We start from the raw sequence: 144,179 nt of genomic DNA, 5'->3' as shown, positions 1-144,179 counted from the left end.
TGCTCGCTGATGGGCTTTGGATTAACGGACCCGTACTGGGCTTCCGAGCTTCTGCTTTTACCGGAAGACGATATTTGGGGGGCGCCTGACGGAGACCTCTTCGGCTCAGTTTTGGATACTACGGACAATTCCATCATCATTCAGGACTGCATGTGGAGCGGCTTCTCGGCACGCGAGAAATTGGAGCGGGTGGTGAATGAGAAACTCGGGAAAGCCGTCTCTGCTTCTACCGGTACTGAAGCCGGTAAAGACACGACAGTCAAGCCCCCGGAAATGAGCCACTCTATACCGGAGTGTGTGGACCCTACCGTAGTTTTTCCTTATCCAGTCAACAAAAGAAACGGGAGCAGCAGCAGCCAAAGTGTGACACAGCAGAGGAGCCAACCACTGCCTCCAGTCATTGCAGAGGAGACTCCAAGCGACTCTGGTAAGTGTCTCCTTACATGCAGTTAATGTAAAGATAGTAGTGTTGAGTGTTCGCACTAAACTCTATATGAAAAAACGTTATTAATAATTATGAGCAGCAGCAGCAAAGTATGATGGTGGTGATGCTGCTGCGCTGCTAAAAAGTTTGGCAGTCTGGCCTCGTTTGTAAGTAGTTATTGAGTTAATTGTTGAAGATCATATGACAGACCCTGAATCGGATTAGTGTGTGACATTCCAGAGTGTCTTTCACACACAAGCGCGCGCGCACACACACACACTCAGTGGTAGTAGTAGTAGTAGTGGGCGGTGATGAGGAGTTTATGTAATAGGCTACTCGATCTGCATACCCAGTAGATGGCGGTAATATTTGATGTTGTCCGTGATGTCGAGCCATTTGGCTGATTAGCTCTTGGTTAAAGATTTAATGCAGAGAATAGCGTCACTGAGCCATATTAAATAGGAAAACATGCCCTTGTCTGCCATCCATTAATCCATGGGAATTTATTAGGTCATTGGATTTGGTTTCTTATGACATGCAAAATTGTTTTGAAACATAAACGTTATTTTAATAAGTATTATTTTATATTTAATTATGTATTTATGTTTCAGATTGAGAGCTCTTAATGGTATAAAACCACATGCTCAGATGTTTGGGGTGTGTGAGTGAGGGCAGATTTCATAAAAGCCAAGCCCCTAAATTCAGTGCCCCCCAATAAGTCGCTTCCCTTCTAAATGAGGACTTGTTTCAAATGCAAATCCCAAACGACAATCACACGTGGGTGAGAGAATAAGAGCTGGCACTGGGCACCAGCATGTTATAAAGGAGGCATGCGAGTGCATCTACGAGAAAGACAAACCCCCCTTCCTACCCATTGGGCTAAGCTTGGCAGGGCAGAGAATCTTCCAGGGAGGTGCAGTGAATGATAATCACCAGAAAAAAAAGACGAGGAAGGAAAAAAAGAGATGATGGGTCATTTCTCTTTACAGGGTGACGGCTTTGAACAAGCTGAGCCTTTCCTCCAGCTGTCTGCTTGGCTCTTCTCCAGGGCAGCGGCTTAAGACACCATCAGATCAGTGTTACTCGGCAAAGCCCGCGAATAATTGGACCACACGATTACTATGCTAGTTTTTCCCGCCTGTGCTGTTATCCCTTTTCGCGGCAAAGCAGTGGAAAAGGGGAACGCACTGACTGTCTGTGTTCTGTTGGAGACTAAATTGCCTGGTTTGGTCTCTCCTTAACGCTGGCAGACGGTTTCCTGTAGGGAGTTTTTGAAGTGAGAGGCTGTGGGCTCCAATAAATGCCAAACAGTCTTCATGTGTGGCTTAGCTGATAATCACGTCCATTATCTCATAAACATAGCTCTCGGGCGTCACACTGAGGACATTTTGCCATCTAAGCTTACAGTAACTTGAAATGTGTCACCAAAAGGCACCAAGCGAAATGTCTAACATGACAGCAAAACAGCTTTTTGTAAGAAAATATGACATGACGAAATTCCCATATACTTGCAAACCCCCTAATTAGACGCCGTAAATAGAGGGTGTGTGTTAAAGTACAAAGTCAAATCAAAGGTGGTCCAGTCTGGGAAGAAACCAGCTCCTCTGTGTTTGACAGAGCGTGTTCAGATGATTGCATTGAGCAATTGTCTCATCTGCCCACACAAAGACATTAACTTGTGCACACACCCAGAGAAAACACAGGCATGTTTCCGTTAAGAGCGCTTGTTCATACCTGTGTACCTCCAGCGGAATGGTTGCACAACAAACCTGCTAACCTAAATCTCCTTCTCTTCCTCTAGATGATGATGAAGACGACGACGATGATGATGAAGATGATGAAGAGGATGAAGAGGATGAAGAAGAGGAGGAGATCGACGTCGTCACGGTAGAGAAAAGGCGTTCCATCACCAGCAAGGTGAATGGCACTGGCCTGTCTGCCGTCTCAAACTCTCAGGCGTCCACAGGAGGGCGGTTGGGCTCAGGGGTGAGCAAAGCTCCACAGGAGCTCATTCTGAAGAGGACAGCGACAGCCTCTATCCACCAGCAACAGCATAACTACGCAGCCCCATCCCCTTACTCCGACCAGCAAGACGTACCTAGCGCTCCCCCGAGCAAGAAACTCAGAACCGACAACAGCACTACTCTAACTCTACGCACTGGCAAGAACCAGAACTATTCCCCGAACTCCCCTACTAACAGTGTACCAGGACAGCGGATGAGGAAGAGCGATTCCAGCAGCCCGCGATGTTCCGACTCGGAGGACAGCGAACGGCGGCGCAACCATAACATCTTGGAGCGCCAGCGGCGCAACGACCTGCGCTCTAGCTTCCTCACTCTGCGCGACCATGTGCCTGAGCTGGCACGCAACGACAAGGCGGCGAAGGTGGTCATCCTGAAGAAGGCCACCGAGTACGTCAGTTCCCTTGAGGCTCAGGAGCTCCGACTCCAGCAGGAGAAAGACAGATTGCAGGGCCGACGACAACAGCTCCTCCGCAGGCTCGAGCAGGCCAGGACTCGCTAACCCTAAACGCTCATTGGCTGAATGCCTTACGGCTAATGGTCGGCGTCAAATGATGAACGACAAAGCACTAAGGCTTACAGCCCAAAATGAATTCTAGGGACACTCACTGCTGACACTTTTTTGCACATTTTTTGACGTCAAGAATGTTTCAGGTTTACTTTGTCACCCCAATCACAACGATGAGGGAAGGTGCTTACCGGTAAACCCAACTTCCCCTTAATGTAAAAGACCCTTATGAACACAGTTTTCAATACCCGATTGGGTCGATGAACTTTGCGTTCACGCTCTTCCTGCAAAATGGACACCAAGCAAATGACACGAGACACTTCGAATGGCTATAATCTCTCACACCTCACTGGTGCTAGATCTCATGGATGTACCTCTGCGCACCTTGATGTCAGACACTTTTGTAAATAGATTAGATTTTAAAAGAACATACACTCAGTCTGCCTTGTTTTTGTATACGATTATTGTCTTTTGGTTTTTTTTATAAAGATGTCAAAAGCTGCCAAAAACTAGACTGGAAGTTTATATACCTTTAACAAGTACTGTAAGACCTCAATTTTGGAGGATTTTTGTAATATAAGGACACATTGTTTTGTTTTTGGATTCTTTTGTCTTATAATCTCTTTGTTATGACACGCTTTACTAATTCCTACATTTATGCTTTAGTGTGCTTCTGATACATACTAAATTTGATACTTATATTTTCGTATGAAAATGAGTTCTGAGTAGATATCACTTTATCCTGTTTTTATCCTTTTTTCTACCTTAATTTCTTTTGTACAGAAAATTCTTTCTATCTCCATTTATAAGGCTTCTATACTTTACTGTCTTTCTCTTTCTTTGTTTATATATTTGTAAGTATTGGGTTCATAGAACTGGGTCATTGGAAAAAAAGTGTTTTTTCTCCTTTTCTATAATGTACATTGAGTGCTGCGACTCACGGCACTTTGAAATACCTCATTTTGAAAAATAAATAGACATTTTGAAAACAAAAGAGCTTGTTGTCAAAGGATGGTGGTGTTTGAGTCCTGTCAAGTATTGAGAAACTATACGCTGAACTGAATTTCAGACATGCTTGAAGCCCCTCTGTGGGCGGCAACATCCATATTTCAAACAGCCCTGAAAAAACTTGCTAAGTTATGACTTTCAGGGGGATTATGATTTTGAAAGCAAAAACCCACAGTTAAATCATATTGTCAAATAAAAATACCCATGTCACTCATTTGAAGCATAAACAAGGAGCTTTCCAAGTGTGGTTTTTCTATAGGATCACGTTTTGTGTGTGTGTGTGTGTGTGTGTGTGTGTGGGTGTGTGTGGGTGTGTGTGTGTTTTCTATTCCAGTGGGGACTTCAACCTGAATGCACAAAGACTCATGGGGACTTGTGTCACCGTGGGGACCTAAATTGAGGTCCCCATGAGGAAACATGCGTATAAATCATACAGAATAAGTTTTTTTGAAAATGTAAAAATGCAGAAAGTTTTCTGTGATGGGTAGGGTTGGTGTAAGGGGAATATACAGTTTGTACAGTATAAAAACCATTACATCTATGGAGAGTCCCCACAGTAAACCAGAAGTGTGGACTGGTAGGGCCTACTGTAAACTTAAATGGACTAAATTTGAATCAAATCTATATACTATATTTTATTTTCCATACAAACCTCGTATTTTCTGCATGTTTTGGGGCCTTTTCCCCTCTTTTCTATTCAACATTTCCTGTTTTTCATTCGTCAAGCCTTTCTCCCTCCATCTGCCTCGCTATGAAGAGAGATCTGGTTGACCAAGCCCTCTCTCACAAAGGAGAACGAGTATCTCCCTCGTAATTCTCTCTCTCGGCAGGGCACATCCACATGCACTTTCAGACACTCATACACAAAAACAAACGCTGGCGCACACACTCTCGACGCGAGTGGATAAGAAAGCGTGCGCTGCGCACACTCAGACTGGCCCCCCTAGCTTCTTACCTCATTGTTCTGCACGTTACCATGGAAACTGGAGCAGCTGCAGCGTGGCAGACTTGAAGTGCGAGTGTGTTTTATTCTATTTGTGCATGTGTGTACGTGCGAAGGGTATGTTGGGGCGTCTTTTGTGAGGAGGGCATCGTGACCTGTGCGTCTAATGTCCTGCTGGACTGAGAAACTGGTTCGTGTTTACTAACTTCAGTCACATGGCCTGGAAGCTGACAAAGCCCCGCCCACCAATGTGTCACAATTAACGTTTTTCTCTGGTCCAGCTTAAACTGATATAATTATAATTCTGCCCTGCAGTACATGCTACAGGAGAAAGAAGGTTTTGCAGGATACACAGAGAATAAGAGACTATCGATTATAAACTGGACCGTCTAGACGGTTTGGTTACATAACAGTCTGTGCTGTATGTGCGTGTCTGCGATGTTTGGTCCCCAGGATGAGGTAACCATGGGACCCCACTGTGCCATCTGGCCCATGGCTTATCCTGCCTGGTTATGGAAAAAAACAAAAACAAAGCCTTGAGCTAAGACAATAACACACCACCATGTGTAAACTGATAGTCTTGGTCACTGTACAAAACACTGGTTGTATCTTATTTTGATTTTCAAAACTGAGATTTTGCACAGATATAGGGTAAATCTGGGTAAAAATCATTTGGATTTTTTATTTTTTTTTATATTAGATATGCAGCTAAAATTTATAGGAATAGTTCACCCAAAAATGAAATTTCAAAAAGTCAATGGTGCCCCAAATATTGGTTACAGACCGAATTCTTTTGTGTTCAGCAGAACAAAGAAATACAGGTTTGGAACAAACTGAGGGTGAGTAAATGATGACAGAATTTTAATTATCTGGTGATCTATCCCTTTAACTCATGACATAATAAAAAAAAATTCTACACACAATAATAAATATTTTTAAAAATTCAATATCTCCACTACATATAAATAATTAAAAACTATGTAACTAACTTAATCTGATTGAAATAAAATAAAAAAGACATTTGTTTACATTACATTCAGTACATTTTGAGATAAATAAATAGTATATACATTTGATTTAAATAAATTATTAAAATAATAAATTCTAATCTAAAATAAACTGATTTATACATTAAAAACAAGTGATTAAAGTAAAAAATGTATACATTTAATACATAAATTGATTAAAATCAATAAGCAAAATTTAAAATTTAAATAAATAATACATCTAACAGTAAAGTACTGTGGCATTTTAAAAAAATGAATACTTTCCAAATAATATTTTACACATATTTATAATATGAAGTTTGAAGTAGTCTTTTTATATACAAAACATATACGGTAGCTGCCTTTAACATTTTAGGATGGGGGTCGCATGAGGATATTTGTGGGTCCGTGGCATCTAAAAGTTTGAAAACCACTGCACAACACAATAAAAAAGAAAATAAAGAAATGTTGAATGCTTAATTGAAAACATACCAATATTCATCATTTATGTCACGTGTATGTTCTTTTTTTTTTCTTCCTCAAACATGAGTTATTTCTCTCTGATTGATATGTACTGGCCTAAGACACCATGTTGAACTATAATAAACTTGGAGACGACGGCTCCATATTATATGACTGTATGATTGTTTATGGTATGGTTAAATATGTGTGCTGAAGTTGAATCAGTCTAGGAAGGGGTTATGAAGTTCAGTCAGCGGAAATCTGTTCAAAGCACCATCAAAACCCATCGACCATAAAATGCTCATAAATTCGGAAAATGAAAATACAATAAAACACCTTAAATATAATTGATAAACATAACATTAAAGTGCTCTAATGTGTAAATACATCTGACATTTCGTATATTAATGTTTATGATTTGACTTTTTCCTTCCCTTTCAAGACAGAATGTCAGATACCAGACACAAAAGCTGTTTTGGTTCACAGTTTATTTGTATTTTCTCAGCACAACATTAGACAGCATTGCATCACACTCTTGTGTCTGTATATTCATTTAATGTGCTTTCTCGCTTCTTTTTTCCTGCAGATCAAAATCTGGATACCTTACTATATCTTCCATAATTTGCCAAATAAATACCAAATAAAAAAAATATAACAAAATGTCAAAAGCTGAATTTTCAGCAGCCATTACTCCAGTATTTTGTCACATGATCCATAAGAAATTATTCTAATATGCTCAATAAATAAGAAACATTTTTTTTATTATTGTCGCCGTTAAAAACGATTACGCTCATGCAATTATTTTTTGAGGATACTATGATAAAACATTTTTTTTCCGAATTCTTTGATAAATAGAAAGTTCAAATGAACAGCATTTACTTGAAATATATATTTTTTGTAACAATGTAAAAGTCTTTAATTTAATCCGTGTTGAATTAAAGTAGGCCTATTCATTTCTATAAAAAAATATACCCACACCATACATACACACATACACACACTTAACTTGAGGATAAATAGATCCTCTGGTAGAATATTGTCCTCTGGAATGTTCACACGGCAGCTGCATTCGACAGAATAACTGTGCCGTGGCATATTTCAGTGTTAGCCTGTCAATCATCTATATGTGTGGGGACCAGCGCTTGTTGTGGAGTAACAGGATGGACAGCATATGGAAAACTGGAGACTAAAGACAGGGTTTAAAAAAAAGCCAAAGGCACAACAACATGCTCTGATTCTTATCAACCAGCACCGTCAGAAATGTTATAATCCTTATAACATGCAGAGTTGCCACCCAAACAAAAGGATGCCTGCTTTAAAAATGCCCCTCACTGGATGGGCACTGTCTCCAGGGGGGCAAGAGGAGAGGGAGGGGGTGCCATCTGTTCTGGGTCAGGTGCAGAATGTGGTAATATGTGTAGTGTTGTAGTGAGAGAGAAAGAAGATTCATGTGTGATCAAACTTTACCAGTGAGCAATTACCATACAGATGGCAGTGCCCTGTACCTTTCCTCACTCTCTCTTCCCTTTTCACTCCCTCAGAAAATCATCCATTACGTTTTCTTTTTTAACAAATTTTCATTTTAACCTCCAGCACGTGTGCAAACACAGCCTTTCATCCATGACACAATGAGTCTGACCTTAGCATCACACCACAAACCCACAGGAACACACATATACACACAAAAACACACACACATGTCTGGTTAACTATCTTTGTGAATCTCCATAGACTGCATATTCTGTATACTTACACTAACCCTACCCCTAATCCCAGCCATCACAGAAAAAAATACTTATTTTTACATTTTCAAAAAAAAGAAAGAAATCTGTATGATTTATAAGCTTGTTTACTCATGGGGATCTCAATATAGGTCCCCGCGGTTACACAAGTCCCCATGAGTCAGTGTGTATTAAGGTTAAAGTCCCCACTGCGATAGAAAACCATGAATACATACACACACACACACACACATAAATAGAAGCAGCACACCCTCCAAATGCTGTTGATTTCAACTAATGTTTTATTCTGTTCCTGTCAGAGCTGCACCATGATGATTATTAGTGTTGATTACTTTGCGATTTAGTGCTCAGTTATTACCAATTATAACTGGTGCTCAATTATTAATAATGGTTCTAATAATTATCAATGTTAATTGCTTAATATATTTGTGGAAACTGTGATGGATTATATGATGATTAGAAAGTTCTAAAGAAAGGCATTTATAATAGAAATATTTTGTAAAATTACAAATGTATTTATTGTCACTTTTGATTAAATGTGTCCTTTCTGAATAAAAGTATTAATATCTTTCTATATTTCTTTTTTTCTCTTTTCTTTTTAAATCTTACTTATCCCTAATTTGAACCATAAATTAAAATCTGATTAAAATATTAATCATCAAAAACTGTTTTCAACTTTGATAATAAAATAAATGAGCACCTTGAGCACCAAATCAGCCCATTATGATTTTCAAATGATCATGTGACACTGAAGACTGAAGTAATGTAATGATGTAATTGATGCTGAAATGTAATTGATTCAGTAATGATGCTGAAAATTCAGCTTTGCCATCACAGGAATAAATTGCTTTTAAAAAGATATTAAAACAGGAAACAATAATTTTAAATTGTAATGATATTTCACAATATTACTGCTTTTATTGTATTTTTCATCAGATTCATCAGCAGAAGAGACTTTTTTCAAAAACATTAAAAGAATCTTAATTATTCCAAACTTTATTGTATATTATGTAATCGCTGTAGCCATAATGGCAATTATTATTCCATTAATTGTGCAGCCGCAGTATATTAAGTGTTGATATTGATCATCTTGTTTTCGTAACATTAACAAGACTAATTTAGCAGTTCTGTTGAAATGATGACCTCATTACACCATCTAAACTGTGATCATGTCCAGTACTGGTTGGTCCATAATATGTACTCCAGATGTTGCCAGGGGATTTTAGGGTCATAACTCAAACTACCCTGTAAAAAAAACTCTTACCTTTTGCCCTGAGAGTAATGAGCGCTACACTATATGTGTGTACTTTGTGTGTCAAAACCATCATTCTTACACAAAAGTTTGTGTACAAATGTGCTTGGTCTGATTTGTTATTTTTTTGTCACTGTATAAACTAAACTTACCATTTCTGAGAACATTACGGCAAATTACACATAGCCGGGTCCTATAGCTTAAATAAACCACCAGGACAAATGAGTTAATTCAGCAGCACATGCTAAATGAGACAGATTATGAGCCACAAAATGAAAGATACCATTTCTAAAGATTTTTTTTTTTACATAAAAACCCCATTTTGAAGCAAACATCTTTACATTTTAAAAAAGGGAGCAGAAGACTCCTGAGAGGTCTGACCTTTCAGAACTAAAGATGAAATGCCCATTTCATGCTAATTAAAGTCCCATCTACTAGGTGTGATCTCTGTGACCTAACAGAATAGCACCTTTAACCTAGTGTGAGACACACTTATGAACACTCTGAAGCGGGATGATATAGCGGACTAGAGATGGCACAGGCCTTTCAGCATTACACAAGCCTGAAGAGAAGGGCAGAGGTTAGGAAAGCAAGCGTAACAATTCAGGGCTGGTAGGGGGCGGCGCTATTGTTCAAATGTCCTGATCTCTCCGGCTCTGACAGTTATCTGTCTGTTTGATCACAGAGAAGAAGTTGGAGCTTCTCAGACAAATGTAGGACAGCCCTCAAAGGAAATCAGCATAATGAACCTCAGTGAGGCGACTGAGTGCCATTAGTTTAGTGTGTGTGTGTGTGTGTGTGTGTGTGTGTGTGTGTGTGTGTGTGTGTGTGTGTGTGTGTGTGTGTGTGTGTGTGTGTGTGTGTGCGTGTGCGTGTGCGTGTGTGTGTGTGTGTTGTGGAACACACTAACACACTCAAGGGCAGTGATTTAGTGCTTCATAAGTTTCTTCACTCTATTGATTAGTACCGGTACATTGTAGTTGTAAACAGATTTTCTGAAAACCTTCCTTTTTGGCAATTGTTTTGTAGTCGATCAATTATTCAGTAGATTTTATTTATGTGTAGGGTCCCAGAGACCCCAGTGCTATAACATACAATATAATTACCAATAATTTTCCCTTTAAATTATTTTAACATGAACTAATGAAAACCCAGCGGACCGAATAAATAATAAAAAATAATATATATTTAATCAATTAATACAAAACATACATTATACAAATCAAATAAATAAATTAAATAAGAAAATGAATTGTATTTATTTAAGTTTTGACATTATAATTGAGAACATTTGAAACAGGGTTCTGGTGTTGTTTTCGGGGTTTTTTTTAGGTAGGGTTCTGGGGCCAAACACATCACAGAGGTTAATTTTTGAAATGTGAAATAATATGTTGCCTATTTTGCCTTTGCATGTAAAAGTAAACACAAAGTAATGCATAAATAAATAAGCGGATCATATACAGACCAGCAAATTGATGATTCAACTGCATCCAGTTCCATATGTGAAAACAACTATTTCTTCTGGGGTTGAGAGGAGAATATAGGCCATTACCAGCCTGTCAGTCCTTCTGATGGATCACAGCACAATCTAATCACAGACGCCTGGTACCCTCACCGCACACATGACACGAACACATTCGCCCAATTAAGAGAACCTCAAACAAATCCAGATTAGTTCAAGTGCCTTATTTTAAGGGATCTGTTTCTCTTCCTGACCCCGTTCACACAGCATCAAAGACGAATTATATTATTTTACGGTGGACTCCAGGCTAGGTTGGTAATCATTCATTTGAGACAGAAGTCCAGGCCGAGGAGGGCAATATAAGACCCAGCTGATAACATATACTAATTCAACTAATTAACCTTTCTTTCCTCATGATTTTTGTTAAATCAGATTAATGAATTAGCATACTTAATTTGAAGTGCACATCCCATTTTCCCAGCTTAACAGCTGTTGAATGTTAAAACAGCATTGTTGAACATTTAAATCAGCAGTCATAATCAAATCGCAGCGACCTTTTTGGATTCCATTTGCATATTTCCCAGCAGTCAGCAACTCCTCTTATATGACGCTCAAGGTTAATTGTGTTGGAATCGCAGTCATGCAAATAATTACTCTGAATTCATGCAGAATGAAGACATTCAGTCAGTGCTGCTTGGTTGCTTTGAGTGAGATTCGGAATGTGTACTTGAGTGAAATGAGCCATATCTCAAATCTATGTAGCTGCTGATATAATTATAATAGATGATGAATGATTCTTACTTTTGTAAGTCATTCTGGGGGGAAATCATATGCTTAATGCCTTAATTATTCTTTCTTTTTTCTTAACATGAATGTTACGATCAAATATTCACATATCATGTATTTATTCTCCTTTTATCTCCCTTCCCCCAAATGAGAGTTGATTAGGTGTTAAACAGCACATTCACAGCTAATTGCAAAACCTGTAATTGTAGGCTTGTGAGGTTGTAAGGTAACACATGGTGCCATTAAAACTGTTGAGTGTGCACGTGGATGAGCACTCTGAAAGGCAGAAGGCAAAAATGTCATTTCATTGAAACGTGTTTTTTGCCCATGTTAAAACTAATTTAGACTGGGGTATTGCTAACTGGAACTAAACATTATTGAAAATCACTTTCTGTAATTGAAAATAAAGCTAAAATAAAGTAGATGAAAAGTGTAAACTTGAAAAACTTATACAAAAATTTGAAGTTATAAAATTATAAACTTATAAAAAAACTTATACAAAAATTTGAAGTTATAAAATTATAAAAGTTTAAGTTGACATACTGGAATTACCTTGAACTGTAATTAAAGATAAATAATAAATAATTGAAAAACAGAAACTATTAAAAATGACTAAATCACATGACAAAACTTCTAAAACTTAAACAAAATTTCCAATGAAACCTGAAACTATAAAAATAAAATGTAACTCAAAATATCAATAAATACTATAATAGCATATGAATTATACTACAACACTAGTCTGGATCGGTGGTAGTTAATTATTATTGTAAGCAGTGCATGAGAGTGAATGAGCAGCAAAAGAATGCCATATACTCTTCCATTTGCCAAAGGTCAAAAATAGCACAAAAAAGGACAGTATGTGAGCACTTTAAAATGTTAAAAGGAAAAGTGATATAAAGTCATGGGACAGTGTTACGTCCCCAGAGCTCTGGGTACGTATTATAGTGATTATTTTCTGGCATTGCTTGTGGTTTGTGTGTTTGTATTTCTTCTAACAGGTAAGATGGCTTCTGTAACAGTTCCGGCAGCTGATTGGTGGTTCAACGGCTGATTGGATCTTGGAACTCCTCCCGCTCGTCAGTGGCTGTAGCTGGCTGGGCTCTTTAAAAAGCCTAGTTTGAATCAGTTCACTCTCTGCTCTGTTCTCTGCTGTTGGTGTGGTTGGTATCCCTCTGTGGGTATTTTTTTAGTGACTTTTTTTAGATAACTTTATTGTTCTCTATTGAGAGTATGGTTTGGAACGTTTGACCATGTTTTATTCTGATTTTCTAGGTAGTAAATCTAGCTTTGTGTTCCACTTTTGGAACTTGTAAACAGCAGGACTGAGCATTTGATGTTTGTATAGTATTATTGTTTGTTAATTTATTTTTCTTTATTGTTTATAGGGAGTTGGGGGAGTAGATTTAGAGCTACCCTGGGGTATACATCACCCGTAGGCATACTTCTCTGTCTAGAAACACCAGCTAGACCTGGGCGGACCATCTGTAAGTTTGGTTAGGGCGCCTTGACCGTGTGCCAGATAGGGGATGTGTATAATTAGAATAGGTTAGCGGTGGGGTATCTTTTGTTTATTTCTTTTCTTTTCTTTAGTCCGTCCAGATCTCCCCTTCCTCCCTGAAAAATTGTTTATCATTCACATCATTACCGTGGCAAAAATAAAAGTTTAGTTTGTACGGTATTTGGAAATTGTGTCCTTTTCTCGCATCGCGACTCCATACCTCCTTTACTGGCATTTGTGGGCCCGAGCGGTGGTTTATCAAGTTCCCCTCCCTTTTGGGGGCTGGAACGTAACAGACAGCTTAAATTTTGTGTTTGTGCGTGCGTGTGTGTGTGTGTCTGGGTATGTTTATGCATAAACCCAAGTAATAAACAAAACAATCTAACAATTTGGATCATAAATTCAAACTTTTACAGTAAGAAGAGGAAAGAAGTATAGGCCTAATTAACAGAACTGGTAACACTTACATGTTCTGTTAAACTAAAAAGAGAAAAGATTGATAAGAAACCAGTTACAATTTGAATGTTAAAATGCATAGACATTTTAAGAAAGAAATCATTTACGAGTTGAGAGTGTGTTAACAGTCTGTGTATATGGTGGAGCTCCAGAAAACCAGTAATGAGGTGGCTTTTACAGTCACAGATATGAAAAACAAAAAGGCGGGAATTAAGAACCCTAAACTCTAACACAAAGAACCATTTTAGCATAAAACGGTTCTTCCGGACGATATGGTTCTAAATAGAACGTGTAAAGAACCTTTAAAAAAAAAATTTTTTTGTAGACAAGCTACTTAAACTCTGCATTCATCTATATTTTACAGGAGAAAAAGAAATGTTTGTAAACAATGACACCTACTCCCTCCTCAAAATCTACATTACTCATTGCAGAAGAATATTATCCTTCAAGTAATTTTGGCCTCTTTTCCTGACCTCAACATGCAATGATTAATAAAGCACATCCTCAAAGTTTACTTCCAGCAACATACAGTTTGTTGGGACATTAAAATAAAGAAGTATTTTTGAAAGCAACAGTGTGTAGACAGTTTGCGCTGTGTTTTTTACTGTTTTGTATTTAATCAACATTAAGTAAAATACTGACAGTAATCTACGTAGTAATGAAATCAGAGACTCTCCCCTTGATGTGAGATCACAAGTGGTCACAGAAAATACATTTGAGACTCATTTCACTTCCAGGTCTAAATGGTGATCTGTCTGGGCTGACCAATTACTGTATGTTTGGATCACCTGAGATGGATCTTAAAACCAAGTGTAAACAGGGCCATATTTTATACGTATGTGCCATTAAGGTTAATAACGATACAATCGGGTATTTAGACTGAAATCGATGAGTTGCTGAATAAAGCACATTTTAAATTGGCTACAACTGCACTAGGCCCAAGTTCATGCAAGAAGACTTCAGAGCAGATGTCACTGAACTTACAAGGACTTCAGAGCAGGTGAAAGCAAAAAGAAATCCAATCCCCTTTAAAAACACCTTTACGAAAACTCCCCTCAGAAACGGGACACCTCACCTCAAGTCTGTCATATCGAAAGTCCAACACTCTCACTGACTCACCATTTAAAACTTAAAACATCAAAGTCCCTCCTTAACAATGAGGCACAACAGCTTACCCTTCAAAAGAACAGCAGAAAGTTTTTTTTTCTTGCCTTCGTCCCAAACAATGGCTTGTAAACGACAAAAGGGAAGGAAAAATAAAGGAAGGTTATGAGGAGATTCGCCCTTCACCTGCTGGGAGTAATACAATCACTTAACGACCACGACAGGCATTATAGGCCACGCTTTGGAGAAAGAAGACCACATGCTTTATGTCCGACAAAGACCTTAGATCCCGTCTAGAGTTGCACGTTCTTAAATGTACTTCCCCCCACTCCACACATCAGTAATAAGTGCCCTCAGTGCTTTCAAAAGACAACAACGGCAAGCATTGCTGTTATAACACACTTAAAGGGACAGTTCAAACTAAAATTAATTATCACTCATTACTAGTCATCATTTCCTCATCTTTGAGTTGTTCCAAACCTCAGACTTTCTTTAGTCTATGGAAAACAAATACGTGAATATCCTGGTCACTCTTTTCACTATAAGTGTATGTCAAGATCCAAAATGACTAAAAGAGCATGATGGTTAGTTCACATGACTCAAGCATTATATTGCAAATCTTCTAAAGCCATTACATGAAAACTGGAAAAATCTTATCTTGCCACATTCACAAGAGTGAAGTGATTCAAACATTCATGAATTAATAATTATTTTGATTCTGATCATTTCAGAGAATCATTTGAACCAGTTCACATAACTTGTTTAAATGATTCATTCACAAATTGGTTCCGATTTCTAGTTTGTCAAAAAAAGACTACTGTAGGGCTTCAGATAACTTGTAGCGCAAAAGTTGCATGGACCACTTTATGATACTTTATAGTGGTTTTGTGCTTTTTGAATCATGAAAGCTTCATTCATTCATTACAATTGCACCAAAAAAAAAACAAGTACATTATTCAATTTTTTCTTTTTTTTCAAATTACTTTTGTGCTGCACTGATAAAAAAAAGTTTGGAATGACATGAGCATAAGAAATTTTTTATTTCTGGATTAACTATTCCTTTATATAAAATCTGAGAGAATGACAACAAAGGTTTTAATGGAAGATAGAGTGTGAGGAGAGAAAATTGTCGAGTGGAGATAAAAGAAAGGGAAGGAAAGGGTCAGTGTCAGTGTTAGGTGTGCTTTACATTATCAAAGGCTCAGCTCATTTAACAAAAGTATGTGACACCAATAAATAAAAAGCATGCTCATGCACACACATAAATTGTGCAAACAACTCACTTTAATTCTATATTTGGCCTCTTGATTTAAAGGCACAATAGAGAGATTAAAGGGAATTATGATGGGAAAATGTTGCAAACTTGATCTGCCAAGGTGCAATGTGTTGTGTCTTTTAACCACTTCAAGCCCAAGTTTTTCTGCAACACTTGCAGCACAAAATGAACCTTGAATTGTTTCCAGGTTTCTCAAACATGAACTTCGAATACCATCGTAACACAGGTTGTCCCACCCCAAACTCTAGCCATTGCGGGTGAGCTAATTTTGCTATGTCAGTCCACTTTCAGTTACGTACTTGTCTCTACATTAAAGTCATGTAACTGAAATAGCAACAGATATTTTCATATACACCCGGGTGAAACAGATTATCGAAAAGCAAAAAATGTGGTCAGCCTATGTTCAACAGTTGAGTGATGGAGGCAGATGTGAATGTGAGCTTCGTTACAGTACTTTTTTCAAATATCTTTATCAGATTATTTTTATTTTGGTTAACTTTTACTTTACTACATTCCAAAGCATAATACCATATTTGTTATACTCCACTAGCCTACATTTCATAAAAACATGTTTAACGTTTCTTGTTATTTTTAATTACAGAAATCCTTACCTGCTCCAAGACGCGATAGTGGTGTCTGATTCATGCATGACCTGATTTTTTTCTGTTAAATCATTTTGCAAATTGCACTCGACGATTCATTAGTGAAATGGACTGATACGATTACTTCTGGTTTCGAGACAACTCACTGATTCAAATGATGATCCAGTAAGAGTCTTCAGTTAATAATTCACTGAATCTGACTCAAAATGAGTCAAGAACAGAGGTCCTCGCAACACAAGTGCACACGCGACTGATGCCACAAAAAGTAAGTTACTAAAGCAGAATTTTAGAACTTATTATTGTAAATGAAAATCATATTATGGTCATGACTGTCAGTTGTTTGTGAACTAAATCTGCTGTAAAAGGGCAAGCTGTTTAAGCCCATTGTATGAAATGCTTGAATGTGGACATGTACATTTTTGTATTATTGTCTAAACAGGGAAGGTTTTATGAACCTTGCCTACATTCAAGTGTTGATAAAAAGAATGCACGAAGCTAGAATAAAAGGCTCCATTCTTTCTTTTGATATATTGTGTGTTCAGATATTCATACAACAAAATATTCTAGGGGCCATGAACATTTTGTGAAAATTATAAAAAATTCTGGCTGTGGATAGCAACTTAAAAAACACATTGTAGCCTCACTGGTGGGGAAATAGTGTGAATAAAAGCAAGATTTAAAAAATTGATAAAATCGTTTTGACAACTAAAAGAAATATTCACAATAATGATAATACAGCCACTAAACTTCTTACATCCAATCATGTGATCTGAAATTTGATCTGGTGACTGTGGAGGCCATTTGAGTATAGTAAACTCATTGTAAGGTTCAAGAAACCAGTTTGAAATGATTTAAGCTTTGTGACATTGTGAGAGACCGTGTGCGTCTGCGGCTGGTTATGGATTGCTCGTCAACTGAGTCTTCCTCTGTCAGAAGGAATAGGCAAATCCAATGGTGCAGTTTGATTATTTATTGAGAAGGAGTCAGGTACATGAAGGTGATGATGGTTCACAGGTATTAATATGACAAAATAGGTGTGTTTGTGAGGGTGTGTGTATATGGGTGTGGTTATATCTTAAGGACGCACACAGCACTCATACACACAAGATTAGCGCAGGATTAACAAAGGATGGCAATTCTCTGCATCGTGAATACTGCTCTCATGGCACTGGACTACACCAACAGCGAAAGCGCCCAGCACAGCCACGAGCGGTCGGAACTACAAAACGAACACATGCATTATGGGTAACGTAGTCTATGTCAGGGAACGGACTTTTAACAGCCGCCCCTGTATTTGCCTAGCAAATACATTCATTCAAAAGTCAACTAGTTTGAATAAGTGCCGCTTGAATCCTCTGGCATTTCCGGGAGTTCCACCAGTTTGGTTACTGGGCGAATGTAGATACTGTCTTTAACCTTCACCTCCGCAGCTCGAACGACACCATCTGTCCCTGGGAAAACCTTAGTGATGGTCCCAACAAGCCAAAGTCCTCTGGGAAGGTTGGAGTCAACGATCATCACAATTTGTCCCACAGTAGCATTATCAGTGGATTTCCTCCATTTATGTCTCAACTGAAGCCCTGGGAGGTAGTTCTGGACAAAGCGTTTCCAGAAATGATCACTGATCACCTGACTGTGTTTCCATCTTCTGTTGGAAAGGGCATCATGAGGGCCGTATACTGCCTGTGGTAATGCAGCGTCGCTCCGCCCCATTAGCAGCAGGTTTGGCGTGATGGGGTCCGGGTCAGCCACATAAGAGGAAGCATATCCGAGTGGTTTAGAATTAAGGAGTCCTTCAACTTCTATGAGAGCTGTTAGGAGCACTTCCTCTGCCACAACTTGGTCTTTCAGGACGCCTTGCAGGGCTGACTTAACAGATCGGATCTCCCTCTCCCAGGCTCCCCCGAAATGAGGAGAGTATGGTGGGTTGAAGTGGAAGTTGATAGTCTGGTTAGCCAGTTGCTGCTGCAACTCTGGTGCCATGTTCTCAAAGGCGTTCTGTAGTTCTTTATGTCCGCCCCTGAAATTGGTGCCCCGGTCGGACCACAGCTCGTACGGCTTCCCCCGGCGTGCAATAAACCTGCATAATGACATTAAGAAAGAGTCAGTATCAAGGCTAGGGATGAGATCTAAGTGAACGCATCTAGTAGTGAGGCATTTGTAGATGATTCCCCAGCGTTTCTCTCTCCTACGCCCAATCTTAATCAGGTATGGTCCGAAACAGTCTACGCCTGTAGACCAGAAGGGCGGTTTGTAGAGTCTCAACCGAGATAAGGGAAGGTCAGCCATCTTTGGTGTGGAGGGTGATGCGCGCCATCTCCTGCATTCCACACACCGGTACTGATGTTTCTTAATGGCCTGGCGACCTCTGAGGATCCAGTAGATGCGGCGTAACTCCACATAGAGTCTCTCTGCACCGGGGTGAAACAGCTGAGCATCATAGTGCTTTATGATGAGCTGAGTCAGAGGGTGATCAGGTGATAACACAACTGGGTGGATGCTGTCAGGATCTACATCTGTAGCTTGACGCTGGCGGCCTCCCACTCTTACTAGTCCACTGAGGCTGTCATACTCAGGGGAAAGGGCGCTGAGACGGCTGCTCGAGCGAACAGGGTTACCTGCTTGTAAGGCTTGGACCTCCTCTGGGAAGCTATCCTTCTGCGCAGATTGAAGCAGCTGGGTCTCTGCCTCCAGGCGCTCACTTGCAGTGTAGGGGGTGGTAGCCGCCCCTTGCAGGGATTGGTGAGTGGCCAGAATCAAATTATCTAAAGATGTGTACTGTGCTGGATCTGGCATACTTGGTAATACATTTGTAAGGCCACAGAAGACAGTCTTTCTGAGTTCTTCACTGCCACATTCTAGGAACTCTGTTGGGGACTTCGGCCAGGTGTCAGGAGTCTGTGTGAGAAAGTGTGGGCCCTGTGACCATCGGCTGGAGACTGTGAGCTCTGACAGTGGTTTCCCTCTTGTGATGTCATCGGCTGGATTATCATCAGAGTTCACATACCCCCACTGTTCCGGAGAGGTAAGCTCCTGTATCTCACAGATCCGAGTCCCCACAAAAACTTTGTACCTGCAGGAACTGGACTGGATCCACTGAAGCACTGTCGTGGAATCCGTCCACAGGTAGACTGAGTGAAGGGGTAGTGATAGCTCAGTTTGGAGTACCTTGGCCAGTTGAGCTCCAGTGAGCGCAGCACACAGCTCCAGTCGGGGTATCGACACCTGCTTGCGGGGCGCTACTCTGGAGCGTGCCATGATGAAGGAGGCGGAGAGGTGAGCCTGTTGCTCTATGACTCTGAGATAGGCAACAGCTCCATACGCCTTCTCTGAGGCGTCACAGAAGATGTGAGCCTCATATGTCGCACTGTTGCAGTTGTGAGGAGGAGCGTAACATCGGGGGATGGTGATATACTGGAGATAAGACAATTCCTTTTCCCATTCCAGCCAGGACTGAAGCAGGTTTCCTTCTATGGGCTCATCCCATCCTCTCTCTGTGCTCCACAGGGCCTGCACAATGAGCTTTGCTCTTGTAGTGTAGGGGCAGATATAACCCAATGGGTCATACTGACTGGCCAGTACTTTGTAAACATTGCGCAGTGTCACAGTTGTGTAGGAGACAGGACGGTGCTTGTATCCCAGGACGTCAGTAGTGCAGTGCCAGCTGAGACCCAGTGTTGACTCCTGAGGATCAAGACTTTTAAGGTTTAGCCACAGTTCACAACTATCTGACCTGGCCGTACCTGGCAGATGAGCGACCACCTCAGGGATGTTGCTAGCCCACTGGCGTATCTCAAATCCACCTTGGATAAGCAGCTCTCTCATTCTGTCAATGAGCAACTTGGCCGCTTGTGGGTCAAAAAGGGACTGCAGGCAGTTATCCACGTAGAAAGCTGTGTGGACAGAGTCGTGGACGTCTTTATAGGTGTCTCTGTGCCCCCTTACGTGGCTCTGAAGGGCAAAGGTAGCACAGCAGGGGCTACACGTTGTCCCAAAGGGCAGGACTCTCCACTCATATACATCTGGGGGCCTCTCTGTTTCACAGTCTCTCCATAAGAACCGCAGCAGGGGGCAGTCCTCAGGAAGCAGGCGGATCTGGTGAAACATGGCTTTTATGTCTCCGCTCACTGCTACAGGATACTGGCGGAAACGCAGGAGTACACCCAGCAATGTAGGCCCCATGGGAGGTCCCGGCAGGAGGTAGTGGTTGAGAACGGTCCCCTGGAACTCAAAGGAGCAGTTAAAGACCACCCGAGCTTTGTTGTTATGATGTACAATGTGGTGTGGTACATACCAAGATTCAGCAGAGCTATGAATCTCTTCAGGAGTCAGCTTAACAACATAACCAGACTCTATCAACCTCTTGATCTCTTGGTTATATGTGAGTGCCAGGTCAGGATTCCTTGCTAGCTTACGCTCAGTGGACCTCAGAAGGCCTTTAACTACTTCAGAGGAGACATGCATCTGTGGGAAGTCCTTCTTCCTGAGCAGGGGGGTGGCATATCGCTCTACACCATCCACAGGTACTCTGATGGTCTTTGCCTCTAACATGGCTATGGCCTCTCTGTCCTCTTTTGAGCGTGTGACCTCCTTCCCAGGTCTATGAAGGGGAGCGTCTAGTTGCCACAGGCGCTGTACATCCTGTTGAAGGGCAATGGCAGGAGAAAGGCATGATATGTTCAGGCAGTGCGCCTCCCCTTGCTGTGTAGGCATACTGCAGCTCGGACCCTGGATGGCCCACCCGAGCTTGGTACAGACGGCAACAGGTCCTTGGGCTGAACCTCGCAGGATGGAACGGACAGGAGTTATGAGGTGGGCATTGTCAGAGCCGATTAACACAAGTGGCTGTATCTGATTGAATCCTTCAAGGTGCACTCGTTGTAGGTGATGATACTTCTCCTTTAAGAGCTCCACTGGGCATGACTGTTCAGCTAGGCTAAGCTGTTGGGCGGTGAAGGCGCGCGTGATCTTGTAACGTCTTTCCGGCTTGGCCTTTGGGGACACATGGAAGGAGACATAGCCTCCTTTAATATGGATCACATCTTGACGAATAGTACGCAGAGACAGAGTTTCATCTTCCTGGATTAAGCCTAACGACTTGACAGCAGCAGGGAGTATAATGGTTTTCTCTGAGCCATCATCAAGAAGAGCATATGTGTCCAGGGATTTCCTTTGATGGTGTAACTGGATAGGCACAACCTTAAGCATTACACGGCCAGAGTGACTGATAGGAGCCAAAAACACTCGGCTCGTGCTCACTGTTAGGATATTCGGGTCCCTCCTCTTCGCTTCAGACAAGTCATGAAGCACTAATAAGTGCTGTTCTCCACAGGTGCTACACATCTTCTTAAGAGTGCACTGCTCAGGGGTATGTTTACGGCCACAGCGCCAACATTTGGATTTTTCCTTTATCCAAAAAGCTACAGCTTTGAGGTCTAGCTTCTTAAAATCTACACAGCCACTGAGGTAGTGCTCTGTCCCTTCACAGTATGGGCAGTATGGCTTAAACTGCTTCTTCTTAGAGGAGGGATAAGGATTAGTAATGTGTGCCTTAGTGTCTATCTTTGGCTGTGTTTGAGCGGGATCTGATCCATAATATATGGATGTAGACTTACTCTGTGCCCTGGACCCTGCAAAGGCTCTGGGGTTGCCCCTCTCTGGGCGTGGTCTGTCTGAGGGCTGTGGCTGAATGGCTTGCCGTGATAACTGTAGAACTTGGGACTTGCGCTCGAGCCACCCGGAGAAGTCGTACATATTGTAGGTGCGACTGCTGCCAGTGCATATGATGCCACGTGTGATGCAGTACTCGATGAAACTGTCTCTGTAGCTAGACGGCAGCTTAGTGAGTAACCTATCTACATGTGAACCACACTGGAGCTCACTGGCTGCTACATCGTCCATAGTACTGAGGAGTCCCACTAGGCTGGACACTGCCAGGGAGAAATCTTCAAAGGATTGAGGTTCACCTGCCTTAATAGGAGAGCAGTTAAGTATAGCACTCAGTTCACTCTGGACTAATTGCCTGGGTTGCCCATATCTCTGCTCTAAAGCTTTCATTGCACTAGTGTAGGGAGTGCGGTCGTGAATATAGCGTCTGGCCACTTGTAACGCACATGGATGCTCTAACTGATCTATCAGAATATGATATTTATACTCCTCTGTGAGATGAGCATGTGGCCCAAGTAGGCTGTCCAGTCCTTTCTTCAGTAACACAAAGTCACTATCTCTGCCTGATTTGAATGTCGTCAGTCTAGGCTTCGGGATGCCATATGAAGATGCTAAGAGCATCTCCATCAGGTTTGGCTGGGTGACTTCAGCTGCATGAGGTACTGCGTCTTGAGCAGTAAATGCAGCAGGCAGTGAAGGGTAGGCAGAGACTGATGGATAGGCAGCAGAGTAGTAGCTGGCAGAATCAGGAGGTGGAGCTGCATAAAGCTGGCTATAAGTCTGCGGCGCTGATATCCCCGGTGGTGGCTGATACAGTGACGCTGAGACTGCAGGGAAGTCGTGGGATTGTGCAGAGAGTACCTGGGTGGAGCTGCCTGGAAGCTGCGAGTGTTGGTACCTCTGACTGTATAAGGGCTCAGCCTGATGTGGTTCAAGCCTCCTAAACTGTACTGATTGGGCTACTTGATTGACAGGTTGTAGAGCAGGCTGAATCACATGACTCATTCTAGGGGGCGGAGCAAGTAGCGGTGCCGGCTGAATACCTGGATGGGCCACAGGGATTCTCAGCTGGGGAGCAGGTTGTGGTGCGGGCCAACGTGTAGACTGACCTGCGGGCTGAAATGCAGTATTCACCCTGGGCTGCAGTCCAGGCGGTGTCACTGTCGGTTGCTGAAGCACAGGTTGAGGTACTAGCACTGCGCCTGGTTGCTGTGCAGGTTGAACTACAGGATTCGGTGACAGCGGCACTGGCTGAATATTTGAAATAGGTTGAATAATAGGGCTTAAAGGTAGTGGAGCTGAGTTTGGTGCTGAATGAAGAATGGGGTTTGAATTTTGCAGTGGTGAAGATGCAATATGTTCTACTGGCCTTAACAGGTTTAAAGGCGTTCTAATGTCCTGTCTCACTGCTGGTGCCAGTACGTGTGGCTGATCAGTGGTATGGATGCTGCTCGTGTCCACACTACTATGCTGTGGTGTCTGGAGTAGCGCAGGAAGCGAAGCGGCTCTATCTTGCTGTTGAGCATCACTCTGAGTTGGTAGAGGACTGCATGACACGCATGATCGCTCCAGTTGTTCCACACGCTTTGTTAATGCACCACTGGTCTCCTTCATAGTGATTTGCATCTCATTCATCGTTTTCAGTACGCTGCCCCAAGCTGCCTCCATTCTTTTCCATTTTTTCATCTCCTTCTTCTTCTCCTTATCAGATTCCTCTGAACTGCTGCTGCTTGAAGACTCTGTCTCCTCTGGATCAGGTAGGTTGTGCTCATACCCCGCCAGATGTCCCGGAAGCTTTCTGCTCCTTCTTGGACGGGAACTATGTGGTGGACTCTTCTCCTGAGGAACTTCATCTTGTGGAGTTGCCATCTTGTTGACTCGGCCAATAAACATCTGGCTCGAAGGACCACTTGTGAGAGACCGTGTGCGTCTGCGGCTGGTTATGGATTGCTCGTCAACTGAGTCTTCCTCTGTCAGAAGGAATAGGCAAATCCAATGGTGCAGTTTGATTATTTATTGAGAAGGAGTCAGGTACATGAAGGTGATGATGGTTCACAGGTATTAATATGACAAAATAGGTGTGTTTGTGAGGGTGTGTGTATATGGGTGTGGTTATATCTTAAGGACGCACACAGCACTCATACACACAAGATTAGCGCAGGATTAACAAAGGATGGCAATTCTCTGCATCGTGAATACTGCTCTCATGGCACTGGACTACACCAACAGCGAAAGCGCCCAGCACAGCCACGAGCGGTCGGAACTACAAAACGAACACATGCATTATGGGTAACGTAGTCTATGTCAGGGAACGGACTTTTAACAGACATGGTGTGTTATGCTGCTGGAAGATCAGAAGATGGGTACACTGTGGTCATAAATGGATGGACATGGTCAGCAACAATACTCATGTAGCGTTTAAACAATCCTCAGTTGGTAATAAGGGGCCCAAAGTGTGCCAAGAAAATATCCCCCATTACACCACCACCAGCCTGAACCGTTAATAAAAGGCAGGCTGGATCCCTGCTCCATTAACGGCAAATTTTTACCCTACCATCTGAATGTCGCAGCAGAAATCGAGACGCATCAGATCAGGCAAATTTTTTCAATCTTCTGTTGTCTAATATAGGTAAACCAGTGAGAATTAAAGCCTCAGTTTCCTGGTCTGACAGGACTGGCACCGGTGTGTTCTTCTGCTGTTGTAGCCCATCTTCAAGGTTATACGTGTTGTGCGCTCAGAGATGCTCTTCTATATAACACAGTTGTAATGAGTGGCTATTTGAGTTAATGTTGCCTTTCTATCAGCTCGAACCAGTCTGGCCATTCTCCTCTGACCTACTGCATCAACACGGCATTTCTACCCACAGAATTTCACTGGATATTTTCTCTTTTTCGGATCATACTCTGTTTTTCGGACCATACTCTGTTGTGCGTGAAAAAACAAGAAGATAAGCAGTTTCTGAAATACTCAGGCCAGCCCGTCTGGCACCAAAAACCATACCACATTCAAAGTCACTTAAATCACCTTTCTTCCCCATTATGATGCTCAGTTTGAATTTCAGCAGATTGTCTTGACTATGTCTAAATGCATTGAGCTGCTGCCATGTGATTGGCTGTTTACATATTTGCATTAAAGGAGAACTCCGGGCAATTTTTAAGTTAATCTTGATCGTTATACCTTTGTGAGTACTGCTATAGAAAAAAAAACGAACCTGATTGGTGATTGCAACACGGAGCTGTTCCCGCAAATGCCCAGAGCCTCCTTTATTGAGCAGTTGAACAGGTGTACCTAATAAAGAGGGGTGATGTGTGTCTGTGTGTGTGTGTGTGTGTGTGTGTGTGTGTGTGTGTGTGTGTGTGTGTGTGTGTGTGTGCGTGCGTGTGTGTGTGTGTGTGTTACTCCTCGTTGCTACTCTACCCCAAATTTCTGATATGTCATCTACCTTAATCTCTGACCCATGCTTGAGGGAAAGGATACTAGAAAAGGCAGTATCCTCAAAACTGTGTTCCTTTCTTGAAAGAAATGGTATCTGCGAGGATTTCCAGTCAGGATATAGGCCGCACCATAGCACTGAGACAGCTCTCATTAGAGTCACAAATGATTTGCTCTTATCATCCGATCGTGGTTGTATCTCTCTATTAGTGTTACTTGATCTTAGTTCTGCATTTGACACCATTGACCACAACATTCTCTTTAATAGACTAGAAAACTATGTTGGCATTAGTGGAATTGCATTAGCATGGTTTAAATCATATTTATCTGACCGCTATCAGTTTGTAGAAGTAAGTGAAGAGATGTCTTATCGATCACAAGTTCAGTATGGCGTACCACAAGGCTCAGTACTAGGACTGCTGCTGTTCACTCTGTACATGCTACCTTTCGGAGATATCATTAGGAAACATGGAATTAGCTTTCACTGTTATGCTGATGATACTCAGCTCTATATTTCTTCCAAACCTAACGAAACTCACCAATTCACAAAATTATTGGAATGCATAGTTAATATCAAAAATTGGATGACTAGTAATTTTCTACTACTAAATTCTGAAAAAACAGAGATTCTAATTATTGGACAAAAAAGTTCCACACGTAATAACCTAGAATACTGTCTAACACTTGATGGCTGCTCTGTTAAGTCTTCGTCGTCAGTTAGGAACCTGGGTGTGCTCTTTGATACCAATCTTTCATTTGAAAGTCACGTGTCTAGTATCTGTAAAACTGCATTTTTCCATCTTAAAAATATATCTAAATTACGTCATATGCTCTTATTGACAAATGCGGAAAAACTAGTTCATGCGTTCATTACATCAAGGCTAGGCTTATTGTAATGTTCTACTGGGTGGTTGCCCTGCACGCTTGATAAACAAACTACAGCTAGTTCAAAACGCAGCCGCTAGAGTTCTTACCGGAACCAGGAAGTACGACCATATTAGCCCGGTTCTGTCAACACTGCATTGGCTCCCTATTAAACATCGTATAAATTTTTAAATATTGCTGATTACTTACAAAGCACTAAATGGTTTAGCTCCCCAGTACTTGAGCGAGCTCTTAACGCATTATAGTCCTTCACGTCTATTGCGATCTCAAAGTTCTGGCCAGTTGATAATACCTAGAATATCTAAATCGACTGCTGGCGGTAGATCCTTTTCCTATTTAGCACCAAAACTTTGGAACAATCTTCCTAACATTGTCCGGGAAGTAGACACAGTCTGTCAGTTCAAAGCTAGACTAAAAACACATCTCTTTGACCTAGCATTCACATAACACTCTATAGACTTCTATAATTCAATATTAGGCTGCTTAGATTAGGTCAGCCGGAACTGGAAACACTTCCCTTAAATCCTGATGTACTCGTTACATCATAAGAAGAATGGCATCTACGCTAATTTTAGTGTCTTTGTTTATCCCGAGGTTTTCCCGCAGCCTGCCGGATCCAGGCCGTTTCCAGATCTGACGAAGGACTTTCGCCTGGACCTTATGACAATGCAGTGCTGAAGTGCCAACTAGCCTCTCCCTATGGAGGATCCCTATACCACTCTACAGATAAAGCGTTGTGGAATTTTTCGGTTCGCGTCCCTACCCAAAGTGATAAGATAAAATAAAATTCTGCATCAAAATTTATAGACAAGTAGTTTGTTTAGGCATGGTTTGTAATGAATTACAAACCTGCGCACATATATTCAAACGCACATTACTATAGAATGAATTCTTAATGCGCATGTGAACGCCATCAGCGTCTATCACAGGTTCACGTTTAAAATCTGTTTAGAGAGAACGGTGTCGTCTTAGCGGCCCCTAATTTAATAACAAATTATCATTTAGACGGAAGTGAATCAATCAAAACTAACTTTAGCTGGAAAAAACATTTTTCAAGAACCACTATAAAACCAAACCAATCTCTGTTACCTTAAATTATATGTTTATCTCTGTAAAGCTGCTTTGAAACAATCTACATTGTTAAAAGCGCTATATAAATGAGGATGACTTGACTTGAGGGGAAAATTACCTTTAGCCATGGCTAACACAAGCCAGCGTACCGCCGGCCCTGAGAGGAGCCCCCAGCAGCCTAGCGTGGTGGAATAGCAGCATTAACTCTACTCTTTGTCTGCAGAAAAGCTCCATTGTGAGAGCCCCCTATGAGCATGCTGACTAAGGCTACAGAATGAGTCCTCTTCTAAGCCTGACCAGGGGGGCAGGAGAGGGACGGGGGTCCAGCTTAACTCTCCACGCCCCCTTCCCCTCCCTCCTGGAGAGTTCTAGGAATTTCCTGATTCAATATAACTTTCTAAATACCTCCTCTTCATCTCTCCCTCCCTCTATATGTCCAATCCTCTCATTCATGCAGTCACTCATTCATCCACCTTTCCATTCACTCATTCATACACACGCCCTATGGATTTTTTTTTGTAATGTTGGTACAATGACATATAAGAGCAAACATGGAAAAGAAAACGAGTAATCGTTTAAAGTCTGGTGCAGAACGTGTGAAGTTCACTTTTAAATTGAAATGCCATGTGGCGTAAGCAGAAAGTAATCACACATTTCCTAGATTAGAGGTGAATGTGAATCTAAATCACTATTTCCAATACATTTTTTAATATACTTATCATGGTCAAAAGCAAATATTACAAACATGATAAATTATAAATTAATAATTAATATAATAAAAGTATAAATAATTTTTTTGTGGAGTCTAAGCACATAACATTTTATCCCTGGCTCATGGCATGGTGATATACGTATACCATGAGGTACAATGAACATGCAAAGAATATGTAATTTTCCTATATTTTATTCCTCTAGGTTTTTTTTACCTTCATTATGATTTTTGATAAACAAAAATAATTTTAATTAATAAATTAAAAAAATGACCATTGAGGAGGTGCATTCGATTGTTACTGTATTTGAATGTATTTTTAGTAGGACAAAAAAAAATTGTAGGACCTTACCTATATGAGTCTGTATGGGAGTATACTATGCATATTTTTGTGTTGATCAGAAAGCAACATCTGCTCACATTATTCAAGAGTGAACTGAGGAGTGTTTCTGTTGGTCTATTGAGGCGTTCAATAGCCATAGGTACTCTTTGATGCCAAAGATTGTCTCTATAAAAACAAAGATATTCATTTGCCTAACGTGCATTTAATTGGCCTAAGTTACTGTTCAACTTCTTCCCAAAATGCCCTGCTAATTCATCTCAATCACACGACAGTCACAGGTCACATAGTGCTTATTGTAGGCCGCTCACTTTAGCAACGACTCGGCTACATTTGCATCCGAACTCAAAGGGCCAGCAGTTCAATCCCATAATAGTCAAAGAAATGAGAGATACAATGTAGCCAAAACGGCTGTTGTGTAAATCTAAATCACCCCTTCACTCTCTTTGTCTCTTTGATAAGAGTATGGAGATTAATTCATCCTCTTATGGTGGTCAGTTTCTTTAAATAACAAAATTAAACAGTGCATTCGCAGAGACATCAGATGCATGTCTTGAATCCAAATGTACATGCATGTTGTTCCTCTCTTTGCCGTGGATAAAAGCCACTGCTAAATGAATAAATGTAAATGTGCACGCGGCCTTTTATTTGGAAACCCATTCAAAGGGTTCTCGCGCTGGAGCTTTGGATACATGATTCAGTTTGGTTTAACTCTAATTACATGCCTCTGAAAGGCCATCTTCTCTGATCTTGAATACCACCGTGAACTGAATCTCTCCAAAAGACCCAACCGAAACACTTTTCAGCAAATGCTTCAATTTCACAGCCTTATTGTTCGAGTCGTAGCACATTTGTGAAAACATTAAGGCTGTCTAAAGGGAAAAATGATTTGTGGCTCATGATTAAAACCAGTTGAGATCAATGACATGGTTTATTACGTTGATCTGTAGCAGCACCTCTGAACGGCTTGAATGTGGATCATACACAGTAACTAATCCCAGACTCACTCACAGTCATCGCGGTTCACACAGAGTCGAGCCATAAAACCACACTTCCGCTCACTAACCCTGAATCACTCCCTCACTTTGTTGACACGTACCTGTTGATGACCGTGCGATGCGGTTCAGGCACAAAAAGCTGGAAAAGAGCCTATGAAACAAGAATTGGATGAAGCTTGAGTCTATAACTTGAGATTTACTGAGACAAAGTGCTCTTGTTTAAATCAGCGGCTTTTTTGAAACGGTTGCGGCCGGGGCGCAGCGGCAGAATTGGAGGCATGTGTTGGTGCAGCGACGGGGCGGGTTTATGGTCTCTGCTAGTGTTTGATGTGCTATAATGAGGAAGTGAGTGACTTCCTGTGGTTAACGGGAGCGAGGGAGATGGATGACGGGGGAGGCCGTAAATGAAAAGCAGCAGTAGCGCAGTTAACAGAGGCCGGGGTGTGCGGGTTAAACGTTTTTCAAATGTTTTAACTGCGTTCTCTTGGACACGACGGGGGGCGAGGATATGTCAGGGTCAAGAGGTGACAGGCGAGATGTGTGCAGTCCTACATGTCATTATTTCCTGGAAGATAGGGTGCACTTGGTTTAATTATGTGAGCCCAGATCCAGATGGATCTGGTTGGAAACTTTTGGAGTCCATTTAACTTTTACTGTCATCGTAAGCTTTATGTTGAGTTCACGGTCTTCTGCTCTTTTCAGGGAGATGTCAAAGACGGCGACTTTCACACATAAGATATAAAGTTTGAGCTTATAACTTAAGTTTAAGTTCAAAGACAGAAATGAAGATTAAATGTACATAAATGGTCCTAACTGATCAAGTACTCACTAACTTCCTGCCCCAGACATTTAAAAAAAAACCCGAAAGTCTCTCTGTACATTTCATTGGTTGTCGTCAAGACAACCACATCACCCTGTTTCTTTCCAGAACACCATTTGCTATTGTATATGTCATTTCACCTTTGACCTCTGTGGTGGGAGCTGTGACCTTTCAACAGGCCCACACAGAATCCACATCCACACAACTCCTGAAGAATTTTACAGATCTTTTCCCAAAATCATAGCAGAATATACTACAAAAATCCTATCTGGGCCTGTCCTTCATCAACTCAAGAAGAATGATTTCTCTGAGCACTTTAACTGAGTATCATTGCACATTTTCTCAAGAGATCTCTTTTCCGATTCATAAGCTCTCATTTCAGTTCACTTGCAATTTGATTTCATTCAGATTAATTTGGGTGCATTTCAGTTACAATGTCCAATTAGATCAAATTCAAAAAGGAATTTAAAGAGGGATTCATCAAACTGATTCAAACACTAACTCCTGAAGTCCTTTTGAATCATTCATTAAAAGGGCTGACCCAAAATAGTAATTTGTTCATGAATCAGAATACACTGGTTGTGTTGTATTGTATGTTTTTGATTCACTAAAAAAACCTGGTTCAAAAGAGTCAGTTGTTTGTGAATCAGACTACACAGGTTACGACTCAATGGCTTGCTGTAGGGCTATAGATTCAGCAGTGGCTGCAAAAAAACAATATTAAGAATAAAGATCATTTAAATGAAGATTGTAATTACTCAGAAAGCTTATTTTTACCCAGATTTGAAATAACCAAAATCACAATTTCTTATCTAAGGAAATTAGAGTTAGTGGAAATCTGCAATCACGTTGAACACTTGCTTATTCTCATTACTTATCAAGCCACACCATGAGATAACCTCATTCATACTCTTCAATCAGTACCATTGTCCTCACTGGGTTTTACCTTCTACAACAGTGAAGTGAAGTGGAATGCAGCAGTGAGATGTCATAAATCTCTTCAGGATGATAACAATGTGTTTTAAGAGTCATAAAGTGGCCTTAAGTATCTCCAGCACCCCTGAGGATTATCCTGTAAGCATCAGATCCCGTGAGGCCCGACTCATTCATATGCAATGAGCGAAGACCCCTTACTGAACACACACACACACTGCTGAAGGGCCCAGCAAGAGGCTATGAACCCTTGAGCATTCTTGGGCTGGTCAACCGTGCAGCCAGCCAATCAATCAACCAATTACTAATCAATCAATAAATTACATATGTGTTTTTATGCAGTGTGTCGAGGAAATAGCCATGAATTAAACGTGTCATGGTGCTAGTGGGACATGATGCGATAAATAGTGACAAATGCACACGCACACTATGACAGAGAGCTGTTGGAACTAACGGGAAAGAGAAAGTGCTATTTACACTGAGCACAAAAGTAAGATTAACTCTTGCCATAGATTTACTCTTTGCTTATGTTTGTGTGCACTCTCTTTGTTTACACATTGATTTGATTAGTGACCCTACACATTCAACACAACTTATCCCTCCTCTGGGATTTCTGCATACTCAGAGTCAGTAATGATGTCATTGGAATGTGCAGAGCATTGACTAAACATTACGAAATAACAGCAGATAACATTCTTCAAAAGCCATCATATCATCCAACATGGGAATTGGCTGGGAATAATGTAGAAGCCAAAAGACTGTTTTGCTTTGAGTAAGAGAGGGCCGTATCTTGTTATGCTTGCCACTGATTCAGCTGACGCTGAAATTCCAGACACCCTCCCGCTGGGTCACAGAACTTAGGTTTTCCATGCTTTAATACCACACACTTGGAAACGTTGATATTTACAGAGATTTATAGAGATTCCGTATGGAAGAAGAGCAAAATACAGTATGATAATCAGTGTTAAAGCTACTCTTTAACTGTAGTTCACCAACTTTAACCTACTAATTTTAAGTAGTTAAAGTCCCCCTTTGGTAAAAGTCCCCCTTTCTCCTAGCAGTGAACCAAAGACAGTCTCAAAAACGCGGCTTGAAATCGCAGGTGTTTCTGACATCAAAAACTACTTTGTAACCAATCACGTAAACATGTGATCGTCAAGAGTGGATCTCTGAGCTGGTGTGAGTGAGTGGAGGCGGGGTTAATTTGCCTATTCATAGAACTGCGCTTCTGTCAGGACCACTATCGTCAAATATGATTGACAATAAGCATACCATTTGGATTGGCGGTATGGTTCTGTTCTGGGCAAGCACTCCTTGTGCATCCATGCAGCCTAGCTTAGATAAGAGCAGGAAGAGCAGCAATAACACCCCATTAGGGTAAACAGAACAGAACCAACATGAATGTATTGCAGATATCATTACTTTAAAATTTTAATGTACAGCATAATTCGAGAATTTAGTCTGATTCAAAGGGGAATCAGAATGCCAAATCATGACTGGACGAGAGGAGGAGCTGGGGTAGGAGGAGGGTAATTAGCTCTTGAGAAACGCGATAGCTGTTGATAATACAATTGTGGATAAAATTATTGACTAAAGGGGGACTTTTAATAACAATCAAACAAACCTTTTTTTGTTAGCTACACTACAAACTTAGCAAAAATAATTTAAAATGTAATATTTTCAAATGTAAATATACAAATTTGATGCTTTATTTTCATAAATTTCTAGTTTCAGTTAAGTCAAGTAAATAGATAGATAGCCTAAATAAATGATAAAGAATTAAGCAATGGATAAAATATAACAAGAAAAAAATCAAAAGACAGATACAAAATTAGGGGTTTTGAATGAATGTCATATCTAAGGTAAATTTACACTAAATACAACAACAACAACAAAATAAACGATAATTTAACCATAAGTTACTCAGTTGGCCAATAAACAGCAGCATTTAACTAAATTAACCATTTTAAATTGCGAAATCATGAATCATTTTATGACGAAACCGATTCACTAAAATGAATCACTTTTTTGCTACATATGAGAGAGCAAAATGGAGAGATCAGTTAAATCAAAGGAACATTCTGTCCTCATTTACTCAAACCTGGTTGACTTTTTTCTTCGGTGTTGAACACAAAAAGGAGATATTTTGAGATATTTTAACGAAACAGTTCTCCATTGTATGGACAAAAAAAAAATCTCAAATAAATCTTCTTCCACATTCCACAGAAGTAAAAAAGTTACACAGGTTTGGAACGACATGAGGGTCAGTAAAGGATGTTTTGGATGAACTATCCCATTAACAGCGATTTAGTACACTGAAAAACCTTTACTGGTCAACCTGTGCAAAAGCTACTTTTTTGATTAATACATGTACAGGTGTTGTGTTTAGAGTTTAATATATTCAACTCAGTTTGGTGCCACAAAGTTAAGTGAATGGCTTTCATGACTCCCCACATGATCAGACATTGACACTTGACACTGTGAATGCCGGCCACTCCAAGTCTTTGAAAAAGAGCATCAAAAAACAGCCCATCACATCCCTTTCTTTCTTCTGTCCTTTCATTCTCCCACATAGCAAATTTTTCCCCTGTATCTCTCTCTCCCCATATGATAGCTTGTTCTCTCCCCCTCTCTGGACTCTGTGCTGTGGGTCCTCCTGACAAAAGGAATTGTAAGGATGAGCCTAACCGGTATTGGCCCACACAATGGGCCCGAAGAATGCGGAGAGGGACAAAGGGTAGCCATTGCCTGTGTTAGCCCTGGGGTGACAGATCCAAATGGACGGATGAACACGGGGGCTGCGCTCAGGTCTGCGAGGGACCGGCCAACCCCCCGCCAGGCCTGCCCGAAAAGCACCGCGGTCAGGGCCTGCAAACAATCGACCAGCACTAACTAGCCGCCCCGCTTGGCTCTCCCCCACTCGTGGTGATTGATATGGGAAACGCAGAGTGCACTGTCCCGTTATTGTGCTTACAGCCTGCAATTATCACCCTCGCCTCATGAAAATATCAGAGATTAGGTCGCTAGCATTTAACACTGATTTCATATACATAACAGGTTTAGATGGGCCTTCAAATACCCTTGTTATGCCCAGTGCCCAGGGAGAACATCTGAAACGAATGCGAAGAGACTAATGAAAGCGCTCCACTGACATAAGTATAGAGGCATGGAAATGAATTCATATGTGTTGCTGTAAGAGTGTATGGCTTCACTCATGGGATGATAAATTAAAAGAGAGGTGTGGATTTGCATGGTGGTCAGACATGTGATGTGTGTGAACATTTTTTGGGCAGCACATGTGCTGTTCTTCAGGGTTTCAGTGTACAAAGCCAAAACACCATTAAATCAGATTTCATCCATCAAATGCATCAATATAACGTATATAAGCATTACTCAACAGCAGTGGCTGTGGTTCTCAACCAGGGACCCACAAGATGACTTTAAATGATTTAAAATAAGACAAAACAAGCATTAATATGCCAAAACAACTTAAAATGTCTTATTTTAATTCACTGGCAAAATAAATAAATAAATGGATTTCTATATCTGGACAAGATCAAGACATCTTGTTATGCCAAACTTGAAAATATTTGAATGGGTAGGAATTGAGTATTAAATATTTTTGAAACTCCTTATCCTTAATACTTGCGCAGTAAATCACAAGCAACTGGAAAAGTCATAGGGTGTTTGGTCATAAGTCATAGGGCTTTGAATATTGTTGTGTTCATAACTATTGAACTTTGTAACACTGACACAGTTACTGAACTGAAACAACACTGAATTAAATTTATGACACAATTTAATAATGACACTATTGTCTTCTGTAGAGCATCCTTTACTGCTGAAATTGAAAAAGATTCCTTTTACAACATTATCATTATCATCAACATTAAGTTATTTTCCTATTTATTAAAGTGAAGCTGCTTTGAAACACTCTGTTTTGTACTGTAAAGTGCTATATAAATAAAATGTGAAAATAAAATAACTTTATAAATAAATGCGGTCAAAACGGTTGAGAACCACTGCTCTATAGCCATATAAATCTATTTGTAAGTGAATTTCTATTTAAGTTTCATCACACCGCCGACCTGCAAATTCCACACGTAGAAAGAAACAGTGTCAACAGGTTCACCCTCATACAGACCCATCTGCTTCCTACCAGAAATTGTAAAATAACTCTACATGCACATGGATGAACATCTTATAAAGAGCATTTTCACAGTAGCAAAGCTGGTAAGACAAATCCAACTGGCATCATAGCTATCAAAAGACCAAATCCAGAAACATCCTCCAATTACATCATTTAAGAGGAAGCATCTGCAGATGGACTTTTGTCCCAGTGTCTCTGTTTTTTCCTTTAGCTGTGCTTAAACAGGGCACAAGTCCAAATACACAGAACTCTCCCAAACAGCACCTGGAAATGACATTCACTTCACTACAGTCTTGGCATTTCAGTGAAAAAGGGTATTTGAATGGTTATACAAAAGAACAATTGGTGAGGCAGATTACATTAAACGCACAGTCCGTTTGTTTGATATACCTGTAATTTGATCCGAACATCTTACGAACCGCATCACTAAAAGGATGTGCACGGTTTAATGCACACCGAGACCACATAACGTGCTTTTATTGTACACTTAAGGCATTGTCTACATGGATGGAAGGCCGACTTTTGAAAAGAGGAGGTAAAGTTCTTGTATATAGACCACCATTTGCCTTATACTATCAAAAAGCAACCAATACCACTATATTTGTATGTTTGTGTAAACATATTATCCATTAATGCAAAGTCATATAAAAATCTGTAATTCATGGTTATATTGTGTCAAAATAAATAAATAAATAAACAGGCCTCACTGCAATATCTGTACTGTTGCAATTAGGCCTATTATTTTTCATATCACATACCAATATGTCATCATTATTTTTATATTTTATATTTATATTGACTTTGATCTTTGTTCATATGATAACAAATATTATTTGTTAATATTTTAATACACTGTTATTACAGTCTACTGGAATCAAATTAGTCTCTCATTCTTACCAAGGCTGCATTTATGTGATCAAATACAGTAACAAATATACTCATATACACTTTATCAATTTTATATAATAATATATTAATAATAATATACTGAAAAATATGCCATAGCATTTAAAATACAACCCCATTTCCAAAAAAGTTGGGAGATTGTGTCAAATGCAATAAAATCAAGAATCTGTGATTTGTTAATTCTCTTGGAGTTTTATTTAACTGACAAATGTACAAAGAAAACATTTCAAAATTTTTCATTGAGCTTTTGTAAATATAAATTTTTTTTGAGTTTGATGGCTACAACACACGATCTGACCAATCATAATCCGCCATCCGCCATTTTGGTCCGACAAAATGGCGGATGTACTGACGTCTTGACGTGGTAAAAATAAAATCTGTGAGAGCGTTGTCAGTGTCCTCTCTACTCCGCGTTGTATTTTTCACTGTGAAGATCATGGTGTGGCGTGAGAGCGGCGTGGCTTTTCGGACATAGCAACAGTAACTAAGGGGGGCGGGTCTTTGCAAACAGTCAATTGAGGATACTAATTGTTGCAGTTTTGCAAGTGGACTATTTGCCAAATCTCACCTGATACAAGACAGCTGCTCAACAGTCAGTGTCATCGTTCCATGATTCTCCTTTTCATGATGGGCCATACATTTTCAATTAGAGACAGATCTGGACTGCAGGCAGGCAGTCAGGCAAATCCACTTTATGGTGTAGAGTGTCTAGAAACCACTCTGTTGTAGCACGTGCAGAATGAGGCCTGGCATTGTCTTGGAAAGATGTCATTTTGATGGCAGTTTATGTCTCTTTACAATCCCTACGCCTCCACATCAATGGTACCTTTACACATATGCAAGACGCCCATGCCGCTTGTACTGATGCACCCACATACCATGACAGATGTTTGCTTTTGCACCTGTTGCTGATGAAAGTCTTAATTGTCCCTTTCATCTTTGGGACTGATAACTTAAGGTCCGGTTTGTCCAAAAACAAGCTGAAACATGGACTCCTCTGAACACAGCACACATTTCCACTGTCTTCTAGATCATCTGAGATGAGTTTAGAGAACTCAGCAGCATCTCTGCATAGAACAGATGTATAGCTTTCTCCTTGCGAAACAGAGATTTGAGTTGCATTTCTTGATTCAGCGTCAGAATGTGGTTTTCCAAAGTGCTTTTGAGCACATGTGGCTGTATTTAACACAGTAGCATGATGGTTTCTCAAGGGCTCAAATGTCAAGTGCAGACAGAGATCTCTCTGGATTCCCAGAATCTTTTCACATTATTATCTAATATGTATGGTAGATGGTGAAAGACATAAATCCTTTGCATTCTTGCATTGAGAAATGTGATTTTTTAATTGTTTGACAATTTTCTCATGAAATTTGGCACAAAGTGGTGAGCCATGTCTTTGCTTGCAAAGACAGAGAAGTTCCTTTTACAACCAATCACAATATCCTCGCCTATTACCAATTCACCTGCTCATTGTGGACTGTTTCAGAAGAGTTTAACTTGGATACTCTAAAATCGTTTCACTTATTTTGCCTAGTTTCGCGTAGCCAGACCTTCCGACTGACGACAGAAGGTCTGGACACTATAGCAGCCTTTATTGGTCAAAGACCGCCCAAGAGGACGTTCGACTGACATAACATAACCAATCACAGTTCGTTTTGTTCCACGACATGTTTAGGTGCGTGAAAATGTAAATCGCTGTCCCTGCAATAACAGACCGGCGTGCATCTATAAATTATTCATTCAAGAAAGTTGTGCAAGTTTACTGCAACAATGGACGTCTGATGCTGAGACTACCTCCGTCACAACTTTTTTGTAGTGTGTTGCAGCCATCAAAATAAATATATATATATTTTTACAAAATACAATTATGTTGGTCAGTGAAAACATTGGAAAACTTTTATTTGTACTTTAGTCAGTTAAAACAAATTCAAGAGAATTAACAAATCACAAATTGTGGATTTTATTGCATTTGACAAAATGTCCCAACTTTTCTGGAAATGGGGGTTGTATATTATTATATATGATAAAAAATATTATTATAAATTTGAAACTTATACTTTTTGTGGAAACCATAATTTTTTTTCACAATTCTTTAATAAAAAGAAAGTTAAAAAATAAAAGCATATATAACATTTGAAATCAAATCAAATCAAAATCTTTTGTAACATTATAAATATTTTTTCTGTCATGTTCAAATATGCCCTTGCTGAATAGAAGCATTAATTAACATCAGCATTAATAAAAAACTTACTGACCCCAAACTTTTAATCAATTAAAAAGATTCAGTGTTCTAATGGATTAATTAATTAATTAATTAATTAAAACTACGCCGATAGCCTCATGGTTAGCGTGCTGACATATAGCACAACTGCACCTTCGGCGACCCGAGTTCATTTCCCAGCTCGAGGTCCTTGGCCGATCCTGTTCCCCTCTCTCTTTACCCCATGCTTTCCTGTCAAAATCATACTGTCCTATCCAAGAAAAGGCCCAAAACATAACTAAAAAATTTAAACAAAAACTACAGTAAATCCATACAATGATCCCATGATGGGAACCCCTAAAAGGTCCTATATTTGAAGGGCCTGAGAGAACCCTTTAAGATTCTATTTAGAACCTTTTCTTCTAAGAGTGAAGTCTATATAAAAATAATATTACTATTAATAATTATAAAAGTAACCTATTATTGCTGCATTAGTCATAACATAGTAACATTCTCAAGCTCAAGGGAGGCACTAGAATGCTATTCTGTTTAATAAAAAAAAACTTATCTGCTTGAATTTTGTCACATTTCAATGCTTTCACAATCAGCATTTTGGAGGAGCAACTGCCTACCAGGAGAAATTGCCTTAGAGTGCACACGCACCTTCACTGAAGCAAGCACTAAAGGAAATGGTTGGCTCTTTGTTTGTCCTGCAGGTTATGAGAGATGTGGATGTGGAGACGGAGTCGTTCACTCATAAAGAGATCCCACATTGTTCTTAACGGTAAGGCAGGTGGGGGTGAAATATCAGTGAGGTCCACTCTTATTCTCCCCCTGCACAGGAAAACAGAAGGACGGTCATATATTTTTCTCTGGGACACTTTTACAGCCTTTGTCATGAGCGAGGACCAGCTTGTTCTCACAATGAACACATACTAATGTCATATGTTAGAGCACATGAGCGATCTGTTAAGACAGCATGTAGACAATATGGTGCATAAAACTGTGTAAAAGTGTTTATAGACATGCATGCAAAAACATGCGGATAAAACCGCATCCATATTATGGCAGATAAAGACGATAAGATGAAAATGTATACTGAGTAAAATAAATGAATAAAAGCAATTTAAAATTTTCATACAATTTAATCAATTAGGCATATTAATCTATATTCTCATGTGCAACGTCCTACTACCGGTAATTATAATTTCTCAGTCTGATGATGCCGCAAAATGTTCATTGATACTTTGCACTTTCATATGGTAACAGGTCTTATCTAACAGGTCTATCCAATGTCTTGAAGCAAAACCAGCACTGCATTTAAAAGGGAAATACCAAGAGAGTGGGCCAGACGATATCAGCCTAGAGCGCAGTGAGTGAATGTGTGGGATAACCGTATTAGGGAGATTTGATACCACTGTGGTTTGTAATCCTTTTGAAGTGAGATCCTTTTTCCAGCAGTGGTCGAAACACAATCCTCAGTTACAGACCCTGGAAGTGATGGTCTTTTTTACCCTTATTCAGGGAAATTTTGGAATGCTATTAAAAAAAACTGAAAAGAGGATCTCAACTTGCTGTTATATAGGAAATGAATGGATCAGAATGATCAAAGCACTATAATGTAGATCGGAATAATACAGTTGATGATTTGATTTAATTTATAGTCTTATATTTCCGATGTATCCTATTGTTTACAACACTGAAAAACATTTTGTGGAAACACAAGAAAGCTAACAGAGTTGAACTGAACAATGGAATATATGGATGGATGGATGGATGGATGGATGGACAATGGAATTGATGGATGGATGGATGGATGGATGGACGGATGGACGGACGGACGGACGGATGGATGGATGGATGGGTGGATGGATGGGTGGGTGGATGGATGGGTGGATGGATGGATGGGTGGATTGGGTGGATTGGGTGGATGGGTGGATGGATGGATGGATGGATGGATGGATGGATGGATGGATGGGTGGATAGATGGATGGATGGATGGGTGGGTTTGGATGGGTGGGTGGGTGAGTGAGTGGGTGGATGGATGGATGGGTGGGTGGGTGGATGGGTGGATGGATGGATGAGGATGGATGGATGGGTGGGTGCATGGATGGGTGGACTGGATGGATGGGTGGGTGGATGGATGGATGGATGGGTGGATGGATGGGTGGGTAGATGGATGGATGGATGGGTGGATGGATGGATGGGTGGGTGGGTGGATGGATGGATGGGTGGATGGATGGGTGAGGATGGATGGATGAGGATGGATGGATGGATGGGTGGATGAGGATGGATGGATGGATGGATGGATGGGTGGATGGGTGGATGGATGGATGAGGATGGATGGATGAGGATGGATGGATGGATGGATGGATGGGTGGATGGATGGGTGGGTGGATGGGTGGATGGATGGGTGGATGGATATGGATGGATGGATGGATGGAAAAATAAAATCTGACTTGAAATTGAATTGAATTAAATGTAATTTAATTTGACTCACCAGTGTTGTAGAGAGACAAATAAGGAATCTAAAACAAAAAAGAATAACAATAACTAAGTATTAAGCACTGGATACAGATTAGATCATGTATAGAACATGAACTGTATATTTTTCCCATAAAATGTAAACTACAGCATAATTAAACTGAGGACAAACACTCTGCCTACTTCAATTAGCACACATGGGCCTCACCTTACATGCAACCTAACCTCAGTGCCTACATTCGAGTGTGAGTGTGTGTGTGTGTGTGTGTGTGTGTGTGTGTGTGTGTGTGTGTGTGTGTGTGTGTGTGTGTGTGTGTGTGTGTGTGTGTGTGTGTGTGTGTGTGTGTGTGTGTCTGTGTGTGTGTGTGTGTGTGTGTGTGGAGGGGGCCTACTTTGGTTGAGGTGCACATGAGATTCTCAAAGCCCTCAACACATCAAGTAAAAGAAAAGGGCCACCAATGCAGGAATTGGGGGACCATGGGAGTTTTTGTGGGACTTCAAAATCACCCCAACCCACCCCGTTCTTCTTCAAAGTGCACACCGGCAGCAGAGGGGCGTGGCCCATTGAGAGAGGGCTGGATTTAGGCCTTTGTCCCTCTGGCTTCAGGGGCAAGTGACATCTTGAACGCTTCAAGAAGATTAAATAGCAAAGCCCAGTCGGAAACAGAGAGAGAGAATAAAGAGGAGAGAGGTAGAGAGAGGAATGGTGAGGGTGGGACCCAAGGGTTTGTAAATGTCCGTTGGGGAAATGGAGAATTGGAGAAATGGATTCGGAGAGGAAAAGGGGAATGTTGAGGAGAAAAGAGGATAATGAGAAGAGGAGAGGAAAAGAGTGGCCTCAATGAATAGGATTAGACTGGTCTAACCGTAAGGAGAGAGAGATGGAGAGAAGGAATGTAGGAAGAACACGGAGAGGATGGAGGACTGTGTGTGTTCATCTCATACACTTCACATCACATATACAATGCATGATGGGAGGTACTTGACACAACGGTCTACACCATACTAAGTCTTTAATAACGGCAAGAGTTTTTTTTAAATACCCTGCGAGAAACAGCTGCTAATTAAACAATTAAGAAAGAGATTTCTGAAATGTGCAGAGCATAAAGTGTGCAGTTACAGTTACTACTAATGGTGATCATGGTCCAATACTGGAATACAGTTTTATCTCATTAGACTGATTAATCAGCATATCATACAATTATTTTCATTATTTTGTATAGTATAAATAGTAAAAAAATAAATAATAATAATACAAATATTGAATAATTAAAACACCATGTGAAATACCTACAAACTAAATTAAATTAAATTTTAAAAAAAGAAAAATACCCAAGCTTATTTTTAAATGAATCTCATATTATATGTAAAACAAATATAGGCCTATTTTAATAGGATTTTAAAACATTGTATACGTACTACTCTACCATTCCAAAAATTTGGAGTCAGTAAGATTTTTTTTTTGAAGAAAATGAATATATTTATTCAACACGGATGCATGAAATTGAACAAAAACGATTGTGTTGCAAAAGATTTCTATTTAAAATAAATGCTCATCTATTCATCAAAGAATCCTGCACAAAAATTCAGCTTGCCATCGCAGGAATTAATAAAACTTTAAAATATATTAAAACAGAAAATAGTTCATATAAATTGGAAGAATATTTCACTATTATTGTTTTTACGGCAGTTTTGCTCAAACAAATGCAGCCTTCAAAACATAGAAAATCTTACATACCCCAAACTTTTTGAACAGTAAAATATATAACGTACACAAAAATTAAAGCATATAATAGGAGCTAAGAAAGCAAAAAAAAAAGCACAAAAAAAAGAACAAGTAACAAGCATTTTAATACTACAGCGTCTTTAATGCATCATTCAACCTGATCTTTCACCCACTTCATAAAATTCAAAACAAGGAAAGCAGAACAGAACTCCTCTCTTCCTTAACTCTCTCTTCTTCTCTGCACATTCGAAAACCATCAACACACAGAAATTGGCACAATCTTCCACATTTGAATCTTACAAGCCAACCCTAACACTGTATGTGGTTTTGTTCATTGTGGAGGATGTTGTAGGCTCCTGGGCCGTACTGTTAAAAACACCCCATCCCATGGCAGAACACTTTTATCCTTTATGCGTGGGTCAGTGGGCGCCACCTGGGGGGAAACAACCCCCAGGATTAATGATATGCCTGACATGCATTGTGTGACCCCCCGTGGGGTGTGGGGGTGATGCGGGGTTGGGTTATCTAAACTCCCCCTCATTGCCCCCAGCAAAGCTAGTCAACCTGCAAAAGAAATTCAAGAATGTGCATCGGAATGTATCTGTAAGTGACTGTCCTTATGAGGCAGAGAGACACAAAGCACAAAGAGTTCAATAAATAAATGATGTTGCTCAAACACGATAGAATCTGTCATTGTCTTCGCTATTGAGTCAAGTACAAGAAAAGGAGAAAATGTCTAATGCATTATTGTTATGTTAAATAGCGAATTATATGCTTGAAATATTTATGGAATTTTCCAAATTAAAATAGATTTTTTTGTTCGTTTTTTCCCCCATAAACAAATTAAAAAATAAAATATTAGTATTAATTATAAATGGCATGTAAAATATGTAGAATTTACATGTAAACTTAGAAGACACACAAACCTAATCCTAAGATTAAAAAAATTATTAGAATATTTATTAAAAATTATTATATAATTATATAAAAATGATGTTTCATTGATTCATAAAATCAAATAATAACTCTCACATGTCACTGTAAATCCCTAGCTTCATGTCCCTATAGAATAACCTGTGTCCCAATTGCATATTCTGAGAGATTTTATTTAAAGTATGCATTGTACACTGGTGCACATTATTAATGAATTCACACTTAAAGCCTTTCATGTTTTCTCCTCCTGTCACTCTCTCAGCATCCCTCCATCTGAGACGGCGCGGTCCCTCGTTCCGGTTGAAAAAGAAGGGTAGGAGAGAAAAGGGGTCTTCACTTCACATCCAGTGCAGCATGAAAAACGGGTTCCTTCCCTTCACATGCAAATCTAGCATTACATAACTAGACAATTTGCTTGGGAGTCTAAAACTCACACGTAGCTTTGACGCACACACATACACGCACAGTGAATGGAGAATGATGCCTTTATCCTGTATGTAAACATGGCTATTTTAGTTTCTTGTAAAAGGTCAGACAAAGAAAATTGTGAGTAACACTGAGCTGATTTAAAGCAGATTAATTCAATATACTAGATCCAAAACAGGGGGGGGGGGGGCTTTAAAAAATGGACACAAACAAAACTTTCCCTTGACTTCTTTTGTTTTTATTAATGCAAATTTCTGTCACCTAATCAATCCATACACTAACCCTACATTTTTTGTCTACATTTAATTTTTTAAAGATGTGTTTTCTGTATGTTTATTAAAAAGCATTCTAATAATAATGATGGTAATTATTAATTATTATTGAAATATTTTCCAATTGCACTGTAAATAATATGATATGATAAGTCATGGCAACTTATGTTTTTAGATTACAGTAAATCAATTTAAGCAATTTCAACTTTTACAGGATTCAACAATTTTTTTAAAGGGGTCATGAAGTGAGAAATCCAATTTTCCTTGATATTTTGAAATGTAAAAGGTCATTGTATTATGAAAACATCCTGTAAGTTTGAGAACTCAAAACTTCCTTGTTATTCCAAAAACAGCTTAAAAAAAGAAAAGAAAACGACATGTCAGAATTTGTCACATCATGGCATAATAGTGTGAAAAAAGACCACCTCTGCTAAATCATAGCATTTGCTACATCATAGCATTTTTGGCCCCGCCGACTGGGCCGTCAGTGAGATGAGAACAGAAGAGAGATGCAGGAACACTGGACTATAAAATAACATTAAGGCTGAAACTGTTGGCTCATTTTGTTGGGTTATTTTTTCCATAGTTTGATAGTTTTTGTGTTACGCAGCCATTGGGTTAGTGGCTGGGTAAATATCACTGACAGTTGAAGCAATAGTTTTTCCTTGAATTAATTTATTTGTACTGAATATTATTAATTTGGATGTTAAAATATGTTCTCAGAAGTTCTGTATATTTTATGTTTATGTGCAAGTTATAAGGAGCCAGTCACGATATCTTTTGGTTATGAGAAACGCGGAGCAACGGTCTGAGCAGCCCATCGCTGCGCTAGAAACAAAGAATAATGACAAATAAACGATGTGGAGAGGCGAGGGAACTTTGAAAACTGGCTGCAGTGAGTTTTGGACAGTGCTTTTAGTCTGTTCGTTGGCCTGAGAAACTATGTGAAATATGGTCAAATTTGTTTTCAAATGTAAGCTGTTATATAGCCTATTTTACTTTTAAAAAGCAATTTCGTTTAACTGTATAAACTGTATAATTGTTGAGTTGTCATTCTTTCTGCACTTTTTTTACTCATACACATTGTTTAAACTCTTGCCTGTGTTGTTACTCTAGTAATTCTGTGCGTGATTTTAATTTTGGGTTCATTTTAAGCCAGCAATATAGTCATTTTTAATCAATAGTTGAGTTACAAAAAACAACCCATCAAGTTGGGTCAAACTAATCAGCTGGGTAAAAACAACCCAACGCTGAGATTGTCCAATTTTCACACAGCGCTGGGTTGCCAAACCACCTAAATTGGTTGTTTTTTAACCCAGCATTTTTTAGAGGATTTGAAAGAGGATTTTAGAGGATTTTAAAGGATCCTAATGAAAGGGGTTATTGATTTTTAACTATGTGAATGTTTCAGAAGAGCATTATTTGTTATCCTTTGATAAATCATTCGCAATTTCAGTGCAGGCTTTGCAAACAGACTTTTACTGTAAGATATGGACCTGACAGTAATGCCACAACATGTAAGTAACTGTATTAATTCTAATGCCTGAACTGTGATCAGTGATTTCTAATACGAAATAGTGCAGTCGGACATTCTTTGTCTCAAAATAGCTTTGTTGCTGTTTATGCGTTAGTAATCCAAGCCAGTGACTAAACGACAAACTTCACATTGTTTCTCTTAGTAGCATGAATATAATCAGTAATTTAAATTTTGATTAAATTACAGAAAGCAATCAAAAAAACACCGCTTTCAAATCACTGGAGCTGTCAATCAAACAGCACAAGTTCATCAGTGACTTTCGACAAAACTACCATTATAATCATAGACGTTGTCTGCACTGCACAAGAATCTCTTATTTACATGTTAGTTATGATGAAAGCATTTGTGAAAGTGCAGAAATCGAGTTGCAATAACGAGATCATGCATTCATGCGCTCAACAGACATGTCTGTCATCAGCAACAATGCTCATCACTGCAACCTTTCATGCCACAGGAGTAGATCTAAATATAATGCTACAGTCAACACTTTTCCAGATAAGTTAATCTCGACAGCTGTAATAGGAAATATATAGTTAAGGTTTTGAGAGAGTTCCACATGTAATACTTGTTTCATATGCAAAGATGTTAGCTAATCATAGCAGTGGGTGTTTACACTGAAGCCTCACAGCAGACAGGCCTCTTCCAATAGAGCGTTCAGAGGGCTAAAATCAGGGTCGAATTTTTTTTATGTAAAACTACTGTCATACTAACATTATAAGTGCACTTCGGGGGAAAAATGCAGTTTAAAATCTAAGGCAGCAACTGAATTTAAGTTAAGTGGAATTTTTTTACAGTGTGTAGATGTCTCCAAATGTTCTTGAAAATTAGCTTTTTTCAGAGTTTTTCACAACTTTTGTGGACAAATCTTTCCTCAAACTTTAGATACATAAGTACATAAATGCGCGCACGCACGCACACACACACACGGTTTCTGGATGGGATGCAGTCAGGATGGAGAGAGTGGATAATGTGGTAATTGGATGAGTCAATGACTCTGCATGCTTTAAAAGAAGATGACGCCTCCCTCCACTGCGCCTTTCATCTCCTATTTATTTATTCATCCTTTTATTTTTGGATGAATGCTCAAGTAGCTCCTGTCTGTCTGTCTGTCTGTCTGTGTCTGTCCTTTGGCAACTCTCCTGATGAGACGGGACATCTCGCCCTCTCCCTAAGAACACACACGGAAGCAGACGATGAGGATTATGATGCGAAGGAGGTGCTGGTTATTGTGATTTCGGTTGATTTGAATTCGATTTTAGATGTTAATGGTTTATCAATTAACATGCTGAGAGAAAAACATGCTTAAAGTTGCCACATTTCAAATCCACACAAAGGTTGTGATTTAATGAAGGTTTGCATGTATAAAAACACAAGGACAGTTGACAATTGGACAAAATGACTGAGCTGATCTACTAGCCACACAATCTATGTAGATTTTATTACCATTACTATTACCATTTGTAGATGTCTGGCTTTTCCAAATGTTATACAGATGTATGTGACCGGTAAAGTTTAAAGCAACTGTTTTAGTGCAAATGTTGATTGACAGGTAAGTAGGTGGTCCCTTGCTGTTGTCTGGGACGCATTAGCTTATCTGTTTATCAGGACGCATTAGTGTGGACACTACAAATGTGATGTGGTCATTTGTGGGTCACGATTGGATCACAAAACATTTTAGGCCAGATTTACATCCATCTGATATTAAATTAGATGATCTTAAAATGAGGTGTAAACTGAGTCATGTTAAACTACATTTATTAATCATGTCGTTGAGTGCTTGATTGATGCGCAATTGACCAATGAGGGTCATTCTTGAGTCACGCCAGCACATTTTTCAGATTTCATTAAAAATATATTCATTTGTATTTAGAAGATGAACGAAAGGCTTATGGGATTGGAACAACATGAGGGGGAGTAACTGATGACAGAATTTATATTTTTGGATGAACTTAACCCTTTAAAATCTCACCGTATTTGTGCTACATAGGCATACAAATCAGAAAATCAACAAGAAGACTCTCTCCATCTCTCATTGAGCTATAAATGAACATGACTTTCTAGTGAAGAACTACAGTATGTGTAAGTGTACACCTGTATCTGTATTGAAGAGTTTTGTGCTCTCTAGTCTGAGGATGAGTTTGCATTTGTGTGTTTACATGAGTGAGTTTGTGCTTTCTCCCTGGTCTCTTTTGATCCGGCATGTGTCAGTCTGAAGCCCAGAACATATCAAGTTACCGGGAGTAAGAGGAACCTCCTTCACACAGCGCCGTTCAAAGCGCCGTCGCCAATCAGCCAGCCGTTTCAGACCTCTCTGTCTGTGGCATCAGGAAATGGGACTGAATTTGATGGAGGTCTGATTTTTTTTCTCCCCGCACTGCCTTTTATCTCCCCAAGCTTTGGATTGTAATCATTACACATCAGGTCAACAGACAGCACCAACGCACTGATTACACTGGCCAACAGTTAATACAGAGAGAGTGATGTTGGGAAAGGAAAGGGGTTGTGGCAAGAATGACTTTCTCATTGGTGAGTGACAGATGAGATTTTCAGACTCAGACTCACTCGCAGAAGACTTATCATTCTGACCGCATAAGCAATCCCATCTGACGAGACTTTAATACAAAACACACATGGAGAACTAACACATAGCGCATGCAGAAAACACAAAAAAATTTGGTGATAAATTGATGAGCTGGTTGTGACGTCACAAAAATGTGAACAAGATTTTGTGTTTTATTTTCAACATAAAACTGGGAATCTAGAACCGTTATAAGTCAGTTCTTTTTATTGAATTAAAGACATTTAGCAGGGTCAGTGTAGTCCAATCGATTATTGAACAGATGATTTTTATCAGTCAATTCTTTGTAACGAATCAAAAACATATTACGTAACCAGTATAGTCTTAAAGTGATGACTCTTATGAATCAGTTATTTTCAGTGAATTAAAAACGCACAACGCCTCAGTGTAGAGACCAACCTATTCTTGAACAGATGATTCTCATGGGTCCGTTCTATTCAATGGATCAAAAACACGCAAACGCCTCAATATAGTACAACTGATTCTTGAACAGATGATTCTTATGAGTCGGTTCTTTCAACAGAATCAAAAACATAACATGACCAGTGTGATCCAACAGATTCATACAAGTCGGTTCTTTTTAATGAATCAAAAACATAAAATGAGCAAAGTGGTCCACCAGATTCTTGAATGGATAATTCTTATGAGTCGGTTCTTTCAACAGAATCAAAAACATATAACGTGACCAGTGTAGTCCAACCGATTCACAAAAGCCTGCAGCATGACCGTTATAGTCGAACCGATTCCTGATTCTCTTATGAGATTTTTGAGTGAATCACACAAACCCAAAACTTACAATATTCGTTATGTTGTAGGCTACTTAAAGCTTGTGTAGTTACTGACTGGTTGAACATATGATTATTCATTCTACACAATCCTTACGCAGGTTATACATATTGGCTCCAAAATCCTCTCTGTAAAAACCTTTAACTCTAACATGACAACAAAATGAAACAGAATTTTTGAATCTCGCTTAAGAATTATTTTCTGGAAATGCATGCAAATTAGTGCATATTTAATTAGATAATGCCTAATTTGCATATATCAATATAACAATTTAGAAAACTTGTAATAGAAAGAATTTCCGCAATTCTTAATGTAATCAATCAATTGGGAAAGCATGGTGATCTCTATTAGTTTTTATTTTTACCCCAAGGGTGTCTCGCATTATAGAGTATTGATGCAAAGCTGAATTTACAGCATCATTACTCCAGTCACATGTTCCTTCAGAAATAATTCTAATATGCAGATTTGGTGCTCAAGAAACATTTCTTATTATCAATACTAAAAACAATTGTGCTGCTTAATATTTTTTGTGGAAACCATGATACATTCTTTTTGTGATTCTTTGATTAACAAAGAATCACAAAACTTTGTTATTAAGAACTTTGTTATTATTGAACTTTCTTATTAACAAAGTTCAAAATAAGTTATTTGTTGAAATCTTTTGTAAGATTATAAACTTTCACTTTTTTATCAAATTAATGTATCCTTGCTGAATAAAAGTATTACCTTAAAATAAAATATCCCAAACTTTTGAATCGCAATGTATAATCAAAATGACCTCATCATTTGGAATTGCATTTTTCTCTCTAATCTTTTTTAATCAAATATTACGTTATTAATAGAATCCTTAATGGAATCACAAGGAACCGAATCATTAAGAGGAATCGGAACCAGAATCTTAATTGTTAATTGCCTTATTACAAAACATGCAGACAAAATGCTTGACCATGTTTCCTCAGTATCATATACATCAATATTCCGTATAACAGTTATTTGATACAATCCCTACTGCAAACCGTTTCATAAAGTGATGGGGAAAAAATGGCACAAAAAAAAAAGTGGGGACGTAAATGCGAGCGTGCCATGTGTGTGTCAGGCTGGAAGCGCATCACAGACACAAAAACAACATGCCAACCCTGAGTGGCCGTATCTGGGCAACCCTGCCACACAGCGCCTGGCGCCCTCCTCCTCCGCTCCTTTGTGCCAGGGCCAGCGCCACGTCAACTTCACACCACTGCACACCATGGCCTGTGCGCCACCAGAGAGATGGGCAATGTGGGATACGTCTCAATCCGCGGGGTGGTGCCTCCCCCCTGCGCCGGCTCTCCTCCCTCCTCGTGGCTCCTGATCCCCTTCTCCCGCTGTTCTCCCTCCTCTCGTCTCTTCCACTGTCAGTGTGTCTTAAGAACGCTCTCATCCTCTCATCTCTTTCTTCCCGTCTCGTTTTCTCACTGTCATTCACACTGTATCTCTCTCATCATCCCTCCCCCAACCTGCAAATGACTCCCTCTCTCCCTCAGCCTCCCACTCTGTCTTTTTATCTTCCTCTCTTTCTCCCATACCATTTCTCTATCTTTCCCCGTGTCTGTCTTTCTGCCTGACAGATCAGAGGGGCATAAGCTTCTTTCTTTCAGACCACAGGAGTCCTCAAAACCTCCCCTGCCAGAGAACAACGCAGTGAACCTCCCACCACACACACACAAACACGCTTTGTAAACCCGTCTAGAGGAAGGTGAAGGATTCACATGAAAGAATAAATGAGAACAGTAATTTTGGAATTTAATGTAAAAACTAAGAGGAGTGGATGAGGAATAACATAATCAGAATGAGTAAGAGAGATCAGCTTGTAACTGTCAGTGTGATCGAACAGTCAGTGTGTGTGACAGCCATCATGACAAAATAAAACACAAAAATAAAAGTTTTCAGGTTATTTTATTATATATATGAGCAATTCTTCATTTAAAAGTATGATTTAATTAAACTTATTTAAGCCGTTTCATATGTGAAAACATGCATCAATCTCTCTAAAAAATGCTGGGTTGTTTCAACCCATGTTTGGGTCAAATATGGACAAACCCAACTGTTGGTTTACATTTTTTAATTACATTTTTAAACCCAGTTTTAAACAACCCAGCATTGGATTAGATTAAATACCATGAAAAAATGATCATCTGATCATGGCCATAATATTTTCACTTTTTGTGGGAAAATCTGGATAAGCTGCACAAGTCTGCTAGAGGAAAACAAACTTTCAATTTATAAAAATAGAAAGAAATGTAATGTTTGTGAATGAAATTCACAAATACATATCAATTTCCTATTCATAAGTATATACTTGAATCTGAGAGTGTTGAATCACTCTATGAATTTGTGTGTGTGTGTGTGTGTGTGTGTGTGTGTGTGTGTGTGTGTGTGTGTGTGTGTGTGTGTGTGTGTGTGTGTGTGTGTGTGTGTGTGTGTGTGTGTGTGTGTGTGAGTGAGAGAGAGATATCAGACTGTGATGTCAACTGTGATGTGACAGCATCCAGCTTTCTCTCAGTCTCTCCTTTTGTTTCACTCTACATGTCACTGTCTCCATAACTAAACTGAATCCCACACAGAGTCCTGATAATTGATTTCATTATTGACTTTTATCAGAGACAGGGACTGCAGATGGGCTGATTCTGTTCAGTTCATTTGATCAGCGATGATGGTGGTTCATCACTGTGCCAGATCCTCTCTTACCAGATGCCACACGACAGTTGGCCATGAACAATACGAACTGGCAGCCAGGCCTAAAGTCTGTCTCTGTTCATTCAAAATGAATGCTGTCTGGAGGAGACACCATAGAAATGTGTTTGTTTGTGTGTGGTTCAGAGCAACTTTTGCTCAAGCCAGAAAGAGATTAGGCTGTACTTCCTCTGTGAATAGCAAAGAGCTACGGGTCAGACATGCTCCTTGATCGATATCAGGACGTATCTGTCAAAACATACAGGTTAGCTTATGTGTGCGTGTGTCTGTCTAAATAGAGGAGAGGCTAATCGCACACAAGATTATGGGCTCTTTCTCTCAAGGAGGGGAAGTATTTGAACGACACACCCTTCTGACATGCTGACATTGAGACTGACCCCAGTGACCCCTGCTTTAGAGGCCCTAAAGCGTGCAAAAGCAGTGACTTTTCACCACTTCATTTGAATTATCATTCATAAACAACGACCAAAAACACTAAGGGGGCAGGAATAAACTTTTATATCAGACCAACAAGCTGAGAACAATTCTGAAACCTTTCTGCCTAGATGAGAAATAATACAGATTTTTAAAAGTTTTAAAAAGTGGCATCAAAAAGTATTTAGACAATAAAAATGGCTGTATGCCATTGCTTTAGACAGCACAGGCAAACTTTCCAAGTAAAAAAAAAAATCATAAATTTGGTATGTATTAAATTATTTTTTACATAAAAAGCATTTGGACCCTTTTTGTTTATTAAAGTGCCTCTATTATGCTTTTTTATATATATATAGTAGTAGTTATACTTTAACTACTGTTAAAGAGAGTCAGTTGAAAAGTTCAACCCTTCCCTTACTTCTGGTCTGAGAGAGACGCCACACACACACACACACTCGTACCAACACGCACACACAGCACACTGTGTCCCCTAAAGCTTGCTTGCTTGCTTTTCCATCACGCAAATTTACAAGATCCTGAAATATTTTAAATGGAAAATTGGAGGCCTTTAATCAAGGAAGCTTAAATGCTGGGCGAGGAAGCAACGCTGCAACAGACTCTCTCTCAACATCATTCCAAAGCTGCGATTAAAGAATAAAATGTGTGTAGAAAGTGTGAACTGAGATTTATAGATCTATCCTTCTAGCAAGCATTTAGAGGTCATTCAGTGCGTGTATATGTGTGTGTCTAGAGATGTAGTTTACTCAGGACAGGTTTTTTGTCAGAGCAACTAACATCCCAGAAGCCGAAGTGTCAGCAGAATTGAGCCTGCATGTGTGTTTCTGCACTTTTGCCGTAGTCAGCTCATGCTCTCTCGCTCACTGCGGAGCGGAGTGGAAAAAAAACACTGTGTCGGGACATTTTCCATACATCTCCTTTCCCTAATGACCCACACTGAATGTCACTTACACACAAACAGAAACTACTCACAATCATTGATCCGAAACAGTCATTCACTATAATAAATAACTGCTGCATTTTTGTGTTTTCCGTGTTTAAAAATGCAATCTAGTTTATCCAGGTGCTCAATGTCATTCTTTTCAGTGCAAAAACATGTAAGTATAATTACATATTCACAAAATTATTACCTTCTGGAAAGCATTGGGTGGCAACTTCATGTACATTTTTAATCCATCATGGAGGCAGTAAATCCTCAAATGTTGAAAAAGAGCAATATAATCAGGCATATAGCCAGATGCAAAAGTTGTTTTGTTTTTTTTAAAGAGGTCTCTTATGCTCACCAAGGCTGCATTTATTTGATCAATACAGCAAAAACATTGACATTGTGAATTATTATTGAAATTGAAATTTAACTGTTTTCCCTTTTAATACATTTTAAAATGTAATTTATTCCTGTGCTGGCAAAGCTGAATTTTCAGTAGCCATTACTCCAGTTGTGCTGCTTAATATTTTTGAGGGAACAGTGATAGTTTTTTTTTTTTTTTTTAGGTTTTTGATGAAAGGCCAGATAGAAAGTTCTAAATATGCATTTATTTGAAATACAAATCTTTTGTGACAATATAAAAGTCTTTACTTTACTTCTGATCAATTTAATGCATCCTTGATGAACTAAAGTATTCATTTCTTTTAAAAAAAATAATTACTGACTCCAAACGGTAGTGCACTTTCGGCATTTTTTCAGTCGGTTCATTAGTGAACTGAGTGATAAAGCAACAATTGGCAGCGCATACTAAAAAAACAGCACTATCAGCGGGTGCAATTTTTACTTTAGTGAATTCCCTCCACCATCTTTAATGGAGTTCTGACCATTAAAATCTAATCAAGAACCTATAACTGCTCTCTCCCCTATTGTGTTTCCACGCTTACAGCCGCTAACATTATTACTGTAATGTTGTAATTGCAAAGATAGAGGCAATGGAGACAGAAAGAGTGTTTTTGTCCACACATCTAGAGCTCCATTATAAATGCATTCAGTGTCCACATGCCCATTCAACATGTACAGGCAACCAAAGAGGCCAGTCAGCGTGTCAATACATCAGACTCAATGGCTCCTAAATGAGTGCATATGGAATCTTGATTGAATAATACACAAATACAATGAAAGAGCCCACATTCATTATTGGAAATAACTAGAGCCACGCAGAGAACAAGCATTTAGATAAGTGGAGTAATTACTGATTTTTGCTTACATAATCAGTGAAACTTGCAAATGAGTGTGATTTTATGCAGTGGGTTATTTTCACAAGTGTTGCATGGTGGGATAAATGGTGTGGTTGGCTATGAAAAGTAGTTATTTTATGTGTTACAGTAACTCACTCACTTTGTTTATAGGTCCGTCCTCTCATTTGGGCATTTATGATCAAACTGCAGATGATTCAGATTTTCAAATTCAGTTGTTACACCTGACTATTTGCATATCCTCAAGCGTTTGTCTGCATGTTCAGTCATACACTTCTCCACAACTGGGCGATGCTTTTCCTCAACAGGTAAACAAAGACAAAAATACCTTAAATGCTTCTTCAAAAACCCCATAGAATAGAAGTTAGAAAACCCCAACAAAATTTAATTTGCAATGTGGCATCATTGCCAGTGTTTAAATTTTGAATGATAAATATTCTGTTCATTTTAAAGTCAATAGATTATCTTAAATTTACAAACCATTAAAAAAGGTTTGGGGTCAATAAGATTATTTTTTATAAATAAATTATTTATATTCAGCAAAAACACTGACAGTAAAGTGACAGTAAAGACATTTGTAATGTTACAAAAGATTTCCATTTCAAATAAATGTTGTTCTTTTCTATTCAACAAAGAATACTGAGAAAAAAGTGTCAGTTTGCACAAAAATATTAAGCAGCACAACGTTTGGCAACATCGATAAGAAATGTTTATTGAGCAGGAAATCATAGGATTTCTTAAGGATCATTCAGCTTTGACATCTGAGGAATAAATGACCTGATCTTAAAAAATAAAAACCTGAAAATAAAAAAAAATAGATTTTGTTTTGTTACAGTAAAACTTTTAATCGTTTTTAAATATACTATTTAACAACATTACTGTTTTATTACATATATGATCAAATAAATGCAGCCTTGGTGAACATAAGAGACTCAAACATTACAAATACCATTACCAATAAAGAGCGAACATTTGAAGGGCAGAGTAATTTATGCAAGTATATAAAGACAGAAAATAGGCACATCTAAGGCTAAAGTTGAACATTAAATGATTTAAGTTAAATTAATTGGTGGAATCAATATAGAATTGCCCTGCAAGCTCTGTAAGAATCAATCTTCATGTGTTTTTCTGCTGTTCAAACTATAAATGATTAGATTAGAATTGAATCTGGAACAGAAATTAGATTTGGGCTGCCAGTGTGAACAAAGCTTTCGTCTGACTCAGTCACAGAACTGCACATGGCCAGCATTATTACTCGATATCCACAGAGGAAATCTGATTTGTGATTAAGTGCTCTCAGCACTCATTCACTGAGCTCTTTGTGTATTGACTCCTTCTATTGTGAGCAAATCATGCTCTAAAAAACAGAGACAGCAGAAATGTTGTTTCAAGTACAGGCAGCTGGAGTTCTGAAAGTACAGCAATATATTTTGTATATTAAATAAACTTACATATTATTGACCATGATAGAAGAAAATATATTTTTACACAATGCTCTAAGGTAACCTAAGGTCTTCAATTCAGACCCAGAAACATGAATGAACTTTAAAAGGAAACTGTGAGAAGTAATATGTTTTTGCTAATTTTTGAATAGTTGGTCATGTTAAACTAATTCAACTAACAACAGGATTTGTTTTGGGACTATTATATTTTTTTGCAATGTCTCTTTCACAATTCAAATTTAAATTCAACTTACTATGTGTTGAGGCCAGTTTGATTCAAATGCACTTTTATGAACCGAAACAGAGACAATTCTTTAATTGTTAATTTGTGAACAGGGTCACTGCGTACGGCCTAACACAGAGATTAGTGTCGAAACAGAGTCTGTGGTTTTATGGCAGGTCTGTATTTGAAGAATGATTTGAGTTAAGCTCTTTTCTGGGTTTCGTTCAATCAGTAACTATTTACAAGCAGGAGAAGCAGCTCTCAAGATCATCAATCACACAAATATAGATTCTCAAAAAACGCATGTGCACACTTGCACATACACTGACAAATGCTCAACAAACCAGACTAAAAACCAAACAGAAATCCTGTGCAAATGAAATACTAGTGCCAGAAAATACATTTTTCTTGTTTCCTGTCTGTTTCTCTGCATACCTTTTTCTGTTTCTTTGATGTCTTGGTGTCTGTCTACCATTCTTTTTTTTCCCTTTGTCTCTATCAGTCTATTTTCCATGTCTGTTTGTTTGACTTTCTTCATTCCTTTTCCATCTCATTTCCTTTCTATGTCTTTCTTCCTTTCTCTGTAAGTTTGTCTATTCGTTCTTCCAATCTGTTTGTCTGTCTTCTTTCCTCTAATTTCCATCCTTTCTGTTTGTCTGTTTTCCTTCCTCTCTTTTTGTCTGTCTGCCTCTCTGTATTCAACCAGTCTAACTTACTTCCTTCCTCTCAGGCTATTTTCTTTCCTGCATACCTGTATAACTTCCTTCCCGTCTGACTTACAGCTTCCTTTCTTTTTTCTGACTTCTTCCTGTTTGCCTTCTTTCCTGTTTAACTTCCTTCCTTCCTTTCTACCAGTTTGTTTAACTTCCTCTCTTCAAAACTGAAAAAGTCTCTTCATACCTTCCATTCTGTTTGTCTGTCTGTATTCCTTCCTCTCTAACGTCCTTCCTTATTTTCTTCCTTTCTGTTTGTCTGTTTTCCTTCCTCTTTCTGCCTCTATGTAGTCTGCCTGTTTCTAACATACTTCCTCTGTCTATTTTCCATCCTGCATACTATTTGTATAACTAACTACCTGATTAACTTCCAGGTGACTTACTTTCTTTTTGCCTTCCTTCCTTTATTCCTTTAACTTCCTTCTTCTCCATCTTCCTTCCTTTCTACCTGTTTGTTTAACTTCCTCTCTTCAATCCTCTGTCTGTCTTCATTTCTTCCTTTTTTCTTTTTGTCTGTCTGTCCATGCTCTCTGGGTGCTTCTCAATACTCAAAATGATGCTTCCTTGTTTCCTCGCTCCTCCGTCCTCCAGCCTGTGACCCGGATACCGATCAATGTTAGCAATCTTGAAGACATCTCAATTCTCTAAAGGCACCGCGAGGAAGAGTTGAACGAGGAGTGAGGAAGCTTCCAGAAGAGCTATGAGCGAGGGTCTACCGACCGCCCGACGTACTGAGCGACCGACGTACCGACCGACCGACCCAATCTCACGGCAATTCGTTAGAATTTTACGAGGTGGCTAATTCGTACGAATTTATACAACTTCACTCGTACGAATTAGTAAGATTTTTGCATAATCTTACATATTTTACGAGTTGCCCAATTCGTACGAATGACCTACCCCTGACCCCGCCCCTAAACCTACCCATCACGTGTGTTCAGACAAATCGTACAAATTCATTTGAATTAGCCACTTTTTATTCACTCGTACAAATTTGTCGTGAGATAGCGTTGGACCGAGAGAGAGAGAGAGAGAGAGAGAGAGAGAGAGAGAGAGAGAGAGAGAGAGAGACAGAGAGAGAGACAGAGAGAGAGAGAGAGAGAGAGGGAGAGAGAGAGAGAGAGAGGTCCTGTCCTAGGATAACTAGGTGAAGGATAGAGGATTTTCCACCTATGGTGTTTTGGGCGAACTGTCACAGTGAACTGGTCTAACAGTAAATTAAATATGCTCTGTCTCCATTTCTAGCCTCGCTGCTATTGTATGCAGAACACATAAATCACACCAGGCATTAGAGCCCAGGAGAGAGGGGGTGGGTGTATGGCTGTGTTCAGAAAGACTGCACAACCCTGAGACCAGCTCCAAAGGAGAAATGAGTAAAGAGAGAGACAAAAAGAGACAAAGGTTCCACTTTACACCTGGCTGCAGGTATTTTTCCGCTCTCTTCAAAGTCTCTTTCCTCCTTCTCTGTTTGTCTCTCTCCTATGGTTCTCACACACACCCTAATACCTCTTTCAGCCCTGGCAAGTCGCTACAGATCCAGCCTGTGAGAGTTTGGTTTGGGGTGAGCGCCGGTCAATCAATCACCCTCTCTGATGGCTGTATTACAAGTCTGTTCTGCCATGTCATCACACAGGAATCTTTATGGAGGCAGACAGCACTGTGGGCAAGTTTTAAATAATCATTTATATGGCACACAGAAAGAGCGAGAGCTTTTATCTCTGAAGTGTTTCGGTGAGGGACAGGAACAGGATGAAACACAGCATTACAGATGGTGGGGAAATACACACTGAGGTCTAAGATAAAATGAGTTCGTGTATAGCAGATATAGGGGTGGACAACACACACACAGCCAGTCCTTAAGTGCCCTCATTGCATGGATGTGGATACAGTCTGTGGGTGGTTAGGAGACTGTTAAGGCCACAGTAATATAAATATTTCCTTTATATGGAGTAAGAACCATACATACCCTGTAGCTGTGTATGAGATAATGAAATACAGCCCCCATTCTGTCTGAAGAGCAACAAACCCATGAAAGTTCACAAAAAGCTTATTCCACACTGGTTACATCTGCACAGCGGCAGAACACGGTCCTGTTTTAAATTACGTTTACACACAGTTCCACCAGAGTGACAACCGAATTCTGACATTTTCGTGACCAACATTTGCAATTGGGGATTTTAATAAACCTGTGGTAGGTAAACATCACACAATGAAAGGGATGGAAATAGAGATATGAACTCTGTTTTCTATGTTGGCTTCTATGTCTAACATGATGTTGACGGTGTCATGCACTTGCATTGTAAACAGTTTCGCTGATAAAAAGAGAAGAGCTCTACTTTTATTGCTAGTTAGAGCTAGTATGTAATATTTCAGGCCGAACTGGAAATATGATTTGCTGTGTGTTTCTTGTAGAGTTTTTAGAAATTGTTTTTATTCACATGCAATATAATGTTGGTACACACATACACCTAGTCAAACCTGAAAATTCAACTTTCAAAGTAAAATCTGGACATCTGGGGATGTCCTCAAAACTATAAATCTAAAAATAACTAAGAATAAATACAAATTTAAAAAAATCTGTCAAATTCATCTTTGCTTCGTTTATGTTTTTTTATTTGTTTTTATTACAACATTGCATAAGAAACAATTACACTTCATGGCAGCCAGTTCCTTCTGTGAACTGATTTGGCTTCTTATCACAGAATGAGGCAGAAATTATATTATTTTATAGTATTCTATACAGTGATAAAGGCTATCGATTGGCATAGAAATTATAAATACATTATCCTTATGAAAATACCCGAGATGGCTTATAGAACCAGATAAACCATATACTGTTGCAATGGTGTGTTAATTCTCATGTTTATTCAGTCAAAATGTCTCTATCTGCATTTTTGTCTTTGTCCATATTAGGCATTTCCTGGAAAGTCATATGTTTTATTATTCCTGAGTCTCACTTGTGGACTTTCATGCGCAAGGGCACCCTCCCACTATGAGTATGAAGGCAACATAAATTACATGTGAGAGTTTAGCGTTCCATAATACTCACATCACCCTATTTTGGGTAAAATTAGGAAAAAATACTGCTCTCTAAAGATATTTGAAGTAAACATACAATAATCCATAAGTTTTCGTCCGAATGAGCACACTTTTTAATTAAAAGCCAAGAGGGATGTAAATATAATAAAACAGAAGGGTGACAGCAGTTAACAGGTTAATGTAACATTTCCTTTTTCAGGACTAGCAAAACAATTGCAACTTACTCTCAGTATAGTGGCCAAATCAGCAAAACAACAGAGATGGAGGTGGGAGAAAATGTTGGTGGTGTTGACTGTTGATCGACAAGTCCTGCAGACTGGGGTGATTAAAGAGATAGTTCACCCAAAAATGAAAAGTCAGCATTTACTCATCCTCAAGTTGTTCCAACCCTGTATGAATTTCTTTCTTCTGCTGAACACAAAAGAAGATATTTTGAAGAATGTCTTTAACCAAACAGTTGATGGGCCCCATTGACTTCCATAGTATTGAAAAAAAACAAAAAACAATGTCATGATTCTGCCCTCGTGTCCTTGATTTTCTCTAGTCTTGAGGCAGGATCATGACAGAATCATGTTTTGTGTGCAAGCACATGGTCTTGTGTTTTGAGCCATGTGCTTGTGTTGTCTCGTCACGTCACCCCGCCCCCTTGTTATCCTCGTCTCGTCATTATTGTCTAGTCAGTTTCACCTGTCCTTGTCTAGTCAGCTTCACCTGTCTTTGTCATTAGTGTTCCCTATATTATCCCCTTGTGTTTGCTGTCCTGTGCTGGTTCATTGTGATTGATTGTGTGCGTATCCACACACGGTAATACTTGTGAGTACATTGTCTTGAGTTCTGTCTAAACAAAGAAGTTTTCTTGTTATAGTTATTTTGTTCCTGTGAAGTTTTATGTTTAAGTCTTAGTCTATTGTTGTTAGTCTTTTGCTTTGCCTGTGCTGTTTTTCCTCCCTCGTGGGGTTTTGTTTTCCCTTTTTGTTATCAATAAACCTTGTGTGTCAGCAAACTGTCTGCAATTGGGTTCGTTCCTGAAAATCCGTGACAGAATGAACCAGCCAACTAAGAGCCCAGCAGACAGTATGACCTCTCAACTCCAGTTCCAGACGGAGTTCCGTGAGCGATGCTGGTTGTCCGCATCAACAAACGGAGAACGGGTCATTTGCCCTATCCCGTCCCAGGGTGAGCAGATCATGAGGGATTATGCCCGCCTCTGGGATCATTTTTCCCGGGAGGTTCCGCAGGTTTCTTCCTCGGGCTCTCCACCTTCTGCCTGCCTGCCAGCCATTCCCGAGGGTCGAATGATAGGCGTCGCGACGCTTGGGGACCAGGCTGGCGCCCTCACGACTCCTGGCACTTCATCTACCCCCTTCGGTCTTCGAGGGAAACGAGGGAGGCGAACCTCGTGGGACTCTCCTTCAGAGTCCTCAGCGTCGGAGTCTATCCTGCCAGAGATAACCCCTTCTTCGCCCGACACAGTTCCCGCCGTGCTTCCCCAACCCGTCTCAGCTCCGGTGATGGTCACTGCTTCTCGACCTAGGAGAAAGAGGAGGAAGAGGGGAGCCTTCCGTTCTTCGCCCGCTGCAGTCACAGAGTCCGCTGCAGTCACAGAGCCCGCTGCAGTCACAGAGCCCGCTGCAGTCACAGAGCCCGCTGCAGTCACAGAGCCCGCTGCAGTCACAGAGCCCGCTGCAGTCACAGAGCCCGCTGCAGTCACAGAGCCCGCTGCAGTCACAGAGCCCGCTGCAGTCACAGAGCCCGCTGCAGTCACAGAGCCCGCTGCAGTCACAGAGCCCGCTGCAGTCACAGAGCCCGCTGCAGTCACAGAGCCCGCTGCAGTCACAGAGCCCGCTGCAGTCACAGAGCCCGCTGCAGTCACAGAGCCCGCTGCAGTCACAGAGCCCGCTGCAGTCACAGAGCCCGCTGCAGTCACAGAGCCCGCTGCAGTCACAGAGCCCGCTGCAGTCACAGAGCCCGCTGCAGTCACAGAGCCCGCTGCAGTCACAGAGCCCGCTGCAGTCACAGAGCCCGCTGCAGTCACAGAGCCCGCTGCAGTCACAGAGCCCGCTGCAGTCACAGAGCCCGCTGCAGTCACAGAGCCCGCTGCAGTCACAGAGCCCGCTGCAGTCACAGAGCCCGCTGCAGTCACAGAGCCCGCTGCAGTCACAGAGCCCGCTGCAGTCACAGAGCCCGCTGCAGTCACAGAGCCCGCTGCAGTCACAGAGCCCGCTGCAGTCACAGAGCCCGCTGCAGTCACAGAGCCCGCTGCAGTCACAGAGCCCGCTGCAGTCACAGAGCCCGCTGCAGTCACAGAGCCCGCTGCAGTCACAGAGCCCGCTGCAGTCACAGAGCCCGCTGCAGTCACAGAGCCCGCTGCAGTCACAGAGCCCGCTGCAGTTACTGATGAGAAAGTTGTGGCCGATCTAGCTGCTAAGGAGGTTCTGCGGGCTGTTTCTGCTCGTCAGGAGATGCCGGTTTTCATTGCGGCTAAGACCCTTTCTGATTATTTGTCTAGTCTTGCAAAGATCCTAGAAGTTCCGTCCAGTCCTGTTGTGTCCCCCAGTCTTATGCCCACTGTTGAAGAGAGCGCTGTACCCCAGTCAGCTGCCGAGAGCGCCATACCAGATTCGGAGATGTGGAGCATGGGATCCCAGCCATCTTCTTTGAGCTCAGTCCCAGTGTCACCTCCACGGTCACCTATTTCCCCTGTCATGAGTCCTGTTATGCCTTCTACTGTTTCCCCCATCCGGATTCCTGTTCTACCTCTCGGTGTACCCCCTGTCTCCACTAATTCCCGGACTGTTTCCCCGTTCGTCCCTGTCTCCACTAGTCCCCGGACTGTTTCCCCGTTTGTCCCTGTCGCCACTAGTCCCCGGACTGTTTCCCCTGTCGCCACTAAACCCCGTACTGTTTTGTCCAAGTCCCTCCCTCGTGTGTCCCCCTCCAAGCCAGCCCAGATTCCTCGTTCCCCGTCCTCATCCCGTGGACCTAAGACCCCCAGCACACCCATTCACCCTGGACCACCCCCCATGAACTCTGTGTTTCCTCCACCACCTCTTCCTTGTCTGTTATTTTTAATGTTTCATCCTAACCCGGTTGTTGTGTTTTCGTGTTTGCCATTACTTTTATTTGTCATGTTTTGTTGGTTTGTGTCGATGTCTCAGTCTGTCATGTCCCGTGTTTGATGTCCCCTTGAGGAGCGTCTGGTAGCCGCTCCTTAAGGTGGGGGTTCTGTCATGATTCTGCCCTCGTGTCCTTGATTTTCTCTAGTCTTGAGGCAGGATCATGACAGAATCATGTTTTGTGTGCAAGCACATGGTCTTGTGTTTTGAGCCATGTGCTTGTGTTGTCTCGTCACGTCACCCCGCCCCCTTGTTATCCTCGTCTCGTCATTATTGTCTAGTCAGTTTCACCTGTCCTTGTCTAGTCAGCTTCACCTGTCTTTGTCATTAGTGTTCCCTATATTATCCCCTTGTGTTTGCTGTCCTGTGCTGGTTCATTGTGATTGATTGTGTGCGTATCCACACACGGTAATACTTGTGAGTACATTGTCTTGAGTTCTGTCTAAACAAAGAAGTTTTCTTGTTATAGTTATTTTGTTCCTGTGAAGTTTTATGTTTAAGTCTTAGTCTATTGTTGTTAGTCTTTTGCTTTGCCTGTGCTGTTTTTCCTCCCTCGTGGGGTTTTGTTTTCCCTTTTTGTTATCAATAAACCTTGTGTGTCAGCAAACTGTCTGCAATTGGGTTCGTTCCTGAAAATCCGTGACAAACAATGGAAGTCAAAGGTATGTCCCCATATAAACAGCTAAGTGAACGTGTGTGTGTGTGTGTGTGTGTGTTTCATAGAAAGCTGTTAAAGAATGTGTTAATGCAGGTACTATATAGAGTTCACCTGTACATACGTAGGTATATTCACACCAGTCTAATCTCCTGTCTGTCAGACCGCCTCCATTGCATTGACAAGGTAAAAGACTAATGAGAATTCACACATAAATGCTGTCGGCCCCTCAGCCCTCTTTCACAGGCCCCATAAAAGGTCTGAACCTCAGTCTCACTAAACCTCAACACACTCTTCTCTTCCCAGTCGTCTGTGAAGGGAAGCTTTAAATCTTCAATTGCAGTGGATTGGATGGTCAATTAATTGTAACTATTGTCAAATGCCCTAAATTTTATTGTTTACACAAACTCTCACACCCGAAAACATGCTATATCCTCTTTTCCCCATTTCAAAAGTTGACTTAAAAATATCACAATGCACCTATTTAGTGATGTGACCTGAGTGGCAGGATGAACTTTCCTCTTTGACCTCTAACGCCTGTGACCCCAGCACTGCCCTAATGGAGACAGGAAGGTATTATGGGGTCTGGTTGAGTGAGGGTGAAAGGTGAGGATCACAGGTCAAGCTCTAAGAATGATCCGTCACTATGGCAACGCATAGAGAGGCATTATGGTTGGCTCATCCTTTGAAACCTCAGCTATTTGCTGAAAATTTGGAGGAAAATTACCTGATAATTACTCCCATAATGAACTGGTGTGGACTGTCGATTTCAGACTCCTCTTGTGCATACATAACATGTAGGATTGTGTTGGTGCAACAAATATGTGATTTTATCGAACATGCATTTACCATGTGTTTCAACACTTCTAACATTAGTGGAATGTGGTAAGGCTAGTTTTGTCATTTATACCTTTTCATCGTGAACTGTACGATTACTTGAACTACTATCTCAGCTTATGAAAAGAACAAAAACACAGATTTTCTTACCCTTAGTCTGGATGACCAATTTGACTGGTTCGCATGTTCATTATTTGCACTTATTTTATTAAAATTGAATTGTGCCACAAACTAATTTTACATTTTTTAAACCATTTCGCAAATTAAAAAAAATGTGTTAATTAAGTGAATTCAGAATGAAGAATTCATTAAAAAAAAATCTGAATTGAAGAATCAGCTCCTTTTCTACTCTGAGCTGAAATCAACTAAATTGAAATTATCCATTCATTTGTTAAATATAAGAAGTATAATTAAATGAATCACAAATATATTACACTTCTTTACATTTTCAGACAAGGTTTCGCCAAGTTTGTATCGACAACCCTCCCTTTTCTAGTTAAAAATGAATGCAGTCATATGAATTTCTTTGAATTTATACTTCTTGAAAGCGAAAGTCTGTGAAAGCGCTATATAAATGCAGTCCATTTACCATTTACCATTTCTTGGAATTAAAATTCATTTTGAAATTCTGCAACTTGTTTGCTACCTCAATTCATTTAAATCCAAATCCATATGTTTAATCAAGCAATATGTAATCAAGGTACAAGGCAGGGTCACAACGGTAGTTACGGAAATTATAATGGATGGATGAAGAGACGGACAGACGGATGGATGGACTGGTGTCAAAGCACACCAGGGGCTATAGGTGACCTATCAGAGGATTAAGAATAAGACTGTGTGTGCTGTCATTGGGTCAGTGAGAACACCAGGGGGCTGATACGCTGAAGCATGGACAGCCCTGGGGGTGGGTGTGTGTGTGTGTGTGTGTGTGTGTGTGTGTGTGTGTGTGTGTGTGTGTGTGTGTGTGTGTGTGTGTGTGTGTGTGTGTGTGTGTGTGTGTGTGTCCTACAGGGCACAGTTAAGCTCGAGGGCGTGTAACCAACATGCAGACTTCAGGAGATGAACTCCCGTCATCTTAAATCCTCAGCAGAGCACACCAAACTGAGCCCAGATCTGTGATAACTATACCTCAAAGCTAGAGTTTAATTTTTAGCTTTGCAAGAGCAGTTAACCCAGCAACACCACAGACAGTGGTTCCTGGACTTAAACACATCTGCGATTGAAAATACAGCCATTTGTTGGTCAATTAAGCATATAGTTATATATATATATGGCTCATATGCACATTTTCATGAAAAATGACTTCATAATAAAGGTAAGATTTTTAAATGCATTAAAACTTCAGATTAAGCACTAATGGGATGATCCTCTGCATAGTAAACAGACTGAAATCCTTTAGTAATCTGCCGAAGTGGCTGCAGGAGTGAGGGGCCAAGGATTGCCTTCATTTCCAGAAGACACACTGATGAGTGAATGAGAGAATGACAGCATATTACTGGAAAAGCTGATGATTAAAGAGTACGGTGGAGGTGATTTTGATGTAAAACCCTGAACCTAAATCAGCCAACATGTATAAAAGAAATTACAATAAAAAAAAACTGCAGGATTGTGCACTATTCAGAATTTAAGTTTAAAAAAAAGCCAATCACCTTCAGAATAAATTTGTTTATTTTAACCCTTTAAACCAAAAGTGTACCACCAATGGATGAATGGATTTTTTTTAATCACAATCTAGTAAATTGATCTTCCAGTCTTTACAGTTTATCTTCCTGTGGGGTGTGGCCAATTAAATTCAAATGAGCCAATTCTTCCATTCATTACGTTGACCAATGCTGGCAACTTGGCTTCAACATTTCCCCTTCCTTGCTGGTCCATCTACAAAACAGATATGACAAATCATAGAAGTTGTGGAACATATTCTTTGTGTTTAAACAAAACATATTCTACTCCCCATTGGCCCCTTCACTTCTACAGACAGACCTTTCTTGACCTCAGTTATTACCAACTACAAATTCCGACCCTCAAAACCCCATTAGTCTCTATATGAGCTCTGACAATAACCCAGCCTCACACACACTCAGGCCATGGGTCCATTATAAAGACCCTATAGACCTTCCTCCTGAGTCTTTAACACTCAAAAAAGCGGCTTCTCTGGTTTTCTTTCTTTTTTTTCCCCTCCTGTCTATCCCATTCTTACTCTCTCATGTGCATCTTGCTGTGCTGAAGGTATGGCCTTTTGAAGTGCGCTGCACTCTAATTGGACAAAAATGTAGTTTGGGGCTTGCTGGGTTATTATTACCCACGCTGACCCCCTTGATAGCGGCCAATCCGCATGTCGTTAAGGGAACCTGCCGTTCCCACGACGAAGGGAGCTGTAGTGCTGGGGGTCTGGATTCCGTTAGCTTGGCCCGTAAAATCAAGGCCCATTTTAATCAAAGGATGGAGGGTCAGTTCTGGGCATCCAATTACAAAACCAGATGTTGGACAAGGGTCACCCTGACCAGCTCATTAGGCTTGTTTTAGTGCAAAGATATTGAGAGGGACTGCTTCTGTTTTGGCTACTTGTAATTTTGCCAACCGAATGGGCAAATTGTGTTCATTTTGGATCTATTCTTTGATGGGGACAAGATTTGATCAATTGTGCTTACTTTGAGCAGTTTGTTAACAGACACTGAAACATTTGTGAAAGCATGCTGAATATTCACAAGATCACCACTGTCTGCCTCAGGGAAAGGTGGTTGAAGAGCCGTCAATCAATTATGAAGGCAAATAACACACAGTCCTTTTATGCAAATCATTTCACTTTGCGGCCACCTTGGAAACATCCCCAGGCAGTTATTTTCAATGAGCATTATAGACATACAGCGAAACGGGGAAAGAAAACCTTTCAAATTATTTAAAAAGCTTTATAGGTTAATAAAAAGATGATATATCAACCAAAAAGGAGACATTGGGTCATTTAACCAAAGGCAGAACTTCCTTTCCAGGACAGGGAAACTGCAGGCTAAGCAATCCAAGGCACAATCTAAACACATGTACACTAGCGTTCAAAAAGAGTACTTTTTTGGGGGGAAAGCAACTAATACTTTTATTCAGCAAGGATGGATTATGCATTAAATTGATCAAAAATGACAGTGAAGACTAAAATAATGTTACTGAAGATTTCTAATTCAAATAAATACTGTTCTTTTAAACTTTGTTTTTCAAAGAGTCTTAAAAAACATGTTTCACAGATTCCAGAAACATTAAGCAGCTGTTTTCAACACTGATCATAATAAGAAATGTTTCTTGGGTGTCAAATCAGCATATTAGAATGCTTTCTGAGGGATCATGTGACTGAAGACTGGAGTAATGATGGTGAAAATTCAGCTTTGTGATCACAGAAATAATTTAGATTTTGAAATTAAAATGAAAATAGTATTAACTTTTAACAAAATGATTTTTCACAATATTACAGGTTTGACTGTACTTTTGATCAAATAAGTCTTGGCAATCATAAGAGACTTTAAAAGAAAAAACGTACCCACCCCAAACAGCCATTTCTTCAATATCTGAGAGCAATAACATTCTCTACAAACTGGTGTGAACAAAACTGACGTCACTACCAGAGCATCACTATTAGAAAACAACTGACAAGATACCAAATGCATGTAAATACAAATACATACTAAAGTGAGATGAGAAGTCTATAAAAGTGTCAGTTATAGAACACATCAAATTTACGCAATACTATTCTTTCTATTAACTACAAATGTTCTTTCAGTCTTTCTTTGACGTGCAGATACAAAGTGGTTAATGTTACGCAATAATATTTCACATGGAATTCTGCCAAAATCCCTGTGAAGTCCGCAATTAGAGAAAAATAAACAGCCATACAATAGACTTCTAGTGGCATCAGCCTTTTCTTATCCCTGCCAGGACATCTACAACCTCATTCCTGCCTCATGCAAGATCATCTCCTGTCTGTCTGTACTTGAGCTTCACTATGAAGCTTAACTCTGAATAACCCTTAAACACTGTGGGTGGAGTTGGGAAAAGGACCAAGTTTCGGTAAAAGATTCTGCATATTTTAAAGAGCACAGGAGGGGTGTGATCAAGAATAAATGCTCTTCCCAAGCTAATACTCCTTATATAAGATTCTAGCTAATGAGTTATTAGGGAAGAAGATGGGATCAAATTCTACCCTGTGCTACACCATCATTTAAAAGTTTTTTTTTTTTAAGAAATTAATACTTCAGCAAGGATGCAATAAATTAATCATAAGTGACATTAAATACACTTATAATTTTAAGATCGCAATAATAATCTTCAAATTGAATTTAGTGAATTTTGAATTTACTATGCTTCTTTTGAATTTTCTAATATCTAATCTTAAATTATAGTTGTTTTGAATAATTTCCACAAAAATATTAAGCAGTACAAATGTTTTCAATATGTATAATAATAAGAAACATATTTTGAGAATTTAATCAGCACATTAGAATGATTTCTGAAGGATCATGTGACATTCAAGACTGGAGTAATGATGCTGATAAATCAGCTTTGACTAATAATATATTTTAAAATATGTTAAAGTTTTGAGATGATCTTGAACTGTAATAATATTTCACAATACTAGTGTTTTTACTGTAGTTTTGATCAAATAAAAGCAGCAGTGGCCCGTTGCATGAAGCTAGATGAAAAAGCGAGTAGGTTTAGAGTTGACAAATCCAGACAAATCCAACCTGGTTTAGATCCAACCTGGTTTAGAATTAGATCAGGTTCAGCGGTCTCACAAAGCTTGGTATAAACGTTCTCTATCAAATCAGGTTTAATCCAGAGGTTGTGACTGAAGTGTTTGCACCTGAAAGTGAGACACGTGCAGCAAAGAGCCAATCACACTGAACATGGAGAGCGTCAGCAATTCACTTCCCTTCTGAAGATTAAGGGACCATTTGCAAATTATTATGAAACTTAAAGCATTTACAAGGCAGGAATAAACACTGCTCCGGAGCAGTATGTAGCATAAATTACCATGGCGATAAACGTAATCCACCTTCTTGAGCCCGAAAAAAAAGAGTTTGCTCAAACTAATCTTGAACTTATCCGGGTAACAATTGAAACCAACTTCGTGCAACAGGCCACTGGTGAGCATAAGAGACTTCTTTCAAAAATTTTACCAACCCCAAACTTTTAAACGGACATTTACCTTCTATTTTTCAGTATCGTTCATAGTGCCTTGTATTGATCTTATTTCTTGTTCTTGATTCTTAACCATTTGCTCATTTTGACTGTGAATATTAACAATGAGAGATATTAAACTATATAAACTTGTTCAAAAGGGAAGTTTTCTTTTTCACTTCTCTCACCATTAGACTAGTCCATTAGCTCTAAAACATCACTTTGGTTTTGCATTTTTTTGACTTTTCAGTCATACAACTCTTTAAAGAAACGCCTCAGTGACTGAAACATGTTCATTCACCAGCATCAGTGAGTGTAAACCGCTTCAGGTAACTTAACATCTGTGCTCAACGCTCATATAAATGTTACACCAAAAGATTTTAGCATCTAGCTTTTACTGAATTTCCCCTAGAGGAACTCATTCACATAACTGACATGACTAAAGGAAACTGCCTTGCTTTTATCCCTTTAGCTTTGATCTGTACATCCCAGGGGAATTATCTAACTACACTGTGTCAATCATTGTGAAAATACTTCAATCATTTCAGCCAGTGTTACTGTTATTAGGCAGGTTCAGGTAGATGGATGTTCAGTTGATATGTTTAGCTACTATCTCTGTCTTCATTCCTTCTAGGAATACCCAGTGCTCTTTATCAGTCTCTAAATTGTTTCTCATTATTTTCTTCTTTTATTCTCTTATTTCTGCTCTCCAGCCTGGGGATCTCTTTACTCAAGAGACGAAGACACATCGGCAAACATGTCTGTCGCTTTCAATGTACAGAACCCAACTGTTCGCATTACCATTTTTGCCTAGCTGCTGAACAAAGTAAGCTGTGATTCGTAGATGCTGTGTTCATTTTATCAACAAAGATTACTGATAAAATTTTTTGTTAATTAAGTGAGGAGGGGGTTTATTTTATTTTAGGCAACAATGATAATGACGGGGAAAAAAACGGGAAAAGTGCATCATGACAATAATTAATTAATTTTAATTAAACCATACAAAACTATAACAAGTTCATTAAAAAAAAATCACCGCAAAATATTAAAGCACTATAACAATGAATATTATTGTTTCAAATAATCTAATAGTAATGTTGGGCATTGAACCTCACAAGCTGAATAGTGAACACCGGTAAACTGAAACATTTTGCTCACAATACATAACCTATGAGATTAGTCCGATATATACAATGTATATGTCACGTTATGAATATGCACTTCCCATAATAAAGCACTTAAATACAGACATGAATAACTAAAGCCTAAGGAATTCACAGCACTGTATTACAATAGTGACGCCATTATAATTTCAGAAGGCAAGTTCTTTACAACAATGACATGTTTTCACATACGTATAGTGTTTGATAAATATATAAAAATGTTGGTCTTCAATTAAAATGTTATTTTGGTCAACATTTACAGTGGAGAAAATAATAATTTGGGTCCATCGGCCCCTCAATGCAGTGAAGTCATCCTGTACCCTTAGCAGAGAAACAGCCTCAAAGCATAATGTTTCCAACTCCGTGCTTGACTGTAGGGATGGTGTTCTTGGGGTCATAGTCAGCATTTCTCTTCCTCTAAACACGACAAGGTGAGTTGATGCCAAATAGCTCAATTTTGGTCTAATCTGACCACAGCACTTTCTCCCAAACCTTCTCGGAATCATTTAGGTGTTCATTGGCAAACTTCAGATGTGCCGTCTTGAGCAGGGGGACCTTGCGGGCGCTGCAGGATTTCAATCCATTGCGACGTAGTGTGTAAAAAATGGTTTGCTTTGTGACTGTGGTCCCAACTGCCTTGAGATCATTAACAAACTCCCGTGTAGTTCCGGGCTGATTCCTCACCTTTCTTATGATCATCCGTACCTCATGAGGCGAGATCTTGCATGGAGCTCCAGACCGAGGGTGATTGATGGTTATTTTGTATTTCTTCCGAATAAAGGCACCAACAGTTGTCTCCTTCTCACCAAGCTTCTTGCTGATGGTCTTGTAGCCCATTCCAGCCTTGTTCAAGTCTACAAACTTGTCCCTGATGTCCTTTGACAGCTCTTTGGTCTTGCCCACGGTTGAGGAGAGGTCTTTTATACACATAACGAGCTGACATTAGAAGTACTCTCCTAAAGTGACAGGACTAATCTGTGTTTCACATGGGCACATAACCAATCTGTGGGAGGCAGAAATCTTGCTGGTTGGTAGGGGATCAAATACTTATTTTACTCGATCAAATGCTAATCAATTTATAACCTTGTCTCTAAAGTCTCTATCCATTAAAATAAACCTACCGTAAAAAATTACAGACCCTTCATTTCTTTATAGGTGAACAAACTTACTAAGTCTAAAATACTAAATTATTTTCTCCACTGTAGATTGCATTTTAGTCAAAGTAAAATTGACAAAAATTAATGAAAATGACAAATACCCAGTATATGAGCACAACACTATCTTTCCTTTGTGAAATTCAGAGAAATTAGAACCATTCCAGGCCTCCATGGAATCTGCAGAACTCCACAGAATTTGAATGCCTGTTGTTCACAAAGTTCAACACATTTATTCCTGCAACTCTGTTGTTCTTTCATTGAACATTTTAATACAATTTTATATTTTTTTTTAAATAAAGCTGTTAGCTAACAATAAGTGTTAGAAAATGTCCAAAATGTTAATATGATTGCTCATCTCATCTTAACCCAATAAAACAACAAAATTACTTTCTGAGAGTACGTCAGCAAGGTAGGGCCCATTGGATCTTCCCTTTTTTCCCACATTCAGCCTTTAATCTACTGAGGAAAATTGATTCCTGCAATTATAGCAACATAATGGAGTTACATTATAGTTATGAAAATGACTAAACTAAAATTGCTTCAAATTTGGAATCGGCTACATTACAGCAGTTTAATTATGTGTGGAATCACCTGACCAGTCCTGGGGCAATTTGAGCGATCACACCTGCAGGCCTTCACACAATCCACTGGAACCTCTGATGGCAGGCCATGTTCCCTGTCGTTTATTCACCTAATGATTACCACAGAAACCATGTGCACCGATTGACCCTCCAGACTGCGGAAAAGAAAAACAGAGGGAGAGAGAAAGTGAGATAAGACTGTGAGACCTACTTACCACACAGTCCTAAATATAGCCACCGCTGACCATTTTTGATACATGTGAGCTTTCCCATAGAGATTACATGTTGGATGTATGTCCCAGTTTTAACTGGGTCTCTGCTACTGGGCATTCTGGTGATCTACTAATGCATGTCTTTCAAGTTTATAGCACATATTTTGCAAAAAGAAGAGGAATAGAAACATAGAACATACATACATACTTGCATCTTTTTTCTTTTTTTCCAATACTTTAACATTTCTGTAATGATCTTAAAGGTGATTCATGTCATTTTTTGCCTAGAAAAGTATAAAAAATACCATAATATGTTAGCAGTTATCTTGTTAATTCACATTCTTGATTCACCTAAAAACAATTCTACAGCCAGTTATTCTACTACATGTTTTTCGGAATGTCTGGTTTTGTTTTGGTCCGTGTGATCCCACGCACTGCCAATTTACCAAGAGTATTTCAACACCGAGAGTATCCAGTTGGCAGAAAACACTGCACCTTGCAGCCATGGAAGCCAACATACAAACTGGGTCAGAGAGGTCACAGATTCTACCTGACCTAAAAAGCCTCGGCATCCATCTAAAAAGCTCTATGACCACAGGCATATTAAAACACGGAAAAATCAACACATCAACTGCACTCGTTCCTGTAGTGTGTCCCCAATCTGGCAACCCACCCGAGTATCCAGTCTCAGGAGGAGAGGGTGGAGCAAACAACTCTCTCCAGTATTTTGAATTTGGACTGCAGGACCCATTTCAACCAATATTACATACTACACCTTTAACAGTTAGGACTGAATAAATAAAGTATACTGATTTTCTGATTTATAACAAATATTAATTTGACAATCCCAATACTGATTCTTAAAATCACAATTATAGACTCTTTTAAACCAATTATTTTTGGTGAAACCATACAGCACAATAGGTGTAATACTAATCCATTTCAAACTTTATTGAATAAACAACAAATACAGCATGACCAAAGTAGTTCATTTCCTAAACAAATGACTCTTTTGAGCTGGTTCTATGAACCAAAAATAAACAGCATGGCCATTGTAGTCCACAAAACACAGTTTGAGAAAACAAATAGAACCTAATAGAACCTGTTAGGCTCTTATACAATTTAGTTCAATTCAACAAGTCAAACAAATGACTTTAATAAACCAGTTCTTTAAACGAATAGTCTAAAAAGCCATTTACAGATTTGAATCAAATCTAAAACACTGTTCTGCATGAATTAACCGAGAGAATTTCTTTTACAGTGCAAGCAATATGGACAAAACTTAAATACACCTTGATGAATTGGTTATCGAATTAGTTTATTGATACAGTCCTACATTGGAAATCACTTGTAATTTCATCATTACAATCCTAACAAATCCTTCTATGCAAATGTCCTTGTTTTTTGTGTGAATGAGTAAGTGTGTCCTACTGCGTGAGAAAGTGACAGCTACAAAAGTGTGTTGCGACAGGCATGCATGCGCTCTCAGAATCAGTGTGACACGGAGCACAGGAGGGGCTGAGTGACCTTTGACCTTCAAATGTCAAAATCAGACACATCGCAAAACAAAGACAAGAGAAGCTTCAACCCCTTTTCACCTCGACTGCATCAGAAAAATCGGTGTGTGTGTGTTTACTTTAACGATAAGAAGTAAACAGAGACTGATAAAGCGTAGGAATTTCTACTACAGTGTGTGGCAATAGATGGCAGGCTGTGTGACCTCCAAACACAGATACATGAATCGCTGTGCGGAGTTGAGGGTGTTAGATTACAGAAATAGAGCGGTGTGTGTGTCACCTTGGTTATCTTTTCCTAAGCTCTTATTAGCTGTATGCTTTGAAGATGTTCTAATAGCTCTGCTCCAGGGTCCTCTCCAACCAGAGCCTCTACCTAGCACGGGTTTCCCAATCACAAAACCCTTTCTTTCACTCTCTGGTTCACATCAGATTATCTAGTAAAGAGACAATTACAGGTTGTTCAATGGAATAAGAGCGTTTATAAACTTACACACCTACTGACTCTCTGTGGAGTACAGCTGCTCGATTAAAATGGCAAATCATATTATTTCATGTGATTATTGGTGGGAAATATAGTTCAGCAAAATGTAATACTAGGTTAACTAATGCAAGTTAAAAAAAAACAATTATTGAAGACAATAAGAATACAATAAGATGAAAAAAATGAATTACAGACAAAAGGACAATAGAATAGTTTTAACTCGATTATGTTGTTTACATAATCACTGGATTCTAAAATTGATTTAAAAACTAATGAATTTGATTGAATAATCGCACAGCCTTACTGTAGAGGACGAACCCTACATATACACATCTAAGAGCAAACCAGGAGAAAACATGCAATATTAGCAGTGAATTTTGACAACTACTTTTGCATATACTATAACTTGCATTCTCAAGCCATCAGATTCAATATGGAGAATATTTTAACGTTCAAAGGGAATTGGTCTCACGATAGACGGAGGTGTCCTGGTTGACCTTCTGGACCCCCAAAGCCTGTCTGACTGACTCAGTCTAATTCTCAATGCGTAGTAATCCATTAACACGGTCAGTTAAGTTTGGTGGGAAGCAAACCATTAACGCATGACAGACAACAGTTCGCTAAATAGAGGAGGAATTATTGCTTGTTTAATTCCTGTGTGCTGGATACATATTCTCACCAGATCACAGAGAGAGATGAAATTTAAAGTCATGTTCAACTCAAAGGAGCACTAATAATTATAAACAGGAATGACACATTACAAATAACAGGGAGCATGTAATTTAACTAATTATATCATTTTGATTATAATATGAGCCTCCAAATGACTCTTAAGAGTCTCCTTAATTAAAAATAACTGATCTCAACGAAATCAATTGATTATGATACAACACTTTATTTACACAAACTTAATTTTATACTGTTCAATTTTGTTTTAATTTTGGAAGTATAATTTTGTTTTTAAATAAACTGTTAGCCTAAATACTCTCTTATATCCCTGTTATGTAATCAGCAACTTTAAGTCGTTCGGCTGATTTCCCCAACATTTATACTTACATGTATTTACTTTTAATCCAAAGGGACTTACAAATGAGTAATAAAGCAATTTGTCATAAGAGCCAATAATATTTGTAATACAGAAGAATTAGCTAGATTAGCTAGATACACAAACTAAAAAACTAACTTAAAAAATAGTTAGTACACAAACTAGAGAAATTAAATACAAAAACGGAGAGAACAATAAGAGTTAAATAGGGTTATTATCTTTTTTACATTTGTATTAATTAAAATAAAGATTAAATAAAATAAAATATAAAGATAAAGATATGATGAAAAACTTAAACTAAATGAAACTTAGAAATGTTGCCTTGGCAACCAACTAAAACAAGTTGAAGCGAAAAAAATAATAGCAGGAAATAAATGAAAACTAAAACTGCAATATAAATAACTTAAACCTAAATTGTATTTTTTTTTAATTAAACAAATCTAATAAATTTCACAAAAGCATATAACAAAATTACAAAAAAATTAAACTAAATTTAAAATGAGAACTGAAAATATAAAAAATAAAGGCCACATTGAAATATTAATAAAAACTTTAATAATATCTAAATTATGGAGACACTGGTATCGTTGTATTTTTGTAACACGTTGACTTGTATCTTTTGTGTGTGTGTGTGTGTGTGTGTGTGTGTGTGTGTGTGTGTGTGTGTGTGTGTGTGTGTGTGTGTGTGTGTGTGTGTGTGTGTGTGTGTGTGTGTGTGTGTGTGTGTGTTGTTTATTTATTGTATTGTCTGCTTTTATTTTGGACCTAGAGTCTGCAATAAAGTTTGATTAGATGATGATGATAATAATAAAAATAATAATATATAAATAAATGCTAAAATGACACTTGTGTAAACACTTTAACATTCCAACAAATGGCATGTGTTACCATGTGATAGGCAGTGTTGGGGAGTAACGGAATACATGTACCGGCGTTACGTATTCAGAATACAAATTATGAGTAACTGTATTCCGTTACAGTTACAATTTAAATAGTTGGTATTTAGAATACAGTTACATTGTTGAGATCAATGGATTACATGACGATACTTTTCTGTTTCATGAGTTTATTCACTCTCTAAATAAATTAAGGCAACTCCATGCATTTCCCAGAAGCCCCAATATGAAAACGAAAAAATGAGCGGTTTGCGTGATCAGTCACAATGGAGTCGGAAGAGGAGAAGTGGGAGCTAGAGGTAGAGAGGGAGCCGGGACAACAGAGCCAGGGCAAGAATGCGTTTCTATCTTGGAAATTCAAACAGCATTTCACATTAAAGAAAGAGAAAGGAGAACAAATGTAACTGTTTATAAGTTATTAGTTTTTAATAGTTATTAAATATAAGTTTTTTTTTTATTAGCCAGGGGTAGTCGTCTGCTGTAGTTTTACTGGTCGCCTTGCTATTTTATAGTTGTATCAGGTAGGCTACTAGCTACAGGGCTGTAACGATATGCGATATGAAACCGAAATCGCGACACTCAGATCCATGAACCTGTGTCGCGTGTGAGAAGGCAGAATCGCGACCCACTCCTTCCAACTCCAACTTCCAACACTGTGAGTTATCCTTCCCGTCCAGATCCAATGCTAACACATCTTTAAATTACTATTAGTATAATTTGAATTTAACATTAGGCTATAAAATACGTAGACCTACACCACAAAACTAGTTGCGGAATATTTATTTAAAATTTAGCAATTGCGTTGGACGTGACATTTGCAGTCAAAACTTGAAATGTAAATTCTCAGAAAATGCATTAATACGAATATATCGAAACGTCTGTTTATATATCCATACTCCCTTAATAAAGGAGTCCAGACATTAGAAAAAATCTGTCTACACATGCGTTTTATATTTAATATGAGGGAAATAAACATGCGTGACACAAAAAATATTTAACCTTTAGGCCAAATATTTTTTAGTAGGCTACTTCTGTGAATTAGGCTACTGCGCAAAGCAAAAGTAATACCCACCGGATGAAGAAGGGTTGGCTCTCCACAGAACATAAAATATTCATTTTATTTTATTTTTCTTGTTAACATTTATGAGGAAAAAACAATGTTACGGACGTGACCACTCTGAAAGCGGCACTAAGAGACTGCTTTAAAACTTTCACAGAGACATAAAACAGATGCACAAAGCCTTTCTTTAAAGTGAATTTCGATTTGTATTAATTGTATGTTAATTTTAATCAATGTTTCATCAACCAATTGCCTGGAATAAATAAATAAGTTGTAAATATAGCAGACAATAGATACCACCGCACGGAGGCGCTGGTGCGTGAACTGGGGCTAGTCTCATCAATGAACCGAAACTTAGCGTATAAGGTAGGCTATAGCCTACTTGCCTCACAGACATGTCTACTTTTAAACAGAATAATTCAAAACGAAAGAAAACAGACTGCTCTCTGTTTATGTAATCCGTATGAAATGTGCATTTCTCTCCGGCGCGTTCACTAGGATGCTGCGAAGAACGCGAGTCAGCATAGTCAACTTCATCTTTGCAGCCGACACTAACATATTCAGTCATTAGGCTATTTTTCCCGGTTCTTTGTGACAGCTTTTAGGTGCTTTATTGGCAGCGCCACCTTTACATGTTACATGAACGCGTCACCACCTCATCACCGCACCGGTGACCGCAACATACATAGTCTTTGTTCTTCTATAGCAAATTATAATATATTGCACTTTCAGGGAGGCATGGGCCTAACACATTCAGCCAGTTGGAACAGAAAAACACACCAGAATAGGTCTGTTTAGCAAGCAGGATTTGATGGCCGCATTCCTACACTTATAAAATGCAATTCAATGTGGAAGTAATCCAAGTATTCAGAATACGTTACTCAGATTGAGTAACGTAACGGAATACGTTACAAATTACATTTTTGGGCATGTATTCTGTATTCTGTAACGAAATACGTTTTGAAAGTATCCTTCCCAACACTGGTGATAGGCAAGGGCTACCTGTTTGGTCGGCCAATGTAAGATAAGTGGAGTGTTTGAAAAACCTGTTTGAAAAGCCATTCATATGTAATTCTGTTTAAGCGCCACTAGAGGAGAAAAAGTCCTACATTTCAGCTTTAATTAATTGCTAAACACGACACTTGAAATCAGCAATGTTTTGACTTGCAAAATGAATCTCTCTCTCTTTTAGAGGAATATTTGCACTGTGTAACTAGGGGATTTCCAATTAACTTATTTCTGAAAGGCCGACTACTCACCAAACAAAGCCACCAACTCCTTTCATGGGTAAGGCATAGCACAAGCTATAACCTGCTTTCACACTTGCCATGTTACCAAAAAAAAAAGCTCTCACGACTGGATTTCGACTATGTTCTAAACATGATCAAACTCCTTTAATCTCCAACCACCCCTGCGCTAAAGCAATGATTTTAATCAAAGAGATAACAGCATGCAGTGACACTGGAAAATGTCCCGTCGCACTTTATACATTTCCGTTGTTTCGGTTTAACATTCCTTCCGAGAGTGTCGGAGACTGTGTGTGACTGTGGATTAGTAAAGTAGAATCTAGGTTACAGACAGTAGACGGGTCCATCTGGTGTTGTCTTATTCTCTAACCTGTTAAATCCCTCCATCACCACCTGGACGAATAGACAACACAATGGGCAACAGTTTTAAAGCACACACATTAGGGTATAACAATTAACTGTCTCTCTTCTGCTATGAGTTTCTATGCGTGTGTGTTAACCGCACAGGTGTGTTGTGGTTAATCTCCAGATGTGATCTCACTATTGATGGAATCATATCTTCAGGCAGAGGAGGAAGTCTTGACAGTGAGGTTCATTAACAGCAGCTCTCTCGCTCCCTCTTCGCTCTATCACTCATTCAGACCTACAACTGCACTACTGCTCATTCATACGCTGCACTACAAACACTAGAATGACATAGATGAGATAACAAGTGTACTTTGGCAAATACATGCGCTATTACCCTTAAAAATGTAAAAAATTAACTATAGTTTTACAGTTAGACACTACTAAGTTTGTGGTTGGTGAGAGTTTTTTAATGTTTACTTTTTTTAATGTTTTAATGCAAGTATATGCTCAGCAAGGCATTTATTTGATAATAAATACACTAAAAACAGTAATATTGTGAAATGTTATTACAATTAAAATAATTTATATTTTAATTCATTTTAATGTAATGTAATTTATTCCTGTGATGGCAAACTTGAAATAAGCAGCATTTTTCAATGCGTTGATGTATTTTCCACTGAAACAGGAAGACAGAGCGGGACATTCAGCAGCTCCTCCCCTTTTTCATAATAACCAATAGTGTTTTGCTTAGCCTTTGTTTTTATTGCTGAAATAAGAGTTTTGATTAAACGCCATGAGCGTAACGAGGCGCTGAGCATGTATTTAACCCTTTCACACGTAAGTTTAAAATATTCTAACTGACCCCCCAGCGTGAGTTTTTCAAGGCGACCGCTATTTAGAACTTGTCACTTTAATGTTTCCATGGTGACGCGTCATTGCTTGTCACCTGACAGCGCAACCACAACACAGCGCTGAATGAATGATGATCTGCTTTTATGTCATTTTCCCTTTTTTATTAAAAATGTCCACAAATGTATTAGCTGTAGCATGAAACACTGATATTCCGATCGTCAAATATGTGCAAGTGGATGTTTTTTGTTGTTTAAACACCTTTATAACGATCGCGTTAGTTGAGCTGTATGCGCGATGGGCGGCGCCATGTTAGTTTTTCTCACAGTTCAGAGAATCGGATCTGTTGGATTTACACGTCAATTCCTCCACTTCTCACGAAATACATGAAATTAAGTGGCCGGTGAACTGGGAGTCGAATAGGGTCAAATGTAAAGCTACTTACACAATGTGTTTCTGATATGAATAAAACGTGTCGTCTTATTATAATGTAAAGGATTATTATTGCCGCTTCCATAGACATCAGTGTGTATTTTACAAACTCAAAATCATTGTTTTGCTAGTACTTGTGTGTATTTAAATGTCTGAAACCTAAAATAAACATTATGTTGTTGAAAACACTCAATAGTTGTGATATATGACAGCACTGAGTGCGTCCTTCTCTGGCTCAGCGCCAGCAAAGAGCGAAAGCACGTTTGAATTTAGCAGTTGATCACGTGATGCACTGACCGTTCTAATCACACCGGTGTGATCGTACGTGTGAAAGGGTTAACGCTCAAGCGCTGAGCGGCCGGCGTTTTTTACTGGTCGCCGAGAGTTGAAATATGTTCAACCAGCAGAGCTAACCGAACAAAATGGATGAAAAATATTTTTTTAGTATGAAACAAATTATCTGCGAAATCAGTTACAAGTAAACTGTGCTGTGGATATTCTGTATCATAGCAACGAATTGTCTCAAGTGAAAAAACGCAGCACTGCCAAAACGCTCTCAAGCGCCCACAGCGAGGCGTTTTCAGCAGAGCGCCTAGCGTTTTCAGCCGGCTAAAAGCGCTTTGGTGGACACAAGGCCTTAGAGCTAATAATTTAAGGCCAAGTCTCAGTCATGAAGCTCTGCAGATTGTAATCACATTAAAGATTATACATATACGATGGCACTGTTAGTTCAGCTCTTCAGTACCTTAGTGTATTAGTGCCCTGAGTTTAAAAAGGTCATGAAACAAGTGATCCAATGACGAAATACCACTAGGCTTAGAGCTGTGCTGCCCAGTACGCTGCATCTTCAGTGACTATTCAGAGAGCCAGGGACCAGGGTAATATGTTAAATGCTAATGTGGGATGCAAGGCCTTTGCTTATATTATCATCCATGTCTGTGTGTGGTCTTGAACAAATTCATGATTATCTATAAGTCACTGCAAATGAGAAGTAAAGGAAAGAGCAAGAAACAAAGAAAGAAAGAGACTTCAACCAAAAGAGGACAATAGCCTACTTGAGTGAGCCAAATGCTCCAAATTAAAACAAAGAGAAGAGAACAAAGGTAGAATGAAAAGGAAGAGCGTAAGAGAGGAGAAGACTGAAGTGTCTGACTTCAACAGCGGAAAGTCCTCTTTCTTTTCCTGGACAGCTGAGGGTCTTATTATGGGATTAAAGCTAAACATTGGCCCAAAGGAATGTTCTGTTGGTCTGGGCTGTGATGTCAGTGTGTGTGTGTGTGTGTGTGTGTGTGTGTGTGTGTGTGTGTGTGTGTGTGTGTGTGTGTGTGTGTGTGTGTGTGTGTGTGTGTGTGTGTGTGTGTGTGTGTTTTCTGAGGTGGTACTGGGGGGGGGATGGTGTTGGCTGATTGCCCAGGGTGGCAGATCAGTTTCGTTGATGTGTGAGTGTGTGTGTGCGTGTGTGTGTGTGTGTGTGTGTGTGTGTGTGTGTGTGTGTATATATATAAAGCAAAGAGGGAGATCTATAAGGAACAGCTGCTGTATAAAGCACAGAGGGGCACTTAAAGTACAAGGTGACTCTGACAGAACTCTTAAAATACAACTTGCCTCCAGTGCGTTTGCCACCTCAAGTGCCAACAGACCACACCGCAACAGCATCTATTCAAACAAGAGCGTAATCACAGCCATGCTAAAAGTCATCACAACCGCACAAATGCAAGTATGGATGCCTGTCACGGTTCTGTCACAGCTATTCTGGTTATTCTTGGTTTGGTGACAGAGCCGTGACATTCCTGGTCTTGTGTTTGTGTATGGTCTTGTTTACTGTGACTGTATGGCTGTCATGAGTTCTCTGTGTGCCATGAGCGGTTGTGGATTGTCTAGCCCTTCCCACCTTGTTACCTCGTTATTGGATTATTGGCTTCACCTAGTTTCCCTCGTTACCCTCTTTGTTTGCTTTCCTATTTAGTCTCCCTGTGTTTGCTGTCCTGTGCTCGTTCATTGTTAAAGTTATGGGTGCTGAGTTGTGTGTAGTTCTGTGCCTGTCATGTTCCTGGATTTATTATTTAGTTCTTGAGACCTAGTTTTCCTTTGTTTGTTTGTTTGTTTGACTTAATTAAACACGTCTTCACCTCTGCACTTGAGTCCTCACACTATTCTCCGCGGCCGCCCCGTGAAAGAATGAACAAGCCAATTTGAGGACTCAGCGGAGAGAGAGACTGGAAACAATGATGTCCGGTTCCAGCAGTAGGGGGATTCGTATTCCTTCCACCACTACCCAGGAGGAGAGGAGAGAATAATTGGGACCTCCTGTGACATAATTTGAGCTCTTCACTATAGGTGCTCGTGAGACTGCAGAGAGAAAGGGCTGCCACAGGTCAAGTTGGAGGAATCGGGTAAACTCTTGACAGCTTTCCGAAACCCTGTTCTAACACCACCAGGGAGACCAGGCCATCTGGTAGAGAATATTTTGAGGGAACCCGTCTTGCCAGATTTTCTGGAACCCGGGGAGGTCGGAAGAGAGGAGATGGTCGAGAGGAATCTCGACGCCATTCTCCGCTTCAACTTGGGTTGATCCCAGAACCAGTGGTCCTGAGCCCGGTGGTCCCTAGCCCGGGTGTCCAGGAGGACTCAACACCGGTCGAGAGAGAGCGGTCTACGATCTCTGGCCTGTTGCCCGTGGTGACCGACGAGACGGCTGTATCTCCACGCGGTCGGACTCCACGCGGTCGGAGCCGGCGGAGGAAGAGAGCTGTCCGGTCATCGGGTCATGTGGTTCCTGAGATCTCGTGTCCTGTGGTGTCTGAGCTTCCGGCTATGGCCAGGGAGAGAGTTCATGTCACTTCGGCAGAATTAGAGACTGTTCACGTCCCGTCTGCCGGGCCGAAGATCGTTCCAGAGCCAGTGTTTCTGAAACCGATTCTCGGGGCCTCTGAAACGTTATCGGGCTACTTCGAGCGTCTGGCCAGAATCCTGGATGTGCCTTTCGGACCCGTCATGCCCGCCGCTGTTCCTGAGCCGGAGCCAGTGTCTGCTGTTTCTGAGCCGGAGCCAGTGTCTGCTGTTTCTGAGCCGGAGCCAGTGTCTGCTGTTCCTGAGCCGGGGCCAGTGTCTGCTGTTCCTGAGCCAGCGTCTGTTCCTGAACCAATGTTTGTTTCTGTCCTTGTGTCTGTTACCGTTTTGGTGTCTGGTGTCTGTTACTGTTTTGGTGTCTGTTACTGTTTTGGTGTCTGTGGCTGTCCTTGTGTCTGTGGCTGTCCTTGTGTCTGTGGCTGTCCTTGTGTCTGTGGCTGTCCTTGTGTCTGTGGCTGTCCTTGTGTCTGTTACTGTTTTGGTGTCTGTTCCTGAGCCGGTGTCTGTTCCTGAGCCGGTGTCTGTTCCTGTCCTTGTGTCTGTTGCTGTCCTTGTGTCTGTTGCTGTCCTGGTGTCTGTTGCTGTCCTGGTGTCTGTTGCTGTCCTGGTGTCTGTTGCTGTCCTGGTGTCTGTTGCTGTCCTGGTGTCTGTTGCTGTCTTGGTGTCTGTTACTGTTTTGGTGTCTGTTCTGGTGTCTGTTACTGTTTTGGTGTCTGTTCCTGAGCCGGTGTCTGTTGCTGTCCTTGTGTCTGTTGCTGTCCTTGTGTCTGTTGCTGTCCTTGTGTCTGTTGCTGTCCTTGTGTCTGTTGCTGTCCTTGTGTCTGTTGCTGTCCTTGTGTCTGTTGCTGTCCTTGTGTCTGTTGCTGTCCTTGTGTCTGCTGCTGCTCCTGAGCCGGTGTCTGCTGCTGCTCCTGAGCCGGTGTCTGCTGCTGCTCCTGAGCCGGTGTCTGCTGCTGCTCCTGAGCCGGTGTCTGCTGCTGCTCCTGAGCCGGTGTCTGCTGCTGCTCCTGAGCCGGTGTCTGCTGCTGCTCCTGAGCCGGTGTCTGCTGCTGCTCCTGAGCCGGTGTCTGCTGCTGCTCCTGAGCCGGTGTCTGCTGCTGCTCCTGAGCCGGTGTCTGCTGCTGCTCCTGAGCCGGTGTCTGCTGCTGCTCCTGAGCCGGTGTCTGCTGCTGCTCCTGAGCCCTGGCCGGCCCGAGGGGTCGTCTCCGCCCTGGCCGGCCCGAGGGGTCGTCTCCGCCCTGGCCGGCCCGAGGGGTCGTCTCCGCCCTGGCCGGCCCGAGGGGTCGTCTCCGCCCTGGCCGGCCCGAGGGGTCGTCTCCGCCCTGGCCGGCCCGAGGGGTCGTCTCCGCCCTGGCCGGCCCGAGGGGTCGTCTCCGCCCTGGCCGGCCCGAGGGGTCGTCTCCGCCCTGGCCGGCCCGAGGGGTCGTCTCCGCCCTGGCCGGCCCGAGGGGTCGTCTCCGCCCTGGCCGGCCCGAGGGGTCGTCTCCGCCCTGGCCGGCCCGAGGGGTCGTCTCCGCCCTGGCCGGCCCGAGGGGTCGTCTCCGCCCTGGCCGGCCCGAGGGGTCGTCTCCGCCCTGGCCGGCCCGAGGGGTCGTCTCCGCCCTGGCCGGCCCGAGGGGTCGTCTCCGCCCTGGCCGGCCCGAGGGGTCGTCTCCGCCCTGGCCGGCCCGAGGGGTCGTCTCCGCCCTGGCCGGCCCGAGGGGTCGTCTCCGCCCTGGCCGCCCGAGGGGTCGGTAGTGTCACGATTCTGTCACAGCTATTCTGGTTATTCTTGGTTTGGTGACAGAGCCGTGACATTCCTGGTCTTGTGTTTGTGTATGGTCTTGTTTACTGTGAGTGTATGGCTGTCATGAGTTCTCTGTGTGCCATGTGCTATTGTGGATTGTCTAGCCCCTCCCACCTTGTTACCTCGTTATTGGATTATTGGCTTCACCTAGTTTCCCTCGTTACCCTCTTTGTTTGCTTTCCTATTTAGTCTCCCTGTGTTTGCTGTCCTGTGCTCGTTCATTGTTTAAGTTATGGGTGTTGAGTTGTGTGTAGTTCTGTGCCTGTCATGTTCCTGGATTTATTATTTAGTTCTTGAGACCTGGATTTCCTTTGTTTGTCACTTTGTTTGATTTATGTTTTACTTAATTAAACACGTCTTCACCTCTACACTTGAGTCCTCACACTATTCTCCACGGCCGCCCCGTGACAATGCCTCGATATTAAAATTAATCAATACTGATAAGCTGACCACTATTTGTTTATGTTATGGCCAATATCCTTTAAATGCAGATATTAAAATTCTATTTTGTCATATAAATAAAAAATAAAACACTAACATTATAATGTTCAGTGTGAAAAATGGATATGTTATGATTATATTATATTAAAGATTAACTTTAGGTGAGCATTAGCTGGCGGAAATCTAAATGTAAAATATGGGAATTAAGTTTAAGAAATTAATATTTTCATGGATACATTAATTAAACCTCAAAGGTAATAGTAAAAATATATATATAATGTGTTTGTAACATTTATAACACTGATTTTTTTTTGTGCACAACAAATAAACGTGGTACCGATAAACAAAAAATAAATAAATAAATTGCAAAATGTATTAAAGAAAATGTATGTTGGTGGTTTGAATTTCCTTCCATCCAAAAGTAACATGACATAACTCTGACTTGATTAAATAAACAATTACATAAACACACACTCCCACAATGAGAGTATGAGTAGTATTATGCTTTGTTTATTAATTCCTTTGTTTCTCTGTTGAGTCACAGTGCGGGCATCAGATGTGAAAGTCATACTGTGAGGGGAGTGTGTGGGGTGTGCACTGACAATTAGTTTGTGTGTGTGCTGGACTTAAGCTACAAGCCATACATACAGAAATTACTCACAACATTGTGCTACAGGTTACATAATAATAAAGCACATGCGCCCAATATCAGTCCCGTAGATACAGTAACCAGATCAGATTATTGTATGCTGAATATCACACTGCAACAATTACCAAAATGTTTCCTTAAGAACCCAGAGGAACTAACCAGCTCCTGTCAAAACGGTTCAAAAGATGCAAATGAAGCCACTCTCATCATTAGCAATAATGAATCCATTTACCATAACGAGGTCAACCTCCGGGCCTCATATGCTTCACGAACCTTGAACATCTCTACACAACTCAAATGAGGGTTTTATTTAAACACACACTTCTCCATTTCCCTCTGAAATAGCTGCGTTCAGAGCATAACTAAGTACATCTGCTCAGCTCGTGTTTGACAACATTTACTATAATCACTCAATTTGTTTTGTGTTCATACAACAGCTGACTGGAGCAGCTCGATTACTGTCTGTATGAATGAATAACTGAAGTCAAGCCCTTTTTCTATTTTTGCAATAAGATAAATAAATGGCTATAAATACAATGACTAAAGTAAATATCACAGATGACAACTTTCATAACAGAAAAGTCTTTTCACAATTGGTATGATTTTATGCAGCATATATTGATGCTATATTGTTTTTTTCGGCATATATATATATATTACAGATTTTTTTATTTATCACTATCGGACGATATTCGATAGTTAAAAGGTGCATTGTTCATTTCCCACATTTTCATATTTAAATTTTAAATAACTACCCTCTTCTCATTATATCGTGTTGCTTAAATTCACTGTAGCATTTACGATGACGGTTTTAGTCTTAAACTTTTATTTGCAATTTATTAAATACAGTTTTTTGGTACCATATCAGTTATTGGTTCATATTACAGTTATCAAATTATCATACCATATTCAGTTTTATCATATCATATTCATATTACAGTTGTTATCAGTCGGCACTGAACATATATTACTCAATATTGGATATTTAATTGTGTGCTCATTTCCCGTTTTGACATATATTATAGCTTTGCCATCATTTAACTTAATCTTAATCTTTAAAAACACCGTTAGATGTAATCTTTAGCAGATTCCAAAATTAATATCCAATTGTTCATTCTGTAATTATGTTGTGTTGCCTAAATTCACTGAAGTATTTAACAATTTATTTAAATTTTCAATTTTATTCAGACAAAAGTATTTAGACTAAATAGAATAGAATCTTAAGAGTCTTTTTATCAATTAGCCATAACATGAAAATAATCCTCAGTGAACTCAGTTTTCGCATACTGCACATAAGTGCAAAAAAAAGAAGCATGGTTTCTGTAGCTAATTTGAAAAGCTGCTTTCGATAAGGTAAAAATCTGTGCTATTACTAAAGGAGACATATGCTGAATGTTGAGGCTGAACAAAGGAGTACAAAAATACTCAAAAGAAAACTATTGCAGAACAGAGCCACATACAAAGAGATGAAAGACAAAACCCAACTGATTCATCAGATCAATTACTGTGCAGAGAATTTGCATATAGGTTTAGCGTAGCCAAGCGAATTATCGTCTAAATCTCCATCTATTCCTGGACTCCTGTGTGCCGTTAATTCTTTTATCTTCTGATAGATTGATTTGGCCGAATAGCTTTAGGCTACACACACACACCTCTCATCATGACTGAGGTGACATGAACACAAAAGATTCCTGGTGCTCACACTGTCAGCCATATGATTCATTAGTGTTCATTAGAGCACTACTATCACCTCGACACCAGGGTCAGTCCTCATTGTGATCACAGCTGAGAGACTGACACACCACACACACACCTGTATCTGAATATGTGTATGTGTGTGTGTGTGTGTGTGTGTGTGTGTGTGTGTGTGTGTGTGTGTGTGTGTGTGTGTGTGTGTGTGTGTGTGTGTGTGTGTGTGTGTGTGTGTGTGTGTGTGTGTGTGTGTGTGTGTGTGTGTGTGTGTGTCATTCATCCATCCCCATCTCCAGCATCAAAATCCAACAAAAGCGCTAGAAGGAAGAGAGAAGGAAGAAAGAAGAGGAAGAGAGGGAAGACAGGAGGTTAAAAGGATTTAAGAGCGACAGCTGCTGAAACTTTGTAATCCAACCATGTGATGATGTCACTCACACTGGCAAGACGAGTGGGAAGTGTCAAGGTCGAGCAGGACAAGGTCATTTGTACGAGACGGGACAGATGAGGGCAGTTTCTTCAGCTGTCTGTGAGAGAGAGAGACGGAGACAGAGAGATGGGCCGTGGAGCTAATGGCTTCATCAACATGTGAGTTTACTTAAGGTCAAGGGTGAACCTGACAACCCTAAAGCCAAAAGCCTGTCGGCGTGTCTGTGCGTTTACGACGTCTAAAAGTCCTCTTGTAAACTTTAATGATCCTTTACTCCTGCTTTTCTGCCTCATTTCAATAATGTGTCTAATTAGGGATTTGTTTAAATATTAACCCACAGATATTTCTCAACAGACACATTTATGTCCTTCAACCCTCAGAAACAGACGGACGGAGATAGATAGAGAAAATGTGAAAATCATATAAATCATAATCACACACATATATACACTACATTAAATGAACCACATCTCATAGTCGTGTGTGTTTGATTGTTGTGTGTGTGTGTGTGTGTGTGTGTGTGTGTGTGTGTGTGTGTGTGTGTGTGTGTGTGTGTGTGTGTGTGTGTGTGTGTGTGTGTGTGTGTGTGTGTTTTTGTGTACGAAATTATATATATATATATATATATATAATTTTATTTTGTATCGCCATGCTTTGATCCCTTAGAAAGGGCTGTTTGTGTGACAAAGTATTTTTTTCACCCTTTTATTAATGGACTGTGTTACATTGTGTGAGAGATTATTTGCTCAAAGTGTCAATGTTAGTGTGAAATTGAACACTACAGTATATATATGCCAATGTTGTTTTTGCACAAAGCAAGCCGATCCACTCTTCCATGTTGATAAGAGCATTAAAATGAGAAAAAATAATCAAGGTACATTTAGAATAGATAAAAATGTGCGATTAATTGCGACAGTTAACTATGACATTAATGTGATTAATCGCGATTAAATATTTTAACCGTTTGACAGCACCAATATATATACATATTATACACACACACTTAGTTAAAGGAGCTCAAATAAATCATAGCCTGAGATTTAAGCTTGAATCAGGTTGATGTGAGGTGATGACTTGAATCATGAACATGATTTGTAAAGCTCTTCCTCCATTTCCCCCTTTTCTCTTCCCAAGAGTGCAACAAAACATGGTTGCAGAGGTCTTAATCCATTCCCTCAGGGGGCTGCTAATTAATTATTTGTTAATGACTTCAGGGATTTCACAATGACACTTCAGTCGAGATGATGAGATGTTTGCTGGGTGTAGAGGAAGAGGCGGGGGAGTGTTTGGCAGACAGATTAGCCAGGTTTGCACTCACTGAACCAGGTGTGTGTGAGAGGCGGAGAGAACGTGTGGAGGTAATTGCAGAGCACTGGGTTCAACTAAGAGCCTTTGTGATTTCTTTACTAGGTTTTGAGGCGTGTGACGTTTATTCTTGAAAATGGATCTGTGGCCTCCTAAAGAGCGAAGGTTCCCCTTTTCCTCTCTTGATCCCTCGTTTCTTTCCTGTTTCTCTAATAAAGGCTTGAAGTGTGCAGAGGCATGAGGCTTTCTCGGACACCCCGCTGGTTTATGGGCCACCCCTGCCAGACACTTTGACAGGTCAAAATGTTGCACACCCAGGTCAAGAGGAGAAAAGGCCTCGGATCTGTGCGGAAACAACACATGTTTTAAAGGACATACACCTTCAGAACCAACTAACTCCCTCATTGCAACAGATTTAAGGGGCAAACCCACTACGCATTTCATTCTATTGACTTCCTATCTATCTATCTATCTATCTATCTTCAGTTTTCCCTTTAATTTTGAGTTATGTACTTATGCCATTTTTATTATTAGTTTTTTATACATTTCTAAATTATATGTATTTAATTTCAGTTATTTATTTATTTCAGTTCAATTAAAATAAAATAAAAAATAGTTTTTTTTAATAGTTCTAGGTTCCGTTTATGATAACAACACTGTCTCATAGATGACTGTCAATCATGTTATCACAACAATCCAGAAATGAAGAGAGAGATACACTGAAGGCATTAATATCTGGGTTACATAATTGAACCTTTAAGCTATGGGAGCAGTATGACCTTGAAACAAAGCATAAATAGACACACATCTATGCGCAGATTCACACTGATAAAGCCCTGCAGACACTGACCAGACTGATTTATTCTGCTTCTAACAATGCAGTCCACTTAACCACACCTCTTTCTCTCCGTCTCCCAGTCTTTCTCTCTCTCACATCCCTTCTCTGCAGTCTCTAGCTGTCCGTCATCATACCTCTACATCTGCGGTCCCTCCCTCTCACTCTCTGACAGAGCCTTGGTCTCCGTGTTTTGCGTGAATGTTTCTGTCCTACAAGATTGTTGCTTGTTTATTCAGACTGTAAAATTTTAGCATGGTGAGATCTTGGGTAAAAGTATGTGTAGTCATTACATGAAAGGAACATAAATGCTAAATAATAAGACTTTTATTGGTACCTCAGACAGGCATTATAGATTCATTCACACAACAGCTGATCCTGTCAAAACCAGTTTGAAGGCTAATACTTATTGCACATCATCCATTTCATCAGTTATCGGTGAGCATTCCAAACTAAGTGATGTACAATTTTGCCCTACAATCAAAGAAATATTTTATGATACCAAAATGTGTCAATTGCGGGGGGAATCACACCGTATATACACCAGAGCTTAAGGCTTAGTGGAGTGCAAGAAAGCAAGTGTGTGTATAGGGTGCGTGTGTGTGTGTGGTATACTGGTTTGATCATAGGTCTATGGCACCCCAGTGAGGCAGACTGTGGAATTACAGATCCTATATAGGGGTGTAGAGAAAGAAAGAGAGGAGAGGGATGATGAAATTCTGGCTGCTTTTCAGCAACGAACCGTACATGAGATCATCCCTTTTCACTATACATCCAGCCTCGCACACACACGCTCGCTCGTGCCATTATGCAAGCGAGAGACAGACGAGGGGGTGGGGGGGGGGACAGGGGAGACATGGTACTGCAGGGCTTTACAAGGACACATGAAACACGTACTGTCTGGAATGCTTCATTCGCTCTCACACTTATGCACATTCAGCTCATGCTATATAAATAAATATTGATTTTCCTAGCACTCATGCAGTCCGCTCAAGTTACAGACAATGGCTCTATGAAACAAAGACTATCCCGCCCAAAATTATATATAAATGTACAAAAAAAACACACATTGTCACAGTAATTTTCTTTCAAATACATATATTCCAAAAACAATGATTAAAAATTATTAAATAATAATAATAATAATAATAATAATAATAAGATTATACCCTATCCCTTAATGTTATATATATATTCATTATTATTAATTATTTTATTGAATAAAAATAAATTTGTACATATAAGAATCTAGTTGTCAAGCTGACGCAGACCATAACAAATATCTATTAACACAACAAGGGGGCTCTCTATTTTCAAAAGATTTCATTGCGTTTTATCTCTCCAGTTTATATAATCTTTAACACAAGATAACAAGATTTTTTTGGGCAGGCAGCCCACAAATTGATAAATTGATATTCAAACACAAAAATTGTGCTGTATTATAAAACTATATATATATATAATTAAATAATGATTTTTTTAAAGAAATATTAATTTAATCATGTGTTTTATAGGTTCTAGGACATATACTGAATGTGTAGAACAAAGCCTGCAGGATCCTAGGTGCAGTGAACAAAGAATCCCAGCTCTGGCTGAAAAGTGTATTACACAACCACATGCTGTACAATAAAGAGGCGCTGCAGGATTGGCTGAGATGAGCTATGTCTGACTCCAGGTAATAAACCCGTTGAACCCTCTTTTTTTTGCTCTCTCTCTCTCTCTCTCTCTCTCTCTCTCTCTCTCTCTCTAAATGTACACGCATACATTTAAGCACAGATACACACACCTTCTCTTGTGTACAGACAAAGCCAAATTCATTTTCCCTTATTCTCTTTCGCCCTCTCCTGCTTTTCCACTCTCTTCATTAACCTTGAAACACTTTCAGCCAGCACTACAGTATGGAATTCACAAAAAAAGCATGTTAGGACACACACAGTCACTGCAACAAAGAAAATATACTGTACAGGCTCACTGCTGGGCTTTTCAATGGATTCGGCACGAAAGCGCCAAGAATCATTAATCACCAGCAAGACCGGAGATATGAATTCATTGAGCACGTCACGGAGGGGTCATCACAGTCATTCAGCGGCATGAGGAGGGATGTTTCCTTAGCATTCCCACGACATCCGTCCAGGATTCCCTAACCTTACCACACACGGAGCCCGAACCGAACTCCGCGTACCTAACAAAGGTAGACGGCTCACAGCATACGGGAGGGAAGCCCACTCCTGTCCGATCCAGTCAAAGCAAACGTCCTTCCCCACACAATCACTCAGTATGGGAGAAGACACACAATCACTCAGTATGGGAGAAGACAAGAGACAAAATTACCAAGCACAACCAATTAAACAACACAATGTCTTGAAGAAAGGAGAAAGACAGAGAGGAGGAAAAGAATAGAAACGCAAAAATCCTTTCCTTTGTCACTGCCATGTTTGAAGCCTTTGTGCCCATGGAAATGTTTCAGGTTTAAGTGAATAGCCAGTGACGGGTGAGCAGAGTAGCGGGGCACATGAATTACCGCGGGTGGGGCGGCGAACGGCCAGAACAATGGCAGAGCGCCGGTTCGAGTTGGAGCTCTATTTGTGCGGCAGATGGATGCTGCTTTGCGTAATTTGTGTGCTGTACATGATAATGGGCCGAGCCAAGCTCGGGTGGTTTCACCGTCCAATCGCACATCACAACCATGGAGCCCACTGAGCCCACCGGGTTTGGACCACTGCATGCACACGTGTTAAAATAAAAACAGTCCGATCAGAAGTGGGCATGCCCGCAAAAAAAAGAATAGAGACGCATACAGAAACCCTAATGAGTTTGGACAAGTCTCCAATCACGGCACTGCCGGTAGCCGAGCTCAAGTTTTGCTGTCATTTCCATATCATTACACAATCATTGTTGTTAGATCTCTTCAGCAGTCCGGCTCCACGGCTGCTGTTGCTTATTAGGAGGCCCTGAGGTCGGCCCGCTCGCTCTGTCCTACACACGGCGCTCTGTTCAGGCGAGCATCGTAGGTGGGTGAGGCGGGGGGCCAATCACCCACGGTAGTTCCCAGGAGCGGAGCGCCATGGGCCCCCGAGATCCCCCTCAGGGGTAGAGGCATCTGGATAGGGGGGAGGAGGGGGCTCACTATTGTCAAAAGCCATCAGATCTCAATATAAAGCACAGAACTCGAGCGAAATCCTTTAGAGCGGCATTTTTCCACCATTTTTACCCTCTTTTTTAATCTTTTCTCTTTCTTTTCATTTTTCCTTCAATGGTGTTTTCTTTTGGTCCTTTTCTCCCTCACACTTTTATACTTTCCATTGGCCTGAATTTGATAGAGCATGGCTCAGGTTTGAAAGGAATAATTCACGCTCATATTATTTCAAACATAAATGACACAAAAAATTAGAAGAATATTTGGTCATCCTTTTTATAAAGTAAATGAGAATGAGGCGGTCAAGTATCATAAAAGTATCATAAAATTGGTTAATATAACTCGTGAACTATATTCAAAGTCTTCTGAAGTCATACATGGCAACTGTGTCTAAGAGAGGTAGTGATTTACAAATCATGAACAAATTCTTTTGCGCTGGATCTTTTCAGTGAATCATTTGATCCAGTTCACCAAAACGGTCTAAATGATTTATTCATAAATCGGAATGATCATGAATCTCTTCATACGCACTAGGGCTGCACGATTAAACGCAATTTACATGTAATCGCACTTAAACCGATTTGGCTTATCGAGATTATGAAATCGCAAAGGCTGCGATTATTTTTTATGCGCGGCTAAAGCGCACGGCTCTGTAATCGCGGCTTCATCAGAAAGCACTTTGAGTTTGAGTCACTTATAACGTGCAATTGGAAAATGCAACACGAGTCAAACATCTTATCGAACATAAGCATTTATGAACCTCTTGTCCAACAAAATACAACATTTAATAACATGGATGCAGCATGGAGCAGCATTTACTACCGATCAGCCGTGCTGCACTGACAAGCTGCGCGTAAAATAAATCGCAGCCTTTGCCAAATCGTGCAGCCCTAAAACGCACCCAAATAATTTGATTTTGTGAAGTGCCATTATTTTGCGGGGTTGCGTTTGCATATTTGTTTTACGTCTTACGAATATGCGCATGTTTATTTACATTTTACTAACTTGTCAGTGGAGGTGACTGAATATTTACAAAATTAATGCTAAAAAAAGATCTTGTCACAGTACCAACATTTTAGTAGTCAGTACCAGAGCAAAAACTGTTGAACTCAGTACATTAAAAATCTTTGTAAAGATGCTTTGAAACAATCTGTATTGTATAGCTAAATCACTATATAAATAAAGGTGACTTGACTTAACCAACAGATGAAACAAAATGGGATAAAATGTTTATCACTGTCATCAAATTTCAGATTCAATCGTGCATTTAAATACAGTTGTCAATCCAGAAAATTTTGCAGTGTACTTAGCAGCATAAAAAAATAAACTTGTATTCAGACTGTAAATGGGTAATAAACAGAAAGCAAGAGAAGAGTATAATCACTAAGACTGTCAATCTCTAAAGCGCAAGCTCACTGAATTCTGCACTCTCGTAAAACACCTGTTATAATAAAATAGAGCTGTCTTAACTGTACAATGAATTTACATCCTGTTTAAAGGATGAACGGATTCACGAGCATGCGGCTCGTGTTGAACAAAACAAAATGTTTTTGTGTGTTTTCAGCGGTGTTAAACTGATTCTGGCTTACTGACTAGAACCTCTGATAGGCCAATGCGTTCACAAGCTCAACAGCTATGATTGTGTTTGGTTACAATGCGCAATGCTTGTAAAAACATGCTATAAATAGAAACGAGTGCGTTTGAAATCAGCTTCTATCAGCGAGTATGGAAAATATGCACTCTGTACGACCTGTACTTCAGAAAACTTGTTTTTTTTAGTACCTACTGGTACGTTTGACAACCCTAAATGTGAGTTTTCTTTTTAGAAATGTAACACTCATGGTAGCTCTGGTGACATGATGATCGAAAAGCAGCTTTCTCCGGTTCAGAACAATGTGACTGCTGGACAAGTTTTGCTCTGCATATAGTCTACTTAATGCACATGGTAACGAATATGTGAATCAGATTGCAAAGTTTATGGTTCATATAAACAGAACTTGCATCTGATATCAGATTGAATTCATTCAGATTGAAGAAAATTAGTCCATGTAGACATAGCCTACCTAATGATCAGGTTGCAATGATTAACAGCTCACCGGAGTGAAAGTTTATCAGTCAATGATGACTTATATTTTGGATTGTTCCTTATACAAAGCTATTTTATTGATTCAGAAGACTTGGAGAATCATATGAATTACACATGGTTTTTCTTTTTTGTCATTTTGGAGATTGACGGTGTTCATTCATTTTCATTTTATCGATAAAAAAGTCGATACAGTTTTTTAACGACATAAGGATAAGTAAATGATGATGCAAATTTAATTTCTGGGTGAACTGTCAGTTAAAAATATTCTGAGCAGGCAAAGAACAGGGAAGATAAAATGACGAAACTAGACAAACAAACGCGACCTCAGTCAGCTCAGTCTCTCTCCACCACAACTATATGCGCAAATACTTTTACCATTCACAAGAATGTCACAGACGATGACATACATAATACAAATGCACACTATTTTTATTCTGATGCATTATGTATATCAGGGGTGAGTGAGTGCATGCTGACGGAGATAAGCCACTGTCACTGTTAGCTATTGACAGATCATAACTCCCTCTCAATGATGACATCATAAAGCTTATACAGTATCACTGACCTGCTCTAATAATAATAATGTAGCCTCATTTTTTTTGCGGCAGATACTCAGTGTTCAACCCATAATCATATTCCACCAGCCATAACCCACATTTTACAGGAGAGTTACTATTATTTGATTACATAAAAGTATATTTATGTAGAAGGTGAATAATTACAAAGTAGAGCTCACATATTCTGATACAATTTGATCCAAACATGTTAAATGACATTTACCATGGATTTCCCTACCATAGTTCCCACCATAATTCCAGTCACTGTTATTGCTACCCCAGTAAAATACTAACAAATTAATACTAAAATGTAATAAAGTAATTTAAAGTAAAATAAAAGAGGAAAAAAAAGTCACATAGCCAAGCCCGATGATAAAACATTTTTATTTCCATTTATATATCAAAACAAATAGTAATAATATTGTTTAACTGATGTTTTTATTAAAATATTCATAATGTACATTCTTTTTAATTGTTTTTCTCTAATAATTAAGCTATTATTTTATAAAAAATTATTAAAAATGCTTCTGAAGATCATCTGATTACAAAAACAGAAAGAGAACTAATATAGTTCTGAAAGTATAGTCGTTTTTGCCAGGCATAAGACAACTTATACCAGGCGACGTCATGATGAACAGCATCACCTCACTGACATCACAGGACATGATCTAAGTATTTCTGTGCAAGAGAAAAAAATTGGATAAAGAGAAACAAACAACAACCCATAAATCAAGCCACAAAAGACACCTCGAGAGTGTGAGACTAATGTTTGAGGCATGAGATCTGCATCAATGCTTGAGAGAGCTCTCTGTTCAAACACCCAATTAGCCAATCAGAAGCCAAAGCTCCACAGGCCTGTAGATTCTAATTGGCAGCTTCCTCCTCCATTTGCTTAACACGTTTTGTTTTTGTGCAGTCAGAGGAAGGGAAGCCTCATCTGCTTCAACACGAGTGTGAAACTCGCCGACCCTCGCACTACAATGCGGCCGCTTATCTGCATATGACAGGGCCAATTTAAATAAAGAGTACATATGTAAAACAGGGGGAGGAGTGGGCACTTTGTTAAAGCAATCCCAATTAGTGCAAGAGAGCTGTCAGCCAATTAAAGGCCGACTTATATTCTTAATGATTGATTGGTGGTGCACCACAGAAATCAAGAAGCGTTTCAGTTACATATTATTGATCATGTTAACTATAAATGATCATGCTTAAAATGGATAGAAATTCCACCTTCAAGTTCTGTTTGAGGTCTCAGAGACACCAGTGCCCTTTAAACATCTCAGAAAATGTTGAATCAGGTTGATACTTCATAGACCAACGCTACTTTTGCGTCATCGAAGGGTAACGCCCCTTTATGGTGGAAAACAAACGGATTCCTCTGAGAACAGAACTCGCTCTAGATCTGCAAAGTTTCTTGATAGCAAAAATGGCACAAACATACACTCTCTCTTTGCCGGACTATTCAGACATCTACCACTATCTCGTGGAATCACCAACCAAGTAGCCTATTTTTTTTGTCACTAACACACTCACAGTATGACAAACTAGACGATGAGGCCATGAGGGATGTTCCATTGTGGCGGTTTGTATTTTGTTTTTTGTTTTTTTATCTGACGGATATTTTCTTCATCTTCCGAGAATTCAACACCGGTAAATACAATATTATCTCAGACCAAGCCTCTGTTCGTTCAAGATAGCTTGTGAAATGATATATTAAAGATGTTAACCAAACCTAAAGTGATGGGAAAAGATGAGATGCCAGGAAAGATTAGGCTATAATAGTTTTTGCGTTTACTTGCATAACTTTTGTGTTGATATAGGCTATATATTTCCTCCCAGGTCTTTATTTCACTCTCCAAAGTTTCTCTGGGGAAATTTTTCGTAGACATTTTATGACCGAATAAAACTTTCTCAGGCAATTCAAAGTTTTGCAAGTGAACGCAGAATAGAGATATCATTTGTTAGGATCATATAGACCAACACTACATATTTTGCCATACACTGTAAACCTTTTTACAACTTTCAAAGTCCTAGCACTTTCTAGACACAAGCAGAAACCCGCCAAGTCCACTTTAGTCCTAGCCTGCCACTATTTCAACAGTAAAATCAGTTAACAGCCAAGGTAACGTTAGCGTGCCTAGTGAGAGCTATCGTTAATCACGTAGCTGCTAGCAGCTTCATCTTTCTAACTAGTATAGCTAGTCGACAACAAAACTATGTCAATAGTTTAAATCGAGTTAAATATGATCCAAGTGACATGGCCTCATCGTCTAGTTTGTCATACTGTGAGTGTGTTAATGACAAAAAAATAGGCTACTTGGTGATTCCACGAGATAGTGGTAGATGTCTGAATAGTCCATATTTGGCCACTGCGTGGGGTCATTAATCCAGTTTTCGACCATTTCAAAGGGACACCTCTGTAACCCCGTATACAGTAGCTTCTTTAAATCCTGCTCACGGTCCTCGGCCGGCAAAGAGAGAGTGTATGTTTGTGCCATTTTTGCTATCAAGAAACTTTGCAGATCTAGAGCGAGTTCTGTTCTCAGAGGAATCCGTTTGTTTTCCCCCAAAAAGGGGCGTTACCCTTCGATCACGCAAAAGTAGCGTTGGTCTATGACTTCTCCAAAAGGACTGACTATAAATAAAATTTGAAAACATGCATCAAGCTATGATATATCTAAAATTATTTTTGGGGTCTCTGAGACCCCTGATATAAAACATGGCTAACAAATGGTTAAAGCTACTTAATTCAGATAAACATATTAAAATAATTTAGAGGGTGGAACAAATACTTACATTTTGAAATTACTATTGGGTCAATTCATGTCAGAAGTCTGGTTACAGTAATTTACTGTTACATTTTTTTGTTGCAAGTAAAACAAATGTTAATACTTTAATTTAGCATGGGCATATCAAACGGATTAAAAGTGACAGGAAAGACCTTTAGATTGTTACAAAAAGATTTCTATTTAAAATGAATACTGTTCTTTTGAACGTTCATTTAACAGTTTGGCTTTAATCATCAGTTCATTCATCAGTTTGGCTATGATTATCAATTGTGTTTTGATTTGACATTTTACAAATGTCTGGAACCCCAAAGACTAACAGTAAAGTTAATCTCAACAAAACATGAGGGTTGAACTTTTCATTGTTACATTGGGTCTGTGAGGGAGAGACAAGCATGAAGACATGCAAACATACATGAGACCACCCCAACTATCATGGCTGCAGTGGAATGTAGTTACCAGAGAGAAAAAAAAAGAAAACTTTGGGGTCAACCCCACAAAAGTTCACAGAAAAAAGGTAAACCTTTTTTTTTCCTTCTTTCTCAGTCAAAACCCGAGAACACAGCGAGAAAATATCCTGCCCTGGAACCGTTTTTCAGTGCTTTTGATCACAGAAACTTCCCCCAAACATACCAAGATGGGGTCCAGGAGGAAAACCGGGCAGATTTGTCCTATTTATGCGATTCAAATTCCGGTTTTAAACAAAAAGGGGGAAAAGACAGCAAGCCTGCGGCCATTATGTCCACAATTTGCTCCTTCAGCCAGTCAGCGAAGCATCTACCCCAGGGGAAGTTTGGTGTGTAAATTACGCATTACCTCGAAAGCATGTTTCAGTTCCTCAAAAATTTTCTTCCCTGGGGCATTTTTATGATGTGAAGAACTTCCCACTACAACAATAACATGACCCCCGTGAGCATGAAGTGCACAGATGCAACACATCATCATTTCAACATAAATGATCCACTTCAAAGTCACACAAGAGTGTCTGTAACTCACTGTAAATGAAAGTATTGTGCGTAAGCTTGAATCAAACTGTCCTGGTTCTCAGTCTCTTTGGTTCTGGTCTAAACGTATCTTCATAGCGCAATATACGAGAGGTTGTGTATAGACGTATAAATCAAAAACCTGGATAACAGGATGGTATTTCCTGTGTTCCTGTAACACAGATACACATATTCACATGGCTCGGGGCAATTTAACAGAGAGCTTAAGTTATGGGCTCCAAGATGTTCCTCATTGTGAGCGCTCTGTGTGCATTTTACCCGCCGTAGCATGTGTTTCTGATGAGCAAATATAGATCTGAATTTCAAATAAAAGTAATGGCGAGCAGACGCCACGTAGGTGGGAGAACATTCCTGAACATTGAGGTAAAGGGGAAGCGGAATTAAAAATATCCTGGTCGGCTGGCTCAACTCCAGGTGTGTGAAACAGCGGGAGGCTCCCAGGAACGGTTAACGGAGCGGATGAACGGTAGCGGGCGCTGGGCACAGCGGATCCCAGTGACATTTCAAGCGGGAGGCCGTTTCAGCACGAGACACGATGATTAATGGCTAGCATTATCCCTACTGAGAGAAAACACACCACTCACAGACCCCCCCCCCCCCCCCCCCCCCCCCCCCCCAAATATAAATGTGCCTCTTCCTGCAAGAATAAAGGGATGAAAAGAACAAGTGTGGGGAGGTTCCACTCCCTCCATCCTCTCGGCTCCACGTGTACTGTGGGTAAACTCACACATATGGCACATCTGAGGGTAATCATCTCATACACTCTCCCTTTATCTCACAGATGAGATATTTATTACCTTGTCTAGAGCGGAGATTGCGTGTCACTGAGCTGTGCTACGGGGTAAAATAGACATGGGATATTGTCCGAACAAAACACTAACGTTCTCATAAATGTTTGAGAAACGGTATGCAACAATCAAAGAGTTTAAAACACATCGGGTCACTAAGCATGTTATGAAACAAATCATGATTTAATTTCTTTAGATAAAAATGATTGAAATTTTACAATTCATTCTAAAAACACTTTTCATAGAAATGTCCAGTTTATTTCTATGAGATATTCTGTAAAGTTTAGCAACAGTAACCTATGTGGCAGATCTTAAGGTAATTCACAGCTGAAACGACGGGCTTTTAATAATACATGGCTTCTATGCAGTAGAAAGGTAAAAAAAAAAAAAAGTGCTGACAGAGAAAAAGGGCTGTGGCATTCACTTTTGCCATAAAAGTGGAGTGGCGACACTTCAACACACATAATGCTCTGGGCTCAACCCAATTGTCCATGGGAGTGAATACAAAAACTCAGAAAAGTCAGATTTGTTAAAATGACTTAAGCTGACAAATAAACTGGGAAATCTGTGTACAGTTAACATGAAGAAAGAGTAGGGCTGCACAATTAAGCGAATTTCTAATTGCGATTACGGATGCCACGATTACGTAATCGTTCAAAGTAGCGATTACAAAAGAAAATCCACTCTGCGTGTGTGTGTTTCGAGCATAATTATGTTATGAGGCGAATCACGACTACTTCAGAAAACCCAGCAAAAAATGACATACCAGGCAGTGACGTAAGTGTACGCTGAAATAAAAAGTCTTTCACCTCAGTAAAAGCGGACTTTACTGTCCTGTCAGCCGTTATACTGTGCTCGTAGCGCGCACTCTTCAATTGCAGCCGCAAATGCGGCGGCGCGCGCTGTGTATGGCTTCACTGTATAAAGTGCAAAAGAAACTACGAGCAACGTCGTTACAATGTAAATTAGTAAGTCACGAATTAAAAGTAAAATACCAATAAATCACGTGTTAGGTGAGAAGGATTTGCATGCAGGTATGATTTTCATTCTATTCACCAGGAGCTGTTTCATTAACAGTTCTTGTTAGTATTGTGTATTTACCATGGTAAGTGTCGTTTCCATAACCCCAAAATGCCACTTTTTTTTTCACTTTGTGTTATTTTTTTACATTTTTAAATGACTGTGGTGGCTCATATCAACATTGTATTAACAAAAAACTAGTTTGGGACTGTGTTAATTGTAAATTGTGTTAACAATTTTTGTGTTACCTATATATATTCAATGTAAATTGTGATAATCGTAATTAATAATCGCAATTACAATTTCACGGGAATAATCGGCAATTATGATTTTTGTCATAATCGTGCAGCTCTAAGAAAGAGTACATATTGTTCATTTACAATTATTGTTTTAATTGTAACAATACAAAACTGGTAAAAAAATCTTTTCTTTCAATTGTAGTAGTAGTAGTTAAAGAAAACCAGTTAACATTTTTCTGTTCTTTCATCACTTAAAATGGAAGGTCACGATCTCATGCAGTGCACTTTGTTATACTAATGTATAGGACATCTGGACATTACATTTAAAGAAAAAATCTGCATGCTATGCATAATATACATACTACATTCTGGAGGGGGAGGGGAGGGAGATAGTATGAGTAGTAAGGTAGTATGCCATTTTGAACATTACCATGCGCTCCCACTCTACCCTTCACGCTTTTTCTCTTTAGGATGTGAATGTTCCCTTCTGTCTCTGGTACCCGAGCGAGGCAGATCCACAGCGGATTGATTTCATTAGAGCATGCTGTTGTGTGTGGATGCAACCTAATGCGTGCTCAAGTGTGGCCGATCAATGAGGATAGAGACTGCGCTAGAATTTCGCCTTCTCAGCACACCGGAGGTCGGAGCTCAGTCTGTTCTCTCTGACCTCCACAAGCCAGAGGACATCTGTCCGACCTGACGGATGACCACCTGCTACAGTTCTGCCACTGCAAAACTCACAAATACACACATTCAAACACTAATCCTAAAATGCCCTCTTCTAAAGGGATAGTTCACCCAAAAATAAAATGTCATCATTTGCTCATCCTTTATCTCATTCCAAACATGCACTTTCTTAATTCTGTGGAACACAAAAGAAGATATTTTGTCTTCCCACAACTGTTCTTGTCCATACAGTGACAGTCAATGGATCAAAAACAACATTGAGATTGGATCCTATTGACTGTTTTTGTATGGAGCCATTTTCCAAAATATTTTCTTTTGTGTTCTACAGAAGAACGGAAGTCATACGTGATTGGATCGACATAGAGCATCAGTAAATGAGAAGAATTTAACAATAGTCAAATGGCAGTTGAGTTAAATACAATGCACAATGCACAGTCAGCCGGACGTTATTGCAGAAAAACAAAACAAAATTCGAAAGGGTGTCATTCTTCTTGTATCACCTTGTCAGGGTTTTTGTTTTCCGTGTGTGACACAAGCCAGCATATCTCTATGTAATGTGACTAAACAGAACGAAACATGACTCTCAAAACTTCACACATGGCTGAGCAGACAGCATGTGGCCTCACGATCACCTCTGACCTGGATGCACCACAGCATCATTTTTGGGATTTCAACCCTGTCCTTAACGAATTGCGTTTGGACTTCATTGATCATCTGCCCAAAGCAGTCTTTTGTGGTCACTGACATTCCTGTTCCAAAATAATGCAGAGAGGTCCAATAATACCAGTGACCTCTCACCTTCAGGAATGGCTATGGAGTTTGGGTTAATCCAGTCAGTGGACTGTGCATCAGATGACAACAGTTAGTGGCGCTTATGAGAAAGCAGCTCATCACTAATCAATCGATGTTTTGATCGGATCGATCAACGCTTCATTAGTTAAAATGGCATATTTCCTGCTTTTTGTATCAGGGAACAACCAAACATTCTACATTTGGCAAAAATGTACATTATACAAAAAAAATTGGTATGCTGTATCCCAAAATGCAATGCGCTTACCCTAACGGCTCATTTTCCCTGTTATAAATGACCCAGAAGCAATATCAACTGATATGATTTATTGTAATCATAATCACACTGGTTTGTTGTGCAAATAGTTTTACTGTGTCCTGCAATTTGTTGTTAGTAATTTACTTTTACCTACAGTGGGAAATCACAAGTCTCAAACATTCACAAGAAATAGCTAACTGACTGCCAGACTGAAAAATAAGGTGGATTTGATCAGACTACTAAACGTTAAGACGTTTTAAACATAATAAATATAAAATAAAAAATTACACTTTTTGAAACTTCACTCACTGAATTAAAGTCACTCACTGATTGTGTTTCCCAACAGTATTGTTGTAATACATTCTATAAGCAAATTAGTGCCAATGGTTTCTATGGTCTAGGCTTAGGATGCTTTTGGGATATTCCTTCCAGAATAGTTAAAGAACAGTAAGTTGCATTATTTATTACAGTGCAGTTTACAGCAAGCAGTGCAGAAATAGTCCACTGAAAACAAAGACTAGGGCAGTATCCGAAACTGGTCCCTACCCTCATTTACTAATCCCTACATTAGACCACTATATTGCCTAGTCCTCTAAAAGGAATGGATAAAAACAAGTGAGCAAATCTGAAAACTGAATACACTGGAAGGGTTGCCACTTTTGAGACAGGCCATGCTTTCTATTTAATAATGATTTGACACTTAGGTAACTGGCAAGTTCCAGGACTAATGAAACGATTTATCTTATAATACATCATAGAAAAAAGCTTGTAAATCTTAATTAACAATTAAAAATCAATTAAAACCTTAATGATTCACTGTGAATGACACTGTTGAGACCATAGACTGTGAAGGTTGAGACACGGGAATTAATTCACCCCGACCCTCACAGTGCATAATGCGTATTCGCTCCCCTCTGAGTGTAGGTTACATTCGGTTGTACAATCATTCTTGCAGTGCATTGTGGGATTAAATGAGTGCACTCCTTAATGCCCACTACAGTTTCTGACACCATCTCAAATGGCTGTCCCTTAAATAGTGCGCTATATTAGGGGCAATTTATGGGCACAGCATGGGACTGATGTTTCACAGATTTTATGAACACTTGGTTTGACAGTGCAAATTATATTTTCACACTGTACTGTCCAAGCACATACATTAAATATCTAGAAATATAGAGATGAACTTCCAGACACAAACAAACACCCATCAAAATCCATTTAGTCAATGTTGTGCACAAACTTTGTGCAGCATCATCTGAAAACTGACAAAATCAGCTGGTATGATTTAGTGCAGACAGAGAGTGATGATGAAAATGCTTGCTCATTAATCTCTCATACACAGAAATGATCTGCCATGTAGGTATTTTATAGAACAGCGCTGACCCTTGTGCCCTTTGTCATGAATCTGTTAACAATCACAAGCCATATAAAAATTGGCAAAGTAGACCAAAAAGCACAAACATCGACTTCTCACACAGTAAAACGAGACTGCTTGTTGAGAACTTTGTGTATTTAGGCTAACTTTAGAGTCGGTTCCACTCAGGGGAATCAACTCTTCTGAAGGGCCTGACATGTGTGATGGGCCGTCAGGGCCATATTTTTTCATAATTTGCTATTTTTCTAAAAAGGTCCCATTGCCAAAAGAACCGTTTAAAAAAACAACGAGTGTCAGTAACTCACCGATGGCGTTATGTTCTTTCAGTATTGTAGAAAACCCATATTCCATGATGCCAATTGCCAACCAAGAGTGATAATAAATAAAAACGAATTAAACCAAACGATATCGATTCTGAGGCTCTGTTGATGAAAAGGCTGCCGTGGTTGTAATGCGTGGCAGGTAACTTAATTTGAAAATTGATTCATAAACTCTAAAGTCCATTGCCAGTGTCTGAATTCATAATATACCGATTCACGACGGCATAGGAAACGATGGAGTGGAATAACTGTGTCCATTGTTGTACCGAGTGAACTGACTGAACGGGAACTGTGTCCATTACCATTATTTTGATTCATCCCATTGAATCGAATCTTTTGTTTCACCAAAAAGATTCGCACAGCTGGTTCGCAATTAATTCAGTCTTTCTGAAGGTTACAGCGTTGCACCGTTGCACCAGTAGGTGGTGAAAAGTGTTTTTTTATGCGAGTCTTTTTATGCAAGTCTATGAATCAATCACTCTTATTTACAAAAACAATGATGATGATGTGTACGGATAAATCATTAATAATACATTTTGCAGTATTCCATAAAAAAAATAACAGTTTCCATTTTTATTCATTTCAGTGTGACTTTTAGAACCCAGAAAACTAGAGTGTAATCAATTCTGTTGATTCTAAAAACCTACTGGGATCGGAATCAGAATCGATTCCAGAAAATTCTAAATGCATTTGCTAAGCAAAACAGAAATTACTTTAAAATGGCAGAGATATATAGATCAAATATAGACCCAATATAATGTTCTCTCAACAAAAGCCTCTTGCCTATAAATTCAAAAAGTCAAAAGATGTCCACTTAGAAACAATCCCAACTTCCCACTTTTTACTGCAACTGTCACTCCCACATAGAAGGGAAAATGCACAAGAAAAGGTCTTTCATGCTGTGGCCCTATGCCTCAGGTCATAGAAGGGACTGCGATTAAACATGTTTTTGATTAGCGTGAAGTCCTAACAGAGTGAGACACATGAACTGAAGGAGACCTGCACAATGGATTTGATTGTTAGCAGTGCTCTTCCTCTGAGACCAGCACTGACCTGTTAGCCCGTGACCACCGGCGGAGACAGTAGACAATTACATTTCAACAAATCACTGATCTTCAACCAGCCATAAAATCTGTGAATATATTACTGCACCTTTAAATTCAAAACCAGCTGTTACTGTACCAATTCTGACCCAGAGAGGGTTTGTCAGAGGATCTGAATGGTGCGCAGTGATTTGTGGTCGGTGGGGAACGGCTGAGCCTCAGCTAGGGAGTGCTTCCTGTGTCATCTCGTGAAAGGCCATTTTACAATCTGAGCGGTGTAGGCTTTATGGACAGCAGGAGAGAGATCTCAATGCCCCTGATGTACTTTTACAGAGATGACTCTGTTCTCTCCCTCAACACATAAATCGACACATATTAACCTTGTTTCCGAACTTTTAAAGAAGTCATATTATTCAACCCATATGCAGATGAGAGAGAATAGTCTGCATTGTACCATAATCCATTTTAAAAGGATAGTACACCCAAAAATTTTTCTGTCATCATGACTCTTATGCCGCTTCAAACCTGTATTACTTTCTTTCCTCTGTGGAACACAAAATAAGACCATTTAAAGCCTGTTTTTGTCCATATAATCAAAGTAATTACAGGGTCCAAAACAACACTGGACCCCACTGACTTTCATTTAATGGACAAAAAAAAATGTAGACAATGATATTATCATCTTTTGTGTTCTAAAGAAGAAAGAAAGTCAAACATGTTAGGAATGACATGATTAAACAATTTTGAACAGGAAAAAGAAGTCACGCTGTCATCAAACAAAGTGATGACTTTGCAGAACCGCATACTAACATATACTCTTACTATTTTTCTCATATCTTTCTATGGCAAAAATAGTAAGAGTAGTATGTTAGTATGTGGTTCCAAATTTAGCAACGGTCTCTAAATATTTAAACAAAGATGTACTAACAAAGATATTAGAAAAAAAATTATTCCAATGAAATTTTATTGGAATTCTATAAAAAAGAAAATGCTGAAAGGCCTGGCTGTTGCCCTAAACATTTTGCTTTTCAAATAAAGATCATACATAAATGTTTATGGATATTGGAAAAGAATTTTCCCTTTGTAATACTATTAAGGAGTCTATGTTATTTGTTTATTTTTTCTTTTTCTGTAAAAACTCATTTCAAGATAACATTGAATGTCAAAGAAATTATTTGTTATTATGAAGAGCATTGACTTTTTTTATTAATGTGAATGACAAATTAGTTATTTATTTACAAATGCCCAATTCATATATATATATATATATATATATATGACAGCATACCATTTTATAGCATACAATAAAAAGTGCCAAAAAGAATTTAATAAATTGCATTAAAAATTTCCCAATGCAAACAAAGATGGTGGAGGACCTGAGCAATGTTAAGAGCCTGTTTTAAGCATCATTGTGTGTGTGTGTGTGTGTGTGTGTGTGTGTGTGTGTGTGTGTGTGTGTGTGTGTGTGTGTGTGTGTGTGTGTGTGTGTGTGTGTGTGTGTGTGTGTGTGTGTGTGTGTGTGTGTGTGTGTGTGTGTGTGTGTGTGTGTGTGTGTGTGTGTGTGTGTGTGTGTGTGTGTGTGTGTGTGTGTGTGTGTGTGTGTGTGTGTGTGTGTGTGTGTGTGTGTGTGTGTGTGTGTGTGTGTGTGTGTGTGTGTTAAGGGTTATGAGACAGATATGAGAGCACTGAGAGCAACACTGGTCTTTCATGCTGTTGTTTTTATGATGCACTCAAAGGAGCTCTTAAAATGAACAGAGGGAGAGAGAGAGAATAGATCCGTGCTTCACACACAGCAGCCTGCAAAAACACATTTTGTAGCTCTTTAACAGATGTTGATGACATTACGTACCAGTCTTAAAAAAACGTTTATTTTATGCAATTAATAAAATGTCATAAGATTTTTTTCATCCATGCCCAGAGCTAGGCTAAAAGAAGGAGCATGTGGCAATTTGTGCACATCTGTGAGTATAAATCAAACACGTGGGCTCTGACACCTCAGTTAAGGGACTTTAACATGCCGGTTTGACAGTGGCCTCTGATGTAGAAGGATTTCAAAGATACCATGTGATGGCACGCCACATGTGCTGATGAGACGAGAGAGCGCTGGTCTGGGACTTGTCACCAGACAATCCACCCACTTTCAACCCTGAAACAGTTTAAAGCGGTGGGAGAGCGAGAGAGAGCATGAAACAGAGTATCACAGTGCTAAACAGCAGTACAGTTTGACACACTTCTCTTATCTCGTGCCCAGGCTAACCGAGACCCCCAGGCTATTGACAGCGGAGAGAGAAAGAAAGATGCTGAACATCAGCTGAGACTGACATGCTTCTCTTATCTCTCGCCCAGGCAACTCAGAGAGAGACGGCAGCAGTCGCGACCCTTTAAACAGTTGCAGACTGTCATGACGGCCAACAGCTGAACACCGTACACCATCCAGATCTATGAGGAAGTTGTAAAGACCCCCAATTTAAATATATAAATAGTAAAGTCTGTAAAAGTTTAATAGTGATGTTTTAACATTAAAAATCCAATGGCGCTGCCAAAAACAGCACAGATGCACAGCTGTGTATAGGTTATATTTACCCGCTAACAAGGAATACGTGTGTGTGTGTGTGTGTGTGTCTGTGTCTGTGTCTGTGTGTGTGTGTGTGTGTGTGTGTGTGTGTGTGTGTGTGTGTGTGTGTGTGTGTGTGTGTGTGTGTGTGTGTGTGTGTGTGTGTGTGTGTGTGTGTGTGTGTGTGTCCGTCCACATGGTACAGCCATTCCCTCTTCATGCCTGCTCAAATACGTCTATTGATAGGGTAAATTTAACATGGAAGATTGTCCTGCTGTAAACCACACTGTTTAGCCCACAGAGACCAATATGTGAATTTAATAAAGCTTGTTCAAATTTCTTTTCTGTCTAATCAGAGTCCGTTTACTCTTTATGCAAGCCGGAGAAGACTGTGGGCGGATCATGAGGCTGAGGCTAGGGTTCAATCTTGACAACCATTCACTGAAGAAAACCTCACTCATGAAACCATTCATTGAACACAATGCAAAAAGCTGCGCTCAGATTCACAGAGCAAAGAAAAAAAAATGTTCAACTCTTCAAACAAAAAAAAGAGTTTTCCATGTGACAGAAATATCTTCAAATTGGCCTGATTCTGAAGAACAGTATAGGGTAAATTCATGACCTCGCCATGTTTTATTCAGTTATCTTCCTTGAAAATCAATATTTTTGTAATATTTTTTTTATAGGCTAATCCCTTTTTTTTGGTAAATCAAATAATATGGGTGGTGATGATCAATTAATACGTCAACAAAGATACCTTCTATATCATTTATCACACTGGTAATATGGTGCTGTATAGATGATGTAGGCTAGAAATCGCATACTTCCCTACTTATTGGCAAGAAAACCTTATGTAAAATAAGTAGTATATCCGAATTCATCATATTCATAAAACATTAGACGAAAACTTCCCAGATGACCTACTTCTTCCGATGAGATTCTAAAGGGCGCTTCCAATGGACACTACTAATGAGGCCACAGGAGAGGATTTGTGAACGGCTACGCATCTGGCGCTATTTATGTAATGCCTCGGACAGCCTCTGTATTCGGTCCAATTTAATCCATTGTGAGCAAGACACGTAAAAGCTTTTAAAAAAACCTGACTGGGGTATTACCGATTTAATTTATGTTGTAGAATAAAATAAATAATATCTTGAGCTTGTGTCAACCTCAGACCTTATATCAGGCATTCAACCAGTACCCATTGACTTTGGGACATTGGAACCTAAAGCTCAAAACTGCTAACTTGGGAAGTTATTAGCAAAACTGGCAACTAAAAAGCAGTATGCCAAAAGTATATTAGAATATTAAGTATTTGCGAAACAATAGGCAAACAATACCCAACTGTCTACTGAGATTCTGGGCAACCAGTGGACACTTTACTATCCCATGATGGGAGAGGAATCCACAGATTCTAACAGTTAAATAGGCTACTGCACATTTTGAGGGACGTATGTGACTGCATGTTTTGCACACACAGAAAATGTGCATAGCCTACTCTACAATACATAGCCTGCAGAAATGGTATGGCGATATGTTATTCCAAGCAGTATGATTTCCAGTATGTTAAAAGAGATAATCAACCAAGGTTCATGATGACAGCATGCAAACAGCCTAAACCCAAACTGAACAGATGTAAACACATATAGGAAGCAACCAACACTTTGGAGATGTTTATGATCATGCTACACTGAACAAAAGGCTTTAGTGAGCATTCCCAAAGATCAATCACATTTAAGACGTTTATTCAGTAATCAGCCAAACTCAAAATAAAACAAATCCCAATCATGTGAATCAGCCAGTTTCTTTAGCGCCTTAATCTCAACCATATGCGCAAACTTTTGCCCTCTGCTCTGAGCTACCGGGCACCGTTAGACACAATGACGCATAAACGGAGAGGCGCCCGTGGCTCCTCGCTCCCACCGAAACGGATACGCCGCAGTTTTACACGGTGATTAATCACACAAACAGACACGCTATGCTGAACATGCCCTCCGATCACCTCCACAGCGGCCGCCGGGCCATAAGGAGGCGGCCCGGCCGACACAGAGGCCACTTTGTGCAGCGAACACAAGCGATTGTTGGTAGGGGCGACAGGGTCCAGTTGTGCACATGAAAGTGCACATTGTGCGGCTGTTTTGACAACCTCGACGAGAGACGCTGAGGATTTCCTGTTCGGCAGACTTTACTGCCCCTAAACGATTATACAATCTGTCACAAAAGCCTCTCTTGGGGAAGAGGTGATGTTGACTTCGCCCGCCATCTACTGGTGGATTAGAGGTAGTGCACGTGACTTGAAGAAGGCCAATAAGTGGTACTCACTGCAGAGTCACGTCCAGCTCCTCCTCTCTGGACGTCTAATGGGGTTTAGGGATAGAGTCTGTATGTGAGTAGGGTTAGGGTGTGGTTGGAAATTCTAACTAGACCCATTAAACCAAAATTACATTCGCTCCTCCAGCTGGACGTCTAGCGAGGAGGAGCTATATGTAAGCTCCACCCATTTGTTCTGCAGTGAGCAGCCTCATTAAAAAAATGCAATTGATTTGCTTCAAATTTAGTTTGAACAATGCAAGTGCACATATCGTTTTTCAAGCGCAGATTTCTTGTCAAATATTTCACTCTAGTTACAATGAAGTTTTATAAGTGCAAAAAAGACAAAAAGAACTGCATTGTAGGTTGAGGCAAAGATTATCTGTAACTCAATTTCTTTAGTAACTAGGCTGCAATTATTTTATCAAATAAAACGCTAATAGTACAAACTACTATTACAATTTAAAACAACTGTTTTATTTTATTTTAATATATTTTAAAATGTAATATATTCATGTGACATCAAAGCAGCCATTACATCCAATCTTCAGTCACATGATTCTAATATGCTGTCAAGATACATTTCTTATTATTATCAATGTTGAAAACAGTCGTGCTGCTTAAAATTTTTGTGGAAATCATGATAAAAAAAATCAGAATTCTTTGAGGAATAGAAAGTAACTCAACCCCTGGTCAGAGTCTGACTCCACCCACTGGCAATATTTGAAAAATGCTGGAAAAGTGGGCAGTAGTAGGGAGGATAAGCCCAAAAAATAGGCCTTTGACTTCAAGTCATGATACAAAGGTCTCCTTTGGTATGGAAGTACCTTAGGGTCATACAAATCAATTTATCCTAAGACACAAGTGAGATCACACTTTATATCAGAAATAAACATGTTTTTTCAAAAATGGCCGCCAATACGCCAAAAATACTCTAGAGCCCATATCTTTGCTTCTGTTATCGCTATAATGACAAATTTGGTGTCAACGTGTACATTTTTGGGGTCAAGGAATCCAATAAAATTGGTTTCAAGTTTAAAAAAATAATAATTTTCCCCATACCATGACAATTGGGGGCAAATATGCACATTTCACATAAAAATTGTAATCAGAGGGACTTTACTTATCTTTTCGTTCAAAAAAATTTAATTTTGTATTTAAGCAGTGCAGCTAATTCTGTACATTACATTTGTCCTAAGTACCATGAGATTTCGACCAGTCAGGAGTAGCCTATAGCATATCAGTTCCTGCAACAACACATCCCATCTGCACCAGGAGCTGTGACAGCTGTTGAAGGTCAGAGGTGACAGGTTAACACTTTGAGGTTCGTATGACTTTCTCATTAAATAGAAAAATGTTTTTAATGTTAGATAACTAATAAATAGCTAGCTAGTTGACTATGGAAAAAAAAACCTTAGAGGGAAAACCTCTTTTCTCGAGAATACTGAAGCCAAAAAATTATCCTTATAATTTTTATTAATTTAAAACCTAGCCGAGGCAGCTCGCGCGCCCATTGGATGCTATGCGACAACTCCTGCAACCTATCAAGGCACTGCACATGACGTAAGCACCAATGAGTGGGCGTGTGGGTGAATGGGCGTGGCTTATGCCTATATAAGCCAGAGCTCGATAAGATGCTCCTTGGTTTTCATCGACTGAAGCGAAACCAGATGGTAGCACAAGCATGGCAGGGTTACGCAACACTCATTCCCTCTTCTAGAGAGAACCGAGGTTACGTTAGTAACCGTGACGTTCTCTTACGAGAGTACTCTCATGTTGCCGCAATGTTCAGTATGCGCTCTGGCGATAGTCGCGCTGTCATTGACAGCGAGTTCAGCTCTGTGCCCAGAAAGGATATTTCCTGGCTGGGGGACAGCGAGCTCTACGCCCAATTGACTGTGAGACCAAGATTCTCGAGGTGTTCGAGTAATATGGTCCTGTGATCTATGAGCTCTGAATGAGATCTAGCTAGAATCAGCCAATCAAAAGCGCGAGAGCAGCGTCCATGCACATCATAATATACAGGATGCCAGGGACAGGCCGAACGGTAGGACTGTGTATTGATATGCCTGGCCCTCTAAGGCGAATCTCAAAAATCCCCTGTGACGAGAGAATGTCAGACTCGCTGTCAGATCCACAGAGACTTGTGCTCTGAAAGGAGTGGCAAGTACTTTGGGGACATAATCATGTCTTGGTTTGAGGATGACCTTGGAGTCATTAGGCCCAAACTCAAGGCACGACGCGCTAACAGAAAGTGTGTGTAAGTCACCCACCAGCTTGACTGAGGCGATAGCCACCAGAAAGGCTGTTTTCAATGAGAGATACTTAAGGTCCACAGACTGTAGAGGTTCGAAAGGGGCACCATTCATGGCCTCCAGGACCAAGGAAAGGACCGAGGGGGGGCGAGGAGGGTTCATCCTTCTAGCTCCCCTGAGGAAGCGGACTAAAAGGTCGTTCCTACCCAGTGACTGGCCATGCGAATATTTGACAAACGCAGCAATAGCCGCCACATATACCTTGAGCATGGATGGGGATCTACCCTTATCCAAGAGCTCCTGTAGGAAGGAGAGAACCTCCGACACCCCACAATCTTGTGGATCCAGGTTGCGAGCTGAGCACCAACCTGAGAACACTGACCACTTGGAAGCACAAAGCCGTGAGGGCGCTCTAGCTTGCATAATCGTGTTTAACACTCCGTCGGGGAGACTGACGGGTACCCGTTGATAGCCCACACATGCAGAGCCCAAAGCTCAGGTCGTGGGTGCCAAATCGTACCCCCGGCCTATGAGAGGAGATCTCTCCTCAACGGGACAGGCAACGGAGGCAAGCTCTGAAGCTGCATTAGCTCCGGAAACCAAACTTGGTTCGGCCAGAACGGAGCTACTAGAAGTACACAGGAACCGTTCTCCCTTATACGCTTGATTACCTGTGGTAACAGCATGATCGCAGGGAAAGCATAGAGAGGGCGGCTGGGCCAGTGATGGGCCAGCGCGTCCTTGTTCTTTGTGAAGCATATTGGACACTGAGCGTTGTCTTGAGACGCAAAGAGGTCGACTTCTGCTGTGCCAAAGGTGTCCCACAACAGCTGAACTGAGGGTGGAGGGACCATTCCCCTGGGGGAACGTTGTCCCTGGACAGCCTGTCTGAACGCACATTAAGATGGCCTGGCACATGCGCCGCTCTCAGCGAGAGTAGGTTGCGCTGAACCCATACAAGGATGCTTTCTGCCAGTGCATGAAGGTTCCGTGATCTCAGACTGCCCTTGTGATTTATGTAGGAAACCACCGACATGTTGTCCGTGCGGACAAGGACATGGTGGCCCTTTAGAAGGGGAAGAACCGCAAGGCGTTCTCGACCGCCTTCATCTCTAGACAGTTTATGTGCAAGCTCTTTTCTTGGCTTGACCACAGGCCAAAAGTCGGTCTGCCCTTATAGAGGGCTCCCCAGCCCGAATTGGAGGCGTCTGTCGAAACCACTATCAGTTTAGAGATTACTCCGAGGTTTACACCTGTCTGATACCAGTCGACCGCCTTCCAGGGCTCCAGAGCTGTGACACAGTTCTGAGTTACCTTGAGACGTAAACGACCGGATGCCCATGCTCGACGCAGGACCCGGGTCTTCAGCCAGTGCTGTAAAGGGCGCATGCGAAGCAGACCTAAACAAAGAATTATTAAGTTGTGAATGGACTGTGTGTTTGGCATGCGTTTTTTAATAAAAAATTGCATACTTCACCTCCAATTGTAATGTTAAGGACAACATTATTGTTTTTTAGTCTTGGAACCTATTTTATTTGACTCCTTGACCACAAAAATTTACCCGTTGATACCAAATTTGTCATTATAGCTATAACAGAAGCAAAGATATGGGCCTCTCAAGTATGGTCTGCGGCCATTTTTAAAAAATGTGCGTATAAGATACAAAATGTGATCTCACTTGTGTCTTAGGATAAATTTATTTCTATGGCCCTAAGGTACTTCCATACCAAAGTGGACCTTTGCATCATGACTTGAAGTCAAAAGTCACTTAACCTCCCTACTACAGAGCCCAGCGGAGGGTTGGCATGCACCTGTCCTGAGACCTGCAGCTCTCTGTAGGTAAGGGCGTGGTGAGCTGGTGCCTGCTTACATCACGCTGTACCACAACATCCAATAGGAAAATTCAACTGCAGTAGCTACCGTTCAACCTGAAGAGGGCAGCACTCAGACGTTTTTACACCATATATTGTAGAATTAAAACACTTTATACCCAAATGTCAAAAAATTTACTCGAATCAATAAACAGCATTAATGAAGCCCCAGTCATACAGATCATTAACTATAAGTTAAGTTACCCTTAAAAGAACAGCAGTTATTTGAAATAGAAATATTGTGTAACATTGTCTTTACTGTTACTTTTGGACTTTAATACATACTTTGTGAAGGCCTATTCATTTCTCTTTTTTTAATTTTTTTATCTAAAAATACAGACCCCCTAACTTGTGCATGGTAGTATAGCTACATGTTTCATAAAGAGCAACTAATTTTAGTTATACATTGTCAAGTGTTTATGCACTAAATCCAAGAATGGAATTTGATTAACAAAACAATTGACTTACTCAGCCTTCTTAGCCATTAAGAGCAGATTACTTAACCAGGTCAGACAGATTTGAAAAGAAAGACCATGCTGGTTTTACTGGACAGCACTATACTGGTCTAAGCTGGTTTTCCAGCAGGGATAGTTGAAAACAAATTGGATAAACCATCAGCCCTTTCTTGATTTGCTGAATGATATTTCTAAAGATCCTGATCTGAATCACTCAGTAGCTGGGTGACTTCACATCAAAGGACACATCTGTAGAAACTCTCCATTGGCATCCTAACAGGCTCCATACGCACTGGCACTGCCACATGCCAATGGAAAGGACCAATAATTCTCAACAAATAAATAAAACTCGGCTTCAATGTGCACAGACCACCACACACGAAGAGGGAGACACTTCAGCTCGTGCGGTGATGTTGGCACAGTGCGTCTCCTTTGAGGAACTGCCAGTAGCTCTTGGATTTGACTGGCGTCGGATGGGGATGAGCTGAACGCTGTCTGTTTGTGTGGCTTGATTTGTCATGGTTAAATTTCAAATTAAAAGGCACTTTAGTGCCAGGACACTGGCAGGTGTATGTGAGCATGATCTCCCCAAAGATGAGGCATATTGCATTCGGCAATGATGAGAAGAGATGAAGTGAAACAACATATGGTAAAAATCATTCATGGAGAAGGGCTATATCAAATGTATTGCTTGTTAAAATAGAAAACCCAACCAGGATTGATCTGTACAAGCTGAGAATTGTTTTCTTTTGTGCAAATGAGATTTAAATCAGAATACATGTCGTAAAACTTTTACAGCACGTCATCTGGATTTCCATAGACCCTATCTTTCTTTAATAAAAAAAAAAGAAGTATACTTTTCATAAAATTCACCACCGGTCAAATGTTTGGAAGATTTTTTAAATGTTTTTGAAATAAGTCTCTTAGCAGCATTGGTCAGCCTGCATTTCTCAAATACAGTATAAACTATGTGAAATATTTCCTCTGATGATAAAGCTTTAAAGCTGATTTTCAGCATCATTACTCCAGTCTTCAGCGTCACATGATCCTTCAGAAATCATTCTGATTACATAAGAGACTTCTATTTAAAATAAATGTTTTTCCCCCATTCTATTCATCAATAAATCCCAGGAGAAAAAGCATCAGTTTTGACAAAATTTTTAAGTTTCCAACATTGATAACAAAAACAATTTATAATTTAGCACAAGTAATAATAAAGCACCAAATCAGCATATTAGAATGATTTGTGAAGGATCATGTGACACTGAAGACTGTAGTAATGATGCTGGAAATTCAAATTTGCCATCAAAGGAATAAATTACATTTTAAAATATAATAAAACCAAAAACAGTACATTAAAATTATATATATTATCAACAAAGATAAATGTATTTTTTGCAAACTTCTGACCGGTGGTGCATAAAGCCTAAAAGTTACTTTCTGGCTCCTGCTTGTTGCTCTTATTTTTGCATAAACATATCAATGAAGGTGAAGTACGCCCTCTAGTGCATTTTCACACTATTCTCAGGGTTTTCAAGTACAAAGTGAAACAAATGATATTTCAGAAAATAAAAACTGTTATCTTTAATTGTGTGCAGGTTGTTTAGAAAGCTTCCGTCATCGGAGGCAGGACTTTCCACTGACGTATTCAGATGAGCAGACAAGAGGATCATTTCAGTGACCAAATCCCATTTCAAAAGACAAAACATCAGCACAGTTGACATGATACAGGGAACCAGCACAACCGTGAGAGATCTACTACAGCAAAGATCTTTTTAATGGTCCCAAATATACTGAACAACTAAGAGTACACATGTTAAAGAAAAGAAAATGAAGATATGACAAAAATCGATCACATCTAGTTCCACTCAATCTTTAATCAAGACGGGCTTACAAATTTTCCAAAAAATCTGCAGTTTTGAAGGGCAAAAAAAGGGTAAAACTATCTCCCCCCACTGAGGTTTTAAAAACCTGTTCAAGTGCGGCTGAAAACGTCCTGAACATTTAAAGGCAGGTCTCTTTTATGTCATTTAAAAAAATGAGAGAGGAGAACAACAGAATAAGAAAAGGAGGGAACTGCTGGCTTTGAAAGAGGAAGAACTTCCGCTGAGCCACGAGAACAACGGTGACATCATAAACAATGACAACCCAGACTTCTTTGCTCCCTAGTGTCCTGTCTGGCCCTAGAAACTCACAAAAAAAAAAGAATCAAGAGGAAAAAAGGCCAACAGAAAAAAGGGCTAGAGGAAGGAGAGAAAGAAATGGAGATGATGTCAGCAAAGGTGAGTGGTGGTTGTGAATTGGCTGGCCCAGTTCGGGTCATGTGAGGTCCTTCCCTGAGAGGGGGGGCAGTGTGTCCTGGTCCAAGCCTGGGACGCTCTGTGGGGCAACAGTTTGAGTGTCTGTGAGTAACTGACTGACTGACTGTGTGTGAGGTCATTTTCTACCCCCAGTACTTTTAGGTTTGTCGAGATTCATTTCTTATTAAATCCTTTTTTATAATTCTTTGTCCAGACCAGTTTTATATTCTCTTCGATCTCTCCGTCCGTTTCACGAGTCTCTCTCTCTCTCTCTCTCCTGCAGATTGGCACTTGGACAAACTCCATGTGGAGACATTCACCTTTTCGCTCTGTGACCGAATCTTCTCCCTCTCTTGCTCTCCATTTCTCCGTTCCTCACATGGCGCCCCATGGACACCTGCGGGGGGCTGCATTCGTTCATTTATCCATTCATTTATGTATTCATTCATTGAGTTTCAGTTTTGAGTTCTAGGCTGAGCGCTGCAATAGTCTCTGGATGAAGCTCCCTTTGAGCATGACTGTGCTGATTGACGAGGGAGTGCTTTAGGAGCTCAGCTTGGACTTCTTGGACAGCGGAGGACTTTCTTCTTTACTGTCTGCATCTTCCTCATCCTCATCCTCTTCATCATCATCAGGATAGTCCACCAACCCCACTAGACCTCCCTGGAATGGGAGAAGATGCCATCAGAAACAAGTAAGCAGTAAGAAATACAATTTTTGGGCATCATTTTCAGTGTTCAGCCTGCATAATCACCTTGGTGGTGACAGCTGCCGTAGGTGGGGAGCTCCGGGCTCCTGTCCCAGGAGAGCTTGGAGAACCAGGTGAACCGGGGTGGAGGGATGCGGTTGGAGGAGAGGACAGACTAGGCTTTGGAGAGCTGGAAAAGGAGAGTTTAAAACTGGGGCTCTGCCGTCCTGAGAGGCTCGCCTTACCTGTCAACACCTCCTTCTCTTCTGAATCTTTCACTTGGGGAAAAACAGGGGAAAAAAGTAATCAATTAAAACACATCAATCAATGCGAGTTATATTAAAGCATCATGTAGTCAGATATGGAATCGTAGTAGTTGGTCAACAACATCATGCCATCTGCATGTAGCAGTAACGTAACGTACGTTTCTTCCTCTCCATGAACTTGCTGATGGGATCCATCAGGTCCTCGTCACTCTTCATTTTATCTGAGGGCGGCACCACAGCTTCACCGTCCTCCAAGTCTTCCTCATCCGTGTTAAACCACATCTCCTCCTCGTCTTCCAGTGTCCGCGCATCCCGGCGAAAACGGTGATTTCTCAGAATCGACCGCATACTGAAGACAAGCATGCAGGCACAAATAACATTCATTAAAAGCTACATCCACTTGAAAGTAGCCATTACATTCACAATGAATGCACAATACACTAAGTAACTATTACACGCACAATTTTTATTTTTTACATTTCGGCTTTAAAATGTGGATTTAAGGTCCACCGCGCAGGTAGGTCTCGGAGAATTCACCCTTGACTAGATAAAAAAATATATATATATATGTATATAAACTATTTCAATTGTCACTGTTGGTTTTATGGAACCCATTCAACAAGGCCAAAGAATAATAATAGTAATTATTACTGTTGTTACTGTTAAAATATTTTATTAAATTAAAAATAAAGAATATAGTATTTACACTTGTACTGTAAAGTTGAACATTTATTTTACAAAACAACATACTGGCTGTCTTCATTGCTTTCAAATATTAAAGCTTTTATTTTGTCTGAAAACCACAGAGAGACTTTAAAGAGTCTCTTTAGTTGAAAACAGATTTATTAACGATTCTCAATACAAATTTAAGAATTACATCCCTGATTAGTGATTCACTAAATTTGAGGATCCATATGACAATGGTTTTAAACGACTATAGACCTGTCAAGTTTAGGGTTGTCCTGTCTTTCTCTCTGCTGTTCATATCGGAGCTTCAGTCCCTTAAATGTCTGTACATAGTCTACATCCTCCAGGGCTTTCCAGTAGTTCTCTATGATATGAGCCGTCAGGGACTTCACATCCTCCTACACACACAGAACACAGCAATTATGAACAAAATAAAAAATATATCAGTCTAACGGTATGTTCAGGAGCATCAAGAGATGTCATGTTTGGATAAATGTACTCACCACTCTGACATACTCAAACATCTCTATAATGGCTGAGTTGATGAGGTTGTATCTCGATCCATTGTTGAGAAAAGCTTTGACCACTGGCTCAAACAGGAAGTTCCTCATAATATATCTGTTATAAAACTCATCCTTCAGGCCAATGATTTTCCTCATGAAACGCAAAGCACCTGAACAAGAGGAATGATTGAGAAATGTATAGAGAGATTAACAGCCAAGTTATATCTGATGCCTGTCAGTGGGTTAGCATTGAGTGTTTGGTATTTGTATAATAAATTAGTGCTTGTTAACGCTAATGGCCCAGCATGTGTTGTAATAATGTAACAGTAGTCATTATCAACAGAGCCTTTCATATTTAAAATGGATCAGCATCATTGGTGTTATTGATTATGCGGTTTGAATCTTGCCATGGTGAGTGGCGTGACTGACCCCATGTCATGTGTCTAGTACTACTTATCATTTAGAGTCTAGTTCAGAGTCTTAAAAAAAAAAAATCATACTTTCAGTATCAAACCCCACTATGTTCATCAAACCAGTGATCATTAACTAAAACCATAAAAAAACAGTTCTTAACTGAAATATTGGGATGAAAAACAAAATTGAAAGTGTTACCTTGGCATTAAAATATTTAAATTAAATTAAAAATGACAAAAAGCTGAAAACAAAATCACAAAAAAAACCTAATTTGAAAAATAAAAACTATAATAGTATAAATAACACTAAAAAAAAACCACTGTAACCACTGTTGAAAAGCAGAGGATTTGATCTGAGCACAAATGCGTGTCACAGAGACAAGACCTTAGCAGCTCAACAATAGTATGAAAATTGCAAACAAATCAATCTTCATAAATTTGTTTTAAAAGAAATTTACATTAAAAAACATTACTTATAAGAATAATAAATAAATAATTTTAAAGTAAATTTAAAATACATTAAAAAATATATTATTTGTGTTAAGGCATGCAAGAATGGTGGCACGACAATTCACAATCTGAGGTACTGGACTACCATGCAAGCAAAAATCCTTTCTGTCATTCTGATAGCACTTCAAAAACAACTGACCCCACTCTTATGACATTATGAATGTTATATGTATGTGCGTGAGTGCAAATACTCACATAAGGCTAAGAAAGCGTGTTGAGAAGCAGTGAGCACCAGTACTCTGCGGAGGATGTCTTTGTTGATGATGTAGTTCTTTATGTGATACGTGTGATGCTCCACACAGAAAGTGAGCAGCTCTACGATCAGAGCCAGCAGCTGACACGTCTGGAAATCATCTGACAAGACAAACACATGGAGTGAGAAATCTGCAGATGTTACGCCTTTAAATAGGTATGCAAATTTCAATTGAGCAATGATTCATAAAGGCTGCAAACGCATCCAGTCTGCATGCATGCATTTGCACATAAAACCCTAATTATTACCTTTGCTGGGTTTTTCTTCTGTGGTGTTGGCAAGAAGTGGAGCTGAGAGCACATGCATGCAATGCTTATAGAAGAAACTCAAGAACTCAGTCTTCTCTGTTTTCTGTAGGAACCCAGACAAATTAAAGGAGTATGTTTTTCTGACAATGAAAGTGTATATTTGATACATTGTACTAGGGCTGCAACTAACGATTATTTTAATAATCGATTAATCTGTCGATTATTTTTTCGGATAAAATAAAAATTAAAAAAAACATTCATTTCCAACCCTTTATTCAAAAACAGAACTGATAGTGCAAATTCACAGTGCAAAAAATTCAGTGCAAAAAAAAATGGACTAACACAAAAAACATACACATGTATCTGCCAAATATATAGACTTTTTAAAAATAAAGTGCACAAAAAGATGTATATTTTTGTTTAAAGGGACCTGAGCTGTCAGAACAATAAATCATTTATAAAAAATAAAGAAAAATACAAATCAGAAAACTTATCAGGATTTGTTTGAACATCAGAACTGGTTCTCTACACTACACTCGCACACACTCACAAACTTGTTTTTTGTTTATAACAAAATGTTTGACATTATTTGACAAGCAAATGCACACAAAATACAAGTCTCACACATGGATAATAGGTAATAATAATAATTATAACAGAAGATAATATCTCTAGTCTATCCTAATATCAATTACAAATACAATGTATATAAAATATAAATACGATATATGATAATATAAAAAAACAAATACAATGGATTGACCACCTCCTATGATGTGTAAGGTATTTTGCAGCTCATCCTTTCCAAGCATATAGTGAAGTTTCTCTGAGTCACTTAGAGTAAAGATTGAAAAATTCAGTGCTGCAAATTGTGGAAAAAATATTCCCCTTGTAGTGATACTTGGGACAAAGAAGAAAAGCGTTTTCATCTTCTGTCTATCTGATTCAAATCACAGTCTGCCAATTCAGTGGTAAGAAAATAATTGTTGTTTTTATTTATATTGTTGTCCATTTATCGAACTTCCATGCCTCTTCTATAGTAATTATATATTACTATGTAGTATGTACCAATTTACTAATGCTCAGACACACTCTGTCTCTCTCGCACGATCTCGGACAAACTCAGTCTCTCTCGCGGAGTTCGCTTCGCTTTTTCCAGTCCGGCGCCTCATAGATCTGCTCCGCGCTCAACTCAACTCTTTTTAATTTATACCCGCACATCTCTGCCAAGTATTGACTGGCTAAATAATCGCGCGACACAACGAAACGATAATGTAATTCGTTGCCAACTCTTTTAATAATTGATTTTTATCGATTCGTTGTTGCAGCCCTACATTGTACTACATTTATATTAAAACAGGTCTCACATTAGCAGTAGCCAGCATGTTCTCTGGGTCCACTAGCGTCCTGAGCAACCCCATTAACTGTACGGCTCCACCCAACTCTGGATCCGTGTCACAGATCATATGCTCGATGATCAGATTTATCAACAGAATGTCCTGTAAAAAGAGACAATTAGTGACTAGTAGATAGAATGATCACATGGGTCAGTGGGCATGTCTGACTTACATCATCGTTCTGTTGAGACTCCTGCATAACAAACTCTCGCACCATTGAGGGGTTGTACTCCACCAGGTAGGAGAAGATATCAGTGGCTGCTCCACGCACCTGCACATCATCCATGCCCTTTAAAAAGCACACACACGTTGATAAATACAGCAGGGAAGCAGAAGGTTATGGTTTTCATTGATAGGAAAGTTCAAGCAAGTCAGAGACCGTTTTAGATGCATAAGGACTAGATAACATACAATACAAAAGGTCATTACTTGTTAGTAAAGATGTTAACATTTTAAAAAGAAAAAAGAAACCACCAAACTGACACCTGACAATAAATCTGTTCTTTAAAATAGCAAGGATATCTTACAAGAATAACTTCCAGCGCTGGCAGGATTCCCATGTTGGAAAGAGTTTTGAAGAATGCATCTCTGTTCTGTGGTTGTAACGTTTGCGAAAATGCACAAAACTCCTTCAGGAAATTTACCTGGATGTGACACACAATATGAGTTTTGTATGTATCCATTATTTTGAGGAGGAGGCATCCATTAGTAATCCATTAGTAATGCTGCTATCATACCAGTTCATGCCGCTTGTCGTCATCCGTGGCTTCATCAGTTAGCTGTGCAAAGAGCTCAGTCAAAAACTTCTCATCGTCCTGAAAAACAACACACACGTAAGAAACAGAGCTCTGGTTATTACATTAACCTTCATATATATTTTTAAAGGTTATGTCGTTATGCTTTTATGACATGAAATTAATGTTAACAGTCAGTTATGCCTTAAGGGATGAGACTGACAGAACAAAACATCTGATGTCTCAAAACATCTGTGCATTAGTGTCTTAGTGCATAGTGTCTAGAGCTTATTAGATCTCCCGCTGTCTATGATGTCATCAGTAATAATTAAGCAGCAGAGTAAAGCTGAGAAAGAGAAAAATCCCTCAATGCTCTCGTCTTGACTGGAAAATGTTAAGATATTGAAAGCACTCTTAGGTACTGATAACACTGTTTTTTACTGGTTTCTTTGTTCCTCTTTATTATCTACTATTTGCTTGTATGTTTTGCAATATATTTAGTTATTAACATAAGCAATTTTTAGAAGCAGAGGGCGTTGTGTTCAGTGTGCACGCACAGAGAGCCGAGTCTGACGGGGGGGGGGGGGCGGCTCGCAGGGGCTGAATTGACTTCTCTTTCATGTCTTTTTGCACTTGAATGGAAAAATACACACAAAAGCATCAAAATGCCCGTCTTGGTGAGTAGGCCATTCACGTAAATCAGTCATTTATGTCTTAAATTAACATAAACAGATGGGAAAGAAAATGCATATGTAATACTATTCGTGCATTCGGTCTTAATGACAGCAGCCTAAAATTCTAGCTGCAGTCTGTGCCATTAATGTTAATCAAACAACAGAAGACAAAGTCACTCACTGATCTTAACTGAACAACTTTTGTAGCTTTAATATTAATAATAAAATTAATATTAATCCATATTTAATTTATAGAGTGAAGACTATGCAGTATGATTATTCAATTTCTGTACTTGATTACAGTCATTTGTATCTTTGTTCTGCTGTATTTATTGGAGAAGTTGCTTGTAACTTCTTTTTAAAACAAGCAATTTTATTACTGAAGACTCACTTGTCTTCAATAATGTTTGAACTTTATATTAGTTAGGCTAGTAGTAATTGCTGTGTTATCGAAATTGTAAATGTTAATCAATCGAGAGTTGTGAAATTTGACCGGTATCTCAATTTTTTTTCCATCAAGTACGTTTCATGGTGAAGCGCAGCACTGTGATCAGAGCGGATTGATCCGTTCACAGTAAATGCTACTCCGTCAATGCAAGCGCTTTGAGGTCAAGTCACTTTTAATGTGCATTAGAAAAAGCAATATACTCCAAACATCTTTCCAAAGACTTGCATGATGTTCTTACTCCAAACTTACTATATCATCACAGTTGAGTGTTTAAAATAACTTCCTTTTGTGATCTGACGTGGCTTCACGTCACAGGATGAGGCAGAAATGATATTTTATGATATGAAATGATATGCGATTAGAATTGCATTATAAATGTTTTTTGTCTTTATTTCATCCGTCAAAACGTCTCTATCTGCATTTTATTCTGCAACTGTGATAGTTGGCAAAGATCATTTCTGGGATATTGTGGCTTCATTTTCCTACAGTGGAAGGAACCAGAGACACTACACTATTTTGTGCAAAAAAAGGAAAATAATTCTCTAAATTCTCTAATTTCAAGTAAACATGCGAATAAGTTTTTCTCCAGTGTCGTGATAGAGAAGTGTACAGGAGTTTTTTTCTCTCTCAGTGGACCCATATGATTTCCTGACAAATAAAATACCGGGTTAGTTCAGCTAAAAATGAAAATTCTGTCATCATTTACTCACCCTAAACTAAAGTTGTTCCAAACCTAATGGGTTTCTTCTGTTGAACACAAAAGATGATATTTTAAAGAATGTACTATTAACATATTACCGTCAGCTGTCTGGTTACCAACATTCTTCAAAATATCTTATTTTGTGTTCAACAAGAAAGAAACTCATAGAGGTTTGGGACAACATAAGGGTGATCATTTTCATTTTGGGGTAAAATAACCTTTTAAGAAATTATCACAGATTGGGTTTCATAATAATGTAATATTTGACCTTTACCTTTCTAAGGATTTATAGTAATAGCCCTCTTGCAGTGTAATATAGTTATTACAAAAGTAATATTTATTATTTTAATAATTTTATTTAGCATTATTATAATAATAATTTTAAAAAATCACAATTAGATCCAACCCACCTCCCCTTCCCTCTAGAATGAGTAAATATTTGGATGCAATTTTATTAAAATAGCCTGTATTCACAACATTAAAATCTATATTCTGATACTCAATCACCTTTCCTTCCATTGTGTGAATTACAACCATTAATCATTTTGTTTAGCCTGATTTGCCAGATTAAACCTGGTTTTTGATAAATTTTAATTGTTTACATACATTATCCTAAATGTCATTTGAGCTCAATATAAAGTTGTAAATCACATAGAGGCTCAAATCCGTTTTGCAATATTACTTGACCTCTAGCTGAATGAGGGTGATTTGTGACGTATATTTGATCAATGCATGTCGACACCAAGGTTATACGTGACTGATACTGTATTTTACTGTATCACCTTGTCATGGACATAAAAGATTACACCTCGAAAAAAGAGGAACAAATCAAGTGAATGAAAAAACGGATCATATCGGTCATGGGAAAGTATATCTATTTGCTCAAACAAATCATAAGAAATAGCTTTTAGTATCTATGGCCAGTTTATTTAACATCTACTAGATTACATTCAGGTAGTAATGGGATATGGTAATATTAAAACAATAGTGTGCCATATAATATGCACCCTTATCTTCAAAGATGGATGAAACAACCATACAGTACTGAAGAAGCTGGCTGGAGGTTGGAGAATATTATCATCCAGCACGCCTGCCAAGCGTCTGTGACATCACACGATATGGCTCTAAAGAACATGAGGGTGCTGTTCCCATGGAAACAAGCCCCCTCCCCTAACTCCAACCAATATCAAACAATTCCACTGTAAGGTGAGAAGCATGTATAATCAACCCATTTTCATAAAATATATTTTTAACTCACTTTAGCTACAACTGCTGTAAAATCCAACTGAATGATGAAAACATCTTAAATAACAATCACTCCCACTATACTCTTGAAATCTACTATTGAGGTATACTGTTGCCGGTTTTCTACTACATGATAACATGCATCTGAAAAAACAGTTAGTGCTGTTATCCTTAATCTGTAGATCCTTTTGGTGTGGAAAACATATCTAATGACCTTTACAGCAAAGAACCACAGTACAACCCACCATGGGCATGAGATGTTCTCAGGTAATATAAACAGGGAAATATAAGCAGCAGCAACACAAACATGTAAACTTATTCACTGCAGCCTCTGCAAGCAAGGTTTTTTGCTGAGGATGCAATGAATTTGAGATGGAAGTTGCTGCTCTGAAAATCGTGGTGAGAAGGCACAATGACACATAGTGAGCCTGACAATGTACGTTACCTGTGAGATATGATGCTAGAAGCCCAAATGGAGAGTTAATCTATAAAGTTTGTTTCGCTCAGTAGAGTTAACTCGACCATAGGCTTGCTAAGATAGTCGGTGTTGACAGTGTTATCGGTGTTCAGAAGCAACCCCGGTTACTTCACTTGCCCACCGCGGTACCGCCCCCCACCATCGATTTTATTTTTTTATTTATACAATCATTTTGTTCAGTTAGAGAAGAGACATTACAATTAAAAACTGAACTTGTCTGCTTAATAAATTGTGAGCAGAACGAGTGTCGCAGCACAGATCAGCAGCAGAGTCGGATTTCATTTATAACGAGAATGAGGATCTGACTGACAAGGTGATGGCGGAATATTTGGTTTCAGCACCTATTTAAGTGAATTCGTCATTGTACTGTTTTGTTGTTGTGTTGTTGCGTTTTTCATTAAGAGTAATATACCAATGAACTCACCATTCAAGCAATCCGCCCCCGAATTGGAAAATTAACTTTAATTTGAAAGAGAAACTAAAATGCAAACGTCCGCATGGGCATTCATAATGTCGACGGGCGCGGAGCGAGCAGAACAGAGCGAGAGTTTTCAGTTCATTCCTATAGGAATTAATTGAAAATGCTCACTCTGCGGTGCACCACTATGAATGCCTATGCGAACGTGGGCATTTTAGTTTCGCTTTCAAATTAGCGATTTAAAGCCCCCGACGGTGATAGCGGTATTGTCACACGTCGATTAATCGGTGGGAAAATATCCTCACCATCACATCCCTACTCAACCACTAATGGTACAAAGTACACTACTGATCACGTACACACTACCGAGTAGGAAAACCCACCTGCAGCATGCCAACAATCTCGACTTTGTTGAAGAAGATGAAGGAGTGCAGCGTGGAGAGCATGTTTTCTTCAAAGACAGAGGGGGTAGGCAGCACCATGTCCTGAATATACTGCACCCGGTACGTCTGGTGAATCTTCTGCCGCAGCTCCAGGTCTGAGATGGGAATGACCTCTTTAAACCTTGCTGTGGTGGTCAGGAACTCTCGATGCCTCCGCGGTTGGGGTAGCGACGGATCGAACTCCAGACACCCGATCACATCCATGATGCATTCTTCTGAGAACATAACTTCGAAGAGTGCCGTGCGGTTGAGGAGGAAAATGCCTTTAATGATGTCATAGAGGTGGTGCAAGCCTTCACGGTTCTCCAAGTCCTCGCACACGCGAAACAGCTCCAGCAGCTTGCGGATGTAGCCCTCGTTCTCTAGCGCCAAGGCCAGTTTTTCCCGCCGTAACGGAGAAGGTAAGGATGAGGCCACCAGCTCGGCCACCTCCTCTAGCCGGGAGAGCTCACATGGTGGAAGTTCAAGGCCAGGAGAAGACATGTCATCAAAGCGCTCCTCTTCAGACTCATCTATCAGCTCCTGGGTGATGTCTACTGAGGGGTCCTTTCCCTGGACCTGTAAACACAAACAAAAACGCTTTCGGAATAGAGCACAACAACATGCGGTACTTAGAGAAACCTAGAGAAAATATTATTAATGTACATCATTATGATAAGCATAATCACCTGACATATTTTCTCCCAGATCTCATCACATCCAGCCTTTTCCTGGAAGCTGAGGGCCAGGTCATAGTTTTCAGCCTCAGACCAGACTATTAATGTATCCTTCAAAGAAAAATGCAAATACTATCAACAAATGCCCGAAAAACAGGTTACTGACACAAGGAAGTGATATATTCTGAGCTATTTTGCTTCCACAACAAATCTTCTTTCAGACTACTAGATAGAAAACATCCAAAGTATATTTTTAAATATTTATTTTGTTGCACGTTATCGATTTGTGGCTGTAGATTTTAACAATAAAGGCTGTTTTCTCAAAATTAAAGCGCGTAGTCAGAAATCTCAACTTCAGTAATCACTTAAATACACCAAACTTTACAGTTCTATATTATAAAGGTTTTTACAGAGGGCTTTATATACCATTTGCCCGATTTATTTAATATTTTATTAATTTAAAAAAAAATCTGTCTGTTGACTTTTTATTCATGGAGTGATTTAAAAAAGAGAATCCAAAACCCCCTCTGTGAAAACCTTTAACTCTTATATATCAAAGAAAAGTTTTGGAAGTTTATGCAAATTAGTGCATGTGAATGAGTAATTATCAAACTAAACATTTAAACCACCTATTGTATCATATTTGATACATGGATTTCTAAGGCCTCTAAAAGCTATAAGGTTTACTTTATTATCCATCTATGGTTACAATCTATGAATTAAGTATGATACAACAGGCTTTTGAGGAACATTTGTTTGTACATCTCTCAATCCTTACTTTGTTGTATTGCACTGCATTACATGTTTTGCCCCCATTAAACGTACAGAGCTTGGATCATAAACCAAAGCATTTCATTTCATCTTACTAAGAACTATTATTGCATGATTATGATCAGTTTGGACGCCTGAATAAAATTGTTGTTTTCCTTCTCGAGTGTGAGCTCCATTTTTTATTTGGGCCATAAAAAGCCTGATGCATCAAATATGATGTACAAAACAAAACACACATGCAAACTTTTTTTTTAATTGTATAATATTTCAATAAACTGTCCTTACTAGATTTGTGTTCTGAAATTGTTTCTGACTATTATTTCCTATGTCTGACTTGTGACTTTTATATCATATGCTTAACAGGGTTGTTGTACGGTGAATCCTCAACTGGGGAAGTATGGTATGTGATTTTTATTAATCTTATTCAGCTGTGCTGTCTTGCATCTTTATAAGACAAATGTATACTTGACTAGTTCTAACCAATGCATTTAAAGCACATAATCATGAATTATGTTCACAAATGCACTGATGAGTTGTCAATAAGATCATGTCATTTCAAACGCACCTGCTGTTTCTGATAGGCGGTGTTAGGGTTTATTTTTGACTCCAGCAGCAGTGATCCTGTTTTAAAGAACGGGCACATCTTAATTGCAGTCTCAATCAAAAGTGACCATGTACATCATAATTGCAGTGTTTTGAAACCTACCATCACTTTCGGCGCGCACCAGGAGAGACATGCCTTTCAGTCTCTCCACGTAGGCGGATGACACATGTCCCGTCCCCCGATCATCCCACTGGCGATCCTCATTCAGAGTGTACACTTTTACTCGTCTACGAGTGTCAGTCATCCTTGCAAGTAATTCTCAAACAGGCTTTCGCCTTTAATTCAATAAATCTCAACGTCCTTGCCTTGAAGAGGCAACAGAATCTGCTGTCAACTTCAAGCTGAAATGTATGGCTGTCAGTGGCAAGCTGTCTCGAAGCTGATGCAGTATGTTGTTGTGGGGTCTACAACAGTAAACTTGTGCTTTCCAGAAAAATTATTCTGACCAGTCTAGCAATGGCCAGCTAGCGGCTGTGTGCAGCCGAGACTCTCACCAACATACTCAATATTTTGAAATCTTTATAAACGTAACAACAAAAAACACTTCCGTTTCTAAAAGGGGGTGAAACGGTGAGAGGTTCGTTTAAAACGTATGCAGCCAGAGCACGAATACAGAATGTGTTTATTTTTCTCCGTGCCCCCTTACTTTAAGCTAGCTAGGCTAACGCTGCGACTAATTTAGTCAAACGGGGTTAGCGTAGCTAGCGCCTCAGCTAGCAGGCTATCTCCTCGCGCGAGTCATTTTTAACACATAAACGTTCGAAGCGTGCGCGAATTACCTCCAAAGACGTACCGATTACGCTATTTGATAATTATACTCGCGCGCGATCGGTGAAAATGCGGGAAGAGTCGTGTATAAAGCGGCGCATTCATAATAAGCTAAGCTATATTTTCTCCAGGTATTCCGCCATATTCTGGCTAAGGGCCGCGGATGGACCAGCCAGTCTCTTTTCACACAGAGATAAACATTCCCCTATGCAACTAATCGAATAGACTCGTTCGTTTCGCTTTCCGGGATGGCGAATGGCCAGCGGTACCGTCGAGCACAGTGAAATAGCAGCGACGTGAAGGAAAGTAATTATTAGCCCCACTGTGAAGATTCGGCCATCTTGGGTCTCCTCAGAAAGTCGCTACGGGGTTTCCTGTGCTGCAGGCGCAGGGCCGCCGCCACAGTTTAAAGGCACAGTGCGCCAAAATGACCAGCGCAAACACACGGGTGTTTCGTAACATCAAACACTCACTGCTGGTGAAAGAGAAGAAGGGACATGGAGAGGAATGTGAATGAGAGTGAAAGTAGGAACTGTTGGAGCGCGCGTAAAGATAATGAACTTCATATGTTTTGTCATTCATACAGTAAAATTGAATGCAGATGCTTACAGTTGTGCTGTTATTTTGTCTCTGAGACCGAATACATTGTAGTTTCATTTACAGCCATTATAAGTAACAGGAGAAGCCTCTGTTGGAAAAACAGGCCATCCCAGTCCAAGCTAACGTTATGCTTTGGAGCATGGCCAAGTCCCTATCATAGCCAATGTGTCCTTACAGCCATAACTAGGTTGCTCCACCAGCTTGTATATTGTATAACTGTAAAATTTGTATTGTTGCTTGTCCGTGCAAAACTCACCAACACAATGATATGGGGTTGCAAGCTGCTCATGGATTGCTAAGTTGTTTTTGATAAAAGGTCAGACTGGTTAGGGTGTTTTGGGTGGTTGCTAGGTGTTAGCATTTGAAAAAAGACCTGAAAAGGTTACAGTCAGCATTAAATTAAAATTCACCCTGGTTTATAAATGCATCTTATTCTTAATTATATTATTGTGAACAATTCATCCAAGCATGTTTATTTTTTTTATCTAAATGTCATAACTCGATCAGCCGGTGAAACGACAGACTTCTCTTGTGAGGTATGCAGGACTTCTCCTGCCCCTTTCTCACAATTCACAACTTCACATTCATATCTGCATCATCCAATCTACAACTGGTGGTTAATTTTAGGGGTGTGGACCTTCATGCTTCCCTTTTTTTTTCTTCAGAAATGTTATGTTTACATGTTAATCACATCATACTAATTCACACAAAATGGCCACCTCATAAAATAGTAAAATTTCCTCATGAAATCAGGTTGGATGGTTTCGAAAGTAAACAATTCACCATTTACTCAGAAATCACTATTGTCAGTGTCTCTCAAATCTGAATTAACTCAAAAATGTTTGAAAGCATAAACTTAATAAGAACTTTATATCAATAGTATGGTAGGCTACAACAGGACTATGGGCCCCGCTAAGAAAAAATTCTGACCCCAAAGTATATGAAAGTATATGATTTATTGAATACTGCTTAAGAAAAGTTTTTTGGTTTTGAATCAAATTAATGTAAATACAAAAGTACATAGAAGGGCCAAATTGCCCGCTATAGTGATGATAACACTACAGGTAATCTATATTTTCCCAATGCAAGAGTTGGCCTGAAACCAGAGCACATCATTACTATCATCACACAGATCAAACCAGACTGCCCAGATTTCAAATCTGTTACTAAATAGAAATTGTTGCAGCTTTATCTTATACGTTCTAGCATTACTGTGTCCCTATAGTACTTTGAAGTCTTGTACTCAGCTGTTTCCTTAGTTAACCAGTAACTGTCATAAACAAATTGTATGTGCTTCCTCAAAAGTTATTCTGGTGACTTTCCAAGAACAATGCAAATACACAGTGAATCATGTAACCAACAGACCAGAATGAAACCTTTTGGGGTTTTCAATAAAGCACCAAGCATGAACACAAATGTCACTCCAATAGGTATTGGCAACTAGTGGTCTCAGTAATTACAGCTAATGCAGTGTAATGCTTTACAGGACAAAGGTTGTTTAGATTCTTGAAAAATTAAATGAAGGCAAAAATTTGTTTTTTCATCATCAATAGAAAAGGTTGCTTATACAGGTCCTTCTCAAAAAATTAGCATATTGTGATAAAGTTCATTATTTTCCATAATGTAATGATAAAAATTAAACTTTCATATATTTTAGATTCATTGCACACCAACTGAACTATTTCAGGTCTTTTATTGTTTTAATACTGATGATTTTGGCATACAGCTCATGAAAACCCAATATTCCTATCTCAAAAAATTAGCATATCATGAAAAGGGTCTCTAAACGAGCTATCAACCTAATCATCTGAACCGACTAATTAACTCTAAACACCTGCAAAAGATTCCTGAGGCTTTTAAAAACTCCCAGCCTGTTTCATTACTCAAAACCGCAATCATGGGTAAGACTGCCGACCTGACTGCTGTCCAGAAGGCCATCATTGACACCCTCAAGCAAGAGGGTAAGACACAGAAAGAAATTTCTGAACAAATAGGCTGTTCCCAGAGTGCTGTATCAAGGCACCTCAGTGGGAAGTCTGTGGGAAGGAAAAAGTGTGGCAAAAAACGCTGCACAACGAGAAGAGGTGACCGGACCCTGAGGAAGATTGTGGAGAAGGACTGATTCCAGACCTTGAGGACCTGTGGAAGCAGTGGACTGAGTCTGGAGTAGAAACATCCAGAGCCACCGTACACAGGCGTGTGCAGGAAATGGGATACAGGTGCCGCATTCCCCAGGTCAAGCCACTTTTGAACCAGAAACAGCGGCAGAAGCGCCTGACCTGGAAAACAGAGAAGCAGCACTGGACTTCAGGCATTTCCTTCCTCCCAGTCTTCCTCCAGACTCTGACACCTTGATTTCCGAATGACATGCAAAATTTGCTTTCATCCGAAAAAAGTACTTTGGACCACTGAGCAATAGTCCAGTGCTGCTTCTCTGTATTCCAGGTCAGGCGCTTCTGCCGCTGTTTCTGGTTCAAAAGTGGCTTGACCTGGGGAATGCAGCACCTGTAGCCCATTTCCTGCAGACGCCTGTGCACGGTGGCTCTGGATGTTTCTACTCCAGACTCAGTCCACTGCTTCCGCAGGTCCACCAAGGTCTGTAATCGGTCCTTCTCCACAATCTTCCTCAGGGTCCGGTCACCTCTTCTCGTTGTGCAGCGTTTTTTGATACACTTTTTCCTTCCCACAGACTTCCCACTGAGGTGCCTTGATACAGCACTCTGGGAACAGCCTATTTGTTCAGAAATTTCTTTCTGTGTCTTACCCTCTTGCTTGAGGGTGTCAATGATGCCTTTCTGGACAGCAGTCAGGTCGGCAGTCTTACCCATGATTGCGGTTTTGAGTAATGAAACAGGCTGGGAGTTTTTAAAAGCCTCAGGAATCTTTTGCAGGTGTTTAGAGTTAATTAGTTGGTTCAGATGATTAGGTTAATAGCTCGTTTAGAGACCCTTTTCATGATATGCTAATTTTTTGAGATAGGAATTTTGGGTTTTCATGAGCTGTATGCCAAAATCATCAGTATTAAAACAATAAAAGACCTGAAATATTTCAGTTGGTGTGCAATGAATCTAAAATACATGAAAGTTTAATTTGTATCATTACATTATGGAAAATAATGAACTTTATCACAATATGCTAGTTTTTTGAGAAGGACCTGTAGACCACAAAGAACTCATTAAAGTTTGTACAACAGGTAAAGCTGGGCAGGGGTGCGGAAATTGTAGCAGAAACTTGCGGATTTCACAGAGGAATTTGTTCGGCAAGTTCTTATTTGAACAATTACCCCTGTAGCTGCATAGCAGTAAATTCATGCCACAGTTTAGCAATGTGCTGCTGAGTGTTTAAAAAAACAGGACACACGGACAAACATGCTTTTGTTCCAGAAATACATATAGCTTTGACTTTATAGCTATATAAAGATGAGCAGTCACTTATCTTTAACGTGTATTTGTTCAAAATGCAGTAAAACAGCAATATTATGTTTATTTTATTATGATTTAAAATAAAAGCTGAATTGTTCCAGTCGTCACATGATCCTTCAGAAATCATTCTATGATTTGGTGTTCAAAAAACATTACCAAAGTTGAAAACAGTTGTGCTGCTTAATATTTTTTCAAGTTCAAAAGAAGAGCATTTATTTGAAATAAAAATGTTTTGTAACATTATGTCATCACTTTTGATAAATTTAATGCATCCTTGCTGTGAAAAAAAAACAAAACAGTATTGACTTTAAGATTTTGTGTGAAATGTTTTATTATTTTCCAGTGGTGACTACTGGATACATACACAAAACAGAGAGGGTCAACAACACCTGTAACAGTACTGAGGACACATTTTGAGAAATAAGATGACTCAGAACTATCTCCATTATCTGAAGTGTAAGTTTTATACTTTACTGAATAAAAGAAAAAAATAAATCACAATAAAAAACACAAGAAAATACATCAATTGAGAGGGATTGTTTCCCCCCTTCCCAATGTTACCCTCTAGTCTGATAAATATCCCAAGTCCCTAACTCCGGTTACAAAAATTCGATTTAAAATGCAAAATATTTTCAATCTATTCTTTGACATACTGACTGAATAGACGTGCATTCAACAAAATCTGAACTAAGCGGCATCACTTCACCACTTGGTTTCCTCTATGTTTCCATTGTGATGTAGCGTAGTTCTGATACAGTTGGGGACTAGCTTTAGAAATAATTCAGCCTTTTACACTCCTTATTTTCCTGCCTGCTGGGCTTGACGCCTCAGCAGGACATAGATCTTTTCTTTGATCCAGTCTTTATTGTAGGGCTGGTAGGTTTGTGTGTCTGCCCTGTACCTGTTTAAACGACCAGAGAGTGAGAGAAATGGACATGATTGGTGAGAGCTCGTGTTAGTTATGCATTGTTGTGTAAAAAGTGTGATTACTTACACAAGACAGCTGAGGTCAGCAAGATCATCAACAAAGTCGAATAACTGGCTTATGTCATACGTGATGGAGGGACTGTTGGGATTCATCCTCTTCAGATGCTCTTCATACATCTTACAGACTCCTTTTTTTTCGAGGAGGGAGGTGGTGTTAAATATTATGAATTAAATGCATTAGAATAATTCGTGACAAATTTCTAGTCCATTAAAAATGATAGAAACATCCTACCTTCCATGCATTCGTTGACAGACTCATAGTCTGCATATGTTCTCCCTTCTGGTCTTTTGGTGGGCTGCACCAGCAGAATAGTGTGAGACTGAACATCAGGAAAAAACAAAAAGTTTAAATAAATTATACATGTTAAAGAACAAAAAATGCATAAAAAGTTATTTAGAAAGACCAAATATACCGTAAAATCACTAGAGCCCCCTACTGCTAATAACGTGTCAGATGTAAAGTAGCGGTAGCAATGAGAATAGCTAACGTTAACATTTATATTAAATGGATGAAATCTTAATCTGATATTCTCGTTTGGCATATGAACTAAGTAAAATTAGATATAGTTAACTCGCTCAAATATTCACACGGAATCTCTGGAATAAGACTGAAAACACCAGCTGTTGGACTCCAACCCTCCCCCAAAACAAAACAGTCTAACGTTAGATGCTTCTTACTAAGACAGTTACTATCACGGAAGACCTTCAAAATTAATTTGTCTGAATTCACACCTTAAACAAAGTGCTTAACTATGTAGAAAGAGAATGTAGAAATATTCCAGAGGACTTTACTTTCCTGAATATTCGACGTTGCCGTGCTACACTGCTGCTAGCTAACTTACCCGCGTTCATCTTAACGTGACAAGGCACACGATAAAAGACGGTTTCTAACAAGACAAACAACAACAATGTATACCATAATTCAAAATATAGAACTGAAATACATACCATATCTGCTCTTGGTATCTAAACGTCGCGATGAATGATGTGCTAACCGCTGACGGCTATTCACTGAGAGCAGCAACAGAAAGAGCATAAATGTGCAACGAACATTCAGTTCCGGTAGTGGCAGTGACGATTTGGCTTTTCAAAATAAAAGCGTGTGTCACGATTACACAAAAGGGAATTTATTTTAACTCCAAAATGGTCACATTCGAGAGCTATGACTGTTTAAAATTGTATTGTAATGATCAGCAAATACTGGCTTTTTTTTTGCTACGATATCGTATTGTTTTGTATTAAATGTAGCCTAATAATGTGCTTCCTTTTTATGTATGTGCTTTTGCTTAGTTTTTTGTTTGTTTGTTTGTTTGTTTTTGTGTATGTTTATACCATCATTTGAATAATTTTCTTCATTTTGACTTAACATTTGATATTTGTTTTCAGGGCGACTGAAATGTTTGTATTAGTAACATTCTGTCCAGGAACTACAGATGAAAAATAGCCTGTAGGGTAACCCTGGCACATTTACTGTAAAGTGCACTGTCCCTGTTAAATAAACTAATAAAATAAAAACAGAAATCTGCATGCAAGATCGTCAAAAATTCTGTAGGCTACAAGAGATTTATCCTGGTAAGTTCTTGGGTGGAATCATAAACAATCAGTGTTCTCAGTTTGTGTTAGCACTTTAATGGCTTAGCAAGAGTATACAATTGAAGTACAAAGTATATGGATATAGAAACATAAAGGAAAGGAAAATGATTTTAGCTTAATTCTAAACAGCAAATTTTTTTTTTCATGAAATTGATGAAACAGTTGAGATTGAAATAAAAAAATTACTTGCTGTTTTGAATGTGTTTATCTGAAACTACAATAAAAAGCTTGAGGGGGCACTCATTATTTTTTTCACCAATTAATGTCAATAAATGTTAGTATAAACCCAAGATGCCTTTCATTTTAGCCAGCGCAAAATTGCTGTGTGCACATTTGAATAAATTGTTGTTTTGTCTACATGTTTCTAAATTGGATTTATTTGTTGTGGGATTGCAATGACCCTTCTTTTAAACCTTTATGCACGGAATCTCATTCTATAGCCTCTGACCCCATTGATCCCTCTCCTGGATGTTGGTTCTCTTGGGGCAAGGCCTCTGGCAGAAGCCTTACATGTCCGCTCACATTCCTCTTTGGATACAAAGTTATTGCTATTTCCTTGGCAACCCCCAAACCAGAAATGCGAGCAAGAGCCAGAGGAATGATCAAAGTAGAAACGAGATGTCCATTCATAACAAGACCCAACATCTCGTCCCAAAGAGCACAAACTTGCAGAGGGTTGACGGACTGGACTGTAGTCCTAAAAACAAAGGAGATAATGTGTTGGAAAGAAAGTTCATACAATTAAAAAATTATATGATGATAGATGAAGCATAAAGGAAAATTGAGTGTGAAAATGAAATGAGCTATTATACCCTATCAGGACATCCTGCTCTTCCAAAACCACGAGCAACTGTTACTCCATCCAGACAGCAGCCATATCTATTATCACACAGACAAACATAACATGGTGTGAAATAGGATATAAATTGTCAGTTTAGGTTTTAAAGTCTTCATTATATTGAATGGATCAAAACTGGACCTTATTAAAATGGTAGTCTACCCAAAATAGAAAATTATTTCATAATTTACTCACCATCATGTCATCTCAAACATGTATGACTTTTTTTCTTCTTCTGTAGAACATAATAGAAGATATTTTGAAGCATATTGGTTCCCCAATCGTTTTGGTTCCCGTTGACTTCTACTTTATATACAAAAAATTCAATAGATGTCAAATTGGAGTCAACAGGAACCAAAACGGGTTGGTTCTTCTCAATCTTCTGCTTCACGGAAGAAAGAAAGTCATACAGGTTTGGAATATATAGCAATCTTAGTGGAAACAAGATTTTAAAATAATAGTACTACTATAAAATATCAGTTTTTGAAATGGTATTGATGTTTGAGCAGATTATTAGCTATGTATAATACTTTATATATGTACCTGGACCTGTGACAGTCATCGTGGGCACAGCCTTCTCCAAGAGGCCCAGAGGCAGCAGTGTGGCCATCAGGACAGCAGCCGTAATATGACTGGGCACAATGCGGACCAGTCACAGTAGGGTATGGATCGCTTGGTCTGTGAACTGTCCACAAAGCAAATGTAGAGCAAGAATCAGCACGTATAATTGAAATAAGCACATGCGTAATGGAAAAAGGAATTTAAAACTGCGTTTGAATCATCGACATATCTGTGACAGCTTTTTAACCTGATGTTGCATCATGGGTGTGAGGCACAAATCCAAGCAAGGAGCTCTCGTAAGCTCTAGGGTCCTGAAAGCTGGGCACCACTAAACCAAAGCAACACAAGTGCAGAATGAGTGCCTCATAGCACATAGCACACAGTCAATGACCATGAATGAACTCACTTTGTGCTCCAGGGCAGGCCTGTGTGTTGCAGTTCTCCATAGCATGAGGTCTGCCGAGAGAAGCACATCTATCATCTGCATATTGATTGTGATCCAAATCCATGCATACCACTCTGCGCTCGCGAGTACCAGTTCCACAGCTACGAGTACACTGAAGGAGACAGAGAGAGGAAAATACTCAAATCTGTTTGTCTTTCTCCTTTATTTCCTTCCTCCCCTTCCTTTTCTCACCAAGCTAAAATCATTGGTGTAGTATCTAAAAACTTGGTGACAAGCTGGTCTCTGACAGGATCTGATCTCATGTGGACGTGTGTAACCCCTGCAGTGGTGCTCAGGGACACGCTCTCCTCTACCACCGACGCAGAACACCTCCCGCGTCTGCTGTCCCTCACCACACGTCACTGAACACTGGAAGAAACAACAGAATAGCACTGTCATCAATGTTATAAATAAAAGAGCAACGCCTGCAAAAAATTATTCTGAGCATGTATACATAAATATTAATGGAATAATTACATACATCACCAAAAGGACCAACACTGTACTCGACACAAAGGTGCCGGTTGCAGGCCACCTGGGAGGTTGGTTTCCTTAGGCCTTGTGCTCTGCAGTGAGATTCATCTACCATTGCTGATGTTCTCTCATTAATACAGTACACAGTACGGGTCTGCACACCCCCACCACAGTGAAGAGAACACTCTGAATAGGTGCTGTATGTGTACCTACAAACACAATATATAAAGATCTATAAAGATAATCACTTGTCAGACCCTATGTATCCGAGAGACTCGCTAAAAAATCCTCACCACTAACTCACAGACTGGAACATGATACAAACAATGAAAATGACATATACAAGTCCTGCACAGTGCCAGGGGGATTTTGAGCCATTCATCCTCCAAAATAGTGGCCAGGTCAATATATGTGATGCTGGTGGAGGTAAAGGCTTTCTGACTGGCTCCTCCAAAATATCCCACAATATTTAGATCTGGTGACTGTGCAGTTTTGGTGGCAACAGAAGAGTCAAGGTGCGCATTTAATTCTGGAGTGAATTGGGTAGCTGTGGTTTTATGTTTTTTGGATACTATCTGGGTTATTACCAGGACATCCCTTTCAGACAGCTTCCTCTTGCGTCGACAGTTATTCCTGTTGGATGTTGTTCGTATGAGGTAATATGCTGACATTACTCTGGATGCCATAGCTCTCAATACACCACAAAGAATTGATTTCCTACAGATGAGCCAGTAAGATGAGCACCACAATTTGTCCTCTTTTGAACTCTGATATGTCTCCCATTGTGTTGTGGATTGCAACATCTTATGTACAGCTATTTCTCTGCGAATTAAACCTTCACACTCTGCTCTTACTGATGGAATTGTAATCAGTGAAGATTGGCCACCAGGCTGCGCATATATGTGTGTGTGTGTGTGTGTGTGTGTGTGTGTGTGTGTGTGTGTGTGTGTGTGTGTGTGTGTGTGTGTGTGTGTGTGTGTGTGTGTGTGTGTGTGTGTGTGTGTGTGTGTAATCTCCAACACTATATTGGCCAGTGTTTCAGTTTTCATTGTCCAACCCCTGTATACTTCATTATAGATGCACACACACAAATCACACATATACAAAAAAATACATAAATTACCTGTAGGTGTCCAGATGGGAAGCAGCCCCAGGGCCATGTCTAGAGGTGACAGGAAGAGAGTGATCCTCAAAACCCACAATCTCTCCATAGCTCACCTCCTTTCAGCAGAGATAAGGGTGTTAGACTGAAATGTTTGTGTGTGTGGTTTTGAGCTGTAGTCAGTGTACACGTACTCTGCAGACTCCCTCCACACAGACGTCTTTGCGGCCCACGTAGCATGGTGTGCCGTCCACCACAGTGGGTCTGTGACGGTAATAGAAGTTCTCTCCTCTGGGCACACACACCAGCTCACATGGGTTTGAAGCTAGACCAAACAGGTCATGTGAAAGAGCCACATCTTATTACACCATAACAAAATATGAAAGCATCCAGAACTTTCTGACTTTACATTACATCTAATTATATTTTTAAGACTTACTTGTGTGTAAAAGTATTTCCCTCACTGTCATTTAACAAATTAAAGCTATGTGAAAATAATATATTAGACAACAAATCATTTTCTTATTTGGGCTTATTTTTCATAAAAAGATATCTAAACATCCTTAAAAACAGATAATTTTATTGAAGGCAAATTTCATTATTTAATAGCAAAACAGTTGTTGAATAAATAACAATTTTTTATTGTTTTAAGTGTAAATCTAACCAAATTGTTTGGTTTATGCTCAAAATTAAGAAAAAAATTAACTTGGATGAGAAAATGTAGTGTTTATGTTTTTAGAAAATTGTACTTATTTATTTATTTATTTTGCACTTTATTTAATTTTATTAATTTAATTCAGCTATCTACCTTTAAAAAAACTGTATAATCAATAAAATGAATTTTTACATTTCGCCTTGTGTCTTATACCTCCATAATATGGCTGCCAGGTGTAACGTTTTCCCTGGAACTCCATTCGGTCAAACTGAGAACACTGTTCTTCACGAAAATCTCGAGCTCCAACAGGGCATTCCTTTACAGAGGACAAAAGTTATAGCGCTCTAAAACACTTTTATCAAACATAGTGCGTGTGCATTTGATTGTGTGTTAAGTTGTTTACCTGTGTGTTACAGAGTTTGTAGGACTTGGATGGTCCCAAGCAATTGTGTCCACCATCCGTCCTTAATAATAAAAGATAGAAGATGAGTTATGATATCTTATTAAAGCTATAAAGAAAAGGGTTTCAAATGTACTAAACACACAGATGTTCGCCCACCTCATGGTGTTGCAGACCCTGGTTCTCACAGCTACTCCGGTGCCACATGTGCGGCTGCAGGCTCCGTACGGACCATACTCATCCCAGTAATCATCAGACGGCTGCCTCACCTACAGCAAACACACTATCTATCATGGTGGGGACAAATTCCCATCTGATATAGACAAAACCATTTTATATGGATCGCTAACACATTCTTAGTGAAAAGAACATACATTTAGTTGATCTGATTCTCTTCTCTGATATTCCAGCCAACAGGGAACATTCCCACGAGTTTCATTAATGTTTTGTAAAAGTTATGTAAATGTTAAGATAAAACGTTCTACAAATAATATTTAAAAAATGTTCTTATAATATTATTAATTGATATGCGTTCTCACGTTGTTGAGAGAAATGTTCTTGAAATGTCTTTATGATGTTGTTTTTACCTGAATGTTCTCATAAACATTCTGAGAACAACATTTTCAGGGAAAAAAAAAAGTATTTACTTTTAAATGTACATTTCTTGGAATATTACAAATAAGCATTCAAAGAATGATGTTCAGTAGGAGAATGTACTAACATTATCATAACATCTTAAATAACGTTCTAATCACAACAAGATATTTTAACATTTTAGAAATATTGCAAATCCCTGTGTTCCCACAATGTTTTTAGAACATTTGTTAGCTGGGAAAACATTTACTTAAGAGCTAAAATCTGACTAGACAGTCATTTCTGCAATTATATGTGTTTCATGTTAATGTTGTTTTACTCACACAGAAAACTGCAGAGATCAAGCACAAGATCCCGAGAAGAGAGTGGAGCATCATCTTTAACATAAGAATTTTTGTTGACCACAAATTCACAAAACATTGAAACATCTATAATGAATAGTCACTTACCTTCTCGAAAATTCCAAGTTCACCCAGTCACAGCGAGACAGTCGTGACACTGATGTCCATTCACTCAAGACTGAATATCTCTTCCTTTGTGCACACGTACACAAACCTCAAGTTTGTATATCGAAAATATCAAGATACAATTAACCCCTCTTGGGAGACAATATCATGCCTGACTTCTCCACAAATCTGATTTAGTCTGAGATTGTGATCACACTTCATCATTCAAAACTGTTTGGTAAAAATGAAAAACATAGTTTGAGTTATACACAATATCTGTTTATTAAACTAGTTCCATTATCATTTTATAATTTTGCAGTGCTTTAGAAGTAAGGTCAGATATCAAGTGTACATTTTCACAATTCATGTTTCAAATCAGCTTTACAGAAAGATACAAGACTCGCAAGAGGCTTTTGACTTGCCACTGTCTACTAAT

General features: G+C 39.6%; 4 protein-coding genes and 1 long non-coding RNA gene across 7 annotated transcripts in view; 1 reads left to right on the top strand and 4 right to left on the bottom strand.

Annotated features, from left to right (window-relative positions):
- Positions 1–3,947, top strand: part of mycn (MYCN proto-oncogene, bHLH transcription factor) — a 5,014-nt gene extending 1,067 nt beyond the window's left edge. The window contains exons 2-3 of the mRNA XM_077221167.1: positions 1–427; positions 2,226–3,947. The exon at positions 1–427 is cut by the window's left edge and continues 221 nt beyond it. Of these exons, the coding sequence (XP_077077282.1) occupies positions 1–427; positions 2,226–2,947 (1,149 nt within the window). The 3' untranslated portion in view covers positions 2,948–3,947. The remainder of the gene's footprint in view (positions 428–2,225) is intronic.
- Positions 3,948–72,561: 68,614 nt separating this feature from the next.
- LOC143729461 (uncharacterized) lies at positions 72,562–111,933 on the bottom strand. 3 transcript variants are annotated; one of them, XR_013200006.1, is made up of 3 exons: positions 111,854–111,933; positions 72,827–72,971; positions 72,562–72,711 (listed from the first exon to the last, which is right to left on the bottom strand). It is a non-coding gene; the product is annotated as an uncharacterized LOC143729461 (long non-coding RNA). The 3 variants fall into 3 exon arrangements; XR_013200005.1 differs by lacking the exon at positions 111,854–111,933 and adding an exon at positions 105,920–106,178; XR_013200007.1 differs by lacking the exon at positions 111,854–111,933 and adding an exon at positions 96,906–96,924.
- A 6,243-nt stretch (positions 111,934–118,176) lies between these two features.
- On the bottom strand, positions 118,177–132,050 carry smek1 (SMEK homolog 1, suppressor of mek1 (Dictyostelium)). The gene is made up of 15 exons (XM_077220036.1): positions 130,961–132,050; positions 130,820–130,875; positions 129,496–129,594; positions 128,768–129,385; positions 124,425–124,502; positions 124,215–124,331; positions 123,860–123,976; positions 123,658–123,789; positions 122,291–122,393; positions 121,985–122,143; positions 120,867–121,036; positions 120,619–120,761; positions 119,835–120,025; positions 119,477–119,688; positions 118,177–119,385 (listed from the first exon to the last, which is right to left on the bottom strand). Exons 1-15 carry the CDS (start codon positions 131,100–131,102, stop codon positions 119,266–119,268), a joined length of 2,457 nt encoding a protein of 818 aa, XP_077076151.1. The 5' UTR covers positions 131,103–132,050; the 3' UTR covers positions 118,177–119,265.
- A 3,911-nt stretch (positions 132,051–135,961) lies between these two features.
- On the bottom strand, positions 135,962–137,711 carry erh (ERH mRNA splicing and mitosis factor). Its single transcript, XM_077219563.1, has 4 exons — positions 137,584–137,711; positions 136,868–136,955; positions 136,643–136,763; positions 135,962–136,549 (listed from the first exon to the last, which is right to left on the bottom strand). The coding sequence occupies exons 1-4, from the start codon at positions 137,584–137,586 to the stop codon at positions 136,447–136,449; spliced, it is 315 nt and encodes a 104-aa protein (XP_077075678.1). The 5' UTR covers positions 137,587–137,711; the 3' UTR covers positions 135,962–136,446.
- Positions 137,712–138,429: 718 nt separating this feature from the next.
- paplnb (papilin b, proteoglycan-like sulfated glycoprotein) lies at positions 138,430–143,674 on the bottom strand. Its single transcript, XM_077219594.1, has 13 exons — positions 143,621–143,674; positions 142,863–142,972; positions 142,707–142,767; positions 142,517–142,619; positions 141,843–141,973; positions 141,670–141,767; positions 140,554–140,755; positions 140,265–140,441; positions 140,034–140,184; positions 139,875–139,955; positions 139,610–139,751; positions 139,041–139,107; positions 138,430–138,925 (listed from the first exon to the last, which is right to left on the bottom strand). The coding sequence occupies exons 1-13, from the start codon at positions 143,672–143,674 to the stop codon at positions 138,644–138,646; spliced, it is 1,659 nt and encodes a 552-aa protein (XP_077075709.1). The 3' UTR covers positions 138,430–138,643.
- Between the last annotated feature and the right edge of the window lie 505 nt (positions 143,675–144,179).

This window comes from Siphateles boraxobius, unplaced genomic scaffold (genome assembly GCF_051911475.1).
Source record: "Siphateles boraxobius isolate OS27281-9 unplaced genomic scaffold, OSU_SipBor_1 8, whole genome shotgun sequence".
NCBI lineage: Eukaryota > Metazoa > Chordata > Actinopteri > Cypriniformes > Leuciscidae > Siphateles > Siphateles boraxobius.
The sequence above is the reverse complement of the archived record's forward strand: the minus strand, read 5'-3'. Positions and strand labels throughout refer to the sequence as shown.

What these genes read in the sequence shown, in the direction of transcription:
- erh (XM_077219563.1), bottom strand. An exon ending in TGTCAACGAATGCATGGAAG is followed by an intron (nt 136,764 to 136,867) that starts GTAGGATGTTTC and finishes TCGAAAAAAAAG; the next exon opens with GAGTCTGTAAGATGTATGAA. An exon ending in GCTGACCTCAGCTGTCTTGT is followed by an intron (nt 136,550 to 136,642) that starts GTAAGTAATCAC and finishes TCGTTTAAACAG; the next exon opens with GTACAGGGCAGACACACAAA.
- smek1 (XM_077220036.1), bottom strand. Translation starts at nt 131,102, where the DNA reads ATGACTGACACTCGTAGACGAGTAAAAGTGTACACTCTGAATGAGGAT. An exon ending in ACGACAAGCGGCATGAACTG is followed by an intron (nt 124,332 to 124,424) that starts GTATGATAGCAG and finishes TGTCACATCCAG; the next exon opens with GTAAATTTCCTGAAGGAGTT. An exon ending in TGTTTGAGTATGTCAGAGTG is followed by an intron (nt 120,762 to 120,866) that starts GTGAGTACATTT and finishes CTGTGTGTGTAG; the next exon opens with GAGGATGTGAAGTCCCTGAC.
- paplnb (XM_077219594.1), bottom strand. Translation starts at nt 143,674, where the DNA reads ATGATGCTCCACTCTCTTCTCGGGATCTTGTGCTTGATCTCTGCAGTT. An exon ending in ACAAACTCTGTAACACACAG is followed by an intron (nt 142,620 to 142,706) that starts GTAAACAACTTA and finishes TCCTCTGTAAAG; the next exon opens with GAATGCCCTGTTGGAGCTCG. An exon ending in CTGGCAGCCATATTATGGAG is followed by an intron (nt 141,974 to 142,516) that starts GTATAAGACACA and finishes TGTTTGGTCTAG; the next exon opens with CTTCAAACCCATGTGAGCTG.